Source organism: Lagopus muta, chromosome 5 (genome assembly GCF_023343835.1).
Source record: "Lagopus muta isolate bLagMut1 chromosome 5, bLagMut1 primary, whole genome shotgun sequence".
NCBI classification, from domain to species: Eukaryota; Metazoa; Chordata; class Aves; order Galliformes; family Phasianidae; genus Lagopus; species Lagopus muta.
The window spans coordinates 8,368,465-8,508,286 of NC_064437.1; the positions used below are offsets into that span (position 1 = coordinate 8,368,465).

Consider the following 139,822-nt stretch of genomic DNA (forward strand, 5'->3'; position numbering starts at 1 on the left):
CTTCAAAGCACGCTTTCGCAAAGCACAGACCCTGGAAATTCCTTAGCCAGGATCTGTCTAATCAATCACTTGGTGCTGATATCTAGGAAGGGGGGAAAGCGATTTCCCAAAAGCCTTAAATAAAAGTCCCAGTGACCAATGAGCGTTCCTGCTGCAGCCAGGCTTGGCTCTCGGCCGCTCACATCCCCAAGTCCTGTGAGCCCTAAAACTTCCCCATCCCAGCAGGATGCTCTCAGACTTGGTTTCGAAAACCTACAAACCTAATAAGTCCAGTTTTGCTTTTGTTGGTCCGTGATTTGTCCAGACAGACCAGATGTAATTAAGATCTCACTCCACGCTTAGAATTAACGGTGTTTCAATCCAAGAATTTGAACAGATGTAAAAATATCACCAGTGCTTTAGAAATGGGGGAATCTTGATTATTTTTTTTTTCTATTTTTTGAGAGCTGTTCTCACTCCCTTGATTTCAGCCCTTTGGAAGGGTGGTTTTATGGTGCATATTGGTCTCGGGCTTGACGTTTGAATGGGAAAATATGATGTGTTGCAGTACTGGAAATTATTTATATTTCATCCCCTACAAAGGTGAGATTACTGAATGTCTGAGGGAACGACCTCATGTGAGGCACAAAACTGATTTATGGCACGCTGGTTATTATCTTACATGATTTTGGACCGTTATACAAAGATTTAGGGATATAAAAAAAAACAAGATTGAAGAAAACCTCTTGCAAGGACCATTTGTTCAGAACCTCGTAGGCATGTAACTCATTTAGCACCAAGTACATATAAAACATCTGTCTGCCTATGGATGGAGCCTCTTTCCCCGTGCTGTCAGATACGCAGGGGCAGAGATTTGTTATCCATCTTGCTGATTTGAAGTGTTTCTGAGTAAGGACTCAGAGCGTGAAATCATAAAGCAGAGCAGCCCTCGGAGGGGGGGGAATATTTTGTCATGACTTCGGTTTTGATGAGGCTTATTGCCAGCAGTAATAATGGGGACACTGTCAGCACAAACTGTTTTCTGTTCTCCCCTGTTAATAGTGACCAGATTCCCGTGCTTGGCAAAGAGAATGCAAGCAGGAATTCGCATTGACTGAGCAGATTTGCCGGGCTGCAAGACTGCAACTTTGCTTTTACATGGCAAGGCTGCTCCTGTATTGCTGTCACCTACAGGACCCAAATGCCAACAACAAGGCATAGGTTCCCTGTAAACACCAGGCTGTTTTTCCATATCTTTACTTTTTTCTTCTTCTTCTTGTTTTATTTTCCCAAGTGTTTTTTCCATTCCCAAGCAGCATCTTGCTTCCTGGCACAGACCCGATGCAGCGCAGAACTCTTCCAAACCTCACACACATCTCTGGCTCTTCTCTTTTCATCAGAAATGAACAATGGTGTTGAAACCCAATTCCACCAATGAGCTGTCAAAATCCAGATGTCACTTGTATGGCACAGTTTGTTTCTTTCTATATAAAGAAGCCCTTGCACACTCCAGCGCTCCCCAATTTTTGGAAAGATGTAATGAAATGAGAACACCCCACAATGTCCATCAGTTAAATTACAGCTCCAGCATCCTGTTCCTGACCCTTCCAAGAAAAGTTTTGTCTTCCTTATCATAGAGTCATAGAATTACTGGAGCTGGAAGGAACCCTTTAAGGCCATCCTGTCCAACTCCCCTGCAATGATCAGGGACACCTACAGCTCCATCAGGTGCTCAGAGCCCCATCCAACCTGACCTTGGATGTCTCCAGGGATGGGGCATCCACCACCTCACTGGGCAACCTGTGCCTTATAGGTTTTATTACCCCATTCTTCATGATGGTATCTGAGGATCCCGTGTAGGTCTGTCAGTTTAGAAACTTAGAATGGCTTAGATTAGAAGGGACCCCAAAGATCATCCAGTTCCAACTCACCTGATGCAGGGAGGTTTGAAGTTTGGTCTCAGTACTTTCTAGAGCTTGGGATGGCTCAGTATCAAGAGGAGCCAATTGCAGAGAAAAGTGAAAATGGCACACAGCCCTGGCAAAGCATCTTACTCCCAATCTCAGGTCTCTCCGTTCCAATATCATTTCCTTGGGAAGGGCAAATATCTCACCCCTGGCATTTTCCACTCTTGCCTGGGAAAACTGGCCAGAATGAACTGTAGAAGAAAATCCTTCCCTGTAGACCCAGTTACGTTCGTGTAGAGGAAGAAAGGAGTAAGAGCTATTTATTCCAGGATAACACACAGAAGCAAAAGCTGTACTGGTTCGGCATTACTCTGCTCTTACAGCCAAGCTGCCATGGATGTCCTCACTCAGCACAGCTCAGCACGGGGAGGCTCTGCGGCATTGATGCGAGCTCTGAGGCCAGCACCGTGACACTTGGGCTGCAGCAATCGATACATTTCTGACCTAACAAGTTTTGTCAGTTGTGTATTTTTGTTGAATGCCTCACGTGCAGCTGGCGTGCAAAGCCAGAGACTGACTGGTGACATATTGATGGGGGAACAAGGGGGTGAATGAGGAGAGCAGCAAGCAGAAAATGTCCTTCAACCCAAATTCTTGAGTGAGATTAGTACAGCTCTAGGTCTTTATTATTATTATTAGTAGTAGTAGTAGTATTATTATCTCTTTTTTCCCCTTTAGAGGGGAAAGATACTGCTGTTTTGTCACAAGGCGTTTTGCAGAACAGTTCAATATCAACTTAAAAATTTCTTTTCAGACTGTTTCAACTCAATGCATACAGAAACACAAGCCAACAGGAATAGGAGTTTTCACCTGGAAAGGAAGCGGGTGGTTTTCTCCTCTTTGTATCTTGTTTCAGGACAGAATGATCTGCCTATGTTCAACCTTATGAATGGTTAAGTAGGGGATTTGCAAGAATTTTATACAAATTGAGAAGCCAAAGTCAGATGACACCACTGTGTTTGACAATACTGACGTTCAGAGCCAAATTTCCCCTATACGCTACATTAACTGCAAAAAATCACACCACTCATGCTATGACTTCATGGGAATTTGAGGCTTCTGGGGCTAATGTTGGGAAGGGAATAGTGGGAGTGCTCAAGGATTGCAGAGTTCCCATCCCCAGTCATAAATTTGCACATTGCTTTGCATCAAATTAAGCAGCAGTAACAGAGGAGTTTTTTGGGACTGGGCTGGTGACACTGGGCTTAAAAGGAGAGGAGCAGGGAGTTTCTCCTACAACATCAGACAAAATGCAACATGCAGGTGGCTGCACTCAGCCTCCTCCCGGGCCTTCCAACCATCCAGACACATAAAAGATGCATTTGCAGATTCTGGAAATTAAAACCATCTATACAGCCAGTGGGGAGGGATCAGCTTATTTGGTTGCTTAATGAAATATAAAGATTGTTTTAACCAGTGTAAGCACTATTCGACAGCTTGTGAAACACAGCGGTGGCTTGATGAATGGCTTTCTCCATTAAAAAAAATGCTATATGATGTCTTTTAAATATTTAATTTATTGAGGTTGGAGTGTGCTCAGAGCTGACGATTAAATGGGAGCTGTTTTCTATCTCAGTTGACGTTGCCTATGAGTTCAAACTGTATCACACAGTAAGTGTATGATATAGAACCATAGAATCATTAAGGCTGGAAAAAAACATCTAAGATGTCCACATACCACCAGTGCTGCCCACTAAATCACGCTCCTTGGAACCGCATCTACATGTACATCCTTGAACACCTCCAGGCACGGTGACTCAACCACCTCCTTAGGCAGCCTGTGCCAGTGCATCACCACTCTTCCCTAAGTGTTTCCTAATATTCAACCTGAGCATCTCCTGGCATGACCTGAGGCCTTTCTTTCTTGTCCTATCACTCCTACCTGGGAGAAGAGGCTGACCCCCATCTCACCACAACTTCCTTTCCGGCAGTCTTCTATGGTCCAGATAACCTGCAATCTCCCTGGAGCAACAGTTCCAGTGGAAGCTGGAAGGCACACCACTGCAGTGCCCTCCAGCATTGATGATACGGGAAAATTCCCCTTCTGTTCTTTTTTCTGAATGTACAATGGGATTAAGAATTAAAAAGGCATTTCTGTGAGCTGGGGAGCCAAAGCCTCTTGGCTTCCCATGTATTTCCTGACCAGACTGAGCCCCAGTGTGGATTCTGTAGAAATATCTGTGTTGGGGATGTGCCACAAGCTCCAGTCTGACCTTCCCCCTCTCAGGTGATGGAACTTGTCTTCCGGTGGCCACAGGAAGGCCCTCAACTTAGAGAACAACCAAACAGTTCTGGCATGGCTTAAGTCTTCCCTCAATTAGCACAGGGCTGTTGCATCCTTGTGTTTAGGTCAGCATTTGTACCAAATATAGAATCATAGAGCCATTAAGATTAGAAAAGACCTCCGAGATCATCCAGTCCAACCATCAAAAAAAACATCCATTGTCGCAGTGACTCAGCTCGGAGCAGCTTTGGTTTTCTCTCCCACTGGAATGAATAAAACCTTGATAAGGTGAACCAATTGTTTTGTTTTGGGGTGGTTTTTTTTGTTGTTTTTTTTTTTAAATGAGCTTGGGTTAAGCTTTTGAATTGAAATATTCTGAAAATGAATTCAGAATTGCCTGGATTTGTTAATACAGGACAGATCTGATGTCATTTTTTCCCCCACTTTCCTCAACATATGTATCAGGACCCTTTAGATGCGTTATTCAATAAATCATCTGTTGATAATAAAATCGTCTGCCAGTACTTTCAATAGGTTAAAGAGTCCTCAGTGCTGAAAAAGAGCAGCACATAATTTTCCATCCTAACATGATTGCTATTTACTGCATCACGGTCCTCCTAAAATGGCGGGAGTCAAGTTAGCTGCCACCAATGATCCAATGATCAATGATCAGAAATGTTTCCTAAGAGGTTGCCTACACATCCTGCCTGCTTTCCTTCAGCTCATGCAGACGAGGTTTTTTTCTCTCAATGCCCATTCATGACACTGACTTTCCAGATGATGGTGTAAATGGAATTTTTTGAAATTTTCTTTTGAGGCAAATGTTTCACAACTTCCTTTCTGATGGCTCATGAGCTACAGAAATGATATCCCAGAGGCCCTCCGTCATTCATAATGTGGGTGAATGTAGCATCACTCAGCTTTTGGGATCAATGTTAGCTCAGTTTTATAGATGGCATGTTAGGAAAAGCAGCTCGAAGTTTCTTGCAGAGCCCACCGTGGAAAAAAAGGGCATTTGTTTATTTTCAAATAATTTCTTTGCTGTTGAGCTATGAGTCTTCAGTATTTATTGCAAACCTTAACTCCCTCTTTAGCAGCAACATTTTTGGCCCTATTAAGCTACAGGTTTATTTTCCTTTACACCACATGCTTTTTTTTCTTTTTTCTTTTTCCTCCTATCATTTGGGTTTTGTCATGAAGAACCTTAAGGAAAATGGGTGGAAATAAATTACACGTGAGTAGGTTCAGATAGAAAACATAGTTTGACATTTTAGCAAAGGGCCTGTGGAACAGCCCACTGTAGGCAATGATAGGAAGAAACATTCAGCTGATTCTGTGATGGAGCTGGATCGGTTCGTTAAAAGCAATGATAATATGATTTCTTTTATTATGGTATGTGTGTAACAACGCTTAAAAATCCCTTCTGCATATCATGTGTAGGATACAGACAGATGTTGATCTCTAAGTTCGGCAGCCGGATTGGTGTCAACTGCGTTCTAGGAGCACCTGTCCCCAAACCTGCAGGCATTGCAAAGTTGAGAATGAGTTTGGGATCAATGCTTCCAAAGATCTGGCTGCTGTTTTGCAGGTTGATGTCGCCATGCAGCACTATGGGGTGAACGGATACTCCCTGCATGCCATGAACTCACTGAGCGCCATGTACAACCTGCACCAGCAGGCAGCCCAGCAAGCACAGCACGCGCCCGACTACCGGCCCTCAGTGCACGCCCTCACCCTGGCAGAGAGACTGGCTGGTAAGAACAACCCACGGCTTTTGCCCTTCCATGGGAAAAGCCCTTGATTCTTGCACCTTGCAGAACTCTTTCTCAGCAGGGAACACAAACCCTTGGCTTGACCTGTTTTCCCATTTGATGTGAGTCCCATCTAAAAGGGAGTGCAAAGTCTGCATAATATTTTATGTTTTGGTAGAGGGAAACTGTTCAAAAATATTTGATAGAGACCTGGATATTTACTTGTACTATGGGAAGGTAAACCCATCCACTCAGCTTTTCAGCCTACCGTAGGCACCCAAATCCGGCTGAGATCATCAAAGTCTTCTGCAGTTCAAATGACCAACAGCAGCCAAATTAGCACTCTGGTCACAAACTGGGATGTGGTGTGGCAGACCAGATCTGACAACAGGAGAGATGCAGAAGCATTGCAGTAGTATGCTGAAGCTAAAGTTGTCACTTTGCTGTGCAACTCCAGAGCCCTTTCCAGAATAGATCATCTTCCCTGACCACATAAAAATTGCCCATCTGCTTTAAGCAAGCTTTGCAGCTGTCTGATATATTGAGGAAATTTAAAAAAAGGTGAATTTTCAGGACAGTCCACTCAAATGAGTATGCCATGTAGTCAAGGTGGTGAAGGTCTTGGTCTGTACCAGTGAACCACTCAAGTCTTCTCAGCAGTAAATTTCCCTTATCCATCTGCTGAAGGAAATGCTAGTAGTGGCCGCCTCAAAATGATTCCTTGAGCCACTCACTGTAGCCTATGGGATCTCTGGGAGGCCATAGGGCAGAACTGGGAGTCAAAAAAAGGGATTCAAAGTAGAGAGGAGACTGAACCTGTCTCTATTACTTCAAAATGAGGACAAATGTGCAGTTTGCTTGTCCTGGTCACCCATTCTCTCCTGGCCTAACCGTTCCAGCACATAGATGATTCTCTAATCACGTGGGAGTGGATGACCCCAAACCTACAATGTGCCTCCCAGACCTTGGTCTCAAGGTGCCCCTTTCCTAGATGCAAGTATTTTATCAAAGATTTTTGTCATCACCTGTTATCTTTTACACTACAGGATGGAGGACTTACTGTTTTTACCTTAACTAGGGTAAAAGAGGGAGATAAAAAGATGAAATAAAAAGCTCTTCTGGTATTGTTGACTGGGGGATTCAATTGGTCTTCCAACCTCTTATCTTTAAAATTAATATCCCACCTGGAAGCCTTTCTGAATTAAATCCTGCAGCCTCCTTGTCTGCTTATCTTTGGTAGAAGAAACGCATTACATACCTATGAGCTGGTTCCTTTGCAGTTGCTTCACATTCTGTTACTTCTGAATATCTTTCAGTGCAGGGTTATAGATCTCATTTGCCTTCTAGGGACAGTCAGAATAAAGCAGCACAAAAGCAAACGACCTTAAGTCAAAAAACAGAGGTTTCTGATTGTAACTGCAAGGCCTCACCTGCAATTTATATTCTTCTTGCACAAAGCCTGAAAACATAGTTAAAACATTAAAATAATTGCTGGTTAGCTCTCGTTGGAGTGGCCAAACTTAATGCATGAGCTGCTGCCCCTGGGGAGCTGGCTGGTCTAACACTGCTCTAGAAATTCGGGAGTATTGCAGCCTCCAGGTAGGGTGTTAAACCAGCGTCCTTTCTCCTGCTTTCTTCTTCTTGAAACACAATTGTTAGCTTTGTAAAACATTTAGGAGCAGCTCCAACTTCACGTCATTGCCTCCAAAGTGGCAGCTTTTACCAGTTTCAATTACCCAAGAGCTTGGATACCTTGAACACAAAGGTCTCTTGTACACACCCAGGGCCATACTGCATTTGGCCGAAGCCCTTTGCCCCAGTCAAGTCTTTTCCAGGTTGCCAAACCCACACTGCTTTGGCAATAACCCAGAAAGGCGCAGCAAATGCTGACCTAGAATGAAACAGCTGGAAGCTGGGAAGAGGAATGCTCAAGCAGTGCAGGGCTGATTCGCTACGCTCGTTAGCTGACATATTTGGAACCCAGCTGTGTGGTTCTAGGGCTGGCCCGACAGCAGGTTTTCTTTTACTGTTTACATTCATGCCACGATACTCATGACAAAAGCACAAGCAGCAGCGAGAGCCATCATCTGGCTCCTCACATTGATAATGCTGATTTTTCTCCCTGGTAGGTTGTTTTCTAGTGTGTTTATCCCTCTCTTCTACTGGAAGTCACATTCTTAACTGAATTAAAAATGATACCAGACACCGCTAAAGCTCTTTCTGCATTTTCCTCTTTGAGAGCAAACCTCTTGCCAGACTATTTCATTCCAGCACTGCAGCACAACATGTCCCAACTTGAGAAATACAGGGATTTATTTTTCATTCTAAAATAACTTATTTTCGTTGATTTAAGATCTTTCTACTCCCACCAACTGTTGTGCAATAGTAACGCCTGTGGTAAAATAATAACCCTTAAATGTGGGCCTCAGATTTCCCCCAGCCTGAATTTCTTCTCTGCTCTCAATTCTGTGAGCGCAGTTTGCAACGTCAAACCCTCTTAGCAGCTCCTCCACCAAGATGGGCTCAGCACATGAGCTCTAGGCTTGCAGTCAGCAGGGCTGGGTTGGGTTCCTGGCTGCCTTTTCTACCCCAGATGCTGGAGTGTGTCCACACTCAATAAAGCACGTGCCTTCAAGCTAAACACAAAAGCACATGGGCTTAAGTGCTTTCCTGAACTGGAGCCCAGGACGGCTTTCTAGTGTCATGCCTTGAAGACTACAGTGAGCAACACACAAGGCACTACAGAATAGCGAGCTCAGCCTGGTTTCTTGGAAGGTGTATATCTTCTAGTGCAGCTACAGCCAACAAAACAGGCTTGGGAAAGCTTAGTTTGAGCTGTATGGACTCTTCCCACTGATCAGCACACCACATCATGGCAGCATTGAAGCCTATCAAAGCTCTGCCCACGGCTTCAAGGAGAGCATGACACACAGTGTTGGATTCCTCTCCCAGTTGGCACAGGGAATCCACACACCTTATTTTCAAATGTGTTTCTTAATGAAAGAGCCTTAAGAGGTCTAGGCCACATTGAGGGCTGCGTACCTTCATGTTCCACCCCAGTGATACTGGCTTATTTCAATCTAATTTAGATCAGGAGTCTCAATAGTTCCCACAGCTGTGATACAAGTAGGTTTCTGCTCCAGAAGAAGCTTTCTAGTCCCAGGTTTTACCTCCTCAGACACCTCAACTAACCAGCAAAAAGCATGCGTGGGTTTTATTAGATCTAGAGCCCATCAAAACACCATTGTGTTGGCTCATCTGCTGTTAGCAAGTGCTTCATTCAAATGTCAGCATACAAATTCCAATAATTAAATTGGCCACTTTTCTTGTCTTCCAACGGCTGTACATTTCAAGACATCATTTTGGAGGCACGTTATGGATCCCAGCACCGCAAACAAAGGCGAAGCCGTACGGCCTTCACTGCCCAACAGCTGGAGGCACTGGAGAAGACCTTCCAGAAGACACACTATCCAGATGTAGTGATGAGAGAGCGGCTGGCTATGTGCACAAATCTGCCTGAAGCCAGAGTCCAGGTACTGCTGTTATGTGGGTTTGTGAGTGGGGATGATTAAATGAATGTACTGGGGTTACAGAATTATAGAATTGTTTGAGCTTGAAGGAACCTTTAAAGGCCATCTGGTTCAACTCCCCTGCAGCAAACAGGAACACCTATAGCTCCATCAGGTGCTCAGAGCCCGATCCAGTCTGACCTTGAGTATCTCCAGGGATGAGGCATCCACCACCTCTCTAAGCTACTTGGGCCAGTGCCTCACCACCCTAATTGTAAAACACTTTTCCCTTATATCCCATCCAATTCTCTCCTCTATTAGTTTAAAACCATTTCTCCTTTCCCTCTCACAATGAACCCAGATCTTTCAATATACTCCCAATGTAACAAAATATTTCATGGCAAATACAATTATCAGTGAAGAGAGAGAAAAAACAACCAAACGAAAAAAAGAGCCCCAACTCCTAAACCATTCAACTGAGGTCACAACATATGCTAAAGAAATTCTAAATCCCAGCCGTATTTTTTCAATTTAGGGTTGACTGAAGTGCACACTGGTTTTCATCTGTTCTTTCGCATTTCTTTGGGGAAAATTTTAGAAACATCAACAGAAGTCTACTTATTTATTTATTTGTAAGGCTTTTCTGGCTTTCTCAGAGCAGCAGAAACCCAAGTAATTCCATCTGCTCTTTTCCACCAGTGTCAATAACTGTAACATCTCAGGCCAAGGCTTTATTTATTTATTTATTTTAAGGACTAACTTGTGCAACTTGCTTCATAACCTGCTGGTGGAATGGCGCTTGCATTGACAAGACAAAATAGCAAGCTCCTCACTGGGGATAAACAGTGGAAAAAATAATTATTTTATACGAATGTCAAGCTATTTTGACCTTCATGATTTCTGTTTCTTCATCTAACCAACCAAAAAAACCCAGTAACAATATTTACAAACATACTTCTTCCAGGTCTACTGATTCTAGTTAAAGGAACGTGGGTTCTCCCTTCCCTTCCCTAGATTCACTTTCAAGATACCAGCCTCTACCTGTAATGACTTATGATCATAATGACTTACTTTGACTGTCTCCTCTGTAGTTTTGATGCACTCAGAATGACTTTAGCAATCACCATTTGGAGCACTTTTCAGTGTAGTGTAAACAAACAAAACTACAAGACATTCTGATTGGATGCAACAACCTGATCAATTTAGAGAAAATGAAACAAAACAATGAGGTGACTTAAAAAAAAGCAACACATAATGACTGATGTTTTTCGATATATTTATTGTGCGACTCATAGAAGCATTAACAAAAGGTTAAGATACAACAAAGATGAATGAGGTTTGGGCACAGTGGTATTGCAGTATCTCATACGTGGGAGTCTCCTGAAGATGCCCTACTGAATGATGCTGAATTTGGCATTATGTGTGATTTTCAACATTTTTCCCCTTTACTATTTGTGACATTGAAGGTTTGGTTCAAGAACCGAAGGGCCAAATTCCGGAAGAAGCAGCGTAGCCTGCAGAAGGAGCAGCTGCAGAAGCAGAAGGACTGTGAAGGCAGTCACAGTGAGGGGAAGACAGAACCACCGGTGCTGGAGACCCAGTCCACAATACCTGACACTGAGAAGACCCAGAGCCTCCCAAGTGAGGTGAGCACGGACCTCAACCTAACCCTGTCAGAGCAGTCAGCCAGTGAGTCGGCGCCCGAGGACCAGACTGACAGAGAGGAGGAGTTTAAGAGCACCTTGGATGAGGCTAAAGTGGACAAGAGCCATGGTGTGGACGGCAAGGCTTTGAACTGCAAGAGAGCAAGCCCAAAAGCAGGTGAGGGGCAGAATCTTGGTGGTAATTGGGATTGGGTCCTTGATGTTTCCAAAGGGGATGCTGGTAGTTGGGTATTCACCCTTTTTCCCTATGGTTTGGGCGCTTGCTTGTAGGCTGTCCAGACTTGTCTTCTTGTCCCCAGCGCTAAATGTGTCCCATGGTGGGCATGATATCTATTGAAGCAGAATGGCAGAAAGAATAAAGGCCTTCTGCTCAGATTACAACCTGGAGAGAACAGTGTCCATTAAGAGTCAGAAAGCCACAGCAAAGATGTCAACTCCATTTCTAGGAAATAAGATGCTTGGAATGGACATGCGTTTTAGCCTTTCTGTGCTAACACAACTCTTCTCTTTTGCAACCTGGCTGCACAAGAGAAGACCTTGCTGCAGTCTGAACCCTACTAGGTGCAGACCAGCACCCACATCCAGCCTGCCAAAATAATCTCCGTTCCCTCTGTTTCCTGATGCAGAGTCTCCCATCAGCGCGACTGTGACTCCTTCATCCAGCAGTGGCCTGGCTCAAACTCACTCCTACTCCTCCTCACCCCTGAGCCTCTTCCGCCTGCAGGAGCAATTCCGCCAGCACATGGCAGCTACCAACAACTTGGTCCATTACTCCTCCTTCGAAATGGGGACACCATCTGCCATGCCCTACTTGGGCATGAATGTCAACATGGCGCCTCTGAGCTCCCTGCACTGTCAGTCGTACTACCAATCGCTCTCCCATGCTCAGCAGGTCTGGTCCTCACCCATCCTGCAGGCCTCCAGCTCTCTTCCAAGCCTGAACAGTAAAACAACAAGTATTGAGAACCTAAGGCTCCGGGCAAAGCAGCATGCAGCATCCCTTGGGCTTGATACCCTACCCAACTGACTGCCAGATGGGCCACCATTGCCCATAAGAAGATGCACCAGAGGTTGGCACCAGACATGTCACTCCTGGAATCCCTTCCACCCTCATCTCTTCCTGGAGTAAGGTGCTCCCTATCAGGGAAAACTTTGCATTTATTAATGTCTTACTAGCAACACAATTGCATCAGACATTGCTACTGGCTTGGTCTTCTTTAAATATTTAAGGAGGAAGGGGGAGAAGATGTGTGTTAAGACAGATGAACTGTCCCTTTGGACTGCTGAGAGATAACATTCAGAAAGAGCCCCCTCACCTCAACCCCACAATAATGTGCCAACTGTGTTATATACACCCTCTTTTGTTGTCGATGCATTCTTTGGGAAAACAAAGAGTCTTGCTTTGTCTTGTACATAGTTTACAATGTTGAAAGCACCCACTGCCCATGTGTTACTGTCAGTGTTACAGAACTGTGCCCTCTTTTGCTTTTATTCCCCTTTCTCTCAGTTTTGGTAGCTAGTCCCAAAGTCACAAATCAGCCACGCTCCCAACCTCAGCTCACAGCTAGTTGCTCTTCTTGGGTTCAGAGTCTTAATGGTGCTTAGAGCAAAGAAAAACCATTATGCAATTCACTGCTCTACTTCGCTCTTCTCTGCTAACGCTGATATTATAGCAGCCAGGAAATGATGCAACGGTGAATTTCCTGTTTAAGCACTTCCAAAAAGGCAAGCGTTTTTTCCTTTACTGTCTAATAGCACTTGTTCACAGTCAGAGGACAAAATACTGGCCAAATGCTGCTGGCTGGGGAGAAAAAATGAAAGCCAAAATCACGTGATTACTTTTGACTTGATTGTTTCCTCTTTGGTCTTCAGTGAAGTGTAAACTCCCCTATTTACAAATTATGGGGTTTTCTTTTTGGAGAGCATTTTGGTCTAGCTTCGGCAACAGAGAACAATAAAAACTTTGTATGAACTCCCACTGCGTTCATACACCATGAATTATATGGTTCCTTGACAAAACCACGATTAATGCAAGCTGTTCTTAGAAAAACGCTCCAATCACCAAATTCTACCCTCAAGCTGTGCAGCTTCAGACCCTGGTTAGCAAGTGAGAATGTGACAAATGAAAAATGCTGGAGGCCAAGCGAGGTGGTAATCGGGGGCTTTCTGTTCTCTGCAGCAAGGAGTAGACACACTCGCCAAAAGTACAAGGTCCTCAAGTAACCAAAACTCACCAAATGCAAAGTGATTTCAGTCCCCAGTTTTGGCCTTATTTCTCTGGAATGACCCTTCATTTTAGTAATCCACCCCAAGTGCTTTTCCTTCTTGAGAAGCAACCTCTCTGCCAACCCATAGGACTCCTTTTTTTTTTTCCCCAAACCAAATAAATGCTTTGAACTCACCGCACCAGGCAGAAGGGAGGGAGGAAACCCAGATCTAATCTAATATTGCCTAGGACCAAAAATGCAGACTGGCTCTGTGGCAGGTACTAGGTTGGAATCCAAAGGGTGTCAGCCAGGTCTGCCGCTAACACGCAGCAGAGATGGGCTAATTCACTGCAGGCCATCATCTGGTCCCTACTTGATTTAAAGAAGAAATGTAGAGGCAACGTGTGCGCAGCCTACACACCCTCTTGCTCCTGCCTCACTTCATACTAAGGCAGAAACCGTAGGTTGTTACCTCTTTAAACATGAGGGGGAAAGAGAAGGAGTGTTTTCAACTCCAATAATACATCTTAAAAAAGCATCTAAATCCCTTAAACTGAGACACAAGAATAGCCAGATTTGGTGGGAAATGATACCTTATCCCTCTTAAAATTGTTGCAAGAAAGGGAGGGGCAGCTCATTGACTGCACAAACTTCCAAGGTAAATGGAACATCTTCCCTAAATAGTTCTGCTCTGCCAAATGCTTCATTTTGGGCCTTTCTTTCCTTGTTCAGCTTTCCTGACTTTGTCAGATCGCTGCAGAATTCTATGCTTTGCCAAAACCAAATGTATTTGTAGGTCGTCAATTTTTGGCTGCCATTTTCAAAGGACTCCAATTAAATTAAAACCATCAAAGCGCATTTACTGTCTGCAGAAAGATCCCTTGAACATCCCAGCTTTCACATCGGTAGCACTGGGCACCTGTCAACCAAACCAGGGACATCAGAACAAAGCTTTCATTTTTGTCCTCCCCTTCTACAAAAAGCCATAAACCCGCCTTTTTGTCACCGGGGCAGATGCAGCCTTTCCATGGGATCTCCCTGCTCATCTGCCTCCATCTGGTGTAGACAGATCACATTTCTTATGTTGAGATTATCCTGAATTGGGATTAAATTGCCTAATATTTAAAAATAACAGGAGAACAAAAAGAAAAAACAACAACACATACCATTGCTTCAAATCTATATAAGCCCACCAAAATATTTAATCCCAATTTTTTTTCATTTTTATTTTCTTATGGCCAAAATTAACTAAAACTTCCATAACGAGAGTAAGCTTACGCATAATGCAAAAACTGATTTGGAAGCACGAAAAGAAAGAATTCAGGCTCCCAGCTTGTACAACTTCTGCAAAGAATTATCTGTCAAAACAGACCCTTTCCTGCAAATTGTTTTAATGCCTCTGGGAATTTGGAAAAAAAATAGAAATATATATATATATATATAAAGAGCAACTCCCCAACCAATTCAGGGCTATATATAGTATATAGTATATACAGTGGAAAGACTGAGGGGAATGGTACTGTGTCTGTCATTCCTCTTCACATTTTAAAAGCCTGAAAACATTATTGAGTGAAAAGGACAGATGCAAACCTCCCCAGACTGCTGATGGTGAAGGTGAGGTCTGCTTGTTCCCTGTCCTTTCCGAGCTATTTGGGAATCTTTTGATGGAGTCTCAGAGAACAGAAAGAGGATTCCCTCCCCTTGCTGTCCCTGCAGAGATCTGATCCACTTCCTTTCCTTGGTGAACCAGCCATGGCTTCAGCCCTTGCTTATTGAATTTGTAGGGGTTTTAACCACGGTCCATTCAGCGTAAGGGCCCATGAGAAAACAAGTCATGATATTCAGGGTAAGAGTTTGCAGCAAAATTTCTCCTGCTCTGCAAGAGAAGTCTGATATGTATTAATAAAATGAAAGAGGTATTGAAGTGGTGCAGGAGAAATACCGGTAATGATGCTGGGAGGAAGAAAAAAAAATGCTTTTTTTCCCTTTTTACATTATTTTTCTTTTTACATCAAACAAAGGGAAATATCCTTTATGTTTTACCCTTTATCCTTTGTTCCTATACAGGAACAAAGAGCAATGCAAGTTTTTCCTCCACTTCCCCCATCAAAAATCATCACTTAATGTGCAGGTAATAAAAAAATGCTCCCAAACATAAAAATAGCCCTCAACAAATGGATTGCTCCCTGCATCTCTTTCCTCACTGGGGCATTTTGTAACAAGGAATTCTAGCAGCTCCAGGACTCTGTTACCACTGCAGCCAGGGCAGATGGACACAGAGGGATCTGTTTCTGTCCCATGTGCCATGCATGGTATTTCCATTGGCACGACAACTTAGAGCAACTTCAGGATACTTCTGAAGAGTTCACATGAAAAGGATTAAACAAACCTCTGTAGAGAGGAAATGTAAATTCAAATCTACCATATTCTATTAGTTTAATTACAGTAGCTATGAAACATAACTCAATTAGGCTTAAAAAATTCAATTACAGAAATTTCCTGCTGGTTTTTACAAGCTGTGTTGATTTTTCTATCCCTCCTTCCTTACTCCTCCATGTACCCCTTGCTGATTTTTTACAGTCTGTCCCAGAGCAATGCAATACACCTCCTGTGTTTACTATTGAGTGAAAAAAGCTATTTCTCTAAGTAGATCTGCTTTCAATACAAACTCATGATAGAAGGTTAGAAAAAGATTGTTCCAATAAGAAAAAAAAAAATAATCCAGCAAAGCATGAACAAACAAACAAACAAAAATAAATGTGTGGATTCTCGCCATGTCCCAAATCAGCCCAGTGATGATGAAACATCCTTTGCTTTCCAGACCTCTCAGATGCACTGTTTCATCCCCAGCTATGTGGACAGTGATGGTCATGTTGTCCCTGGTTTGTAGGAGATACTTGAGGAAGGGATATACAAGCCAAGCTGCCGATGTCACCTCTTTCATAAATGGATGCCTCTCTGTGATGAAGGTTCTGATTAATGCCAACACTGATTGTGCCACTGGGACCTGTAAGTTCAGATATGTCCCAGGTTATGAAATCTTTCCTGTTTCAGAAGAAGCTACCAAGAAGCTGCAGATGCCTTGTCACTGGAGGTGTTGAAGGCCAGGTTGGATGGGACTCTGGGCAGTCTCATCTGGTGCCTGCATTAGTGGTTGGCAACACTGTTAATGGCAGGTGGATTTAGATGATCTTTGAGGTTCCTTTCAACCCAACCCATTCTGTGATTCTATGATTTTAAAGTAAGACACCAACACTGCTTTGAACTGCTCCGATGCCGCGGTGGAACAATTGCACTGATTTCAAACAAAATTTAGTCCTAACATTAATTTGCAAAGAATAAAAAATCTGTCCTATATTAACAGAATTGTATAATTTATTTTTATTTCTGGAGCAGTCTGGGCTCCAGGCTAAAAGCCTTCTGCAAAAGCTGAGAAAGACACAAACAAAACTCGTAGCGCATCTGCTGCCCTACAAATGGCCAAAGCCTTTTAAAACTGTTCTAGTTACTGAGCAGGTCTGTCTCATGCTGGAGAAATTTAGGTGTGTCTGTGCAAAAGAAAACTACTTTTTGTTTCTTTCCTCGTGCCAGGAGGCAATCAATCTTTTTGCTGTTCTGACCCAAGGTATACAGTTAGCTCCAGTGTGTAAACGTGTTTGTGTGTCAAACCTATCTTGCAAAGGAACAAAGGCTTCTAAAGGAAAACAAAAAGGAAAACAAAGTGATATACTGTACAGATTGCTGTAAAATTGAGCTGTAGTGTAAGAACTTGTGCTTTAGAATTCACTATTGAGGAACTCAAACTTGTATCATATTTATTTATTCTGATAGGTAAAAGAAGAAGAAAAAGAGTTTATATTCATTTCAAAAAAGCTGCAGCATGATGCTATGTACCAATTGTGCCAGTCCTGCTTTCTGTAAAATTATTGCCTGTTTTCATACACCACTAATAAAAAGGGGAAAAAAATCAAGGAAAATTTATTCTGTGCATCCTTCATTGACAGCTACCCAAGAAGACTGGCATGGGTGCAAGCAGGTCGACCTGTCAGTGGTGGCTGCATGGGGCTTTTTTAGCATGGGCCAGGCATTGGTGCCCGTGTCAAGACCTGTGCTTCCCTGCCACATGTCCTTGCTGGTGGTGACATGTGCCATCAGCCATCATGCAGGGAAGGCACCGAATGGCCAACCTCATGGGGATCAAGGAATCAGCATCTTGTTAGAGTCTACTGCCTCCAGACAGGATGGCAAAGGAAAGTCCCCTTTGGCTGCAAGATAGTACTGAAAGGGCAGGCACAAGGAGTCTGCTTGCCAGGCATCTTCCAGCACAAACCAGGAGAAAAAATCACGTCTTATTGGGTGGTGGTTGGAGAGACCTGACCAGAGACAGAGCTTGGTTTAAAGGTTAAGTCTGGCTGTTCTCAAATGGTTGGGCCTTTCCCATAACTTGGGCAATTTTCTATTGCTTTAGTGGAAGATCAGTTGCCTTTTCTAGGTCAAGAAAGCCAGGATGGGCTGCGCTTGACAAGATAGCATAACTCATTCCTCTACATTGCTACTCTCTGATTTAGTCAGAACTAAATGACGGAGATGGAGAGGCTTCTGTTTGGGCAAGAACCTGGTGATGATGTTTTTCATCTTGGCTACAGATCTAATTTGATGCTTGATGGAGCTGATGGGGAAAACAAAGATGGAGCTGAGATTATTGAGATTTTACTGACCTGTTAATGAAGCTCTTGAAAAAGAAACTAATCAGAATGTCTTCTGCATAAACTTGACCGATATGACTTCCTAGATTCTTTTCCCAACTGTAGAAACATGTTAGTGGAAAAAATGCAGTCGGGAAAAAATAATTGGGAAAGTAAAGCAAGTTCATTTGTAATCATGATTAATGACTTTTCTCATATTATTCTCAAGAAAAGTGATTTTCTCTTAGACCAGGCAGAGAGCCAGGAACAGTGGGAATATGAAAACAGTCTGACAACAACCTGCCTGCAATATTTTTAGTTGATTTCTTTGACCCATTTCTATCAGTGCCTTTGAGAACCATTTGATCACATGCACACAAAATGTCAGTCACCCACCATTGCCTTAGACTGCAACTATTTCTATTTGTGCTCACAATGAGAGGACAGGTCACGTAGCTTTATTAATCACTAGATTTCCCTTTTCAGTGCTGTTGCAGGTTTGCTTTGAGTATTCAAAACCCTTTGGGAAAGAGAGTCCGGAAGCTTCAAGGCTGTCAAATATCACACTCACTATCTACAGGCATCCACCATGGTTCTATGCAATTATGAGTATGACTTGATTTTGCCTGTGGCACAAGGTTGACAAGACATATTCTGCCACCTGCTAAAACTGGAAGCCAAACTTTCAGGAAGTTCAAGGTGATATTTTGGCCCTAAGAGCCATGTCCGAAAGTTTGTTCCAGAAAAATACAATGTGAGGGGAAAAATAAGATTTGAAAGAGCTCCAGAGCTCAGTATTAACTGCACATGTGGCATTTTGATCCATTTCCATAAAGCATAACATAATATTTGCTAAAGAAGAAGGAGGAGGAAGGGGAAAAAAGACCACAGTTAATATTCTCCTTCGGATCCCCCATTTGCTGATTACTCTGCAAGCTGTGTAATTGGGTGTCTCTGGCAATATGATGAAATGTGCCACAAACATCAAAAAACGGTGCTGTATTAAATCTGCTTTTCATAATCTCTTCTCATTTCCCAGACCTGAGACATTTTATTCAATTTTTCCTGACTAAGTTGATATGTAAAGCCATATAAACATATCAATGCAAATAAATACATATATATTTTTCAAACACTCATCGAAATGCACTCATTACAAATATTTGCATCAAGGATCTCTCACGTTGTTATTACCCTAAGTAACTCTTTTTTCTTTTTGTGCTACTGCATTATTTTTAAGAACAGTTTATGGACCTACAGGCTACTTCTTTGTATTTCATTAACAACCTCAACTCCATCTATCATGTTTCAGCCTTATCTTACCTGATTAAAAAATCATTTCCCTATTTGCATTAAGGGCAAAAATCTATGCAAAGTCACCATAATGTTATTCAAGCCGTGGCATAGCAGTGAAGATCCTATTACACACTGGGGCTGTCTCTGTTTTCAGAAGCTGCAAGTCCAGAAGGGACCATGCTGGTCTTTTATTCCAACCTGCTGCAAGGCACATGTCAGAGAAACCTCTTTTGCCTTTGACAACACAAATATTAAAAATGCCTAAGTGACTTAAATACCTGCAACTTTTGTCCATCTATCACTTGAGGCTTTTGCGTACATTTTACTCGGTGTCTTCAGGATTTGTAGGCTCTTTTCTGATGAAGGCTGGCTTTCTGTGCAGCCTTGGGAAATTCTTCAGCTCCGTTGCCCAGTTCTGTCCCACTGGCACTACAGATAGCCAAGTGACTCCAGGTGAACATGACCTTTTGAGGCTGAAGCCCAGCCTCCATTGAACAGCTCATTCTTTGCCTTTTGAAGTCAAAAGAGGAAAATACTTTAATTTCTCTACTGTCAGGATAGCATTCAAGAGAAGATGCAGCAGGACTGTATCTTGGCTATCCTAGGCATGCCAGGTTGGACTCAGAGCATAGAAGGCGTTTAGTTTTCTGGCTTCCACAGGCTTGAGACAAGCCAAGCCCGTTTCCCAACTCCACTTCTACTGGGAGCCACCAAACTGGTGGCTGTTCCTGATGACTTTTGAGCCCCTTCTCACAGCAGCAGCATCTCTACAGGGTTCCCTCTGTAACACTTCTCCTGCAAATCTTCCCAAGAAGCCCCAGCCAGGGGATGCAGGGACACAGGACAGCATTAATCTACCAACAGCCAGAGGCAGAGAGTATGCCCCATCCACCAGGAAGGTAGGGATTTCCTGCAGTTTGGGCTTCTTTCAAACACATTCTCTCTGCATTAGAAAAGCAAAATATCAGTGTTGGATTGCACCATATCCACAAGAAAACACATGGGAGAACTGATAAACAGCGGTGTGAGGTTTTTTCAATAAACACAGCAGAAGGTCCAATAAAAAATGACGTCGGTAAGATTTTTCATCTCCTTAGAGATCAAACTTCCTCCTTATGTTTTTCAGAGGGAGCATAATGGAAAAACACATCATGGAATGACTGTTTTGCTCTAGGACATGACTGAGGAATCTGGGTATGTTTAAAACAGCCAGGATAAGACAGTATAAATGAACACAAAGTATTCTGCAGTGTTGACACCATCTGTGCAGGGCTGATTTCCAGCCCACTACCCACCATGACTGCCCAGCTTGCCCACAGCATGCAGACCTCAGAACCATTGGGTTGTGCCCTTTGCACTGGAAACAACTGGGGGTCAAACCTAAGGTCTCTGCAACACTTGCTGAACAAAGAATGAGCCATTTCACAGGGTGCATTTTTGCCTGACGAACTCATTTCCACCAAACACTGGGAAGCTGCAAGTCCACACAATATTGGTCATGGGGAAGTGCATGGGGAAGAGACAGGGCTGGAGCTATTTCCTATGAAAAGATGCTTCATCCACACAAGAAAGCCCAGATAAGGCACCTGCTATTCCCCGACTGATGTTGGAGCCATTGTTTTTGCACAGTAAACCTAACTTTATGCCTCAATTTAATCAGAACTACAGCAGTAATGCTAATTTATCTGATCTTCCTTCCTTATGGAGTCAATTCATAGTTGACAAGAGCCACAAAGACTGAATGAATTGAGCCAATGGCCACCTCCATGGCTTGGAGGCTCCAGCCCTGGGTGGCTGCCAGGTACAGGAGACCATTTCTCCAAGGTCTCCATGAAAAGAAGCAGAGAGAAACAAAGCAATATAGGAGCCAGTTTAAAATCTCCATGTGGGTGTCCACAACTATCCAGGGGAACATATGGGAAAAAGTGAAATCCACTGCATAAAACATAGCTGATGGATTTTCATGTGTACAGACTTCTTGTTCTTCAGTTAAAAAAAATGAACTTTGCTATAAGAAGACAAATCACTCTCCTGGTGGAAGTGGCTCAGCTCCCTTCAGCTTGTGATTGTTCAAGGTAAAAAATGTCACTCAAAAGTTATGCTCAGTTTTGCAAAAAAAAAAATATAATAATAATAAAAGGTCTCAACTGACACCCACCCAACCTCCTCCGCTCTCCTAGTAAAACTGGGAACTTTTATCCATCTAGTAAAACTCCTTATGATTGCCCTGTGGAGACCACCAAAGATGAAACTCTTCTCTCCAGGAGATTACCTGCTGCTGACGGACCCACCTGAGGAATTAAGGACACATATATTGAAGAGCAAAGCGTTCCGGCTCCCTGAACACCCACCCTGCTCCACCCCAGCCCTCTCGCCCAGATAAGCCACCTAACATGTTTGCCCAACCTCCCTGGAAAGGCATTTTAAAAGAAGAAAAACCTCCTTCTGATCCACTCTGAAACATGAGATATCTCTCAACCCTCTGTAACGTCTTAATTTCCTCTCCCTGCTCTTCATGCTGGAGACTATTGCTCAGGCAGGAATGTTTCTGAAGTAAGACAAAAAAAAAATCACATTTGTGGGGAACAGTGGAAGGGACAGCTGATGGAGCAGAGGGAGTAAATTAGTCTTTGGAGACACCCAGAGAGAAAAGAAAGGTGTCTGAGTTGTTGGAGCAGCTTCTCTTTGCACAGAGCTGCTCTAACTGGCTTAAGTAGAGGTGAGAGATACGCTTTCGATTTCAGCCACATTTCCCCTATTTTATTTGTTTGCTTTGCCTCTGCCTATGCCTCTCAGACACCTCTTGAGATGTCTTGCTGTCACTTGAAAATGGCTAAGCCCACTGTTGACCTGAGAAGATGCCATCTTTGAAGCGCATCAGCATCTGGGTGGCCCATAGCATGCAATGTGCGATGGACAACCACTGGTGACAAGGGCTGAGCACTTCACTGAGCTGTGGATTCACACAGCTCCATCACACAGAAGGTTTTGCGTAGGGAATGTAGAAAGACTGATATCCCAAACAGTGAGCATCTTATCTAAATACTTTCTAGGTCCAAGCAGATTAGTACATTTTCCCCCATTTCAGCTCAGTTTTTTTTTTTTTTAACTGAAAATGTGTTTCAATCCAAATGTTTCATTTCAGCATTAAGCAGAACCTTGCCAGTGGACCAACTTTTTTCCCTTTTCCAACAGCATCTGAAAAAAACATCTCCACTCCTGCCAAAAAAAAAAAAAAACAAACCAACAAAAACAAAACAAACAAACTAACCCTCTCTCTATTTGCCTTCACTTAACAAAACATTGAAGCTAAGCCCTCAGAGCATGTTGCTGAATGAGGACCTCTGTTTGGCTACTTCGGTTGGCATTGCTTTTTGGCACATCTGGGAGGGGATGAGGGGTTACCTGGTGAACCTTCAGACGGTCAGAGACAACGAAAGTGGGCACAGCTCTCTTTTCTTAAGGATGAAGTGGAACACACACCAGCCAGGATGCCTTGTACATTGAAAAATTCCTGTGCTGTCACGCTTAACTAATAAATCGTTGAGCTATGTAAACAGGGCCAGGATGTTGGTTATTTATTTATTTGTGTGAAAAGAAAAGCGACTTGTCTGCAGGTTGCTTGCCAAACGCATGTCAAGCAGCAGGGAAAGAAAAATCAACAACAAAGCCAGTTTAAAGACAAAATATGAAGAACCCCAAATTGGGTGAAAATTGCTTTCTGACAGATATCACCTATTGCAAACGAGACAGAAATACAAGTAATCTTGTAAAATGAAAGCCAAGGACAGACTTGTACCTGCCTTAGATGAATAAGTATCCCATTATCTTGAAGAATGAGGGCCTCGGGCTGTGATTATGCCACTATTGTATTCTAAACAGCATGGTTTGTCAAATGGAATAAATCCTAGCAAAATCAAATAAAAAAGGGATCCAATTTGAAGCTCAGCACACAATTTATTATTTTGTTTAATGTCGCCCTCTCGATGTTACTGATTATTGGGCAAATAGCACCGTGTTTAAGCATGTGTTTAGTCTCCTGTACCCCTTGCAAGCTCACAGCTGTCACCCTATCACCCTGTGCCAGCAACAGTTCAGGCCAATATCATGGAAACAAACTCAATATTTGAGCTTCCTTCTATTCGGATGACTCTTGGGGTTGCCTCTGAGTGATGCAGTGGCCAGCATGTTGTAGCACACTGGCAACACCAAACCAACTAGGAGGTAGTAGCAGGCAGTTTTGTCATTAATTTATGAGGTGGAAGCAAATCTCCCACTGTTCTTATTCCATTTTATGGGTCCCGCTGATTGTTGAAATGGCTTCTCCTCTTTCAAATGTACCATCTCGTGTTCTATTATGTCTCAACCTGTGTTAAAAAGAGAAAGGAGGTGTAGAGTACCAAAGAGATTATACACATCACTGGGTGTTAGAAACACTTGATATTGCTTTAACTGCTTGAGTCACAGCATGGGACTGGACATGCTGGAATGTACTGGAATGAGTTGCCCAGAGAAGCTGTGGATGCTCCATCCCTAGAAGCATTCAGGGCTGGTCTGGATGGGACTTCGGGCAACCTGGTCTAGCAGAAGGCAACACCACCCATAGTGGGAGGTTGGGACTGGATGGTTTTGAATTTCCCTTCCAACCCAAACCTTCTTATATTTTTGTGGTTCTGTAGAGCTGCCCTTGCACAAGATGGAAACACTGCTGTGACAGGGGGACTGTGAGTATGAAAGAGACAAAACCATTTCTGCTTTGGATTTGGTTGGCTTCCAAAAGCTGTATTGCTTTTTTTTTTTTTTCATGGGGGGTTAAATCCCACGATGAACATTTTTCTGTTACTCTGTAATTGCAGAGCTGACATGGTTCCCAACCCGACACATTTGGATGGAGTTACTGCAACTTGTTGATATAGCTGTGAAGGTATTCTGAATTTACCAGCTATGAGGCCAACCTAATGACTTTGCCTTCAACTTGCATAACCTGTTTCTCACGTTTTCATTTGTATTAACTGTTGAGTTACATTACAAAATAATAATAACAGCAGAAATGGAGAAGGAACTTGTGAGTGACACACAGGGATGCAGACAGAGAATCTTTTCTCCAAATAGCTCTTGTGATTCTGCCCCTACTTGGCATGCATCTTCCCTTCTACTCCCATGACCCTATCTCCTTGTGCTCACCTTGCATGAGGAGCAATCTTTCACATTCTAGTACTCTAAATGACTGAGGGTTATTGAAAGCATAAGTCTTAGATGTGAAAATACCACCGTTCGTCATCTCCTTGGAGTAGGAGCTCTAATGGCACATTGTGCTCACACAACGAGGGCTGATCAGCATAGGGAGCAACGTGACAAAGTCAAGGAATAGCAGCAAAGAATGATGGATTTAAAGAGTCAAAATAAAAGTGGGCACATTTTATTTAGGTAGAGTTCCAACTGAAATCAATAAGAACTACACAATATAGCCTGGTAGTTTGACTTGAAAGCACTATTTGTTAACAGCTATGAAAAATTGAAGAATTTTTAAAGTCTAATTTATTTTACATCATTTTGTGTGGGCTGTTTAACTTCATTGAACCTCATTGCTTTTGGACGCGGCAACGTCGTTCATTCTCTGTTTCACATCACTGCCAGCTGGGAACATCAAAGAAGTTATTCTCAAATCCCTAAAATAACTAGAGAGATTTTGTCATTTAGATAAAGGACATTTTGACTTCAGTATTCAGCTGTCAAATATCTGTAAAACACAAGGGAGAAACTCATTTAAAAGCCAAAATGGCCCCACATTCACAGGACTTCAGAAGCTGGGTTTAAGCACCTTTATTCTTCATCTCCCTCACTGCCCAAATATTATATAGGGAAGAAAACCAGTAAGAGCAACTACTGATGCTTCTTCTGAGCACTTTGTAAATCACTTTGGCAAAAGTTTTCCTGACACTTTCTAGCAAGGAAGAATGGTGGGAAAAGAAATGCAACAACATAATAACTCATTATAGAATAGTTACCTGTAATCATGACATAAAAAAAAAACCTGATTTGTTCTTTTCCTAAGCTGCTTTGATCGGCCCAGAAATGATATTACCTGCACAACTTCCTTTTCCAACATAACCCAGGAGCAATGGCAGGGTTTCTCTTTGCTTTGTGCAGAACAGGTGAAAAACATTCCACACCCATACAGTCTGAGTATATTACCCAAACAAACCCTGATTGGAGTCCAAATATCTTATCATAACCTTTTCTTTTAATCATGTTTCTTGTGGAACACGCGTGTTAGAGGGAACAACACAGGCCCAGCTGTTGTGTCTCAGTTTGGAGAAATCTTGCCACCTTCAAAATTTTCTTTGTTATCATAGAACCATTAAGGGTGGAAAAGACTACAAGAATCACCCAGTCCAACCATCAGCTCACGCATCACTCCGTGCAACAAAAGTGCTACCAGGGCTTTAGCCTTTAAAAAGAGGGTGCGCAACTTACAGGTGGTAACTTCAAAAGCCTTCAGCTTTCTGTAATGAGCAGAGGAGAGTTTCCCAGGTTAATTTAATACCACTTGATCCTACAGCCCAGGCAAGCTCAGTCTGCTTTCATTTTTTTCATTTCGTGTGAAAACGCCTTCAAAATTTGCCCAAATTTCTTCTCTTTTAGAAGCATTTTTAGTTCTGTTGATTCTCAAACTATATATTTTTTTCTTCCTTATTTCCACAGTCTTTTGCTTTGCTGGAACTTTTCCTTCCTCGCATCTGGAAGATCAAGCATCTAGCCCTAAATATTTCTAATAAAATTCCCACTGGGATGACGGTCCCACCTTAAAAAAAAGAAAAAGAAAAAGAGAAAAAAAACAATTGAATGCCCAACAAAAGCCATGAAGTCACGTGGTAAATAAATAAATAAAGCAAAAGCTCTTATATATATTTACCTTAAAATCTGCTGGGCACTTCAGCGCTACCCGCCATGGCTTTATTCCATTTTTCCATCCCCTTACAGATGGGCTGCCTGCTCACAGCCATCCCCTGACCCCTCTCCCAGCTCTTGTGCTGTGGGGTGACGCTCCCAAGCGCCCATCTCCCCATTCAGGGCGACGATTGTGCTCTCACCACTGCACTGAAAGCCCCGTGCAGAGGGGAGGGAAAGAGGGGAGAAGAATCCAAAGGAGCTCTGGCACCCCGGCCCGATAAGAAACTTTAGCCCTATTCAGCGGCTGACAACCGCTTGTAGAATATGATCTTAATCCTGTTTCTAACATTCTTTTGCCGTTCGGCCTCCTTATTCCAGGCTGTATTCTTCTAACCGCCGCTTTAGCAAATCCCCCAAATAGAATTACTGGGGGAGATAAACATCAAAGGGAATTCAAGAAATCTACAGTAGGTTCACACAGTAGGGGAAAGAGGGGCAGGTGGGGGTCAGTGGAAAGGGCTGCCTTTCCCCTTGCCCTCCATCCCTTTCTGGTTGCATTCCTAAAGGCTGCCTCGCTATCTCCACAGAGCGGCCCCACAAACCTGCCTTTAGTACTTATTTTCATTCTTCTTGGGTTTTGTTTTTGTTATTTTTTGTTGTTGATGTTGTTTTGTTTTTCTTGGGAGGATGAGAGCCCAGTAATGCAAAGCATTCTGCATAACTGGAGAGGTGGCAGATGCCCCATCCTTGGAGACAATCAAGGTCAGGCTGGACAGTGCTCTAAGCAAAATTTTGGGGCTGTAGGTGTCCCTGCTCATTGCAGGGGAGTTGGACTGGATGACCTTTAGAGTTCCTTCCAACTCAAACAGTTCTTTGATTCTATGATTACATGTAAAAATGACTCTCTCCCCAACAGAAAGGAGATAGGGAAGGTGGAGGTGGGAGAAGGACAGAACAAGAAGAGCATTGCGAGACTGCCTGGTGGCTCCCAGGAGATAAAAATCAGATCATCTATAAAAGAACAGAGACCTAAACCCAGAGCTCCCACCACCTGCATGAAAAGATGAATTTTCAACTAAGAAATGGGGCAGCTTCTTATTTCTGTTGTATCCAGTGCCTCACTACATGTGATTTGGAAAAAAGGCTTCTTTATTATGGCTTTCCTGTTTATCAAAGGAGGCTGAAAATCTTTGTACACTCATTAAAGCCTTAGATTGACAGCTCACCAACCTCAAGCCTCAGGAATCCAGCTGGATCACAACATATTATCACCATGATCAGGTTATGCACCATGGTGGAGACTTTCCAGGTCTTCTTTCATCCAACTGCACGTCAAAACTTGTTTTGGTCAATGCAGAAAACCTCTGAATCCAGGGCACTGACAAAGAGGGCCACCTTACAACACTTGTTTTCCTTCCTTTTAACACATCTTGTGGTTTTGGCATCTCACCTCTCCAGAGAAAGGCACGTGGAGAGAAGAGGCATTCCACATATTCATCATGTCCAACAACAAGAGGGGGGGAAATCACAAAAGAGTGTGCCATTTTCAGCCTACGCAACTTCTGTCACACATTTTCAGCGTAACTGCTTGATTTAAGCCATATGATAACCATGAGTCACTTTTACAACCCTGACAGCCCAAAGAACATGGGAATGCATCATCCCTCTGTTCATCTCTGGTTAGATCTGAAATGGGAAAGCATCTCTCATTTTGAATACTGTTTCAAGGAATACGTGTACTAAGTGGAGAGAATCCAGAGAAAAATAATGTGAATAACAAGGAAACGTTATCCATAAAGAAAAATTACAAATATTGACGTTGTGTTATCCTTAAAGAGAAAAGCATGTGGAGTTTCAGACACATACCTCTTTCATCTACGTGAAGAGCACGCTGTGAAAGAGCAGGAATAAAGAAAACAGAACAGATCCCATGCTAAGGAATTTATTCTTTAAGTTTTGCAATCACAATTTGTTTGTGGAGGCTCTTATGCCCTGTGAGAAGTTCCTAGATCTCATATCTGTTTGGAATACGCCATGTTATTTGATACGTTGGGAACAGCTATTTACTTCTCGCACTTTGTGTGGCCTGAAGACTCAGATATTACTAGACTGTTCCCAAATCTCTGTTTCCAGCTTCATAATCTAGTCTGTCACCCTGCACATCACAAGCCAAAGGACTTCAGTGAATTAATTCCCCCTTGAAACAGGGAATCTATTCTCCCCTTTAAGCCTGCCAACAAGAATGAGCTTTCCCCACCTCACCTTCAGCAAACTGTTACTGTGGTTAATTACTCTCCTAGTCCATGTTAATCTCTCTATGAGATCCTGTCTCCTCCTAAGGCTTGTACCTCCTTCTCGAGTTGCTTGAGATTTCATCCTTGATTGCTGATGGCATCCATTGTCCTTCCTGATTATAAAAAGCTCAGCTAGATCAGTTGCACAGGGAGGCTTAAGTGTTTCCAAGACCATAATGAAAATTCTTTTCTGTAGAAACTGTGACCCAGACATGAAACCTAGCCCTCAGTGGGAGACTTCTAATTTCATAGGAGACAAAAGCCAACCACATTAAAAAAAAATTGTCACTGGCTTGAAGAATGGGGATTTATCATTCAGGTGCGAAGTACTCCATCACCCCTCACCCACTGTTTCATTTAGGGTTGTGAATTTGTTGTTGTTCTTGGGATTTATTTTAAATCAGCAGAATGGGTTTGGGAACACTTTGTGTCTGCCCTGTCTGGATGATGGGACAACCAAAAAGTTGGTCAGCTTTCAAGATCCAAGGCTGTTTTCTTGTCTCATTCTGTCAGTGTTTATTCTGACCTGAGGCCCAATTTGGGGAAGATCTGGGAGATAGAAAGGCCACGTGGTACAAAGTGCACTTGTCTCCACAGATGAGGTCAGAGCAGCCATTCAGATCATGGCTCACCCCACACACCTCTATTTCTGTCTAGGGAAAACTAAGCCTCAGTGTGCCCTTCCTGGTTGCATCTATCTGAAATAACTTTTGTCTTTTTATCCAGAAATGTTACTCCTCATGCTTCACTGCTAAGGACTCCACCAAACCAAGTGGTCATCAACCATTTGAGATGGGGCTTCTAAGCAGTGAGCTGCTGGGAAGGGCACATCCTGTCAATAGACATGGCATGTTCAGACACCTCAATCATTAACTCCATTTGCCACTTTTCAGTTGGAAGCTGCATCCACCAGAGACCTCATGTCCAAGGAGCATCTCTATGTTTGGCTTGGTTTTAGGATGTGTGAGCCCAGCACCAAAGCATACGTCATACAGGAAAGTGTAAAATATCCAGGTATAAATTGCTGTTTGATTTCATCCACAACAGTGTTATCTCCGACTTCAGTACAAAAGTATTTCCATGGGGCCTGAGCTTATGGAATACAGTGGTCTCTAGAAGTCCTTAACCTCATGTTCCTGGTGTGTAGAAAGATTTATGTCCTTGTTGTATGCACTTATAGCTATTCTATTGAGGTTGGTGTAACATCAGGAAGCCCCGAAAATACAAATAATAAAGAATAAAAAGCACAATATGGGTGAGGAGGAGCTTAATAAAGACCAGAAGAACCCTGAGAAGCAGCATGATAGTACAGTCCCCACACCAACCACACAGCTTTCTGTTTAAGTGACACAGCATACCCTTTTTTCATGAATTTACAGAATGACCTTTCTGTTATTATCAAGTAAGGCAAAAAAGACTGCACAGTGTTCAATGTGCTACAGAAACAGGTTACAAATTTGGGCATCCAATTGGTCCGACATGAGGGATCCTTCTGTATGGCCAGACTTAGGACTCATTCTACATGTTCAGGCTCTGGCTACACCACAGCCATGTCTGGATGAGTCCCAGGACCCCACCACATGCCTTCTCCCCTTAACTCACAGCCTGGGTTTCCAAACAGGATGGTCAGAAGCAGGAGCTGAGTGATGCAAAGCACCCATGTGCCACACAATGTGATCAGAGCTGCAAGGATGTCCTTGCACTGGGAGGCTCCCAGCCTTTTCCACACCACACCGTTGCAAAATCAGCTTCTGGGAGGACTCTGTTTCTCATTTATTTCTCCTGGTCCTGTCCATGCTTCCCTCATTAACCCTGCCAAATTTCAGACAGTTCATAAAACAGTTCCAATTAACTGGCTTTTCAATCAGTTTGATCAAAAATGCTTTTGCTAGAAGTGAAGCACGCCCGTGTAATCAGGAATTTCCTGCAGGACAGCCACTTTCTGAAAAAAAGTTTAGATTTTCTTTCGGAAAACAATCAGCTCAAAAAACAGAACTATGTGTCTGCGTAGCCAACATTTTCCTTTTTATTTCTTCCAGAATTCAGAGCAGATTCTTCTCCTCCCCCAAAAATTTCATTCTCGTCGAAATATTTCATGGAGAAAAAGCAAACCAAAAGCACTCTGCCTTGGCTTGGAGTTCAAACACATGGGGATTCTCACACAGCCCAGACCTGGGGCTTGGAAACACTCTGGCTTCTTGGCAAAGCTGGTTCACCCAAGTAGCTCAGAGGCACACCTCCTACCAGCACAACACCAGGCAGGCTAACCCACCTCTAATGATTTCCAATATAGATCTGCTAAAGCTTCCCTTTCCAACAAATATTCATTTTTTATTAGCAGCAACTATCTGAGGGACATACTTCCAGGGCAGGAGGTTTCTCCCTTTCCCCCCTTGGTGAACCTCTAGATGTCCAAGTTATGATTTTCTACGCATCATGTTTTCCCCTTTCTCACCAAGAACCAGACCAGAGGATCGCTGTGATTTATTCAAGCAACAGCAGCACACACAGCATTTCTTCACCCGACCAGATTGCTGCAAGAGGTTCATCTTGGCTGCATCCCTCCCTGCTCCTAACGCTGGGAGATTAGATAGGGAAGCCAGATAGCCTGGCTTTGGAAGCAAGCAAATGAACAACTCTAAATACCTCCGTGGACCCATTGACCGTAAGTCCTTGGTGGTGGCTGGTCCTTGTGGGATAATGCCAGGAATAGGCATATTAAGCACATGAATGTCAAGTCCTAATTCATCTCTTTAATGTTGTACAGTAGCAGGACTGTACCCCCCTGCTGTGGTGTAATTTCACGCTGAGGAGTCTGATGGGGCTTCCTGCAGACTGATCCTTTATGGATCAGAAAACTCACTTTTCCTTTGTATTAGAGGGCCCGGAGATTATCTTATTAACCACCTCCATGCCAGCTCAGATTAAACACCAGCCTCTGTCTCTTCTGAGGACTCCTGTTTGTGAGTCTTTCCCATTCCTACTGGTTCACACTGCAGAGGTGAAGAGCACTAAAAAAACTTCCATCAGCACGTTTCATACTTATGTAGCAGATGGGCTACTTTGCATTTTCTTGGCTCAAATGCGACACTGACCTTGCTTGAACACTATACCAAGTGTAAGCAGCTTGGGGCACTCGCACTGGGGCTCCTGCATCCTCTTTTCAGTCCTTAGGTGATCTGCAGAGCCATCAGGCTCATCAGTGGGAAGGCTGGCTCAGACAGTGTCATGGGACAGCAGGGACTGTTCAGGACATCCCTGTCCCTCCAATGGTATCAGGCAGTGCACATGGGTCTGGAAGGTGGCAGAAACCCTAATGTGTTCTCAGAGACTTCTCAGATGGGGGATTTTCCAATTGGAGGAGACAAAAGCTCTCTGCTTTCACCTCCCTGAATGATGCCAGAGGGCCACCCTGTAGACACGTCCCAGCGTGTAACAGGGGATGATAGTCTATAATCTCATTTTCTGGGCTGGCTGCCCTTCTGGTGCCCCTCATGCTCCATGTAAATCATCTGAAGTCTGGTTTCTTTGGTTCGCAGAGCCATTCTTCCATCGTCTGCTTCTGACAGGCTCCTGGCCGAGCAGGGAACTTGTCAGCAGAGACAGTCCCTGTCCCAGGACAGTGCTACCAATCATAGAATGGCTTAGGTGGAGGGGTCCCTGCAGATCATCCAACCTCCCTGCCATGGGCTGGGTTGCCAACCACTAGATTGGTCCTTTGATTCAATCCTCTATGGCACAGTGCTGCAGCGAGGGCAGGACTCTCATCCACGCAGTTTTGGCAGAATGTGAGCTCCCTTCCAGCTGTGCTCAGTGGATTTCAATTATTTGGGGTGAGGATATTGTTCCTATCCATTCACATTGTGTCAAGCCACAAACCCAGTGGCAAATTTCAGCCTTTTTGCAGCTCATGAAAAAATAACCTGCTTTTTATCTGCAGCAAATAGCATCGCCTGGGTCTTATCATGGCAAATTCTCTAATGGCTCTCCAAGCATTAAACAGCCCTCACCTGTCTATAGGGCCGTGCTAATCTCTTCCCAGCTGCTATCCTGCTGGAGCAGGGGCTGGTTTTAAGAATTTGGTCAATAATAAGGGTGGTTGGGTTTTCTTTTCTAATGCAGGGAAAATAGTGAGAGATTTCTTGGTTTAATTGTAGCATTATTCTCATTCTGATTTCATTTTACACGGGAGGAAACAAGCACCTATATTCTAACCCCAGGTTCGCTTTATAGGGTACAGCAATACGGAGAACGGTCAGCAGCTAGAAACCGTTTCTCAAATTCTCCAGGAAGAACTATTTCTTTCTTTTTTTGCAGACAACCTACTTAAGAAATCTCATGGGGCAAACGTGCAACTCAAACCCTTTCTTTCTGCATTTACTGCCTGACATCGCTCTCCTCTGCCTGCATGAGCTGGTTCAGGTCAGCATTGGAACTGGGGCTCTACTGCCCTTTCCAGCCAAGGATCTGAAGGTGACAGGGGAGGCAAAGTCCCCATTCTACCCAGCGCTGTGGGTTTCCTGAGGCTCAGCTAGGAAGAAGGACCCTCTCCAATCCTCAAGCCGTCAGATCCCGCAGCAGAAGGGAGGCTGTTTGTTTAGACCTATGTGGGTTAGGCAGCTCAGACTTTATTCTTGCACTTTGATAGGTTCCTAAATGAAAATCCAATAATATTTTAAGCAGAACGAGTTCCCATGAAAGTCATTTCTAAATCGCTTGGCTCATCCTACCTGTCGGCTGGATCCTCCATCCCCACTGCGCTAAGCTGGGTGTAACAGCACTGCTCCCAGCCCTACTCCCCTGTGCTGAATCCGGCCCCAGCAGGGCAGCACCCGCTCCACTGCTTTAATGAACATGTAAATAGATGGGAGGCTTCTGGGCAGGGTGACCCTCCCGTCAGGAAGTTCTCCAAAGCAGCTCGGAGAAATAATACTTTATTCCTGGCCGTGCAAATAACTGATAGGGACTGGCTAAGAAGGGTTCATGCAAATACTCCCGAATTAAGCTCCGTCTGAAGTGAGAAAGGGAAGATGATAAACACACCCGGCTTTAAAACTGCAAAATATGCTTTGCAGGCATGAAACCGGAGCAGTAACAAAACTATCTGACATCATATTAAACAGCAAAGCATTTCTTATTCTCAGGGCTGCAGTTACCTAAAACCAGAGTCCCATTAAAGAGTCCTAACTATTATTTACATTTCTAAATCTTAAAACCATTAACAAAAGCCACTTAATTCAATTACTTTCCCTGGGCGCCGATGCTATTACATTATTGTCACGAAGCTGAGTTTCTCTCTTTTCTTAATTCATTCCTCTTTTCTCTGCACTGAGTGCCTCCCCCTCCTCCCAGTCTCCCTCTCCCCAATGTCATTGTGTAGAACTAATGGGGTAAACTGAAATGGTATCTGTCCTCATTGACAGGTTTATGAGAATTTAATAAAGCGTGGCGCGGATAAAATGAGATATTACAAGGCCACACAAAGCTGATTGACTTCTCCACGTCAGCATTTTTATTTGGTTATTTATTTATTTCTTCTCAACGCGGGGGTGATCTCACCAGTCCAGAGGAGATGAAGGGAAAGGACAATGCGGAGGAACATGAAGGACCGATTGATCGATCAACTTCTTCACTGTGCAGTTGGGCCTTGCTGCTCTGCACTTTGCTGGTCGCTGGGAAGATGGCCCCTCCAGCACTCCCTGTGTCTGCATACCAGTGACTGCTTCCTCCCATTGGGGGTCCACAGGGCTTCGCCATCAGTGTTGTGAACCGAGCCTCTGGTTGTGCTGGCACCAATGCACAGCCTGAATGGGGCAGAGAGGTGCTGTGTGAGTTGTGTGTCTGTATAGGCATGAGATGTGGGGTGTTAAAATGGTCCCTCTACACCCACCTGGTGAGCCCACCCCATGCCCAGAGCACCCAGAGCCAATTGGTGCATGATAATCACAGCCTGTAACTGGATTTGGAGGGTCCCCAAGAAGGAGGATGTCGCCAACCTGTTCCAACAAGGCACGGGGCTGCCCTGCACCTCAGCTTCCCCTCTGCTCTATGACCACCCTGCCCGTGTAATGTGAACTGCAGAACACTAGCAGGTCTGCACAATCAAATCTCCTCTCCAGGACTTACGGGGAAATCAGTGTGGATTTTTAAGTGTGTTTGCTCTCATCCCATGGCACACAGGGAGAGCTGGAAATCCAGCCAGTGCAGTAACTGGCTGGTTGTCTCCCTCTCCTGGCCTCAAAAAGCAGAGCTCAGAAGAAAAAGAAAAAAAAAGGAAGGAAAAAAAAAGAAAAATGTGGGGTCTGTGTTTCCCATGCAAGGAAAAGCGTGATACTGGTGACCAAGGGCTCAGCGCAGCCACACTCAGAGATGCACCAGGACCACGTTCACCATTTAGGACCCCATTTAAATTTTTATCCCAAACTCTGGAATAACATTTATCTGGAAGAAGGCTGTCAGGATTAAATGTGAGGCTGCTCCTGCTAGACTCAAAACTAGGTTTCATGGGGGAACAATTTTATCCATTTCTCTCTTTCTCCTATACGCAGTCAGATGGGTGGCAGAGGTACCTTAGCAGACACTGTGCTGGATTGAAGGCAAAGTCCTGTGCACAACAGTAAATCCTCATAGCCACGGTGCTCAGGTCTCTCAGCACTGACCGTATGCAGAACCAAGCCCTGCAGAGATGCCCTGCCTAGCAAAAATTCCCAGGTTTGGATGGAGCAAAAGCAAATCTTGCATCATTTTATACGGGCTCTTCAAACCGCCTGAAATCAAAGCGTTTCTCCCTCAAAACTTGGGCTATCCCATCAACACATAACTCAGAAAAGAGCCTTCTGCTTCATTCAGCGCCCCTTGCAAATCGAGGGCACAAAGCAAGTTTTTAGAAAGCGAAAGACTCGTGAGAGGCCGATTTCCACCGGGCCAGCAGCTCAATCCTGCTCTCTGGTGGCTCACATTCGAAAGGCCAACTGCATCCAACAGCACTATCTTCCTAAGCACCTTGTTTCCCCGTGGGCTAGAGGGGAGTTTGTGCTCTATTTTCTTTATTAAAAACCTTAAGATATAGTTCAAAAAGAGATGGATACCATTAAGGGTTTGACATTTGCCACTTGCCTTACAACCCATCCAACAGCCTTTCCTCGGCTGACCCTGTCTATGCATCCGCCAATATTGTGCCTCCTTGCTGAATCATAGAATATCCCGAGTTCCACTTCTGCTGTGCTCATCACCACCATCGGGATCCCAGAGCTGGACAACCACTGCTTGTGGTCCCAGGAATGGTTTCATTAATTCAACACACCATGAGGCAGCATCTTTGTGGATTCAATAGGAGGAGAGGGAATGGCCTCAAGTTACACCAGGGGAAGTTCAGATTGGATATTAGGAAAATTAGTGGTGATGCAGTGGCACAGCTGTCCGGGGAGGTGGTGGAGTCACCATCCCTGGAGGTGTTCAAGAAACATGGAGACGTGGCATGAAGGAACATGGTTTAGTGGGCAGCACTGGTGGTAGGATGGTTGGACTGGATAGAGTTCTTTTCCAACCGTAATGATTCCATGATTCTATGAGCTCATGAAGCCAAGTCTCATCCCTTGCTGCTCAGAGGAGCATTTGACCATTTTCTCCATGTTGCCTTCAACCTGTCCAGTTGACAGTCAACACGCACTACAGGAACAGTCAACACAGTCACACTGACAGTCAACAGTGGTGACCCCTTATGCTTTACTCTGCAATGTGCATTAAGGAAGGAGCCAAACTTTTCTATTCTGGCTCTGCTCCTGTTCCCGAATCACAAGAAGTGCTCAGCACATAAATGTATGTAAATCTGTGGCAGTATATCCGCAATACCCTGGTGTCTCCTGCTCTCCTCCTCCCTCCGAGCTGCTGGAGTAATTACAGTGTAGCAGTGCCAACACCAAGAATTTCTGCTGATGAATGCACTCAATCTAAACACAGTTTTATGTATCATTAATTCCTTTAGCATTCAAAAAAATAACTTTTTTGATGGCAGATAATACTGTAATCACTCACAATTGCCAACACAATTATCTTCATTCAGCTGTGTAAAGCAACTACTGGAGTAATTCTAGATGCTTAAATATTTTTCTCTCTCTCCCTCCTCTTTTTTTTTTTTTTTTTTTCTCTTTAGTTTTTAATGTTCACATGTTTACATGCAAAGCTGTTCTGATTTGGGTTGTTGTAAGATGGGCACTGCTAGAAATGAGTCCTCACTCCTTAATGAGTCCTCACTCCTTCATTTGTGTAGGGAGGAGGTTTTCAGAGCCTGACCTCAGTGCTTTCAAGGTGCACTGTTTGCTTAAGTTTGCTTAAAGTGGTTTTAAACAACCCCAGAGATCTCCCAGAGAACCATAGAATCATTAAGGTTGTAAAGACCACTAAGATCATCTAGAGCAACTGTCAAAGAACATCCATGATCCTGGGGACCTGTTCAGCTTTTCCTTCCTTCCCACCAAGGGACCATAAAATAGCAGCACCACACTTGATACAGCACAGCTGACTGGACATGAGAAGCACTTCCCAATATCCCATGTCCCTTTCTAGCCAGAAAGCAAGAGAATTAAGAGAATTTAGCATAGCAAATGGATGCATCTGCACCTATTTGTTATGTTTCTCACCTAAAAGTCACCCAGGCTGGGAATAAGGAGACAAGGGAAAATATCTTGCATATTATGTCATCCGTAATGTTGATGGGAATACTATGATGAATCCTTTTGTTCTTGCGAGTTGATGAGCTAACTAAGTAGTGAGCCAGCTAGTGATCCCCATCCTGCCCCCTGTGTAAGAAGCAAGTGCCCAAGGAGCAAAAGATCATCTACTGATAGGGGTGTCTTCTATAGGTAGAGCTATCTACAAGGTGAATGCCAAGGGTGTCACCAAGTGGATTGTTTGGTTGAAACATGCCATTTACTTACAGAGAGGAGAAATGAAGAAGACAGATTGCTGTGAATGTAACTTGGATCTGATTGCAGAGGGCCAGGCCCTGGCAAGGGGGATTGGTAGTGGTGGCAGGTAGTTAACTGCTGGGAGCAACCTGATAGCAATAGGGTGAAATGGGAGAATGGTAGTGCGTGTGTTCCTGGTGACAGAGAACTATTGCTCATTGCTTCTTCAGACAAAAAGGGCAGTAAGTGCAATCAGCCAAGGACAGCAAACAGGAGATGCTGCTTCCTGGAGTGTGTGGATACGCTGTGAATGCCAGAGCTGGATTGCTTCACCCAAGAAACATCTATCTGCACATGCACACAGCTATTCGTCACTAAAACTTGAGAAGCCAGACATCTCCAGACGCCAGGAGATGGCGTTGGAAAACATTCCTGTGTGCTTACCATGCCCTTGGGGTCTGCTCTCAGCTGCTGTCAGACCAACCGGTCCTGCCAACAGTGTGTGCTGTGCATTTCTGTCCCTCCCACAGTAAACACAGCTTTGTGGCACCGCTGGGGCAATGTGGGAGAGGCAGGGGCAAGATCCATCCTAATATCTATCATCCCAAAGTTTGAACTTTGCTAATGTGTATGGAGATAAAAGCAAGACCTTGCTACCCTGCTGCCCTCGGTCTGCATGGGAGTGCAGTGCCCTGGGGAGGGCTCTGTGATCATCTGAGCCCCACTGTCTGAAAGGCAGAGAGGAGAAAAGAATGAGAGAAAAAAAACACAAGGTCTAGGAAACAAAGGCTATTCTTGCATGTAATATGCTTGACCCAGATAAACAAGGAGCTGCTTGTCCTCAGACAGAGAGCAAGAAGCTGTAAGCAATGAGTTAAAAGAGCTGAATATTCCCAAGGCTGAATATCGCCATCAGCAAAGCCGATGCCAGGACTCTTTGTGCATGGAGCTGCATTTCAGCCCAGGGCAGTTGTGCCAGGGCAGCCCTGACAGCTGGAAGGCTGAGGGAAAGCAGGTGGCCTGAACCACAACAGCAGGAAGCCGGGGCTGGAGATGTGGAACACTCTGCGGTGTCCTGTAGCTCAGCTCTGCATCTGTCAGGGCTGGCTTAGGCACAGTGTGTCCTGCAGGGAGATAGTGGGAGGGAGAAGATAGTCCAAACCCTTCCCAGCAGGTTTTCCAAACTCAAATATTTGGGCATGAACTTTTGCAAACAGTGAGTGGTTGTTTTTTTTCGTGTTTTTTTTTTTTTTTTTTTTTAAGACAGACTCATGGAAGGCCAGTGAGAAGGTAAAGGTGTTGGAGCTCCCCTCGAACCTAAGCATAGGGCCTTAGTAAGACGCTGCTTTCCACTGGAGGATGCAGCCACGAGCAAAGCACAGCACCATGCCGTGCTCTACTTGCCCTGAAGCAGACGGCTGGCATGTTAACTGTTTCTCCCCCCCCCCTCTTTTCCTCTCACTGGCCCCCCCTGCTCTCTCGGCGTGCTCAGTCAAGGTTGCAGCCACACAGCTGATAAGTCGCAGCGGGGCGGTTACACACACATCCTCCCCAGCACAAAGCGAGAGCAGCACACGTTATCAACAGAAGAACCGCAGGGCTCTATCCGGAGCGCTCCCCGCTGCCCAACCCTGCGCCCAAGCAGCGAAGCGGTTAACTCGCTCCGCAGGGCCCGGCCCAGCCCGCCCTGCCAGGCGGTCCTCCCCGGGTTTTCCTCCCTCCTCTCCACCTCCGCGGGCAGCCCGAGGCCGGCGGGGCGTGGAGCGGTATGCGGGCGGCCGTGCCTTCGGTGCCTGCCGTGCTGTGCGGCTCGGCCGGGCTGTTGCTGCTGCTCCTGCGATGGCGGCGTTGGAGGGGGCTCTGGAGGAAGGTGAAGGAGGCTCGGGAGAGGCAGGAGAGAGGCTTGGAGCAGATGGACAAGGCTGTGCGCGCATTTCGGCAGCAGGTGGGTGCAGGAAGCTGCGTTCTCCCCACCCCTGGCAGGGTTCGGATGAGTTCCCCTGATCCCACGTGTGCTGAGGACGGGGAGAGAACAGGGCTTCCTTCCTTCGGGCCGATGAGCAGCAATGCCTGCAGTTTCTGGGCAGGTGTTTGGGAGTGAGGATCGTGGGTCCTCATCTGCAGTAATTCTTTAATTTTGAATGCTGTATGGCTGCACCCCGCAGAGATGTGGCCGGAGCGCCGCTGATGATCGTGGTGTGGTGGGAGGGAAGGGAAGGGCTGCCCGCATCGTGGCGGTTGAGTGCAGGAGTCAGCAAAAAGCCGCTCGCAGCAGCAAGAGAAGGAAAATCCCAACGCCACGTTTAAAGCGCTATTTCTGCCTCCTGGCCTCACCCGCCATGGTTTTACGCTCAGCCTCCCGCTCGTTAAGGAGCCGTAGGAAATGGGAGAGGCCGTATTTTCTAGCAGAGGCCAAAGTTCGGCGGCACGGCGAGACCCAAGGACAGCTGGCAGGCTGTGGGGGCTGCTCGCCACAAAGCCGGCACGCCGTGCTCTGCGGTCACATCCAGCTGCCCAGCTTGTGGTTCAGAGCCCAGCGTGAATCTGGTGCTCATCCCTGCTAGGGAGATTTCTGCTGGCCCCAGATGAACTCCCTGCATTCAGCCAATTTGTGAGCTCCCTTGGTGATGCCAGCAGCTCTGGCACCACGCTGTTTTCATTCTTTGCTGAGCAATATCTAAGAATGTGGCCAGTTCCCCCCACAGTTCAGTCAATCATGTATTACAGAGCATCTCCTTCAGGGTCCAGCTGAGACCTGTCTGAGCACAACAGAGCCGAGGAAGACCGAAGACTGAGCCAGTCTGGCTGGGAAGACAGGACTGCAGAAAGTTTGGGTTTTTGCTGACCCTGTGGGTTTGATTCCATTACCAGGAGCAAATATTACGTCTGACCACTGAACAGCATTTATTTTTAGGATGGAATACAGTGGGTTCCAGGGGAAGAGGAGAACCCCATCAGTTAACCTAACCATGTCCAACCTTTCCCATAGCATCCCTCGGTGAACTTGGTCTCCATCCTCTCGCTGTCTTTGCCGGAGCTCTCCAAGAAAATCCAGGAAGGTTCCCTCCCTCCGGAGCATGTCTTCTATGCCTACGTGGGAAAGGTGAGAGCTAGGTGCCTGGTGTCATGGCCTTGGGCTTGGTTTGGAGCAATGAGGAGTGGTAAGCACCACCTTGCACCTGTGTAGCCCACATCTTTGCAAGGGCAAGTGTTGGGGTTTGGCACGAAAGCATCTTGGCAAGGAACAAAAAGGGCTTCCTGATGCCAGGTGGGGAGGTGGGGAAGCAGGAAGAGACAAGTGTGCTTTTCAGAATGTGGTTGTCCAACACCGCAGGCTGTGTCTCATGTGTAGGCTTTGTCTCTTTTCCCAAGGCCCTCCAGATTGCTAGAGAAACAAACTGCATCACGGAGTACATGCAGGAAAGTGAGACCCAGCTCCAGCACACAAAGCCTGGGGAGAAGAAGGGTTTGCTCTATGGGGTGCCTGTCAGCATCAAGGACTCCATCAACTGCCAGGTACCACCAACATGATGTGACCGAGCTTTGAAATTGGGTGGTGGGGGGAAGTTTAACCTCAGCTTCATGCCATAGCTGATGCAGAATACGCTTGCTGTGGTGGATGATAGGATTTGCTGCCCATTTCCCACACAAGCCAACAGAGAAGGCTGGTTGGATTTTGTTAGCAATACACCACGCAATGTATGTGTTCTGGATGGTGCGTGCACATACTTTTAGATTGAGATAAAAATACAGGGTTTGGGGAAAAGTGCAATCCTGCATTTGGAAACCTGGTTGTACTCTGCCCCCAGGGCCATGACTCTATGTTGGGGTTTGTGAAAAACATCGATAAGCCCGTGGCAGAGGACAGCGTGCTGGTGCAGGTGCTCAAGAGACAAGGGGCAATTCCATTTGTGAAAACCAATGTTTCCCAGTCCCTCATCAGGTACATGAGCAGTTGGGGCTGGGTTTCTATCAAGTCTTTTTCTCATTTCACACTTCTTTTTAAATAATGACCCCATCACAGAACAGCTTGGGTTGGGTTGGAAGTGACCTCAAAGATCATCTCGTTTCAACCCCGCTGCTGTGGGCAGGGTTGCCAACCAGCAGATCAAGCACCAGAGCCTTGGTGTCTCTACACTTTAATGCCACTCAGAATGAAAATTCATTCTAGCTTCACATGAAACAAAGACAAAGGAGAGCAGGAGAAGAGGAGAAGAGGAGAAAAAATGCCACCCTTCTTTCCTGTGCTGGGTGTTTTGAAATACCTTTTTTTTTTTTTAATTTATTTTTATTTAATCTAATTAACACCTCAGCAGCAGGCCTGGCAGGGCCAGTGCAAATGTATGTATGGAAGAGGAGGCTCATTAGCTAGTTAACCTTAGATTATCCTGTTTCCAAACCTGCTGTTGTGTCTGCCAAGACTGCTCGCAATGTTATTGATGTGGGGTGAGGTCAGGTGTACTGTCCTGCTCATGTTCCTCTGCCCTGCCAAGTGACCTGTGGCAGTGCATTTCTGGGGACAGCTTGTCACATCCCGCCCATAAGGGGAGGGAAGGAGTGAGCAGGTTCTGTATCAGCAGTTGTCTGTGCTCCCCTCATGTGCACACTCTCTATCTCTCCAGCTATGACTGCAATAACTTAATCTTCGGTCAGACGTGTAACCCCCTGCTCTACACCAGAACTCCTGGAGGCTCCTCCGGTGGAGAAGGGGCACTCATAGGAGGAGGTGGGTCCATCCTGGGCTTTGGCACAGACTTAGGAGGGAGCCTGCGTTTCCCTGCTGCCTTCTGTGGGATCTGTGCGCTCAAACCTACCGGGAACAGACTCAGGTACTGCGAGTGATCATGGAATCATAGAATGGCATGGGTTGGAAGATACCTTAAACATTAATGAGTTCCAAACCCCATGCTGCAGGCAACACTGCCAGCTACAGGCTGTAATCTCTCAGGGTGACACCCGCCACCACCTGTTTTGTTGTGCTGGGATGCTCCTGTTTCTGTGGGCAAGAGGAAATGTGGGAGGTACCAGGAAGGGCTCACTTCTCCCTCCTGCCCAGACACTTTCTGGAGGAGGGAAGCATCAGTTCCCCCACTACAGAGGCAGTGGAAGATTCTACACCTGCATGCTAAGAATGTATAATTGTTTCTGATGGGTCAGATATCGACCATTCTGGCCTAGGTTGGGTGTTACTTGGGCTTCCCCTTCAGCCAACCTCAGCATCTGCAAAGGGAGGGCAATGTGTTCCTTTCTCTGAAAATTCAGTGGCTGTCTTTTGTTTCTCTTTGCAGCAAAAAAGGAGTCATTTCTGGTATCTTTGGGCAGAAGTCAGGTAGGAACTGGCAGTTGCCCTGCAGGAAGGGAAGAAAGGCAAGGTTGGGAAGGACTTTGAGCTAGCTAGAGTTAGCTTCTCCTACGTGTTCAAAGAGAAAAGCAGGTTCCTTTTCAAGGACTCTTTCAGAGAGACACCTGCATGCCCAGCTCTGGAGAAGAATGCTGGAATATGCATGAGTTGTGTGTTACACAAACCCAGATACATCTTCTAACCCTCCAGCTTGCTGTGATGTCTGCCACGGCTTTGTGGGAGGTGGGGTTAGTGGTTGGAAGGATGTCTTTAGTTGTGATCCATGAAGATATTGTTCTACTTTGTAAGCTGTGCAATGGAGAGATATTGTTGGATAACAACTCTGGGTCTGTAGCCATGGGGCTGTTGGTGGGAAGGGACCTATAGGCTCTCCTAGTCCTGGTTATAAAAGGAGCTGCTGCTAACACAAAACTAAGTCAGAATGATGCCAAGAGGGGGACATGTCCCTTTAAAGACCTTCTGCCATAAAAGCTTTCTGGTTTCCCTTAGTGACCCCAGCTGTGGGGCCGATGGCAAAAGATGTGGAGAGCCTGGCACTGTGCATGCGAGCACTGCTGTGCGAGGACATGTTCAACCTGGACAGCACTGTTCCTCCCCTTCCCTTCAATGAAGAGGTAAGGGACCTGGCAGGGGATGCAGGGCTGTGAGAAGAGCTGTTGTTTTTTAGGCAAAGTGCCATTGGCGTGCCTAAGACCTGCGATGTAATGTGGTTTGGTATGATGGTGAGATAAGTGCCCTGCCCTGCGTCGTGTGTGTGCTGTTGGCTTCTGGCAGTCTTTCTGCTAGAGCTTTTCCTTGTTCTGCAGGTGTATTCCAGTACACAGCCCCTCCGCATAGGCTATTATGAAACAGATTTCTTCACCATGCCGAGCCCTGCCATGAGACGTGCTGTTCGGGAGACAAAGCAGCTCTTGGAGGAGGCTGGCCACACGGTAGGGTGTTGCATGAACCCAACAGACGTGCTTCAGCTGTGCTTCCTTTTGGCTTCAGGACCCAGGAGTGACCATAAAGCACATTTGTCAGGGAAGGGGCCTTCAATCTGTTCAACTTCCCACAACATTTCAGGTTGGGTATTAGGAAGAATTTCATCTCAGAAAGACTGGTGATTGGAAAAGGCTGCCAGGGGAATTGGTGGAGTCCCTGCCCCTGGAGATGCTTAAGGAAAGAGTGGATATGGTACTTAGGGACATGGTTAGTAGGCAGTATTGGTGGTAGGTGGACAGTTGGATTAGATGGAAGTCTGTCCCAACCATAATGATTCTGGGACTGTATGAACATTCATAAATAAACCCATTTCACCTCTTGTGTGTGATGTTCTTTGGCAGGCAGTTCCAGAGGTGTACTGCATGTAGCATGCTTGGAAAGCCACAGACTGGTTTTGTATCTGGAAACCAGGACACATGGAGAAAATAAAGGGGCAGATGCAGATGGCAGCTCATCTGTAGCCAAGCAGTCCTTGTGCTCTCTGTCCTTCGCTGCTGGTTTTGGAGGGTTCCTTGTGCTCTGGGGTTGGTTGGATATCAAATGGCTGAGCCCCTCCTGAAAGGATGTCAGAAGGACCCCAGCTTGGGCCTTTGCTAGCCTTTGATGGCTCCTGCCATGCAGCTTTGTTGTGCTTGTGCCACTGACACCTCATCCGTTGTCCTTCCAGCTGGTGCCCTTTGAACTTACAAATGTGGACTACTCGCTTTATAACTTCTGCTTCAGGGGAATGTTTGCAGATGGAGGTGTCACTTTTCTCAAGAATTTGTGAGTATAACCCAAAATAGCTTGTGTGATTGGTGCCTGTCTATGGAAGTCCTCCCTAGACTTGGGCAGCAGATCTACTGAATATGGACAGTGGCTGATCTGCAGAGGGATTTACTGGGCAGCTTATATTCAAGAGATTAAGTTGAACTTTGGCTCTGTTTAAGACTGCTACCGGCCTTGGCAGATCAAAGGAAACTGGGTGCAGAGCCTGTAAAACCATGGGAAACAGGGGAGCCCCAGAGGAAATGAGAAAACCTTCTTCTCATTGAGATATGCTATTTAGAGGAGTTGGTCCTGTGCAAGTTGATCTCCTGTAATTGCTTTCTAATACTGTTCAGCTAAACACTCTTCTTCTCTTTCAGTGAAGGGGAGCTGGAGAAAGGCAACTTGGGGATATTCTTCTGGTTGGCAAAGTCACCAAACTGGATGAAAACTCTGCTGTCCTGGATTACCAAACCCTTTGTAAGGTGCACTACTTCCTAGCTTAGATGAAGTCAAGCAATAGGTGTCTCCTGTTGCAGTAAGACTTAACCAGAGGGAACTCTCCAGGCTTTGCATACTGGTTGTGCTTAGACACTTCTCCTCCAAACTGGAGAGATACTATTTCTGCCCCCTCTCCCCATTTTGGGGAAAAGCCACAAGTCCTGCCTGAGCACTACATTTGTGATGCAGATGTCTGAGAGGACAGAGCTGGGATTAATGTAAGCTATTTTCTTGACTGCTTTCTCTTTGTCAGGTGCCTCGGTTGTCAAATGTCATAAGAAGTTTGAGAGCAAAGTAAGTAAATGCCAAACATGAGGGTTTGGGTTTCTCTTCAGAGAGCAGCAATGTTTGCTACATTAGGGATACTTCCCTGGCTGCATGCATCTGAGAAAATACAAGGCAGAAAATACAAGGGAGGGAGCAAACTGAGAGCTGTTTATATCCATGTCATAACTAGCACTGCAGAGCTTTGCCAACTGTTGTAGCGCTGAGGATGGAAATAAGGGCGGGCACTTGCAGCCTCTTGCTTATGAACTGGATGAAGTTTGCAGGAGTGAAATGTGCTGACTGCTTTGCTACTGGTTAATGCATCTGTCATGCAATGAGGGGAAAGCTTGAGCTTTGCCAAAATCCTCCCTTGGCTGCAGCTCCAGGAGCAGAGCTCACTGGTGCCCATCTGCTATTTGATGCTTTTCTCTGCCCACAAAGCTGCTCTGTGCAATACTTCTCACTAACTTGCATTGGTTTTGCTTCCTTTTTCAGCACGGTGGAAGAACTCTGGAGTCTTCATCATGAAATTGAGGTAAAGCATAGGTATCCCAACCTTTCAGCTTGCCTGGGCCACATTGAGTGAAAAGGATTTGTCTTGAGCCACATACAAAGTATATAATAGAGTTAAGCTATAGAACTAACTAACTTTTTAAATATTATTTTTAATTAAAATATAAAAAAGAGCAGCAAAAATGTAAAATTAGTGGGATATTTGACTTAATTTTTGTGAAGCTAGCGCATCAGGCTGGTTCACTGGAAGTGGCTGCAGTTCTTAGTGAGCTCTCAAGGTTTTCATCAGAGATTTTTGATGAAGTACAAGAAGGGTAAAAATTCAAATATTCAGTCAAATATGATGATTTTTTTTTTTGAAGTCTTGAAACCTCATATAGAAAAATATGCTCACATTTTTTGCTGTTCACAGGGTTGGGTTTAGTCAGTGTAACAAAATGCATGTGATTATTTGCAGTAACTTGAGCTGGCCATAATTTAAGTTTCATATTGAACTCTGTTATGGTTTTGAAACATAGCACAGACAAGTTGATTTTCACCAGGAAGACAGGTGTGTAACTCATTTAAATTAGCAGTGACATCCCCCAGAAATGCTAACTCTCTGAGCCATTTTCATCTTCGTACTCTGGCACAGATTTTTCCTTTGACTCCATGAAGAATTTGATTTCATTTCACAAACCATAAAATCTGTTCAGCATTTTACCCCAGCTTAGCCACCTTCCTTCAGAAAAGTGAATTATGTCCACAATAAAAACATACCATCCATACCTTTCAGGAACAACTGGACTAGCAATGAGCCAGTCCCTTGGACTTGATGAAGTTACAGCTTTGATGACAATCTGCATGACATTATCCATCTTCAAAGCTTTTGCACATAGATTTTCTTGATGTATGATGCAATGATATTTCATCACATGTGAGTTGCTGGCAGCAATTGCATCATCTCTTATTTTATGTCTCTTTTTTTCCAACCATTGCTTATCGGTAGCTATGCCAGATCTGTTGACAAAGGTTAAAGAAAATTGCTTTAATGTATTTTTTTTCCTGCCTCATCCAATTCAAGAGATTTATTGTGTCTTCTACAGGCACCAAGGAAGCCATTTCCTCAGTGGCATTATATTCATTACCAGCAACTCCTATAAAAATGGCACATCAAGCCATACCTGTAGCATCAGTACTTTCATCTGTCACCAAAGCTTAAAATTTGACATTAGCAGCTTTATTTCCCAAATTTCTTTCAATGGACTTTCTATTTTTTTTCAGTTCTCTCATCCACAGTTTTTCTTTTTTTAGGTTCTGTTTTCTTTTGAGATACCATGAGATGGGTTGAAATATTAGTATTGGTAATCACTGTTATACTCTCCAAGTGGTACAAGGGCACATAACATGTAGCACACACAGGTTTCAGTGTGACTGTGTGTGATGATGTGACAGGTGAGGTTAGCACTGCACTACACCCTTCCCTTCTCCTGGTTTCAGCTGAGGCAGCGTTAATAGCACATTGCTCTTTGGTTGTTGCTGTGTGATGGGTATGCTGGGCCTGGCTTCTCAGTAGAGAAGAGCTGCCATGGCTCCCCAAGAGCCACTGGATTTTAGGATTTGGACTGATGTGGTTCACCCCACAGCTGATGGAGCCCAGCAGGGCTTCAACCATAGGACAGTGCATCCATCCCACTGACCACCGGTGTGCTTGCCCCTCAGGAGTCTTGCCACCAGTTCATCGCCCAGTGGAAGAAGCTGAATCTGGACGTGATGCTTTGTCCCATGCTGGGCCCAGCTCTCCTTATTGGCTACCCAGCAAAGCTTTCAGGTAGGACTGCCTGGTTGACCTCAAGCCATAGCCTCCCTGCCAGTGTAAATGGGAAGCATTTTTCCTCCTTCCCCTGCTTTCTGAGGCACTGGGCAGCAGTGGGAAGAACTCAGCTCTTGGGCAGCTTGGCTTCTGGACAACCACCCTGGTGTGTGCAGGAACCAAGGGGCAGGCTTCCATCCTGCAGCCACTGAGTTCGCAGCACAGATGCCTATTAGTTGGAAGTGGTGTTGGGCATTCACGTGTGCTATGGTCAAACAAAGAGGGGGGTGAAGGTTTTTCCTGTTGCTGTGAGCTCCCTTTTTCCCCCAGTGGCAGTCAGCTACACCATGCTCTACAACTCCTTGGACTTCCCTGTTGGTGTTGTCCCCGTCACGTTGGCGACGGATGAGGATGAGAAGGAGCTGAAGAACTACCAAGGCTATTTCCGAGACTGGTGGGACCGGGGCCTGGCAACGGTGAGTTGTGCCAGGTCCCCTGGGGGGTACAGTGTCCCCATCTCATCTCTGCCATATCCCCTACCTTCTCCCTTTTCTTTCTGCCATAGGCTTTTAGCAGTGCCGAGGGGATGCCGGTGGCTGTGCAGTGTGTGGCCTTGCCGTGGCAGGAGGAGCTGTGCCTCCGGTTCATGAAGGAAGTGGAGACGCTGGTCATGAAGAAAAACATGATTGTCTGAGTCCTCACCCAGAGCGGGATTTGAGCTCAGAGCGGTGCAAGCTGCCCTCGCATCTCACCTGCCTGCAGGACTGGCATTCCCATCCATGATTGGGTGGATTGTGGAAAAGTGAGATGAGGTCAAATGTTTACACCAATTTACCCAATACAGTGATTTTTGTTAGTGGAAAGTCTGTTTCAGGTGTGTTTTTGTGGGGAGGTTTGGTGGTGGGTTTTTTTGGTTTTTTTTTTTTGGACATGTTATCTAAGACACTCAGATTCCTGCTTTCAGTGCCATAGGAAGGGTTTGTGATTCAGTTCTCAGCTCCACAGAAGTTGCATTATGAGGGAGAAAGGTTTTTCCTGTCACGCACCGGCAATCAAAGGTCAAAACTTAAACCTCTGATAAGCAGGGAGGGAGCTGGACCACTTCCCGGATGGTAGAGCTGCTTACACCACACTGGCATGGGTGAGCATAAAGGGGAAAAACTGGTTAGCAACCCCCCATCCCTTAGGTACGCCTTCCTTCCCCAGAGCAGAGGTATAAACAGTACAGCTCGCTGTCTTGCACAAACCCAGCAGCACGCCAGTGTCAGAGCCCTGCTCTGCTGCACATTTGTGCCTTCCATTTGCAGAGGGAGCCAGGCCAGGTTTTCAGCGAGGTCTCACGGCTGCTGGCAGGCACCCACACCGCGATTGGCAGCGGCGGCTGCTCCCAAAAGGCATCTGTGGGTGTCTGAGAAAGGAACTCCACAATGCGTTTTGCTGATGCAACTGTTCACAGATAAATCGAAACAAAGCTTTGACGGGAAAAGGTATGGGTGCTTTGGTTTTAAAGGCATTGTTATTGTTTAAACCAGAGTCATAGAAATGATAGGTTTTCGTCAGGAGCTGGGCAGAGGGGTTAGCCCAGCCTGTCAAATAGCAGCCCCGGAGCTCTAATTCTCTATCAGCAGGCTTTAAAAAAGGAGTGGAAGAGGAAGGGAGGGGAACTTCAGGCATCCCAGGACTGAATGCTATGTAACAACAGCTCCAGAGAAGCTTGGACTGAGTTTTTCACCATTTGTAGGCAATCGCTGCCTGCATGGAAAATGTTGGTCTGGGATTTTCTGTTTGCACTTTAAAGTTCAAGTTGGGAGGAGATGGTCCCAGGAGGAGGAATGCCCACGTGTTGGCCTGAGCTGGCAGGGTGTAGCCTACTGCCCAGCCAGCCTCGTTAGTTTAACCAGTTTTGTTAACCAGTCTCTCATTAGCAAGGAGGTGGGTGGGACATAGGAGTCCTATGGGTGGAGATGGCAGTGGACCTAAACCAACAAGGATTCTTCCGGAAGCCCTGAGCAAAAGCCTCCAACAAACCGTGCCCACTGCCAAGGGCCAGTGCTTACTGTGTGGTTTTGGGGACCTCAGTCCAGAGCAGGCAGTTGGCCCTGAAACTTAAAGCTGGGATGTGTGAATGAGGATCACCTCCCCACAGTCAGTGAGGAGAGGTTGGTGATGTCACAGAATCACAGAATCACCCGGGTTGGAAGGGACCCCAAGGATCATGTAGTTCCAACCCCCTGCCTAGCAGGACCACCAAACATACACATTCAGATCAGGCTGCCCAGGACCCCGTCCAACCTGGCCTTAAACACGTCCAAGGACGGGGCATCCACAACCTCCCTAGGCAGCCCGTTCCAGGGCCTAACCACTCTCCTAGTAAAGAACTTCCCCCTAACATCCAACCTAAATCTTCCCTCCTTCAACTTAAAACCATTTCCCCTAGTCCTGCTGTTGTCAGGTCATGTCCATGCTGACTTGGCTGGGTCCCAGTTGGGCTGGGTCCATGATGGACAAGAGGGACACCCTCTCCTTTCCAGTTAGCAATCAGTTTCTCAGTGATGTCTTGCTTCTTCTCTGTAGTTCCCTTCCTGCTGCCACAGTAATAATCCCATGGGATGTACAAGCAAGGTAACATAGCAGCACAAGCACTGGCTTTCAGCTCCCAAGGAAGACCTCTCCATCTGACAGTGATGACTTCCCAGGACCCAGTCTCCTTACAAGCTCTACTACACTACTGGGAGTAGATGGGATACTGAACCCATCAGAGGAGATTTCCCTGATATGGATCGCTGAAATACTTTTTAAGGAGGCTTGGATAGAGAATGACAGAACAGTCATACTCCTTGGAGGCAGCTTCAGATAGGTCCTTCCAGTCTGCCTTTCCAGAATCATTTCCTGCTTGTGCTTAATCTTCACTGCAAGCCTTTTGTTCTCCTAAGCTCCCTCCTCTCCAATAAATGCAAGTTCCCCAGAGCAAGGCTGGCCCAGCCAATGCTGAAGGCTGTGCATGCTGTTGCTAGGGGAAGAGAGATGACAGTTGGGTGCTTCTAGTTAATGGGCTTAACTGCTTATTAATTATTAGATGTGGGGATAAGCCAGGCCAGGGTTTTTAAGATACTCAGCTCTGTTAATCAACTATTTCTAGCAGCAGACAGTGGCCTGGAGAGCCACAACCTTGAGGGACATCCCCTCCAGACCTCGTGTGATCCAAGTATGCAGCTTGCAGCCCAACCCACAGTGTTCCTTGGGCAGGCAGACCCTTTCAAAGTCCACAGTCTTAAAAAGTCCATTCCTGGATTTTGTTAACACAACTTTGCCTCAGAGCTGATCTTGCCCAGAAGGCAACTGAATATTCTTCATACATCAACTCTCCTTAGGAGGGGGTAGGAGACCCAAGTGTTTGTAACTGCACCAGACCAGGAGAAAAATCATGATCCAGGAGCGACTGTGGCAGGTCCTAGACCCCTTGTGGGCTGACCCTCGCGTTCTCTCAGCCTTGTTTTGTGGTTCAGCTTCAGCCATTGTGCTGCTGAAATGGCTGGGTCGCAGGAGAATCCAGCAGAAGATGGAAGAAGCAAGAAGAACACGGGATCTGGCTCTGGAGAGAATGGAGAAGGCAGCTCGCAGGTTTAAGCAAGAGGTAATTTGGGGAAAAGCATGTGTGGAAGGATGGGATTGTATTTTGGGTAACTGAAGAAACACAGTTTCTGATAGATTGTGGGGGCAAAGGCAGGAATGTGCATACTTTGGATCATTACCAGCTTTTTTTAAGGGTCATCACCTCTATTGTTACCAAAAATCTCAAGCTGAGAAGGCAGCCTAAAGGAGATATTTTGTAATACAGATTATGTTGTGGGAATCCTGAGCGTGAGTGATGGATTGGAGTCTGAACCATATCACTGCTCATCTGTTCATCCTGCTAAGACTTTCTGCTCCTATCCTCCTCACCTCTGCCATCCCAACATCTCACGTAATCATAGAGTCATTAAGATTGGGAAGATCAATATGAATATCTTGTCCAACCATCAACCCACGTCTGTGATCACTCTAGACCTTGTTACTCTGTGAACATCTTGAAAATCTCCGGGGGGAAGGGGGGTTGACTCCACCACCTCCCTGGGCAGCCTGAGGCAATAACTTCCAATATCCACCACACTGTCCTCAACGTACAGCTCCCTCTAACATCTGCGCCTCAGTGACTGAAAGCCATTTCTCCCTCCATACCCCTAGATCAAGAAGCACACAGATTTCAGAAGGTTCAGTCTTTGGATTCAGGATTGGTCTTGAACCCAAAATGAACACCAGTTGCTATTCTGTTCTTGGAAAGGAGCAGTGGGAGGCTACAAACAGTCTACATGCTTTTTTTTCTCCAAGTTAATGATACATTTTTGTAAAACTTTAGCTGGTTCAAATGCCATATAACAGATCTTTGTCATGGAAACCAGGCTGAACTGTGACATCTATTCAGGGTCATTGCCAGGCAGATGTTAGAACATGGGATTTGCAACCTCAACACCAGCCTTTCCTGTTGTCTTCCTCTTTCTGCACCAAATTTCTTTCCCTTTGCAGAACCCAGGCACCCAGACTGCACACATCCTCTCACTGACCATGGTGGAGCTGGCGGAGAAGCTGAAGGAGGGGTCCCTGTCCCCAGAAAGCGTTCTCTACTCCTATATAGGCAAAGTGAGTGATGTCTCCAACATGGAGAGATGCTCCAGGGCTCCTCTGGTGCTGCTTGCAACCAGCCTATTTTGTGGGAGAATGGCAATGCATGAGATCACAGTTTGTCAGGATGGATGAAGGATGGCTTGTGGCTGAATCCAGAGATCCAGGGCAGAAAATTATCCCCAAAATAAGTATGTAAAATTCATAGGTAAAGTCTGAATAATGATTGCTGAATGCTGGAGGTTTGAGGAGACTGAATTCTCAGCTTGAAAACACAAAGTGCTGTTTCTTTCCTTCAATCTATTTATTCATCTTGCTACTCTATCCAACCTCTCTGGAAAGGCTCTGGAGGTGAATCAGGAAGTGAACTGTGTAATAGACTTCATTCATGGCTGTGAGGATCAGCTCCAGAAACTGAAGAAACAGAAGGAGAAGGGGCTGCTCTATGGCATTCCTGTCAGCATCAAGGACCACATTGACTGCAAGGTATATCCCTAATTCCCCCTCCCCTTGGCCTGGGGCTGGAAACAGACAAGGATGTCCAGGATGTCTCTACCCTTGTATATGGGATCCAGCTTTATCCTTTTTACCTTAGCACAGCTAACCAAGGGTGCCCTCAGACAAGGATGCTTTGGACCATATATGTTATTTCTGTAGTTGTTACAGCTCTGAACAGCATCTTTACTGGTACCTAGAGAGCTTTGCTTCCTATCCCCAAGGGTCATGTCTCCACTGGTGGGATGGTGAAGTTTCTGGGCCAAATGAAGGAAGAAGACAGCGTCATCGTCCAGGTTCTGAAGAGCCAGGGGGCAATCCCCTTTGTGAAAACCAACATCCCGCAGACAATGATAAAGTAATTTCGTGTGCATCTTCATGAAAACACTGTGTCATGCAAGTCTTGTGAACTGAGAGCGAGCGGGGCCAAATGCACGAGTTCCCACCCTCTTCCAAACAAATCATGCACGCTGAATTCATTGCCTCCCCATGTCAAACTACCATTCCTTGGTCTTTCTGTAGAATGCTACAAAGAAAGTATTTATTTTTGGTGCCTCTTTCTTCCTATACTAATCAACATATCTAGTTCACAGTGATTCTACCCCTAGCATTAATTACGCATTGTCTTGTCTTTATGATTTGTGGAGATAGAAGTACTTCACTCACCTGCTGTTCTTCTCCCCAGCTATGACTGCAGCAATCTCATTTTTGGCCAGACGCTGAACCCCCTCAACCACCAGAAGACCCCCGGGGGCTCCTCAGGAGGGGAAGGAGCTCTGATTGCAGGGGGAGGCTCCCTCCTGGGCATTGGCTCGGACGTAGCTGGCAGCATCCGCCTGCCATCCAGCTTCTGTGGGCTATGTGGGCTTAAACCCACAGGCTTCAGGATCAGGTACACCCTAACAACTGTCCCCTTCCAGCTAATGTAGAGGGTGAAAAGTTTTTCCTGCAGTGCACCAAACTACACAATAAATTTCTGTTTATCAGAGATGGGTTATTCTCAGATGAGGAATTGCTTAAGCACCAGGGAAAGGAAATGATAAAAAAACATCTCTAGCACCTGGCAACTTAATGCTCCTGGGACTCTTCCTAATCTAGGAGGGTGCCAAGTCTCTGCAGGGCCTTTGGTCCTCCTAGATAGTCACTGGGGCAAATGGGAAATCTGCAACCCAGCATGGTGACACACCTTAGAGCATGACACCTTAGATATCTAATCTGCTTCTCCCATTCTGCTTCTAGCAAATTGGGTGTGATTTCTCCTATCGCAGGAATGAGCTCAGGTAAGTTCATCCAGATAATATATTACTACTGCCAAACGTTCTCTGCTGTTGGCAGCGTGGCTGCAGTCCTTGTTCCTCTTGAATGGGACTTGTGCCAGCAGAAGGCTGGCCCAGAAGATGGCATCCTGCCTCTGAGACTTAGGGACTGTCCTTGGCAGGCTTCCTTGCTCACTTCTTGCACATTCATTCCCCAGTCCTCTTTCCTGGCCTGAATAAAACCCCTCTCCTCTGGGCCACTACCAGCTACTATAAGGGAGCACCAGGCCCACCTGCCTGAAATAATGGGATCTTTGTGCTTGCAGTGATAGGGATGCTGGGGCCAATAGCAAGGGATGTGGACAGCCTGGCCCTCTGCATGAAGGCGCTGCTCTGTGAGGAGATGTTCCGTCTGGATCCCACCGTGCCCCCCATCCCCTTTGATGAGGAGGTGAGGCTCAGAGGCAGTCCCATGCCTCCATTTGTCTACCACTAAAGAGAGATCTTGAGAGGCTCTCATCTGGTTTCATACCTGAAGACAGTGAAGGGGAAGCAGTGCTGCTGAACCGACAGGTCCCAGCACGAGCAACCATGAGAAGAAGCTACAGACAGGGTTGGCAGATGAGGCCTGCTGAATGCTGATCCCTACCATTGCCTTCCCAGCAATGCCTGGAAAACACTTGTTGGCTTCCTAAAGGAATTCATTTTTCCTGATCAGAGAAATTCACCCCTCACATCTTTAAAAAGAGCCTTATTGAGAAGCCATGAACCTAAGAAATCTTTGCGCTTTGCAATTATCTCTCTGGTTCTGCCCATTTGCTGCTTTCTGGCTCAGGTCTTAGCATCTTTCAATTGTCCCTGCTATACAGACAATTATTCCTGACATATGGCTCTTTCCACTAGCCCAGATGCCCTGTCTTTCTTCCAGCCCTGTCTGCCTTCCTAGGAACGGTCTGATCTGGTACATGTGTCCAAGCAGTGGCTCTTCTCACAGGTTTACACCAGTTCAAAGCCACTTCGGATTGGATATTATGAAGAAGATGGCTACTTCCAACCCTCACCCAGTATGAAACGGGCCGTCCAGCAGACCAGAAAGCTCCTCCAAGAAGCAGGGCATACAGTAAGTTTTCACACCTGTGGTTACTAGGAGCTATCATCCTGCTCCTTACAGAGTCTGGACAAGTCATTTCACATCTCTCTTTTATAAAGAATGCCATGGGACAATGTTTTTTCCATCATGTTTTGCATCTCCATAAGCATCAATCTTGCAGCAGCTTCCATGATCCTGCATCTGCTGAATCCAGTTTACAGATTTTTGGGTGGAGTACAGGTTTGGAGCACTTGAGCTCGCAGGAATCACTTCTAGCCTAAACTACACTGTGGTTCTGCCAGTAGTATTGTCTATATAGAGTGTTGTTCTAGTGACAAGTATAAATTAAGAATATTTGGTGTTTTGAATACTTGGCCTCTAAATATACTTCTCTAAGGAGCAAAGAAGAAAAGCCTAGGTAAAGTCATGTCATTGTGTGCTAATGCCTTGGAAACAGGAAAGGACAGAGGGCAGATGGCAGCAGCCCAGGTCTCTTTGAATATGGAGGGAGGTCTACACAGGGCTTTGTCATTCATTTGTCTTTCTTGCCTCTTGAACAATGAATGGTTTTCCTGCAGATTGTTCCCTTTGCACCACCTAAGATTGACTACATGGTAGATGAACTGTTTACCAGAGGGATTTTCTCAGATGGTGCTGCTCACATGGTGGACGCTTTGTGAGTAAAACTCATTGCTTTCAGTGCAAACCCTGAGACTTGACATGGTGTGACCAATGGATGCATCCAAAGTGCTTTTGTTCCTGTGGATGCATGCTTTTATGAACATGGTGGTAGGTGGATTGTTGGACTGGATGATCTTAGAGGTCTTTTCCAACCTTACTGATTCTATGATTCTAAAGAGAGAGCAGCAGAGAAGTGATTTCTGGAAGGGAGAATTCATCTTGGACAGCAACTATCTCACTACAGTAGGTCACATGCATGGGTAACCCCGTAGGGTAACAGCATGCCCTGTGTCAGCAGTGCTGTGGCAAATGTTTTTATGCTTGTGATTAGTCTGTGGCACATGGGGAACAGCACAAGCTGTGTAACTTCCCACAGAAGTGCAGAGGGTGAGCTCTGGTGAGCAGCCCAATGCCCATCTTGCCAATTGCTCACTGCCTTCCCTTATAATAGGGAAAATAGAATAGGAAAATAGGGAGAAAGCTTATGGGTCAAGATAAAGACAGATTGCTTGCTGATTGCTGTCATGGGTAAAGCAGACTCAGCTTGGGGCAGTCAAGCTGAAACCAGCTCTGGATCTGGGGTATGGTTGGCCACCTCCAAATAGGGTTGTGCCCTCTGGCACAAGTTTCTTGTTCTGAGTACCTTCACTCTCTGTCCTTCTAGCAAAGGAGATATCGTGGATCCTAATCTGAAGTCCCAGTTCAATACTTACAGGCTTCCTGCTTTGGTGAAGAGGATCCTGGCTATCATTTTGAAGCCTATTGTAAGTATATGGAGACGTCTCATCTGTGTTCTAGGAAGTCGGCAATGTGGGGAACTTAACACATGATGGGCTGCACCACTCAATGCTTTGCTGCCTTGTGTCAAGAGTCTGGAGGTTTTTAAAATGCCATATTCTTAAGTAAACTTGGTCTCTATGCAAGGATCTAAACATCATCTCCACATCCAGGAGATTTTCTCCAGGGCTAGCAGTGCTGTCTAGAGCCTTATTCCTAGGAGTTGTTGGAATTGAATTAAAGAAGGGCAACAAAGGGTCTGAAGGGCCTGGAATAAAAGTCTGATGGAAGTGGCTGAGGGAACTGGAATTGTTCAGTCTGAAAAAGAGGAGGCTCAGGCGAGAACCTATTGCTCTCTACAATCCCCTGGAAGCAGGTTGTAGTGAGGTGGTCAGCCTCTTCTCCCAGGTAACAGAGATAGGATGAGAGGTGATGGCTTTCAAGTGGCTTTCAAGAAAAGGGTAGGTGTTGCACTCAGTGACATGGCTTAGAGAGTGTGGTGGTGATGGGCTGACAGGGTGATGTTAGTGGTCTTTTCCAACTTTAATGATTCTGTAATTCTGTGAATGTGTAAGTTATTGTTGGGTTACAACCATCTCATTGGAAACTGTACCTGATCTTCAGAGCCACTTCTACTAGGACAAGAAGCATGCCCAAAATAAAGTCCCATCTATTTCATCTGCATTGTTGACTAATCCCAAGTTTTTCTTCTTCCCTCCCAAAGTACCCACGAATTGCTCGGGATCTCAGTGCTCTCTGTGGAGTGGGGTAAGTGGCACTGAAGTAGAGGAAGGGATTCACATGGATGTATCCACTGGGTTCATGCAAGTAGATGCCAGCTTGCTGTGCAAAATTACTATGGCTCAGCATGGTGTTGTCTATCTCAGCTCACACAGATAAATGCAGCTTTCCTCATGGTTAGGTGGATTCTGGTACTCAGAAGGCAATGTGCCAAGGCAGTACAGATACCTGCATATGGATGCAGTATGATGTGAAGTGCAGACCCCTCTGAGAGACAAAAAGAAGCAAACTGAGAGCAGTTGAATTTAAAAGACTGCCATGAATTTTGTCTAGGTCAGAATAAATGAAATCATGGCAGTAGGCTCTTTTGATGTATGCACAAGTACATGTGAACCCTGTGGAACCATCTAGGCAATGCTATGACTTGCTCTCGGGGTGGTCATGTAGTTCCCATAACAATGGGCTATTTGTACTTGTATTATTATTATTGTTTTCTGTTGCCACAGTCCCAATTCCAATCAATCTTTTCACCATTCCAGGTCTGCCAAAAACCTCTGGGATCAGCATATAGCTGTGGCGGTAGGATGATTTATCTTCCTTCGTAAATACAGTGAGGGATTCCTATCATTGGTTTCACCTCTGTGATGGATCTGGTGTTGGGTCATCTCAAATAAAGCAGCTGGGCTTTTCAAGCGATGTTAATGTAAAGGTCTCTACTTGCTTACTCTCCCCAGCCCAAATTAGGACAGAGTAAAAATCTGCAGTTGTGAACTCTTTGGCTCAGATGTACTTTGTATGAACTCATTTTGGTTCAGCAATGTGGGACAGGAAGTGTTATCATGGACAGCTGAGCCCATCGCTGCTCACAAACCAATCAGGTTCCTTTTCAAAACAACCTGGGTTTTGCATTTGCACTTATTTTTATTGGCCATCTCCTCTCCTCTCTGATCTGATGATTGGAAGCCTTCTTATTTCTTCTGCTGCTTGCTCACTTGCAGTTCGTACTCATTTTATTCCATCCCTGAGTTTAAATAACACCTCTCCTCTCTGGTATTTTCCACTCGATCCCAGTCTATTTACAGACAGCAGTTGTATCCCCTTTTAGCTGGTGTTTTGCAAGGCTGAAGGAGTTGAGCTATTTTAGCATCTCCTCACAAGGATCTGTGTTGCTTAGGACACCCTTACAACCATCCCTGAGAGCAAACATGCCTCCAGCTTCCACCATGCAGCCTCCGTCAGTGTCAGTCGTGAGATAGAAATGCATGCTCACAGCAGCAGGTCTGATTGACTGAAAGCAGATCATTCTTCTCCTACTCCCACCCCACTCCCTGCCAAAAAAAAAAAAAAAAAAAAAAAAAAGAAAATCCTCTAAAAAGATTTGGTAACCTCAAAGGTATTTTGGATTTTTTTTTTCTTCAGCAAAGCATTATTCATGGTTTTCATTTATTACAAACAAGAATTGACCCAAAATTTTTGGCCAGCTACCAGCTTTCCTCTCAGGAAAGGACAAAACTACTTGCACTGCATTTTCTGGAAACCCTCTCTTTCGTCAAACTTTCAGCAGGATGATCTCAGGCTGCGTATGAAATCTGAGAACAGATAAAAAATAGAATCATGGAATCACTGAGGTTGGAAAAGACCTCTAAGGTCATGTAGTCCAATCTCAACCTGTCCCCAGCTTCCCATGTCCCTCAGTACCACTGAGGCTGCTCAAGTAGCCCTATGGTCCATCCGTATTGATTTACTAAGAGACAGTGGAGCAGCAATTTGAGAATGGATTCATTCATTGCCTGATGTTCAGTAGACTCTAGATTCTTCTACCAAACTAACAAAGCTTTTAGGAAATGGACTTTTATTTGAATTACTGTTGATCTCCACTCAATCAAATGCAAAGACAAAACCATGCGTAAGGACTGGGTAAACATGCACAGAAAGCTGTCAACTCTGAAATGCCCACCTGACATCAGTGCCTACGTCTGGGCAGGATAGACCTGGGAGAGGAAAAATGAAGCCTGCTGGCTCTTTCAAAGTACAGCTCAGATTTTATTTCACCTTTCTCTTTTATCTAAGCGTGCTTTTTTCCCCCTTTTCCATGCTGTAGACATTGATCTGCCACTGCTGTCCAACAGGCATTGGTTGTCATCCACTCTGTCTTTCCCTCTAGGTTTACCGCACTGAATTCATTGCTAAATGGAGGAAGCAAAAACTGGATGTGATTCTTTGTCCTGTACTTGGTCCAGCCTTTAACCATGGCTATGCTGGGAAGCTATTTGGTAATCTCCATTGAGACATCTCACGGATGCATCTATGTTATTGTTTGTGGGCAGAGCAGCAGCAAGATGTTTAGGTCTCTTGTACATTCCTCAGACTGTGTGTAGTGTCTGCTCTTCCCTCTGAGGAAGTTAGCACAGGGAATTCTCCACTCTGTGTCTCCTCATGTTCCCACTTCATCTGAGCTGCAGATGTTTGGATTATTATGGGCAGCATTTAGTGACACATCAGTCCCAGTAGTTACTTGGTGAGCTTCCTCTGTATCATCTGACCTTCTGAAAGTGCACGTGAAGAGAGCTGCTAGGGTGCTGGCAGTTCTTATCTCAAGACAAGTTCTTTTGAAAGCGGCCATCTTATGTTCCCCGTAAGGAGCTTTGCAAGGAGCAGACATGAAAATCTGCCTTGCAGAAAGAGGAGATTTGATAGCTTCCAGGAAACATCCAGAGTCCTCCATTCCTCTAACTGCAGCTCTCTGCCCTAGAAATGCCCTAGATGGTGTTACAGACCTGGATACCAGGATTTTACCCTGAAGTGTGCAAGACAAGTTCAGACTTCGTCTGCCTCAGGTCAAATATTCCTATCTATCTCTCTCAGAGCAGAGCTAATATCCACCATGCAGCCTTCAAACCTCCCCACCAGGAGTCCCATGGTCTTTTTAGATCCAGCAACTCCAGTCCAAAATTCCTTCAAACTGAAAAGTTTGAAACTTCATCTGAAAGTCTTCACTGGCCCAGCACACTTAAATTTTACATGTTCTGTGTGATCTTTTCCAGCTGCAACCTCCTATACCAACTTGTACAATGTCTTAAACTTCCCTGCTGGAGTGGTGCCAGTCAGCACAGTCACAAGAGCTGATGAAGAAGAACTGAAGCATTACCGAGGGCGCTACGAAGATCCTTGGGATAAGAGACTGAAAGAGGTGAGCAGAGGAAGTCTTAGCAGAAGGCCATGACAGTATGCACCCCTGGCATATTGTCTTTTCTCCATCTTACGATGACATCTGTCTCCTTGTATATCTTTCACTTCCTGTACTGCCAAAAGATGGCATTACACACCCTGTGCTCTGACTCAACACCACGCTTAATTTTTGCAGGCTGTGGAAGGAGCCGTGGGACTGCCTGTGGCTGTGCAATGTGTGGCTTTGCCATGGCAGGAGGAGCTGTGCCTTCGGTTCATGAAGGAGGTGGAGAACCTTTCCCGTGGCATGAGGAGAAATGCATGATTTCTCAGGATCTGCTTTGCTTATGTTGACCTTTAATACCCTGCTCGTCACTCCGTCACCTTTTACTCAGTGTGCAACACAGATAGCAATCTGCAGACTCCAAATTCTATTTCAGTAAAATGGCAATAAATGCTGCTTGAAAGCAGTTGGAAAAATCTATTCCCTGTCCAAACTTCCTCTTTTATTAAAGTGAGATAAAACCTGGTCTAGTGCTTGATCCAGTGCCTGGCAACCCTGCCCATAGCAGGGAGTTGGAACTGGATGATCTTTGAGCTCCCTTCCAACCCAAGCCACTCTTTGGTTCTATGAGAAAACTAAAAGAAAGGCAAGAGAGTTAATTTGGAGCAAAGGAGTCTGAAAACCATAGCGAGACAATATTTGGTGTATAATATAAGGCTGAAGAGCTGATTACCTCTATATTTTATTTCCAACAGTGGCAGTGGCAGATGTTTAAGGGAGAGTATAACCTGGCAGGATTCTCTCTGGCTGTGCCATTAGTTGACAAAAGGTTGCAGTTAGCCCATCAGTAACTGGTCATCAATAATTTAACAACTAGTTCAGCCTCTTCTTGGTCTCTGTTGTTCTTTTGGTCTCCACACCATACAATGGCAGCGAGCTCTACAGTTTAATTGGGCAGCAAGTAGTGGAAAGCTTTGTTATCACTGTTTGAGCACATGCTGTCTGAATAGTAAATAATCTGCCTTCAGTCCTGTTCCCCACTGTTTTTTCCAGTTAAGCAATAGGAAAAGAAGGTTGCTGTTTTGTCTTTTCATTGCCTATAATCACTAAAGGGAAATCTGAGTTCAAACATTTCTGTGGCTCAGTTTTGGTACTTCCAGCTTCACTGTGAAAATTGTATGCTGTCCTTGACCTAGCCATTGCACTCCAGGTTTCCTGTTCCACTTATGTCCAGCACAACATCCTGGCTGTAGGCTTTGCTTTGATTATTCAGGAGAATTTTAATAAAGACTTGTATCTGCTTATTTTTCTTCACTTTGCAGGGTAAACTTTGTCTTGTTGCAATACTGGGAGCACATAAAGCTCCCCAGAAGAACTGGTACCAGCAGGACATACATACATTGTTAGGACAGGTCACTGTTCTCTTACAATATCTGACATAGATAGGACTGCCTGGTGTAACAGAATGTGACAGAAGATATTAGAGACGTGATGGCCAGTGCTCAAGTGAGGAAGTAACTAAAAGCAAGTACCCAGAAATGGGTGAAATTAGCAACAATTAGGACTAATCCACCTTTCACTCTGAAACAGCTGTTTCAATTCTCCAAGCATGGTTCCAATCTGCTCTTCCCCACCCCTATTACTGTTCTTCTCCCCTTCATTCAGCTCATCTGGCTTCCTCCTCTTGTCTGCATGCCCAGAATGAGACACTAAAAAGAAAACTTCTTGCAGTAAACGTTGTGCCCAGCCACGGAGCAGCTGGGAACAACTTCATCATTCTCCATCACGCTGCTGAAGTGTCTGTGATCACTTGTTCAGTAGGACCAGACCTGTGCATGATGGCATGATGGAGGATGTAGGAATGCTGTGGATTGAAGAAATAACAAATCTCTGCATATGGCTGACAGCGGCTGTATAGCTGGAGGAGTTGTGAGTAGGATCCATACCACCCATTTACAGTAATGGGAGGTTTCTGACAGGATGTTTCATGTTGGTTAGTGCTGTTCTGCAACTGCTAATGGATTTTGACTGGAATTAAGGCATGTGTTTTGATGAAAATCTTATGATTCCAATAGATATTCCAGGCTGAAATGAGTCACTAACTGGAGAGTTCCCAGAAAATATTTATTCAGCCCTCTTGAGTCAAACGGAACAATTCTAGAGGAGACCAGCCCATGTCACTATGACTTCAGCAGCTTCTGAAATACCTTTAAAGTTGTTTCAGGGCAGCATAGTCAACATGTTTTGTTTTGGAAAAGTACAGCAGAATGTATGGATACAAAAATCTTGAATATGGGATACAGTCCTCAGGGTTAGTTCTTTGTCTTTTTGATCAAAATGGATTCTAAGCTGATCTGACTTAAAACAAGAAGAAAAAAATTACCAGATTGGAGGGAGGATTGTTTATGTAAAGGCTCTAATGAAAACCAGCCTGCTTGAGAGCTGCAGGTGTTGGGTGGAGGTTAATGACAGTAAGCTGGTGTTGTCTTGCTTCAAGCAGAGATGATACAGCCTTGCTGGCAACAAGAGCAGACTGCCTGGGTTGGTCTGCTGCCTTATTCTGTGTGAGGCACTGTGCAGGAGGTCTGCAGAAAGAGGAGAAGCGATAACAGTGCTGTCTGTCTCAGAGGTCAGATGAGTACCAAAGGATAGGGATTCTTCCATTTCTTTTTTGGCTCTGTCCCATGACCCACTTGAGTGTACTTCCTCTTATTCTCCCTGCATTGCTCAACATTTGAAAGCCCCACATGCAGCCAGGTAAGCATTTTTATTTCTATCCCCAGCACCAGGATAACAGCAAAAAGAGGAAACCACCGAATGGACAGCAAAGAAAGTCAATTGGGTGATTGTTTCAAAACTTGTCTCTTCTATGTCACCAACACCAAGCATGATAGGCAGTGTATCATTTATAAAATAATTATAGATCTATCTGGAGTCTTTGTGCTGGGACTGGATCAGCTTTGCCTGTTATAAGCTGATGAACCTGGAACTGTACTTTGAATTAGGAGAATGTCCAAAAATGAGGCAGGTAGATGCCCTTGAACGGTCAGTATCTATGATTAGACATTATAATGGTGTCTCAGCAGTGGTCCTGAAGCTCCTGTTAAAGCTTAGGGGAGATGCTTAGCAGTAAGTGAAGCACAAACCTGTAGTATTACCTGGCAACCCATGGAAGCAGTCACAACTATTTTGACGTTGTGACCTGGATTGAGTGCATCATTGCAAAAGTGCTGCACTTGGCCTTGACTGTTTATCTTCATGAATAAACCTTGAATTGTGTGTTAGGCAGGCTGACTCTTTTGCTAGGGACTTGAGATTTGATCTCATTTTCCCCACAGGGCCAGAGGTCTTTCTCATCAGGTTTCCAAGCAACACTTGATCCCCTTTGCCTTTGGATCCACATACAGCTCAGCCTATCTGCCTCTATGTAGCTGCTCCTCTCCTTGCTAGGGACTCTCATATGGTTTTTGGAGTGCCTCAGCAGCCCAAAGGTCTACTCAAATGGTGTAAACAAGTTTGGATTTTGAAACCATCCCATCCCTCCGTATGGATTCAACCCTCATTCCCCTCTGGTTGCTTTTTGCTGCCTATGTTCCCACTGCAGGTTGTGGTGGAAGAGCTATGCCTCCAGTTTACGAGGGAGGTGAAAACGTTTGTCCATTGATAGGAAAAGGGCTTCCTCAGCAGCATCCGGCCATCTGGAAGTGCAGCTGTTCTCACTAATAAAACTGCCCTTTGAAACGCCGAGTTGGTTTGGACACAGCTGGCTTTGTCTCTGTTAAACATTTGCAGTGTCTAAAGGGCAGGATCAGAGCACGGGACCCAGAGCATGAGCGGATGTGAGAACCCAATGCCCTGATGCCTCTCAGCAAGAGGAATAAACTCCCACATCCTCTCAGCCCAGTGCAGGAGTTGTGTCATTGCCACGTGCAAAGAGCACACCTCTTCCTTAGGAAGCCTTTGCACAAGTCCCAAGAGGTTGGAAGAGGGCTTGGGTATTCACAGGCTCATAGAGGATAGAATCCAATCATTAAGGTTGGAAAAGACCGCTAGGACCATCCAATCCAACCATCAACCCATCACCACCATGCCCACTAAGCAAAGGTGCCACTAAACAGGAGCACAGTAGATAACCAGCTTAGTTTGCTACAGCTTGGTTAATTGCTGTCCATTCCACCCTGCTTTTTTGGAGGATGCCAAAGTTGATGTTTTCCATAGGGGCTGATGTTTGCAGAGTTCTTGCCTTCATCTCAGATCATGGAGATGCTCTTGTGGCCTTGTAGCAAGAGGTATTTGTGCTACTCTCAGCCACTGGCTGTCTCAATGTCTGTTGGGAATAATTTGCTTCTGGGCTGCAACCATGTGAAACTCACCACAATATCTGTGTGCTCATTCATGACATGGACCCACTTGTTCTGGTGCACGCAGGCATTGTGGCAGTGCTGAGCCCTGTCTCATAAGATGAGAGCACCAGTGGAAGCTCAGGTTGGATATTAGGGAAAATTTCTTTTCTAAGTGTGGTGATGCTTTGGCACAGCTACCCAGGGAGGTGGTGGAGTCTCCATCCCTGGAAGTGTTCAAGAACTGTGGGGATGTGGTACCAAGGGACGTGGGCAGTGGGCATGGTGGGGTTGGACTGGGTGATCTTATTGCTTTTTTTTCCAACCTCAGTGATTCTTTGATAGGGCTCTTGAAGCAGCCTTAGACAGCTATGGGAGTAGGATGGGTTTAAAGAGCTTGGTGGATGAGTAAGTACCCCACAAACATGCATCGTCTCATCATACCATCCTCATCTCTGTGCAGGGAAATCTTGTGCTTTCAAACTGTTTTTTTTCCCCCCTCCTTTCATTGTCTTCCTAGGCTATGCAGGAAGCAGGAGCCAAGCTATTTCCTTGCTTCTTTTGTTCAGCAGATCCCACAGCTCTTCCTCCCCAGCAGAGAACTTCCTGCAGCGCAGACAGCCTGCATAAACCCGATACAGCCAGGGTTCACTAGCTCTGCATGCTTAACCTGTTGCACTTTTCGGTCAATCATTCTCCACTTCATGCCCCAGTGAAGGCACCTCTGCAGAGGTCAGCTTTGGGTTTATAAGCTATTTGCTGAGCCACACCAGTGGTTCTGGGAGGAGGAACTGATCTGGGGAGACAGGGAAGCTTCTCATTCTCAACCCATCCTCAAAGACCAGAGAGTCGTACAAAGTGATGAGGCAGCTCCTGCCAGAGACAGAGCTGGCTCCTGCTGCTGCCCTTGCCCTTCTCTGTGGTTCTGCAGCAGCTGTAGTGGTCTGGAAATGGCTGGGCAAAAGGCACATCCAGAAGAAGATGGAAGAGGCTCGGAGGATGCGGGATGAAGCTGTGAAGAAAATGGCAAAAGCTGTCCAACAGTTCAGGGAGCAGGTAACCCATCCTCGTGAGGAGCTAAGACTCACTGGGGTGTCCACTCATGTTCTTCAGCTCCTCCTCCTACCTCACCTCTCCATAGCTTTTATAACAAGGATCCCAGGGGAGATGTGCTGGCAGCCTTCAGCAAGGGCTGCCCTGGGAGGAAGGGAGCTCACATCTTCTGAAGCTGGATGAGCTGGAGGAGATGTGGTGAAAGCTTACAGCCAGAGAGATGCGAATTACACTTGGAAGAGGCTTGGGACAAAGGTGACAAAGACTCTGAAGATCTAGAGGATTTGAACCAATGAAGGTCATTATCAATGATGGTGATCAGCACTTGGTCCAAACCCTGTAGATCCTTATGGGTGTGAAAATATCTCTTGCCTATATGGTAGAAGCAAAAACTCTTCTTGAGTCTAAGGTAACACATCTGTCCACATGCCTATATCCCTGGCTGTAAAACCTGGGCTCTTAATAGCTCTTGGAGAGTCTTCAAAAGAAATTTTACCAGAGTTTCCAGCAAATAAGGCCTCTCAGGCTGCCCAGAAAATTTGACCCTATTTTACTAGTGAAACACAGGGCACTCAGTGTCATTTGTGAGCAACCAGGAGGTGACAAGTGTGTGAATGAGCCAGGCACCCACTCAGCCAGCGTGAATGCAGCCCTGAATTCTGCAGTACTCATTTCTAACCCCCCTCATTCCTGCCCTATTTCCTTCTCCACGTGTTCCAGCTCAATATAATAATAATCTGGAGATAAAGCATAGCAGCTACAAGTATGTATTTCTAAATCATCCTTCTTCATCTTTCTGTCGCAGGTCCCCAGTGACAAGACAGATGCCATCCTGTCCCTGCCCCTGCTGGAACTCGCTGGAAGGTTGCAGGAAGGGTCTCTGTCCCCCAGGACTGTCCTTTATACTTATGTACAGAAGGTGAGTGCCTATTTGCATCCTGAAGGGCAAATTGCTTGTGTTATCCGTGCTGTGATGTGTGGGATGGTGACTTGCTGACTATGGCATGTCTTTAATATAGCAGATACCAGAAGAAAGATGCAGAAGGACAGGGATATCTCTGTACCCATCACCAAATAACCCTTTCAGATGGTTTGAGCCCTTTCAGATGTTCTGGGGAGGGGGTTACCATTCAAATCAAGCTTCTCACTTTGTAGATCCAGATAGCTACTGGATGCAGCCATGTCATTTCATTGCTCTTAACTAACACCTCTTCCTCCATCTGTCTGGAAAAGGCCCTGGAAGTGACCCAGCAGACAAACTGCGTGCAGTATTTCATCCCAGAGTGTGAAGAGCAGCTCCAGGAAATACAACAGCAGAGGAAGAAAGGACTTCTCTATGGCATTCCTGTCAGCATCAAGGATCACATTGGCCACAAGGTGCTTCCCTTAGTGCTCATGAAACATCCCATCCTGAGCTGGGCTGGGTGGTAAAGTGAATGAACATAGGAACCTGGCTAGGCTTGGGGCTTTGACTCCATATCTCATCGCTTCTGCAACCCACAGAGTTAGGAGCTGCTGATGAGTCGTGATGATTTCTTAGATGATCAGCTCCATGCTGATTTACCAACACAGTTAAGAGGACACTGAGCCCAAAATAAGACCCAGACACCAAGGCTAACAGAAAAAGGACCATGCTGTCATTGCCAAGGGCTTGTATTCCCTCCCTGAACATTCAGCAGATGCTTCACCTGGACAGCAGGATTCTGGGTTTGATCCTGAGCAAGTGAACAAAGAATGCCTGCAATATTGCATCTATGTCAGGGGAGAGAAATAGCATGAAAAAGAGCAAGGGTAGGTTCAGGAGAAGCCTTAACCCTGTGTTTGGCAGCATTGTGCTTATGATAGGAGTGGGAATCCTTGGCCCTTCATGCAAGGGAGTGGATTAGTACACCCCAAAGGGAACACCAGATCTTACTCAGAGACAGGTGAGGCCCTGGGACAGCTGCCCAAACAAGCTGTGGGTCATCTCTGCAGGTGCTCAAGGCCAGGCTGGATGGGGCCCTGGGCAGCCTGATTTGCTGGGCACAACCAGCCCATGGCAGGGGCTGGGAACTGGATAGGCTTTAAGGTCCCTTCCAACCCAACAGTGTTATTGTTTTATGATTATGATATTCCTTCCAAAACAGCAGGGAAACTGCTGACACTGTCCATTGTCACCTCTCCTTTCTGCAGGGGCATCTATCAACCTGTGGGCTCGTGAAGTTCCTCGGCACTCCAGAGCAGGAGGACAGTGTCCTTGTCAAGGTTCTGAAGAGACAAGGCGCCATCCCATTTGCTAAGACCAATGTGCCACAATCCCTCTTCAAGTAACATACATCATTAGAAATGTCTCTTTTCCTGAACCTAAAACCCAGCCTGTAGCTCATGGGTTTTAGGGACAGACTTCTTCCTGTCTCCTGAGATGTTCCCAGACAAATCTGACTTCCATTTCTTGCCAACAATCTCAGTTCAACTGAAAATGGCTTTTCAATAAGATTAAGGGGGAAAAATCCCACCATGGCATAACAGAAATCAAGTGCACTTGTGCATGGGAGGTGGCTTAATGGGAACGAGCCATGTGTGAAAGATTTACAGGGTGGAAGGAGGGGTTGGTTATGCCATGTAAGCCCACTGCAAGGAACAGGCAACTAACTCAAGGGGCTTGGCTGCTCCTTACATCCTCCTTGCTGGTTTGCTCCACAGCTATGACTGCAGCAATCTCATTTTTGGCCAGACGCTGAACCCCCTCAACCACCAGAAGACCCCCGGGGGCTCCTCAGGAGGGGAGGGAGCTCTGATTGCAGGGGGAGGCTCCCTCCTGGGCATTGGCTCGGACATCGGTGGTAGCATCCGCCTGCCATCCAGCTTCTGTGGGCTGTGTGGCCTCAAACCCACAGCCAAAAGGCTCAGGTAGGTGCTGGGGCCTGTTCTTCCCACTCTGCTAGGAGACTCTTAGCTCACAGCCACCCTGTGCATCTACCTGCCATGTTCAGGGAGGAGTCAATAAGCAGACGGATCTGCTGCCTGTTCATGTAGGGTGTCTTTGGTGAGAGAATGGGAATTCAAACCTGTCTGAGTTTCAGTCCTTAAATCTCTGGAAGTTCCAAAATTGAACAATTTTTGCTTAAACAAAAGTGGTTTGGGATTTTTTGTTATCATTTTGATCAAGATTTTCTGTTTTACTCAGTTCAAATTTATTCTCTTTCAGGACCTGAAGACTAACAATGTGTTCAGACAGGTTGGGAATATTTTTCTTTTACTTGAAATAACCATATATTTTTTTTCTTTTCCTGCAGTCTGTCTGGAATTAATGGCCCAGTCGATGGGATTGTGTCAGGTGTGTGACTTTCAGATTGTTTCTCTCCAGGCACTGTGAAGAGCAGGGAGAGTGGAATGTGGTAGAAGCTGAGGTTTGCTTCTATCTGCTTTGTAGGACACTGATGTGGGTTCTAGAAGCCCAGGTGCAAATTGCCATGTCTCTCTGGGGTCACCTCAGTGAAGTTATGTCATCTCTGAGATCTTCTGTCATCCTCCAGGCCTGAGGAGGGCTGAGACTGCCAAGATTTGTGTGGGGGCCAATCTAGAACATCCCCTCTCATTGCCCAATGGTTCCTTGCATGATGGCACACCCCTCTGTTTACCACAGACATTTTCTCTCATCCCATGCCAGTTCGGTGTGCACTGGGGCCGATGGCAAGGGATGTGGACAGCCTGGCCCTCTGCATGAAGGCGCTGCTCTGTGAGGAGATGTTCCAGCTGGATCCCACCGTGCCCCCCATCCCCTTCGATGAGGAGGTGAGCCTTGTCCTCAAGGGTTCTGCATGCTTCAAGGACCCAGTTATCTTGACAGTACTGGTGTGGTTTGTGGTTTATCAGACTGAGACACCCCAACATGGGAGGAAGGCAGCACCAGACTGGTGTCTCCTTTGCTCCAGGTGTACTCAAGCTCTGCTCCCCTGCGGATCGGATACTACGACACAGATGGTTACTTCCCATTGCCTCCTTGCATGCAGAGGGCAGTGCATGAAACCAGGGAGGCTCTTCAGGCAGCTGGGCATGAGGTGAGCACCACTATGGGAGCAGAGATGGCTGGGATGGCAAAGGGCTGCCCAGCAGTGTGAGGAGCCCAGGGAGGCTTCTACTCCAGAGGTCTACAACTATAGCCATAATCAGGCCATGGAAATTATTCACGTCCTCAGGCTGCCACATGATCTTATGTTTTCATGCAGCTGGTGCTCTTCTCTCCACTTCACATCCACCATGTCATGACTGAACTGTTTTTGAAGACATTTTTTGCTGATGGAGGCCGTGCTTGGTTGGATGTGTTGTAAGTAGAAGCATTCCCCATGCCCATGAACACAACTCACAGCAAAACCAGCTCTTTTCACACCCCCAAACAAGAGATACTCAGCTTCCTGAGAAAGGGCCAACAGCTCCTCTGACATGATCCCCTCCTCTTGTCATTTTTCAGTACAGGAAATATTGTAGATCCAAGCTTAAAACCCCAGGTGAATTTCTGCAGGATCCCAAGGCTTGGGAAGAAGATGCTGGCTCTGATTCTTAAACCTCTGGTGAGTTCCTGGCTTCATTCTCAAAGCTGAGTGGTGTCAGCGAGCCTTGAGGTTCTTGGAAGTGGGATGGTACTGGCATCTCCATACACCTCCAACTAGGAACACTGGGACTTTAGGCCAAGGCACATGCTATGATTTGGGAAGGTCTTTTCCAGGATCCTGCTGGGGTTTATCCAGTGCAAAGGAAAACGAGAACAAGACCAGCTAAGAGATGTGAAATAGTGCAGAGCCCACAGCAAGAGATTCTCCAAATGCCAGATCTAGTGGTGCCAGGTTTCCTACATGCATTGGGATACTGTGGCAGGGGGAGTCGGATTTGAAGCTCTATCCTAGGTTGGAAGCAAAGCAGAACAAGAGCCACGTGGAGCCTTTTTAAGCAGTGTCACATCCCTCCTCAAGGGCTGAGGCAGGACAGCAGTGGATGTTGGCTGGGAGGTGCTGCACCCCACCTCATCTCCCTAACAGCAACTCTTCTCCTTTCCAGTTTCCCCGCATGGCCGACTATCTGAACGCCTTGGGTGGCATGAGGTAAGACAGCATCCTCTGCAGGGGTGTCTGTGGAAATGAACTTTACCTTCTCCTCTGTCTGCAGCGGGGTGGAGGGTGCTGGGTTCACAACAGGTTCTGACCCACTTTCTGCAGGACCTGTCCTGCCCTGGACGCTTCAGATTTCAAGAGCTTGTTTCCCCACTCCTCTGGTGTTACACTGTCCCTAGTGTTACTAAAAGGATGAGGGGACTTGGGTAGGAAGAGAAATCTTCCAAACATTTGTTGTTTAACTGTATGGACAAATGCCAAAGGAAACTTTGGTGAAATTGGGCAAGATACATTACTTTGTGGAATTGCTAAAATCACTGAGGGTCATCAACCTGGAGAATTGCTTGAGCACTTTCTCTTCCTCACCAAAGTGCTTCAAAATGGAGATAAAAAGTTGCTGTGATTTCCACTCACAGGTCAGTGAAGGAAATGTGGGATCATCAGCATCAAATAGAGGTACGTTTTGAGGATTTTTCTCTCCAACATCATGTTATGAGTTGAGTCTTAAGGGCAAATTCCAGGCTTGTGGAGGCGTCAGTATTTAAGAAAGTGGGGTGCTGAGAAGAAGACAGAAAGAAAGGCACAAAAGAGAGCTGAGAATGGCATAGCTGGGACTTTTGGGTCAACCCACTTAAGACTTGACTGGCTGCACAGTGGTCAATGCCCATGCTCAGTTGCCCCAGTGCAATAGGGCCAGCTAAGGAGCGACCTTTCAAATTCCTGTCCATATTTTGTCCACGTGCTGTGGAGACAGATGCTTATACACTGGATTTTAGTGTCTGCCTCCCTTTGGGGATATCAGCACTAAGAGACTGCAAGAGCTGGTTCTACTTCAGGACTGGGTCAGCAGTGGCCTCAATCTGCTGTGGCAGCACTGTGACCCAGCAAGGGTTCCTCCGCCATGCATGCTCCAAAGAAACTGAAATGGTCCCAGCATGTCTCCCCTTTCCTCCCATAGGTGTACCGCTCTGACTTCATCACCCAATGGAAGGAACTGCAGCTGGATGTCGTGCTGTGCCCTGTGCTGGGGCCAGCCTTCACCATAGGGTTCCCTGGGAAACTCCTCTGTAAGTGAGCTTTGGCCTCCCTGGGGGCAGAGAGGACTGGCCTTGTAACAGGACTGGGACTTGTGGATGATCGGCCCTAATTAATCTCATCTCCAAGCAGCAGCTGCTTCTCAGAGCCTTCAAAGAACACGGATATAATTGAAGGCACACGAGCCTGTGGCCACATGTATTGTCTGTTTTTCTTCTTTCAGCTGCCATTTCCTCTACAATGCTGTACAACGTCCTCGACTTCCCTGCCGGGGTCGTACCTGTCAGCACAGTGACAGAGGCCGATGAGGAAGAGCTGAAGCTCTACAGAGGATGCTGTGATGACCTCTGGGACAGGATGCTGAAGCAGGTATGTGACACAGGAAGTGCTGGATGTTCAGAGTGACGGTGTCACTGAAAACAGCAGCTCCTAAACATCCCCTCACCACCCGTGTCCCCATTGCAGGCTGTGGAAGGAGCCGTGGGGCTGCCCGTGGCCGTGCAATGTGTGGCATTGCCGTGGCAGGAGGAGCTGTGCCTCCGGTTCATGAAGGAGGTGGAGACCCTCAGCCGAGCAAAGAGAGCAGCGTAGCCCCTCCAGTCCCACCTCAGCAAGGTGGGAAGGGGGACAGCTCTGCGTCACTGCTCCCTTTTGCAATCTGAAGGGCGTAGAATTACAGTAAGGAGGGATGGAAGAAAGAAAAGCTATTTCCTGCCCCTCTTCTTGCTGACAATCACAGATCCTGTTAAAGGACACAGCCATTTCCTCAGTAGCCATTACAAGGGCTGTAAGTCTGCCTTCTTATCCTGTCCTGGCTGAGACACTGCAGGACTCAGCTCTAAATAGCCCAGCAGCTGAGGCAGAGACCAAAACATCAGCATAAAAACTGCAGCACTTCATCCCAGTGATGAAGACTTCACAGCACTAAACTTCTTTGTAAAAGGGAATCTTGCCTGCATCAGTCTTCCTTTGAAGAAAAATGATAATACCCAAAGACTCCACCTGGACACTGCAGCTTCACAACACACCTGTCCCCCATTCCTCTGCTTCTCGTTAACCTTTTCCCCTTTTTTGCACGAGTGGCTGAAAACAACCAGTCACTGTTGCTGCATTAATAACTATGCAGCATTCCCCACCAGCACACTGTGCAGTCACACCAACACTTGTCAGAGATGTGATGCAGAGAGCTGAGCTCAAATGATCAACAATCCATGAACTGCACCTTCCCGAAAGGATGGATATGGGTGGGTGGTCACTTTCATTTACATCTATGCAGCGTCTTGCAAGAAGCAGGGCAAGGATAAGGGAAAACTCAGTAGTGTTTTCTTGCTGGCAGAGGATGCAACTATGTGGCTAACAGCCCTGCATGGAATACATCCGTGTCTATCTATTACTGCACCACTATTCTGCCCACAAAGATAAAAATAGTATAATAAACTTGAGTAACCCTCCACTGATGGATACAATCATACCAGTGCAGTTATTACCCCAAATCATGCACTTTCCCACTGGCCATTACACAGCACCCAGAACGTGGCAGTTCTCACACCCCTCTCAGCCTTTCTGCCTGTCTGTGGGAGATGGCAACACATCCCTCTCTATAGCACTGAGCTTTTCTCACCAGCAGACCTCAAGCATCACGAGTATTTCCAACCCCTGCAGAGGAACATTCTTCAGATCCTCTTCTTTCAGGATCTTACGCTGCTTTTTCTAAAAGCAGACAGGAGAGTAGAGACCTGGTAGAGTAGGAAGCCAGAGATCCATGCCCAGCTAATATTTATTATCCTGAACATGTTCACATAAGGTGAAAACAATTTAGCCCATCTGAGACGTTTAAAAAGAAAAATAAATATCCTTTAAATATGCTCTCCCTGGACATTCAGGGTGTCTCATGATAGCCAGCAATCGGGAAACAACATCAATTCCAAACGTGATGGCCCAGAGACATATAGTGAGGAAAGCTGAGCTGCCCCAAGCCCAGATCTGCCATCCCTTATGCTCGGCGTAACTTGCAGAAATACATCGGCCCAAAGTTGGCTGTGAGGTGAGGAAGAACGAGCTCCCCCAGTCGGCAACCTGAGAAGAAACAAAATGTGTCCTGGAAGAGCATCCTGAAGTGGCTCAGGTCCTCAACGTGGACAGTGATGTTATATTGGGTTTGTGCAATGTCTATCGCTCTCTCGACCACGTGTTCATTCTGCAGCTGAGACAGGGAGCACGTGGAGTACACCACCTCTCCCTCTGGCTTGGCAGCAAGGATCCCGGCCCTGTGGACAAGATGGAAAAAACATACCATCAGGGGAGGAAGAGGAAAGTATGGGACAACAGCAATAAGGAAGCCAGCAAATAACCCATGTGAGGTGGGGAGAGCTCTTGACTAGGCACGTGTAAGTAAGAAGAGGTTTCAGTGCTAATACATACAGCAACAAAACAGCTTCAAGCTCACTCACATCAGCAGCTGCAACTGCAGCATTGGCAACATCTGACGCTCCTTGGTTCTCATTTTGTGGAAGATGTTGTTCTCCTCCTCCATGACAGAGTGCCTGTCTGTTGTGCAGGGCACATCCACAAGGACCTGCAGCAGCACAGATCCTAAATCAGCTCTGGGCCTTGGTCTGTCTCAGAAATCCCCCAGCACCACCTCACCCAATACTTCCACCACACCAGACAGACAAACTCAGCCCTCTGTGCCTTGCCTAGCTTATGCCACCAGATAAAAATACAACCCAGGATACCCATACTCACAGATCCTGGAGGAAGGGTACAGCCAGAAGAAATATTACTCTGTATCTGGCTTAGTCTTAGCTCTTGTTCAGCATATCAGGCTATGCAAAGCTATACAATTACACTGCTGTCCTCCTCTGAAACAGGAAGAAACTAAACTAGATGTGAGGTGCTGGCATAGGTTGTCCAGAGAGCTGTGGGTGCCCCATCCCTGGAGGTGCCCCAGGCCAGATGGGGCTGGTGGGGGCAACCAGCCCACAGCAGGGACTAGAACTGGAAGGGCTTTAAGGTCCCTTTCAACCCAACCATTCTATGATTCCTTTCACTGATTTCCAACCACTCACCTTATGAAAAGTTCCACCTTGCAGCTCTCCCCAGTCTCTTCCATCATGCGATGTGACGCTCACAGTCTCCCTGATTTCCTTGGGAATGTAGCTATTGAGAATGTGGTACAACCTCCTTGTTCGGGAAAAGGAGACGTCATTGGCTGCCAGATGCCCTGAGGTGAGAGATGGGAAACAGCATGCTGAGAAATTCACTCTGGAAAAAAAAAAAAAACACACCAACTCCGATAAGCAGAAAAGATGAACAGAGAGGCACCATCATATACCTCACACTCTCTCCATCTCAGCTTTGTAACAGAATGGGGCTGAGGAACAACTCCTCCACTTACCACAAGCCCCAGTCTGCAGCAAAGCCAGCGTCTTGCCACCTGGAGCTGCACAGAGGTCCAGGACGAGGTCATTCAGCTGCACGTTGAGGGCCAAAACAGGCAGGAGGGATGCTGCATCCATGAGATAGTAGCTGAGGATCCCAAGAGAGTCTGGCCTGGAAACCACCATTTTGCATATAGAGAGCAAGGGAAAAAAACACAATTGGAAACTAAGATAAGCATGGCCAAAAGGACCTGGTGCTAACAGCCTGACACTGGTGCAGCAGAAATGCTAAGTCACGACTTGAAGCAGTGATGAAGCACCTGGTGGGAAGGCAGGGCCAACCCAGGGAGTAACCAGAAGATGTAGAGTCAGGATCCAGCCCTTCCCAGACCTCATTTAAGGGTTGGCAGTGGAGGTGAGGCTATCTCTCTGGAGAACATCTAAGGGTAAGAAGTTTTTCTTCCTTTGTTTCTGTGTCCATAGCTGCTGCATTTGGGCTTGTTCTCATTTGCTGCAGCCTAGGACTGTACCACCCCACTACTATCGCTGAGCTTTCTATCACATTATAGATTACAGCATTACAACTACCAATGTTGGTTTGTAGCAGGAACAGTTACAGAAACACAGACTCATGGAATCATAGCATGGCTAGGTTGGAAGGGACCTTATGGATGGATCAGCCAGCTCCAACCCCTGCCATAGGCTGGGTGGCCCCCCAACAGCTCTGACTGCTTAGGGCCCCATCCAACCCAGCATTGAGCACCTCCAGATACGGGGCAGTCAATAAAGCATTACCAGAAGCCTGACTGTGCCTGCACTATGGTTAAAAGTGGAGTGAAGGAAGCAGGAGAACCATCTCACCACGCAGGATGGAAGCGTGAGATGTCGCCCCTGGGGAAGGTGTAGCACTTGATGTTGGAGCTGACAGAGGCATGAAGCAGCGGTGACGTCTCTGTTGGCACCATCGTCCCATCTCCACCAGACCCCTCCAGGGAAGTTTTCCTCCTCTCTACTTCCACACCCTCACTTTCCTGCCAACACCGCGCCCTTCTGGCAGCTTCAGAAACAAAATCGGTGGCGCTGAGCAGCTCCAGCTGCTGGGCAATCAGGTCGGCAGAGGCGAAGTTGTTGAGCAGGGCTCCGTACTTCTGCTCGCACAGCATTGCAGCTCGCACGGCCGGCCAGCGCTCCTGCAGCTGCAGGCTGTAAGTGGTGTCAAAGTGGTGCAGTGCCAGGCGTGTGGCCGGGATGCGCGGGGAGGTGGTGGCCTTTGGAGAGAGACATCCAAGGGGTGAAGGGGCTGGGAGCCCAAAACCCGGAGCATTTAGGAGGGGAAAGGCAGGAGGGCTCAGGGAGAGGTGTATAGGGTGTAAGCTGGGATAAAAGGGGTGAGGGGTGAAGGAGGGTGCAATGGGAGCCGCGATGGGTGTAACGAGGAGAGGGAAAAGGGTGCAGAAGTAACAGAGCTGGGGGGGTAAAGAGGATGAAATGGGGACAGAAAAAGGAGGTGCGATGGGAGAGGCACAGCGAAGACGGATCGGAGGGAAGAAAACAAGCGCGGAGCTCCCCCCCGTTCTCACCCACTTCTTCTTGTAGAGGTACCGCCGAGGCACCGGGCTCAGCCCCAGCACAGGACCTCTCCGCAGCAACATCGCCGCCCGCCCGCTCCGCGCCGCCATGGCCGCGCTCAGCAGCGCCTTCCGGGGCGGGACCGGAGCTCCCAGCCCTCCCTCGGGTTCGAGGCTGCCGGGGAATGTGGTAAGCAGAGCCGGCCTAATGTGGACCTTACAGCTGTGCGAATAGAGCTGTTTCAAGCTGTTAAGGATTGAGCTTGAGAACCACCAGCAAAAGGATTGCATTGCTGCTACTGCTGCTCTAATAGCAGCCGCATTTAAAAGGTGCCATTTTGCCTGGTTAAAGAGCCGAGGAAGTATTTGCTGCCCAAGGAAACAGCCCTGTAGTATTCCTGTTGTTAAACCTCCTGCTCTGAAGCAGAATGACAGAGCCTGAACTGATAGGTTGCACTTTATGATCCCTAGGGCCACTCCTGTCTCTGGATGTTCTGTGATTTGAGAATTCAATCTCACCACCACAGCCCCAGGCAGCAGAAAGGGCTGGTGCTTACAGTGGTAATACAGCAGCACTACAGCAGCAGTGCCCCAGAGCACCACTGACTCAGATGGCACCACCACTGTGCCCACCTGCAGCCCCAGGGACAGCTGCTCTGGGCCACAACACACAGGTGACAACAAGTCTCCTCCAACCTCTGCTAGCAACAGGGGCAGCTGAAGGCTTTCCCCAAAGGCACATTAAACAGGAATGGCATCACCTCATAGCTCACAGGAGTGAAGTGTGTTATAGGAATCATAATTGCCTCCCTTCACTTCCTCTGGGTAGCAACATCTCTGGGAAGACCAATTTAGTCTCAACTCACTGAATGAACAGCATAAGTCATAAGTTCAGTGGTGTCTGCTGCTCCAACAGGTGAGTTTTTACCAGTGGGATGGCATCAGCCTCTGCTCATCAGGGGTGCACAGAAAGGAAATTCCTACAAGGGAGAAAAAGTCTCTCCTGGATACAAGCAGGTGGGGTGGGCTCTGAGCCTCACTACTTTCATCATAATTCCATACCAGTACAAATGAGCACTACAAGGACTATGAAATAAGCTGAGAGCATTTCCACAGGAACTTTAAATGTTTAATATGGAAAACTACAGAACATTCACGAGGTTTTTGTGTAGCTGCACATCTTCGATGAGAACAGACACAGTGACATTCTGGTGCTCAGTCACTGCCAAGAAGCCACTTTGTACTTCACATTGGCAATAAACAGGCAGAAGCAGTACTGTGAACCGATGAGGCTCTTCTGATGGACTGTGGAAGCAGATGGACAATCACTCCTGCATTCACTTCAGCTTGCTGAAGAGTTTGTGGGCAACCTGAAAAGGAGACAAAGTGCTCAGTAACTGACAGTTCTCCCAGTACAAAAGGGCTGGGAACCATCACAGCTTTACCACCAGGCTCTTGGCTCTCCAGGTCACCGATGCACATCTGCTCTCCTCATTTTTTTGCAACAAGTTAATTCCAGCAAACTAACTAGATTTCTTACAAAGCTTTCAAGCTTGAAAAGGTAAGTCATAGAGTTAAGGTTGGAAAAGACTCAGAGATCACCCAGTCTAACCTCAACCCACCCCACCATGTCCACTGCCCACATTCCTCAGTACCACATCTGCACAGTCCTGGAACACCTCCAGGGACAACGATCCCACCACCTCCCTGAGCAGCTGTGCCAGCACATCACAGCTCTTTCTGAGAATAAATTTTTCCAGATACCCAACCTCCACCCCCACTGGCACAGCTTAAGGCCGTTACCTCTTATCCTATCATGTTACCTGGGAGAAGATGCTGACCCCAATCTCCTTTCAGGGAGAAAAGCATTAAGCCCACAGTTCTTAAGAGCTCCTGCCACGACTCAACAGCAACCCATTTTTACACCCAGACTGAAAAGCCGAAGGCTTTTCAGCTCCCAGCACCGTTGAGATGTGCCACACGGCAGCGCTGCACTTACGCAGTGGTCCCGAGCATGCAGAAAGTCGAAGAGCTCCTCCGTGCACTGCTCCTCTGTGTGGGACCGAGAGGTCACCCTCGCATCGCACAGCTCCAGGCGCTCCCGGGCCTTCACGCACTTCTCCGTCTGCTCGCAGTGCTCCCTGATCGTGGTGAGGGGGTCCTGCGGGCACGCCATAAGCGCGGAGAGCGGGGGTTTACCTCGGATTTCCTCGTCTTCAAAGCCCGGATGGCAGCCGGGGCCCGCAGCCCGAGCTCGCCGCGTGTTCCCCGGCCCTCCACCCCACTCCCCGACTCACCACCAGCTCCTCTTCCTCCTCTTCCTCCTGCGGACAAAGCAAAGCACAGCCGTTACCGCCCGCCCTGACACCGGGCCTCATCCCGGCTCGCAGCGCGCTCCCCGCGCTCCGCCCCGCCCGGCTCCGCTCACCTCGGGCTCCCCAGCGTGAACAACGGTGTCTCGCAGCCCCATGGCGGTACGAGAGGACTAACCAGGGTCACCCGCCGGAAGTGCCACTCTCAGCTCCGGAAGCGGAAGTGATCCAAAAGCGCTCCCTGACTTTTTCCCGCCCTTAACGCTTCCCCTCCCAACATGGCCGCACCCCTGACCTCCTCAACATGGCTGCCGGTTTATGTTTTTCTCCCCCCCCCCCCCATCTCCAGAAATCACAACGCTGTAACAGGGCGTTTCGCCCTTACTGTAGCACTCTGTCTGCTGGCCCACGGTCGCTATGCCGGCCTGCCCGGCCCTAGCGTAAGAAAGGGGAAACCCTTTGCCACCTTCTCAAGATGGCTGCCCGATCTTCCTCCCCAACCCCCTACAATGGCGGTGGAAGTAGGGAGGCGTGGCTCGTCCCTCCCAAGATGGCGGTGCCGAGGGACGCGATGTCGGCGGAGGGGCCGCGCAGCCTGCAGGCGCTGAGCGCGGCGGCCGTGAGCCGCAGCATGGCGGCCCTGGAGCCCGACGTCTGGGGTAAGACGCGGGGCGGCGGCGGCGCGGGTTGCTGGGAGCGGGGCCTGCCCGCACGCTGCCGCCGTCTCCTTCTCGCTCTCCGCAGCGCTGCCCGGACACCTCCTGCGGGGTCTCCTGCCGCTGCTCTCCGTGTTCCGTCTGGAGCGAGCCGAGGCTGCCGCGCGGAGAGCAGGTAAAGGGGGGTGGGGGACGGGGGGCGGGCCAGGGGGGGTTCTCTTAACCCTGGAGGGATGCACCCCCAAACCTGGAGGGAGGTAACTCTAACCCTAGAGGGATCACAGCCCCCCAAACCCGGAGGGGAGGGATGCACCCCAAACTGAAGGGACCCCAACTTAATTGGAGACAGGCCCAACCCAGAGGGATGCTCCAGGGAGGAGCACTAGGCGTTAATTTGATTCACCTTCAGCCTTTACCTCATCGCACTCTGAGGGATAAATGTAGAAGATATTCCTCGTCCTGCTGACCCTGCATCCCCCCTGCTTCCATTGCCTGCCCTTGCCGGTGGGAACGCTGAGCAGGACTTCCAGCTGGGGAAGAAGGGCTGAGAGCACCTGGTTTCATTTTTCAGGGCTGTCCACGCAGCCCATCTGGCGCAAGCTGTGGGATGACGTGATGAAAACCAGGCCTCCCAACTCAGAGGTGAGGAAACTGCGTTGACACCCAGGTTCTGGTTTTACTCAAGCATGCCACGTCTGCTGAGCGCTGCTGGCACTTACAGGTGTTTGTGGAGTTTGGGACCAAGGCGTGGCTTTTGTGTAAGAATAATTATGGGAAATAAGCATCTATTGTGAGAAATGCACTGTATGCAGCCTTCCTATCACTTGCAGTAAGTGTGCTGAAAGAATAAATTCCATCTTTACAGATGCAGTTTTTAGGGGAGCAGAAGGTAAAAACAATATCTCGTATTGTGGTTAAGCACACACGTGCAGAAACTGCTGATGTGTTAGAAAACACAGAAGAGAGGGAGTTTTGAAAGAAGTATTTTACATGTGAAAACCGAAGAAGCTCCATCAATTCAGTATCACAGAAGAATGGTCACCAAATTACCCATGGCCTCTTGGGAAGAAAAGTCCTGATGGTGTGTTCTTTACTTGGCAGAAATGTGATTTAGCTTTGGTTTCAAACTACTGAATATATATAAATTAAATATATAATATATATATATATAATTAAATATAAAAAGTTAACAGTGGGAGCAGCACCGTATTTAGAACAAATACTCAGAGGAAGGATGTTGAGAATTAGGAAGCTAACTGTTCTAGCTGTAGCTTCATTGGATACTGCATTTACCTGTGTAATAATTTGATTCAAAGAGAGTGAGAAAGATGGTGGCTGACTTTTTGTTAACATGGCCCTGTTGAGTAGTTTTTATCCTGGTTGACTCTAAGGTGATTTAATTGCAGAATGTACCCTGCTGGAGGAAGAAATTCTTTGAAACATTCTTCTCAAATGTTCTTCACGGTGTCTTGGATGTTTCCTCCGACTGGCGTCTCAATGACCATCATTTCTCACCACTGCTCCACAGCTCACCTCATGTTAGCCAGCTTACTCTGTGCAACATGCTGCAGGGCGCAGTGGAGCTCGCTGCAGAGCACAACCAAGAAGTTCTTGAGAACCTGGCTGGCTCATTGCGGATCCTGAAGTTCCAGCACCTCCTCTCCTCTGACCAGTCCATCAGGCGTTCACTGGTTTTACTCCTTCACCGGCTGATTCACCATGGCTCTGTTAGCCACGTGTCCATGTGTGCCTGGCCTGTGCCTGACACAGTTCTTCTTGTTCTCATTTTGAGCATGAGTGCTGGGTTTTGGCGGTCAGGAAATGCTCTTACATTTAACAGCAGCCCGTGTGGCCTTTGCAGAGAGGAGGGTGATGCTCAAAGCCAGAAGTCAACACAAGATCAACGTGAGAAGGGCTGCTGCAGTGAGAGGGAGTGGAGTGATGGTGAGCACCAGAAGGAATCCCCTGGGGCTCTGGAGAAGGCCGATATGCAAGCAGAGGTGAATGGATCGGTGGCTGGCGCTGGCCGGAACACTGCCCTCTCTGGACTGAATTGTTGTTCTTTGGAGAACCAAGCCTGTGAGGAGGCAAACATTAAGGTGTCCTGTGAGCACAGGAGCGGACAAGGAGGCTCTTCTTGCTTCTCAGAACAGCTGTCCCATCGCTCTGTCCTTCGAAAGTCACGCAGACGGATCAAATCTGCGGTAGGGAAGAAACGCCGCTGCCTCAGACGAAGCAGGGGACTTTGTGCTGACCTGAATGACCTGTATGATTTTGTTTTTACTGTTGCTAGAGAGGACAGCTCAGTGTCAATTGACCAAAACACAATAGCAGAGGGACAAAACGCTGATAACTGGACTAATTCCTCCACAGGATCTCTGTGCTGTGGCCACGCTGGCTGTAAAAGAAGAGGAGGGTCCACTGGGATGTTTTCTTTAAAAGCTGCTCGTCCCTTCCGAAGTGTGTCCACGCTGGAACTGTTGTCCATTCCTTTGACTGGTGACACGTGTCGGACTCTGAGTAACCTGCTAAGTTCCTGGGTGTCTCTAGAAAACCTGGTTCTGTCTTACAATGGTTAGTGGTGTGAACAGGATGTTTCCTTTCAGCTGTGATTTGGTCTGATTTATTTTTTTACTGAAACAAGTGTTGTAAGAGTATTGATTCCTGATGTTGTGAATGGCATTAGCAGAGATGTTCAGTTAGAGTGAGGACTTGCTCGAGTGCTACAAGACAGTCAGGAATATGAGAGGAATCTTTATGTCTGAAATGGTGCTGAGATGAAAACAAGCAGCTGCAAAAGCACAGCACATCAGGGGTGGAGAAAGGAGATGCAATGGAAGCCCAGTAGGATCACAAGAACAGATGGGGTGGCCCAGAGACAGAATGGGTGGCAAATCAAACTCTGGTCAGATACTGGCTCCTCCTTTGTGGGGAGCTGCGGCCTGAGCTTGCAGGTTTTTCCAGGAATGTTCAAAGGAATCTGCTGAGCATTTGTCCATGTGGATGCACAAACCCATTTGGGTGAGAGACAGGATGAATGACTGATAATGGACAGTGGTGATATGCAGAGAATGCAGCATAGGAAGCTCTGTGGGTGTTGAACTGAGGAAAATAGGCCTGTGATAATTTTGTATTGCTGTTGGTCTGGACACAGATCTGTCACTTACTGGTTTTGTATCTTTAAGTGCTGATCTTTGCAAAAGACAAGGCAAAACACTTAGAAGTCAAACTGCATAATTCTATATCCTCAAAGATATGATGGTCCATGCTTGCAATATGGATTTCTTCGTTTATCTGTGATTCAGTGAAAGGCTCCTGGATTAATTTTTACTAGCAGCAGGAAATAGAATTACAGAATGGTCTGGGTTGAAAAGGACTATAATGATCATCTAGTTTCAACCCCCCTGAATATACTCAATTTTGGTCTTGCATCCTTGCATCCTGTACTGTAGCCATGTGGGACATATACAGAGTGACAAAGTCCAGGTAAAACAGAATTCTTTTTATTCTGACCAGTCTGATTTCTGAGTAACCCTGGAATAGGGCGTTATACAGTTGTAATGAATTTTTTTGGCAGTGCCAGGTCCCAGGAGAAGTGGACATTTGCATGCTGCTCTGTATTTCAGCAAATATTTGTACAAAGACAAATGCTAGCAATGAGAGAGAATGGGCCTCATCTATCTGAAAACAGCCTGCAGCCTTGTGCTGAAAGACTGTCCAGAGAAGGAGAAGAACCAGATCTCCATCTCCTGTGTATAGTTGGTCCTGTAACTTAAGCACATATGGATAGAGAACCTAGGAGGAACCTGGGAATTTAGCCTTTGACTCCACTGCTTGGCACTGGGCTGAAAGTTCCACTGTCGGTATAGCTCCAGCTGCAGGTGCACCGGTGTCTGTACAGACACACCTAACTCCTTTCTCTACAAATGCTGTTCCAGGCCTGGGTGCTAACATCTTCTGCATCCTCTCTGGGCTCCGGGCCCTCTCCCAACACTCAGACTGCCGCCTCCGTGTGCTGCGTGTGAGCGACGTCTTTTCCCACATGCCCTGCATGGAGCTTGTTCGCTGCATCCTGAGTGTCCTTCCCCGGCTCCACACACTCTCTGTCAGCTTTGACCTCAAAAACCAACTGGAGGGAAACAGGCCAGATGGGAATCCAAGCTGCAGTAATGCAGAAATCCCAGGTAGGAAACTGATTCTGAGCAATGAGTGGGATGTGGCACGTAAATGAGAGCTGAACTCTGCATTGTCACAGTGGCATGTAATTAAGTGATTACAGCCTCCCCTTTCTGATTGAGATGGTGATGCACTGTCATTCCCAGTCTATGATGCGCTCTTGTGGAGCCTGAGTCTTTGACAAAGCATCTTACTGCTGCATGCCAACCTGATACAGCACAGCTTTGTACAAGGCTGGGCCTAAACTGCTAGCCATGACTGTCCATGCAGCCCACAGGCAATGTACCCACCAGGTCTTTAAATCGTTTAGGAGTTTCTGCTCTTCCAACCTGAAAGATAGAAGGGCACACAGATTTTTGGTTGCTCCAGGACCTAGCTATGCTGAAGACAGGTACTCCAGACCAATCTCTTTCTTTTTTTTTTCCTTTTTTTCTTGTCTTAGAGTGCTGCCTGGAGCAGCTGGAGATCCGATTCCCCAGGGAGCCTCTGCACACCGCATTCCTGCTGCCAGTGCTTAAGGCATCCAAGTCCCTTCAGCAGTTGTCCCTTGACAGCGCCACACTGCCTTCATCTCTGGAGCTTGGGCTCCTTTTGCAGGCACTCAAAGGTACTCTGCTAACGTGTAGCTAGTATCACTGTGATACATGGAATAAATTCCTTGCTGCAGTCTCCCATCCCTGGAGCATCACTGCTTGTTTGTCAGTTAGCTTGGACTCTGCCAGGGCCTATTTGGTTAGCCCTCGCTGGCAATTCTGCTGTGCCCAGCTTTAGTTTGGCAGCGTTTCCACTGCACAAGCTGCTGGGACACATCTGCCAGCAGTCCTTAGTTGCCCAGGTTCCTGAGCCTCCTGCATCTGAACTCTAAGCTCTTTCACATCCATGTATTTTTAGTTTGGAACCAGCTTGGGTGAGTCTGTTCTTTCAGTGCAGAAATTCTTGGAATTACCTGAGAAAAGAAAATGGGTGCCAGCCATCCCAGTTTCTCTATTGGACATGTGGATGACCCTGCACAACAGGATGGTTTCTTTTTAACTATCCACAATCCAGCAGTTTATGCACTGTACAGTACAGTTTCTGGGTGTTAGCTGTTAGTTACATCAGTTGTTTTTTTGTTTTGTTTTGTTTTTTATCCTAAGACCAGACAGTACTTTACGTGAGAACTTGTTTTGCTTTTAGAGTGTAATCCAAACTTGAAGAAGCTGAGCTTTCATGATGTGAACCTGGCTGACCACCAGAAAGAAGTTCTGCTTTTGCTTCAGGATCCCACGCTACAAGGTACATCAAACTCCCAGGCACTGGTGCTGGAAAGGTGCTGCAGCTGGCTGTGCTTGACTGGCTGGGTGACGTTTAGGAGGTGGTATTTGGATGTGCAATGTTAAGCAAAATATCAGGTGTCCCAAGGATAGACCTGTAGGTGCTGGAAGAGTGTGTGCAAGTCTGGCTCCCTGTGCTAGCAGGGCAGAGAAGATCAGATGCAAAGTTGGCACATGTTTTAGGGGAGAGTCCATCATCTTGGCTATGAAACAAAGATTTTTAACCTGCAGAGCAGATCAGCTTTTAACTGGGTCAGCTGGCAAAGTCACCTCCCTGGTGTGAGGATTGCCATCTTTATACTGATGGAATGACAGTGCTCTCATACGTGGTCTGCTGCTAGGGAAGCTTTGTTCTTGCAAATAGATTAAAGTCTGGAGCTGTCTGCAGGATGTAATTGTGGAATAATTAAGCACAAAGGGAGTACTAACATGTACTGACAATCCATTTCTTCCACAGAAATAACGTTCTCTTTCTGCCGGCTGTTTGAAAGCTGCACTACTGAGTTTTTGTCAGAAATAATCAATACAGTAAAGAGAAATTCATCTTTGAAGAGCCTCAAACTGCCTGGGAATCGCCTTGGTGCGTACTGTAGATGTCAGCCTTGACTTCAGGCCAGCTTTGCAGGGGGTGCCTTCAGGGTTGTAGTTGGGAGCATTGCCTGCCCGTGATCTTAGTGCTGCACTTTAACATATGGCATGAACAGCAGCAACTTTGTCACTTAGTTCACCAAGCGAGGGGGGGTGAGGTAACTTTTTTACAGAAAGAATTTCAGCTGCATTCAACAATGTAGGAAGCAGCCAGGTGCCACAGTTGCTTACCTCTGTGGCAAAAGCAGGTATCAGCATGATTCCAGATGCAACTGAACAGTGAGTGATCTGCTTTGGGTGCTTTAACAGGAACAGACCCAGCAGCAGATGCATCACCAGATGCAGTGCTTCTCATCCAGAGGTATAGATTTTTGCTTAAGTTGGGGTATTTTGTGCTTCAGAAGCTTTAAAAATTCTTGGTGGCCACTGAAAGGACAGGATCTAGTAAAGGAAGAGCTTGTGTCAAAGCTGTGGAACTGAATTTACAGAGGTAACTGACTTTTTGGATTATAGGCCAGGAAGAAATGTCTCAGAAAAGCATTTCAAGTGTTTTCTGATCTTTTAATGAAACAAAAGGGATCACCTGAAATGCATTTTTATTACCACGGTTTGTGTTTAAACCTTGGCTTCTGTCCATTTTTAAAACAAAGCTGCATTTTGACTCTTAAAACAAACGAAATCTGGACTTTTTTGAGTGAAATAATCTGTCCTGTCAGCAAATATTTCCACCACCTTAGTGTTAAGAGGGCTAAATCTCTGTAAGGACGAACTGAAGATGAGTCCTTTATGCTGGGCATGCATGCTTTTAGCTTCTGCATTGATATCTCAGCCCCTTGACCATTCAAATATTTAAGATAGATGCAAGCTGGGAACTAACAGCTGCATTTCTCCCCTCTTAGGGAATCACAGGCTGGTTGCCCTGGCAGACATTTTCTCTGAAGATTCCTCCTCTTCCCTTTGCCAACTGGACGTCAGGTATTCTATTGCTCTAAACACACTGAATATGGTTCAGGATGTCCAGAGCTCAGCTGGGCTCAGAACAGCAAGAGAAGTCTGAGCACAGATTTTTTTCTTTACTTAAGAGAACCCATGCACAAGAACAGCTTAGAGAATGCTGCAGTGAGCACTTAAAAACCTCAGGGAACTCCACTAAGGCCAAGCTGTGCTCCCTGAGGTGTTGCACTGTCACATCTATAAATGAATCAAAGTTCCATCTTAAAGCAGCTTTCATTTTCTGCTCCCCTGGGAGGCTAGTGCACACCCTCCTTGCTCTTAAGGTTAGAACTAATGTATCTACCTCCACTTACTCATAGCCATCAGCATGAACAGCTCTGTTCCCACTGCTCCAGCACAGGGAGAGCACTGTCATTCCCTGTCAGATCCTGTAAATGCTTCTGTATTCCTTTTATCTTCTTTGGTTTTCAACCTGAACTACTGCTGGGTTTTTTTGTTTTTTTTGTGGATTTTTTTGAGCCTGAATGGCCATAAACACAAACAGTAACCTTCACAAAGCAGGTGGAGGGTGGCATTTCTGCAATACTGACTGTTTTCCTTGATTTTAATCCCATTTACATCCTAAAGGTTCAGCTTATTGGGAGTACGCAGGCATGAGAATCTAACCATAGCCATCCTTTCAGCAGTCTGGTATCCTGAAATTGTCATCTCCACTTGGCTATTATGTGCTCTTCACAAGAGTAAATCTTGTAAAACTTTCTATTTATGTATCTATGCAAGGGAAATGATCTTTTAATCTGGAAACATGGGGATCTGACATCTCCTCTCCACACTAAGAGAGAAATGATCCCTTACTGCTGAGGGCTGCACTGGGAGCTGTGGACTGGGTCAAGCCCCTTGGGTCCAGTCAGCTGCTATGAGACTGAAGGGCACTGACAGGAGCTTGAGTCCAACAGGATTTTTAGGTCATAGTGAGGACTACTCCAGTCATTTATTAGGAACTAGAAGAGTAAGTTTCATGGTTTTCTCCCATAGTTAAAAAGCTTTTAAAAACTTCCAGCCCTTTATATTGTTGTGTTTCAGGAGGTTTTTTTTTCTTCCCAGTTTAAATTAATGGCCCATTCACACTCTGTATGGCTGAGGGAAGTTTGCATTGGAACATCCTCACCTAGACAGCTATTACATGGAGCAGTAACTGCTCAAATTAGAGCCTAGACTCTTAAGTGACTTTTTTTTTGTCCTTCTTTTTCTGGGCAGCTCAAATTGCATCAAGCCTGATGGGCTCCTGGAATTCACAAAGAAGCTGGAAGGCTACATCCAGCAGAGAGGGGGGAAGATTCAATTCACCCAGTTAAGGCTCTTTCAGAATTGGCTGGATCAGGATGCTGAAACAGCTCAAGAAGCACTGCGGCGTCTCAGAGCAGTGTGCAGTGTGGTCAATGACTCGTGGGACTCTTCTCAGGCCTTCGCTGACTACATCAGTGTCATGTAAAGGACACAGGGCAAGAGAAAGCTGAGCAGCTTGAACTAAAACACTTCAGTCCATGGCCACTAAAACTTAGCACAGATGGGGCTCTTCTCCTCCCGGTTCAAGCAGGGAACAGTTCTTGTCACTTTTCTGTTCCTCTGGAGAGGTACACAGTGAAGTGATGTAGGTGACTGTGTGGGTATTTCCAGTTCAACTCTTATCTTCTCCATTTAACTGGGACAGACACATTAAATAAGCTTCTATGATATCCTGCAGACCTCTGGACCAGGGTTTTTGTACAGATTTCATGTTGGTTTACTCAACATCATATCCATAAATATCTCCACCTTTAGAGACTGTCTGAACATGGACCCTGACCAGCACACCTAGGTGGTGCAGCTTATGGGCACTGGGTTTGAAGAGGATGACATCCAGAGGTCCCTTTCAACCTCAGCCATTCTGTTAGTCTGTGATCCTTCAAATAAGAACTTCTCCCTCCACTTAAAATGAGTAGGGGAAAAAAACCAACAAAGATCCCCACTTCAACCTTTTGTTTACCTTATAGAAAAAGCTGCATACCAAGTACTCTGCTGTTTCTTAGCAATCATTTATCAAGGTATCTGGGAAAAGCACTGGTCTTGTCCCATCCACTGTCTGCATCTTTTTTTCAGAGGCTTTGAATAGTTGGGTTTTTTTTTTTTTGGTAACATTTTTATAATAAAAACAGAATTAAGACTCAAACATACTGAAGTTTGAATTTTATTACTGGGTTTTAATGTGATTTAATTAAAACACTTTGCCAGATGTGGGGATCCCACCCGTAATACAGCAAGTAGTTTTAAAAATGTAGTGACCAAAATGGAGTCCGATTTTCCACTGTCTGTGTGTGAAGGTGAGATGCTTAACATAAAAGCTGAGGATGTTTTTGGCACAGAGTCTCTTGATCCTGAATAATGAACTGAGTTTCATATTTTGTGACAGAAATGGAACCTGCACATTTTCAAATGAAGCTGTAAGTCACAGCTGCCAATAAAAAAGTGTGACTGCATATCAAGTGCTCTAAAACTGCAGGCTTATCATAAACCTGAAGGCAGAATTTTGCTGAGTAGAAGGCACGGCACAAGAACCAGCACTGAATCTGATCTAGCACACAAGCTCTAGTTATTGCCACTATGCTGTTTCTCAGGTATAAGACACAGCAGCAGAGACAAAGCGATGAACTCACTGCTGTTGCAGCAGAAACTGACCAATGCTAAGGGCATTCCAGCCTCTCAGGAACCATGCTGTTCTGCTGCCCCACAGCCACACAACAAATCCAGCATTGTTCTGCTATCCACTGCCCCTTTCCTTGAAAGGGATTAAAGACTGCCCCAGCAGCCTGCCCTCGCCCCCACAGGGGACAGTAACCTGTTAGGGAATCCCTCGCTGCTCCTCATGGGAGTGGTGATGAAAAGTGAAGGTGACAGCAGCATCCCACGCAGCCTTCAGCACAGAGTCCTGCAGGCCCCGCTTATCAGCAGAGTGGTTCCACTGGGAGAGGTCAGAGGTGCAGTCAGACCCTTCAGGAGGTGGCCGTACTTGGTGGCCGTTCACACAGCGACGACACTTGATCCTGGAACAAAATCAGTGCAAGGTTTCTTCTCTGCTTAGGTGTTAAAAATACAGCCCAATAACATCTGGGTTGACTCCCCCTGTCACCTACACCACTGAGTGGATTTCAGAAAGGATGAATTGCTACCATGTTTTATTTAAACACACAACCACTCTCTGGCACGTCTGACTGATAGGGGGGAAAAAAACATTTTGAAAACCTCCATTTTGTTTCCAATGGTGTTCTCCACAACTTCCAACAAGGTAGCAAAAGGACAGCAAGGCCCAAAGTTCAGGATGACTTCTCTTGAAAGTGAGGAACATTTAGAGATCTTGAGTGATCACCAGCACTGCTAACACAAACATCCTCAGCACTGTGTCAGGCTTGCTGAGCTCAAAGGAGAGTGCCATGCTCCAAGCTGCTCCATCCCAGTTCATGCCACAGCCACTGACTTGTGCTCAGACTGCCTAGCAGATGCCCTGCTGAGCAGCTGTACAAGGAGAGAAGGAACACCAGCAGTCCTGCCTGCAAGGTTTGTTGCCACACAGACCTGTAGAGACCTAAGCTTTGAGTCAGCTTAAAACTAATCTTTGTCAATTCTTGCTTGAATTAAGAGTATTAGCAACCTTCTCAGTGAAGCATTTTCCTGCACTCCCTGTCTTCTTTCTGGTCTTGGGGGCCTGGGGAGCACAGAAGGGCAAACAACAGAGCCTATGACTTGAGCCCCCAGAGAAGTACCTGAGTTGGCCTCATCAGTTCTTAGCAGATGGAATAGCCCTGGCCTTAGAAGCAGCTCAGTATCTTGGCATTTGGAAGCCAGTCACACTACCAGGAGCAGTACTGGCAAAGAGCTCCACCAACTTCAAAGGAAAATTTGCTCAGAGCTGTTCATTAACTGCAGTATTTCACAGCCTTCAAGCACAGTCAACAAGATGCCTTGCTCACTTGTTCAGCCAGGGCAGCTTTTCTAACACAACAAAAAGGAAGACAGCAAGGAAGTGTTAATCTTTAGATGATTAACAGGTTCAGAAGTAGAGACACTTGAGGCCCTCTCTCTTGAACTTCCTCCTGCTAACTAAGGAACCTCTGAATCGCTAAACCAAGCTTGGAGTTCTTTGCTGACCCCAGCCATTACTGCATCACATACTCACTTGTCATGGGTGTCACTGGTGGTGGTCTCATTCAATGCAAACAGCTCCTTGAGCTCCCCAAGCGAGAAGTGTCTCTCTACATCCTGCTCTTCATCCACCACACAGCTACTGAGTGCCTTCTTGTGGGTCTGGCGTTGAAATATTTTCTCCTCTATGGTCCCTGTCTACAGAAAAGAAGGTCAGAGATGAAGCATAGTTGGATGCCAGTGCAGAACACTATGCTGGGAAAGCATCAGAGATTAAGCAGCAGTCAGGACCACAGAGTGTCCCATCAGACCAGTATACAGATGAGAGGCAGAGCTGCACTCTGACCATTTCCCTTTTTGTTACTGATCTAGCCCAACACTGCTTCTCTTGCCTTTCACTGTGGCCACAGGAGTGGATCCAACTGAGATATAGATGTTTTGTCAAAGTCAAATCATAATTTATCAAGGATCACAAGTTTAAAGAAAAAAAGTCATCCTTAACTAGATGAAGTTAAAGGGAATGGAAAGGGGAAGGTAAACAAAGGCACACAGAAGACATTTCTGAGCAGTAATAACTACTGACACTCCCTGACAAACTGCTACAGCAGTAGCCTGAAATCACAGAATGGCCAGTGTTGGAAGGGACCTCCAGGATCATGAATCTCCAACCCCCAAGTCTGAAAAGTACTAGTACTTCTCTGAAAGTACTAGTCATGTTCATTGTTCTCCTTACAAAGCATCTCCCTATCAACTGGTAGCCCCATTTCAAAAGCTTCTGCAGTTCTGGGAATGTAGTCACTTCTTATAAAGTAGATATATGCCCAGCCACAACAGACCACAGCCTGACTGGAAAGCAGCAACTTCAGCATCAGACAACCCACAAGATTAAACAAGTCAGATGCCTTAATGATTTCAAAAAAGAATGTTACCTGGAAAGCCTCAATCATTTCTATTTCTCAGAAGCCAAGCATTATTAGAAATCAAGGCCTGAAATAATGATCATTCCAGCTTAGTGCTCATTGTTTTTCATGGCAATACATCTAAAGGTAGGAAGCAACCGAGTTCCACTCAGTCTTGGTTGCTGATACAAAAGGGCTGTCTCTCTTCTGGTCCCAATTACATCTGCTGCAGCCTGGGCTAGCACCAAGAACCCCATGCAGAGGAGGAGAGGATGAAGACTCACTGAAAGCAGTCGATAGATGTAGCAGGTCTTCTTCTGGCCATCCCGCCACACACGAGCCATGGCCTGTTCATCATTAGCTGGATTCCAGTCTGGGTCAAACATAACCAGTCTGTTAGCCCCAATCAAATTCAAACCACAACCACCTGCTTTGCTGCTTAACATGAAGATAAATTCAGGGCTCTGTGGAGAAAGGCAGGTTTGGATTAAACAACAGAGGCATCGAACACTTTTACTCACACTCCGAGAAGAGGCAGGAAAACTGCCCATATCTGTTAGGTTCTACTTACTGAGGGGCTGTTAAATCGCTCCACAATCTTTGCTCTCTTCTTAATGGACATGGTGCCGTCCAGCCGGACATATAAATACCTAGAATATACAACACTACAATTTCACTGCTCTGACCTTTAAAGCATCCTACTCATAAGAGAAACAACCTTCCACAAACTGCCTTGCAACAAAGCTTTAAGAGCTTTTGCATAGGGGCCAAAACTTTTCTGCCAAGTAATCTCAGTAGCCAGAACACAAGCCATGTTAGTTCCAATTCAGGAACATCTGAGGTACATTACAGGTCAGAAGTTCCTGCTGACAAAAACTTTAAAAATAGCCAGTCTCTTTTGCAGTGTAGGCTGCAAGTACAGCCTTGCAAGATTAGACAAATAAAGCCCAAAGACAAACCTTCTGTTCCTGCAGAGCTTTTCAAATAGGTCCAGTGTCTGAGTGTAGTTAGACACTAAAACCACCTTGTCATTACTGGTGCTTTTTGTAACAGCAAGGATGTAGTCCAAAACCAGCATCTTTCCTAGATAAAAAGGAAAGAAGAAAGCAAGCTAGAACAGAAGTTCCAAATTCCTGACCTTGGAAGGGTCACTTAACAGTACGCTAAACATACTCTCATGATTGCTTATTAGGCAGAACATCTCTACTATTGAGCTCCACAGTACCTGAAAGCTGGGGCTCCACAGATTTGGTACTGTAGCCAGCAGGGAACAAATCCAGGGCTCCCATAAAACCTTCTTCTTCTTCCACGCACTTATCATAAATAAGAGCAGGATCTGGAGAACAAACAACTCAAAGTCTGTTGGAGTGCACACTGAAGACCCAAAAATCCACCAACAGCATAAAAACCAAACCCTTTACCCAAGTGGAACAACTCACGATTGCAGAGCTTCTTCAGGGAAGTGATGGAAGAGAGAGATGACACATTGATCTTGCCCTCCTTCAGCTCCTCCACTGGCTTGGCTTGCTTCAGGAAGTTCTTGTACAGCTCAGCCTGCAAAGGTGTCAGTCTGAAAAAGAGTAAGAGCCCTGCAGTCACTCCACCACCACCACCATCTTTCCTCCTCCATACCGTGGCTTCATTTTTAACTTAAGCACACAACTTTTTAGCTACATCCCAAACAACCTAAAAACTGCTTCTATGACTGATGGTGCAATGTTGTTATTTCAGCTCAGAGCTGGAAGAAAAGTTCACAGATACTCTGCACAGTCCAGGGATCTGCTGCCCCACAGCTGCACAAAGCATGCCAGTCACCTGGCAAAACCATCAGCTCTGAGTTGGCCACCCCTGCTTGAAGTGGAAAAGCAACATAATGCTGATGGTTACAATCTCATTCCTAGAAGGAAACAGTCACCCAAGCATAGAATTCAGGGCTTTTTGCAGCTATTGAGTTGTTCCTCCCCTCTCTCAGGCAACACACATAGTTCCCAGTACCTGCAGCAGACCACCTGCTCTATCTTCACCGGCAGGTATTTGGAGAGAATGTCTGAAGTTCTTCGGATTAAACACCTGCAAGGAGGGAAATGAAAATCAGATGCTTAAATGACATGAGAAACTCCATTTAATCAACGTTATTCATGTTTAACACAAAGTTTTGACATCTAATCTCCAAAAGTCTGTGACAATCAAACATGTGGCAAAGGCTGGACACCCACCATCCACACTAAGCACCCACGTTAGCTCATTATACAGAAACTGGAATAGCCTGCCATCTTTGTGAGGCTCCCAACTGCTATTCATGAGACTTGGAGGGGTAAGAATGATCACAGCTATCAAAGCCCAGTTCCCTAGCAGAGAAATTCAGCCCTTTCTCAACTACCAACAGCATTCTCAACTGCTGAGCAACACCAGACCAGTGGCATGGGCAGCAAACAAGGAAAGGATTCGGCCACCACACACAATACACTCAGCACACAGTACAAGCAGTCAGATTCCCAAGTAACTTATCAGTCACCTTCAATCAAGATAGGTTCATTCTGGTCCAAGATTTGAGCTCAGGGCACATCCTTTAGGGTTCTAAAGGTGCCCTGCAGAATAGTTCTACCATACTTCAGAAAATATGAAAAGAACTGGGGGGGGGGGGGGGGGAAGAGCAACCAAAATAAGAAAAAGATGCAAGACCCAGTTCTGCCAAGAGACATCAAAAACATGAGGTTACAAAATCCACAGAAGACACCAGGGATATACGACAGCCCCAGAATCTGTCAGAGGTTGTTAAAGAAAGGAATAATCTGGTCTTCAAACACATAAGCAGTGGGATGAAAAGACACAGGCTTATGCAGCCATAAGGAAGATTTAGGTTACATATTAAGAGCGTTTTCTAAGCACAAAGACAGTCATGCTTTGGAAAAGGTGTCCTGAGCATTTGTGAGGTCTCCAGTGCTCTGTGGGGATTACGCAAACAGATGCTTTAGGTCTAACATCCTCTGCTTCAATACATCAAGATGGATTATGTGCCTTATCCAGAGCCTTTCAGCCCCACGCCTGTGATACCACATATCTTTGGATCACTGTCTCACTTGAAAGCCCTACTTAGCTTCTGCCAATTCTCTTGATATTGCCAGTGTGATTCATCTTCTCTATTTGTCTGCTAAGACTGTAGGAGGGTAAAGAGAAGGACACAGACCTCAACAGCCAGGTACAAGCATTCCTGAACACACTTTTACATCCTTTTTTGATAAGCTAAAGAAATAACGTGCCTTATAGAAAAATAACCTCTTCTCCAAAACTATTTCTTGTCTTAAGAGTTTTGCAAGCCAATCTGAGCCAAGGTCATGGCTATCTCTGCAGACAGGCTATACTCAATGTGAAATTTCATTTACCATGACTATGAACTGCTGTATTGTATTTGTGATGGTAGCAACAGCTCAGATTTAATTTAAAAAAAAAAAAAAAAGAAAGAAAAAGAAATGATAACACCTGCAATGCTAAGAATGCAAAGGAGTTTCTTGTAAGAGTTCTTTAGGGTCAGTGATTGTCAGCAGATGTGGATGCACTGGTTCTATTAATCAACAGAAAACAAAACATATTTAAGGAATCATCAAAAATCAGGGAAGATAGATGACACAGAGCACTTCACAGCACTTCACAGAGGTGCTCCTTAGGGATCAGAAGTCACATTTCTGATGCTAGTACTCTAATCCCATTAGCTCTACAAAGCCAACACAGCTGTGAAAGTATGAGCTGAACTCTTTTGTGACCTGGCTATCATCAATGAACTGAACAATACTCCTCATCCTTTGCTGCTCACACCTGGACCGGATGGTCTGCAGTCCAACCCAGTCTACACACTGCAGTTAAATTAGCACAAATAAAAGAAAGCTACCTGACTATTAGATACCAAAAGAAAACAAACATAAGAGTAAAATTGTGATTCATATCTGAGCATGTTTGTTTGGGAGTGACTGCAACTAACTGTGCCATTTTGATATGCTATTTTTCAGACTAAAGCTACATACTATGTAGATTTCTTAAGGCAATAAACATTTGCATAATCACTTGCTGAACAGTCTTAGCTAGCAAGATATTTGTTACAGCTACAACTTGCTTTTTGGAAGACATTCATGCATCAAGGGTTTATGCAAAACCTCTGCAAAGAGAAGAGGGATGAAGTTCACCTGTTCACAATGCTGATCAGCTCTTTAAGCCTCTCTTCTCCTTTCTGTCGTTCAGCTTCACTTGCGTCTGCATCTCTGCCTTTCAAGATAGGCAATTCAAAATGTCTTTTAAATTCCTGTGCAGTCCCTGCACAAACAGAAATGAAAAATGAGAAAGTGACAGCTACTACCAAATAACCTTCGATCAATATCCCCACAGCCCCAGCTATCATGCCATAAACAAGAGGCCCAGCAGATAATACAAACTCTTGCCCCATCAGTAGGATTTGGTTTTCTTTCTAGCCAGGAAAGATTTAAACATGGCTGACAAATCTGTACAACTTGAGATTATTTTTTAATTCTAGCAATGCTGCACTGCCAAAGGTCATACAAAATGTAGTTAAACCTGAGTCCTATCAGGCACGTACTGCTTTTGCTTTCATTCCAGTTACAGTTTTACTCCCAGAATTTGTATCCTTGTCAGCAACAGTGCAGAAATTATGTGCCCTTTCCAAAACGGTCTCTAATCAGTTGCTTACTACTGGTCACAGGCTGAGACAGAGAAAAGTGACCACTACATGCATACGGCTCTGGTAGAAGTATTTATAGTATTAATCTCGTCTCAAAGAGAAAGAACTGCAAGTACAGGGGAGTTAATCTGTGTCCAAAGCACAGGTTGAGAGAAAAAAAGTCACATCAAATAAGAAAGGAAAAAAAAAGCTGAAAACAAGGAAAAAGCAGATGCAGAACATGTACCACCACATCTCACCCTTCCCTTGAGAAACACGGCCCAAATGTTGCTTTTAAGGCTGAGAATCTGATGACTAGGTGTTTAACAAGAGTTGTACATGCACTAGAATTAATGAGAAGCCTTTTTGACAGGATTCCCAAGTCTGACACAAAGGTGGGTGACAAGATGCAGCAAATAAATGATTTACAGATCAGTTTATTCTCAGTCCTTGACAGAAAAATTACGTCTCGATAAAGACAAGCTGCTTCATACCAGAAAGCAGCAGACCTGCTCCTAACCCAAAGATGTAGGAGAGAATGCAAAAGCTATTCTGCTTCTCAAAAACAAACAGAGCTTAGGAGCCAGAGGCAGAATATTCTAGTCAGTTACCAGCAACTATAGAAAGTGTTTGATCCTGAATCATACAATGGCTTGGGTTGGAAGGGATCTTAAAGATCATCTAGCTCCAATTCCCCTGAAAACTCACACTAATCAGTGTCCCCCTTTCAGGTTCTTTTCAACCCCAGACTCACAGGCCTCCCTTATCAAAGAAAAATAAAACCACCAAACTGCCACATCATACAAACACAAAAGCTATGGTATAATCTTAACTCCAAGTTCTAGACATCATCCTCAAATTTCTCTCAGTATATTTGAGAGCAGGATGGCAGACTACCAAAGATCTGGGCTTTGTCTGCTCTGTCTTAAGGTACACCGTTCTACCTTGCACCAGTCACTTCAAACTCCTAATCCAAATGAACACAACAGAGAGAAAAGGAAAAAGCACATTTTCCAGGCTACCTCTGTCAAGAGTACAAGGAGTATGTCATGTAAAACCCTTTTTTCCCAGAGCCTCTCCCACAAAGGAATTGTACCTGGCTTAGATTTCTAAATTTACTGTAGGCTGTAAGCATTGTGGGAAGCACTATTTTGAGCCAGATCTTCCTGCTCAGCAACTCCTGCAGTACCTCAAAGTGCACATTATCAGAGACACTCCTAGCCCCACACATTCTGGTTGATCAGTACAGCTACGTAAGGAGATCAACCACACAGTACTCAGGACCACATGTTCATCTTATCTTAATAATTAATACTCTTAAAACATGTTTGACATGCATACTTTAAATTGAAACAGCTCTAATTCTGTATAGCCTCTGCAACAGGAGACCATGACATAGACTTTCTGGACTCTCTGCAGGAGACTGTCTCCAATCTGTACACAGCTTTTCCTTTCTTTAACTTTTTGATTGCTCCTTTCACTAGCACTGGTAACCAGAGGAAGCCTTGCCATTAATTTCTCCCTTTCTCATGCCTCACACATTCATTTTTCTCACCTAGGATGCCAGAATTAACAAAATGCACCAGGCTGAAATATTCAAGCAAGTCATTCTGGATGGGAGTACCCGAGATAAGGACTCTTCGAGGTGTATTTAAGCTGTTCAGAGCTTGGTACGTTTGGTTTTCAGAGTTCTTCAGTCTGTGTCCCTTTGAAAAAGAAAAAAAGAACGTAGTTGAAAAATCCGGTGGCCTTGATGGGAAGCAGCTTCAAGACCATCATCAACACATGTTGAATTTGTGACAAAGCACCTCACAGCTTTTCATCTGTTCAGAGTAGAATAATTGTCTTTCCTGTATTCAGGTGTTGTGACTTCCTTTAAAGGTAAGAAACTGGTGGGAAATCTGGAGCAATTACGTGAGGAGAAATACCATTTCCATTACAAGCTTCCCAGGCTAGGAACATGCGAGTCACACCCAAGGAAAAGAACCTGCCATGAAAATACTGACAATCATGAGTTCTAATTATAAGAAATCAAAGACAACAAACAAAATACCAACCCCACAAACAAGAGTGAAACAAATAAAAGAGAAGAACATTTATAATCTGCTTTATAAAAAGACAAACTGTTATATTGATGCTCCATATATAAATACTTGGGACTACTGACACCTCTGATTCCTAAAAGATGACAAACTCTTATTCTTATGCTGCAGGACAAAGTGTAAGTGAAGAAATGCTTATTACAGGCTGAAACATAGGGAAAATGCAGAGCCAAGGACCTGTGCTCTCAGCTGCTGGTCCTGTTCCAGGGGCACTGAGAAGTATAGGCAGCCACAGACTTGCAGCATAAATGGTGAATGCGAGCCATCCATCACAGTCCTGATGTCCAAGCCCCTCTCAGTGCCATACCAGCACATGAAGAACCAAACCGCTGGGTGGCACCACCTTCTAACAAATCTAAAGAGCCACAGGGGACACACACTGAGACCTCCAGCTACATTATTTCAAGGAGGCATAGGTTATTTGCTTTTCTCCTCAAGAACATCTCTGTCTCTCACTATCTATAATCACAAATATAGAATGATAAAGCAAAAAGAAAAACTCAAGTTCAGACACGTGAAAGCTTAGCTTGAAAACCAGGCAAGGCAAAGCTAGATCCCAGCAGTCAGTGAGCCAGGTCAGTCCTTGAACAAGTAGCAGGAAGGGCCTCCTTATCCAGATCTCCTACCTCCACTCCAAGCAGCATGCTACACTGGGAAGAGGGTCCTGCTACAGGTGAACCTTCAAACTCCCCTACAACCACAGATAAATTCTCCTGAGTTTTTGACTCCAAAGAGCAGGCCACTTTCACCCACTGTATGCTAAGGGAACAGATGCCTTGGGACTGCTGGACAAACAAAAAAGATCAGCAAGGATCCAACAGAGCAAGGGCTTTTTCAGAGTCACAGATAGGTGGTGAATCTTCTTTCTCTACATATTACACTCCAAGGTAGGTGTACGTGTCTCCATTCTTCCAGGGAACTAAGATACTTACCACCACTTCATTTTTTTATTGATTATTTCTTCTCCTATTTCAGCTTCTGAGAACAGTTTCTCATTCAGGCTCACCCACCAAGAACAAGCTGGGTACCCATAGCCTCTCAAACTGGAATGGGTGCTCTCCACAGGCAAACCTTGCTCGACACCTCCATCCTCACTCCCTGCCTTTTAAGAAAGTTGGGCCACTTCTGCCTGAAATTCAAGAAAACATCAGGAATCGATTCTCCTTAGAGATTTAACCATACCTCATCACATATGACCAGGCCAACGCTGCCCTTCTGTAGTGCCTCAGCATGGAGTCGGAAGGTCTCATAGGAGATGATCAGGATGGGTGAAGGCACTCGCAGGCCGCGTTGGTTCATAAAGCCAACTGTGGGTGGAAAGTAGGAAAAGGATGATGAAAACAGTAACGGAAAAGGCTCCAAACTCTGCAGTAAAAATCAACTTTTAAACATCCAGGAAAACCTTTCTGTTTGTTTCAGCGCTGTTGCTTGCTGACAAAGAGCTGATTCCAAATATATCCATGCCCCATTCCCCACAGCTGCTCCCATTTCCACTCCCTCCCACCTCTGCCCACTCCCACTCTAGCTTCCATCTGGAAGAAAGATGACACACAGGAACTGCCCTAACTTAAGGGCACAAATGGACTTGGATTATTCCAAAAGAGAACTTTTATCAAAAATGCAATGATCTGATCTAAACATGTTAGAAAAGAGAATTTCACTCTTGTCAGCCCCCAGAGCTCTAACAACCACTCGGAAACATTCCCTTCAGCTGCTGTAAGCTTCTTCCAATTAGAGGTTTCACTCCAAACCAGCCAACCACACCATTTGCAAACATTTCTGTACCTAGTTTTCGGTCAATCTCTTCTTTGGAGCCTCCATCAATGGCCAGTGGCTGAATCCTTCCCCCCAGCCATTTCTCTACTTCGTTGTACCAGTTTCTCACCAGGCTGGAGGGAGACACCACCATGGCTTTCTCGATTTCAGGCTTGCAGTCTGGACTCTGCCGGAGAAGCGTCCACATCAGAGTGATGCACTGCAGGGTTTTGCCCAGCCCCATCTCATCTGCCATGATACAGCCGTGACTCCCAGGAATACGCCGGCTCGTCACGCAGTCCCAGAGGAATTTCACTCCCTGCCAAGAAATTGTTCTCTTATTGCAGGATGGGGACATTCACAGAATGACAACTTCATTAGAGCTTTATTACTGCAATGCACAGGACTGATATTACAACAAACAGCAAATTTGTATAGCAGATCCCAAGAGACACGCATTCTAATGAGACAGAGGGAAATCAGCCGAGACACAGCTAAAACATGGCCACATCTGATCTGGAAAAACACTGCTGGTGATGACATACACTTCAAAACACATACAAAACCATACTATGCATTAACTGCACTGTTGTAACTAGTTTCCTGACTTAGAATTCCCAGGAATTTCTACCCTAACTAAACTAGTTAAGGCTGAAGCCATTAGCTAACCTGCGTCAATCAGTGCAAACACGTTAAACATCTTAAAAACACCCAATGGAATGTCCAGACTTGTTTCTACTCCTTCATTAACCCCCAGAACACCCCCAGCAGCTCTTATTGTTTCCACCTACAAGCAAAGAACCACCGTGACTCACCTGGGGACTCAAAGAGCAAACCAGATTTAACTTCAGAGATGAAACAGGGCTGAGGTTATTGCTCATCGCATGATGGAAGCGCTCAGCCTGGTTGCTAGGCTCTGACAACATCACCAAGACAGATGAAAGCAGAAAAAAAGTCTGCGAGGTGTTCTATCATGTGATGATAGAGTCAAAGAAAACCTGGGGCACTGTCCTGGCAATGGACAAGATCCCCATAATGTCAACCAAACTAGGAGTGACAGATACAGCCTGAACACACCCTTTATGTTCTACTACACAAGACTGGAAGATAAACCACTTAAATTTCCAAGTCATTTTCTTTCTTTCTTAGGCTCATTCATTTAAGCCAGCTGAACAATTATCAAATATATTACTAACTAAAAAAAAGAATTTGGCTGGGGATCTAGTTCAGTAACCTCCCAGTGACGTGACAAAGAACAAGGCCGTACAACAGCCTGACAGCAACCGGAAAATCAAAACAAAACAGCAGAGGAATCTCAGCAAGCAAAGACTGATCAGTCAGACTAGAACAGAGACTGCTATTGCAGATATCCAGCTGTCAAAAAACAATGTGCCTAGGACACCTCTGTAACTATCAGTACTTGACAAAAGTGCCAGCAGGCAGCATCTTACACAACACAGAGTCCCTCCAGCTATGTAGCCAGAGGCCAGCATTCTAATGGCTCACAGGTTAAGTATCAACTCTGAGATAAAAGCACAAACCAGGAGAGTGCTGTAGGCTGCTAAAGTGCCATGTGACAATCTCCCATACAGCAATACATACAGCTTGACCTGTTTAGCTCAAAGATCAGCCACAACAGCTTTTACCTGTGCTGCCTCTAGGCTTACATACTGCATTTGTGATAAACTTAAAACTCTGCAGATACCTACACTAGATATTTGTGGATTAATTCCAGCTGCTTCTGTACTGTGATGTTCCACATGTTATGACAGAAAAAGCAAATTCCACTGGTAAACTCCAAGTCCACTTAGGTCACTTACAGTTTTCAACTACAAAAGGCAATCTCTGAATAAAATACACTGAAGTAGGACACCACCTCATACTATAAGAGTACCAGAGAGAACTTTGCTGTGTATCAAGGCAGACACTGCAGGTCCAACTGATTCTGGTGATCAACAAAACAGTGCTGCACAATCTGCCCTGAACACAAGAAGAAAATTTACTGCAATTGCATCCTATCACCTTTCACAGAGTTCCAGTCTGAAGAGCTACATCAACAGATTTCAAGTAAAGTCTGAACTTTTAACCCTTACTTTGTAAAATCCCATCTCTCTGCAGAATCTAGTAATTTCCTAGGGCATCACTGGTGACATAAAATCAAGCCAACATGCTTTAAAAGACCTATGCAACCACTGCACATATGCCCACAAATTCCCAGATTTCCACTATAAGCTGATCTAACCTACAAGCCTGCAGAGAACAAACTTCTGCATTAGGCAGTACTGTGTGTAGGCTGGGAATGCTCTGACTCTGCTAGATCAGAGGCAAGAAAAGAGGAAAAAAGTTCTTGCCCACTAGAAAACAATAAGTTTCCCTATTTTTAAGGACAAACAGGGCTGTTGTAAGACTTTCAGCACACCCTCTTGTTTAGGACAGGATACAATATATCAGCATTCGTGCCTCTAAAATAGCGTTTAGAACAAATGTTTCACCTTACGTTTGCAACATGCCAGTCTGTTAGACAGCCTATGCAGACCTCACGGTTACTGGGTTACAATTCCAGCAGAGGCCTGCACCTTTCTGAAATGCACCAAGTTCACCAACCACAGCCTTGTGTTCCAGCAGAAAACTTACTTCTCTCTGATGAGGCCGTAAAACACGACTGAGGACAGGATCCACCACAACATGCACAGGCACTTTATCCCTGCAGGAGACAGTAAAGGCAAAGGCTATGATTAATGTACTCAGTCCAGCATATGCTTAGTTAAGGGTTTCTGTTTGTTGTTTTCTTTTTTTCAGTCTCACTGCTATTCTGAGGGCTTCTCCGTGGAGTAAGAGAATCAACTATCAATGAAAGTGAAAAAAGGATTAATTCAATTCTGGAATGGAGTTATACAGGCCTGATTTACAATCTGAAATGTCAATGAAACCAATAGCCGAGCTGTGGTTAAAACAAGGGCAGAACATCTTATAGAGAGGTATTTTAAAAGCCAATATTTTCTTAGTCTCATTAACATTGGTGTAATTGCATTAATGAAGAGAGTAAATCAAGGAACACCTCCTTCATCTAAGATCCGGCTAATAGCTCTTCTCAATCAAAAAAAAAAAGAAAAAGAGGGCACAGAAGAAACTATTTAACAATAAAAACCATTAGGCAGATTAGCATTTGACTGTCAGTCATCTCCCTCTGGCTGTCTCTAGATGCTGATGTATCCTGACTTCAAACTGATCCGTAAGATTTCCTAAACAGCTTATCCATGCATGCATCCTTATTCCGTGCATCGTGCTTATATTTTTGATGAGTGGAAGATCAAACAGCCTGTGGAGGAAAGTAAACAATCTGGCATGGGTACATGCTTTCCTTTGATCGTTACCGTACCTGAAACAATTCAGTGGCAGAATACTTGGAACCAAGCTTCCCTTGATGTTCAGAGCCCAGCTCAGATACATGTGGGAAGAAAGCACACAAACATACACATACAAGGAGGTCAGAGCTGAAGCATGTGCGCCAGGTATTGACTCACTTGTCTATTTTCAGCTGCTCGTGGGCACTCAGCAGTGGGGGCTCGTACAGAACCAGAGCTCCTTCCTCAAAAGGATCGTGGAGAGAACTCCTCAGCCCTGCCCGTTTAATACCCAAAGCCCGCAAGCCCGTCGGCCCTGAAAGCAAACAAAAGCACAACTCAAAGAACAACATCCTGCTGAAGAAAGCAGAGACTTGCAGAAGCATCTGATTAAGTTTAGAAATGCTGAATTAATTGCATACAGCACTAAGGTGGAGAAGGCAACCATTGCAGACTGCGTTGCCAGCACGCACTGCTCTACTGCAGGAAAGAAAGAGCAGAAAGATGGAGCAATGGCACTGCCCACCATGTTGGATGTAGTAAATTCGGAATAACTCAGTGCAGCAGATGCCAGAAATGCTGGCATACAAGAGCATACACTAACTTGCAGGGTGATGGATCAGACTCTGGGCAACTTGATCTAGATGTAAGTGTCCCTGTTCACTGCAGGGAGTTGGACTAGATAACTACTATAATGTAATGGTCCCTTCCAACTCTAAGGATTCTATGCCATGCTAGATCCAAGGCAAAGTGTTCCTCTCAGCTCTCAGCTTCACTTGGGCACCACAGCTGCTACCACTCCTTGTTCCACTCACAGTGATTGTTTTATTTTTTTGAAAGACAAGCAAGGTTCAAGGATACACTTGAGCTTTGGCAGCTCAACAAATACATTTCCATGTATATTGTACATACTGGGTCAAAACCTCTTTTTGGATCATCTAACCAAGGCTTTGCAAGAATTCTATCTTTTGCATAATATCAGAACAAGGCCTGTAAAAGTAATGGAGTTCTACAGTATCATAGACTCACACTGCCATTACCTAGTCTAGAGAATTATTTGCTCTCTCCTGAGCAATAGCAGATGTTGGGCACAGGAGCCAATTTCTCTGAAAAGAAGAAAATAAGGACAAGTCTCTCTTCCTGATGTTATATTTTGATGTCACACTTTGGAATAGAGATGAACATAGAAAGAACATGTATAAAAACTGCTTGTGTCAAAACCCAGCTCAAAGACTCATCTGAGTCCTGGGAGACAACTATGCTCCCAGGAGTGATTATGCTTGGGAAAAAAATGGAGCAGAGTTAATCCCCTGCCACCTGCTGAAATTCCTTGCAAAACAACAGTGTACCACAGGCTGGGACAATGCCTCCACATGAAGAAAGTAAACGAAACAATCTCATCTCCCAGTTTAGAGAGAAAAGTAACAGCCATAAAAAGAAGCCTCTGCAGTTACAGTTCTGTTTCAGTCTCTTGACAAGTCTACTTCTCCATCAAATAAGAACTAGGGCAAACAAACTCTTCTGTGACTAGCTGTTTCATATTCAGCACCTGCTGAATGTGTCTAGAGAAATATTTTATGACTAATGTTTGAGTGAAACGGTCCTGTCCTTCAGTTTTTCAGCTGCAGGGTGAAGGGGAAGAAGGAGACAAGAAAAGTCCCACTTGTTTCTGGGATCATGTGCTGCCTGATTTAAAACCAGCTGAGGCTTTGAAGTTCAGAGTTACCCTTGTTTTGAAGATCACCTTGAGACTCAACAAACCAAGTAAAATAGAAAGAGAACTGGCACATACTGTCTTTTTCACCCTGGCCTTCAGTCTGTTAGCACAATTTAGATATTTTTTAGATGATATTCTTCCATGGCTTAGAATTCATCTTGCTTCTGTATTTGCAATGTGGCGTACCAACTTCTGGCACTACATCAAGCACTACATCAAACACACAGCTGCAAGAATACAAAACCCAGTCCTGAAATGTAGGATTATCCAAACAAAGCACTAGAAAAAAATATGAAGATTTTGCTAATATGCTAGTATTTTTCTATCAGAATTAAGTCGGGATTTCTGGAACATATGTCATCACTCCAAAAAATAACACTAATCCCCACAGGTACATTTGACAGGCCAAACCATCACGTTTCCCCAGAGTCAGACAACACAGATAATTATTAAACCTCGTCATCTTACCTTTATAATTTGGAATGGGGACTTTGAAGGGTTTGGACAAAATGCTGCGGATAAAAGCCTCCTAAGAATTCAGAGAGAAAGCACATGCTTCAGAAGTTTGAAGTCAGAGATTGCTCAAGACAGCAAATCTTAAAATACATTTTAAGAACTCATTTTTGCCCGGTGCCAAGAGTTCCTCTGTTTAAACTGTTCAAGCTCCAGCCAACCCCAATTATTTTCTATGTGCAAAAGGTAGAAAGTAACAAAACAGAACTGCTCCTGCTTCCTACTCCACTTTACAAAACAGTTTAAGTTTTCTCATGCATGACATTTATTTTCATAACTCCATCTACTTAAATCCACTGACAGTATTCACTTCTTTAAACACAGTTACGTTCTCCTTAACCTTAAGGTAATTCAGTCAAGCAATTCTCTCCTGTGAAAGAGCTAGGTTAGCTCTAAAGTACACTACGTCCCATCTCAGACAACTTCATCTCCATCTTCTCTGGGCTTCTTTGAAAGCTCGGTGAACAAATAGACAGCACTTGAGCCACCTATATCAGAGGAGCTTCCCACATCTGTCAACACCCAAGGACTCTCACCACATCCCCTCCACAACAGCAGGAGCAAGTGAAGGTCCTTCCAAAGAACCACATGCGACCCCTCCATAACACCCAGGATAAATGGGCCCACAGAAGAGTATGGACTGTGCTGGTCAACAAGCTCCACGTGCAGCTCACCCACCACCACGAGCTGGCAGGGATGCCCACTCACATGCTGGCTGCTGTCCAGGCAGAGAGGCCTGTTGGTCAGTTGTGTCAATGGCTTCCGGAATGGCGATCTGAAGCAGTCTCCACTCTCCGCCTCACTGCCGGCCTTCTGCCTCTTTTGAATCTGAAAAACAGCACCAAGGCAAAGCCTGTGAGCAGCTGGCGAGATCGCTGTCACGGTCAGTGAGCGCAAAACCGCAGCTCAGAGCCAGCTGAGCATCCCTGAGCACCACACACCTCAACTGCCCAAGGGCAGAACCAGCAGCACCCAGCAACTACGGGCGAGCCTGTTCCGCTACCGCCCAGCAGCCCCTCACTCACCGCCGGCGGCCGCCACTCGCCGTCCTCCTCCTCGCCGCCTGCCTTCCTCTTGGCCAGTTGACTGGGGGCCAGGCTCCTGCGCTGTAAGAAGGGCACAGCACACCGCATGAAGGTGCGCGCGGAGCGGAGGGCTCAGCCGCCCCCACCGCCGCCCGCCCCGCACTCACCATTGCCTCACAGAGGGGTTGGGGGGGTGTGGTAACGGCCGGCACAAGGCCAGGAGGGCGGGAAGGTGAGCGACGGGACGCGCGCGCCGCTCCGCAGGCGCGAAAATCGCGGGAGGTTCCGCCCCGCCCAGCTCGCCCCGCCCCTCGGGTAGAGCAACAGGCATGGCTAAGCGAGCGCCGAGCGCATCGAACCGAATCGACTCGCTCTGGGTGCCGCGGCGGGACAGGCTGAGGGTTTGTTATCCCTGAGAGCGACCAGGATCGTGGCTGATGCTCGCTGAGGTTTATAGGACGAGTGTTTACAAACTGCAAAACCACAGCATGCGAAGATATCCAGCTAAATTGTCCCTTTGGTCCCAAGAAACCCCAGACTTCCTGAAATAAGACATTTCTTCTTTTTTAATAAAACAGAACTTGAAAAGCAAAATACACTCTTCAGCCCAGTTCCTCAGGCTCCACTCAGTGGTGGATAGTGCATGCCTCACATTAATGAGAAACACAAGAAAACCCTCTGGCTGTACCCCCACCTCGTGTTGCACGCCATGTTCATATTAACCTTTATGTTAACATATTGATGCTCCTTTAAAGTACAGCCATAAAGCAGAGTGGACATAAGGCAAAGCCACATTCTCAAACGAGGACATGGAGGTGTAAGGGGCACAGGCTGCCTGCTGCTACCTGGGAGCTGAACATCTCGTCCCTCAACTTTATTTTCCTGTCTTTTTCTCCACAACCCAAATCCATTTGCCAGAATTTTACTCCTGAAGTGCTCTGAGAGCTCAGTGACAAATGTCAGATGCTGCAGTTATCGGCTCACTGGGCAGAGCAAAGCTCCATAGGAAGGTAATTGGCTATTTTTCCTGGCATGAGTAATACTCACATTAATTGCCTTCCTCACTCTGGCTTAGAGAGCAGTCCTGCTCTGTGCTTTTTGCCTGCTATAGGAGCTGACACATTTTCTGGCCCAGGCAGGCTGAATTAATAACAAGAAGGGAAGGCAGAATGTTCTTCCTTGCTCTGTGTAGACATTACTGTTGCAGCAAGAAGATCTCAGTCCTCTTACACCCAACATAGAACTGAGGAATGCAGACCCGTGACTTGTTCAGCTTTTCTCTGCTAATCATTCTTGGAAAGGGGAACTTGGAACAACATCAGGGAACAGCCACGCTGTGAGCCTGGAGCACCGTGGGCAGCTGGAAGGGTATCCCCTTGTGCTGGGCACAAGCTGTGAAATGTTCCCAGACATAAAGGTGCTATGAGATACAGCAGAAAGGTTTTGTCTGTCTGTTTTTTGGTGCTTTTTTGTTTTGTTTTCCTGAGGGAAGGCTGAAGGACTTGCCCACAACAAGGTCAGAACAGCAATTCCCAGTACAGCAGATCCCACCACTCTGCACTCACCTCCACCCTTCTCTCCAAACTATCACCTTCAGGCAGAGGTTAAATCATCCTCCCTTCTCCCTGTCTAATTACACAATTTACTCCTCCTCTGGCTGTAATCAACTCCCATTTATACAACCCAGAGAGATCACAAGATAATCACCACAGGGAATAACCCTGTCATTTCCCTTGCTGTCTCTGCAGGGTGCCAAGTCCCTTCAGTACAAGCAAGGAGAGATGGCAAACATCCTCCCTGATAACTCTGCAGGATCAGCTTGTCATCCTCCTCCTCCCTCCTGGTCCTATCCCATTCTCTGGTGGATGCATTGATTTCCCAACTTGCAGGATCCTCTTTTATTCTTCACCCGTCCTCCCCCCTCCTTTTTTTTTTCCTCCTCTTTTTGAGGCTCCTTCTTTTCATTCTGTAGGAGTCAGGGCCTTGCATCCAGCACTTTGCAGGCACCAGGTAATGAGGACAGGCCCTTCCTAGCCTTCTGTCCTCTCTGTAGAGCTTGTGACCTCAGCAGCAGGCAGAAAACAGCATGAGGGAGAGGTAATGTGACAAAATGTCTCCTGATGGATGCAAACCTCAGGCCTGATTGAGCAGCTTCAGGAGTGCCACATGGATCTTCCTAGCTAAGCTAGGAAGGGACCAGGGCTGCAGGATCAGGACCTCAGCCCCACCAGTTTAACTGGGACATATTAAGCTGGGAAGGTAATTAGTTAAATATCCTTCCAGTTAATTCCTGCAGAAACCACAAGAGGGAAACTGAGTATGGCCACACCAAATTGCTGTCAGCTGGAGTTGTAATCCCCTTTCATCACTGTCAGAGGCAGCTCAAATGCCCTTCCACCAAAGCCACTTACTGTGAGAGAGGAAATGCTAAGTGCTTTAAAAAAAAAAAAAAAAATTAAATTCAAGCAGAAAAAATAAAAAATCCTTTTCCATTCCTGAGGTCGGATGCCACTCACATACAGGCAGGCTGCACACCGGATGCAGGCAGAGGTTCAGCAGCAAGGACTCAGTGTTGCAGCTGTTTTTGGTACATTTACATAAATTCCACCCAAAGGAAAATTGAATCATGAGCCCAGCTGGGTTCAAGTTGTGCAGCTGACAACAGTTCACATCCCAGCAGTGAGCACTGGACTGGGGTTACAGCTGCTGCACAGCGCCCATGGTACAGGTGGGTGCAGCCAAGGCACAGCCCTGGTGTAACCCAGCCTGGGGACACAGCTGTTGCTTCCTTTAGTCTCAGAGCTCTTTGCAACCGTGCATGAGATTTCATGGTGTCTTTTGATTCATTTATGACTGCTGTCCTTTTGGCCCAAGTGGTACCTAATCCCTATTACTGCTGCTGGAGAAGAAATAAATCTCTGCTAATATTGTCTATTTGGAAAGGAAAAAAAAAAAAAAAAAAACCCCACCAAAAACAAACAAAAAACCCCATAATCCTATTTCTTAAAGCAGCAAAAGCAGAAGGAGCAGGGGGACCTGAGGCTGATAAACCTCCAAGATGCCTCTGCAGCAAGATTTGAGCCCCAGGAATGCTGCAATCTCCATTACTGTGGGTCTGGTACTTCCTTCTCCAAACCCCTTGTTTCTGTGCTGGATATTACACCAACAACCCCCAGGTCATGGCTGGGTAGCAATGAAATAGAGAAGGGGCCAGGGGTATAGGAGGAGGAAGGGGATGCAGGGGGCAGCTTACCTCCAGGTAAAGCAGCAGCCTCCTCAAGGGACAAGGACCTGGGTCAAAGCCTTGGGGTTTCTCCTTCTGTATTGTTGCTGCATCAAGCACTGATCACAGCCCTGTCACTAATGTGACACAAAGCAGCCTATTTTTTCCAGGCTCATGGTGCTGGCTGAAGAGTGATTTTCTTATTTTCTCTTTTTTTTTTTTTTTCCAAAAAACTATTTTTAAAATGTGCACGAGTCCGTGTCAGGGTTTGAATCGATCTATAGAATTTCTATGTTCTATTTTATTTACAAGCTAATTAGCCACTCTTATCTGACTCACCTTTATGAGCACACACAAGTCAACAACGCAAGCTGCAAACATTACAAAGGCAGGATTTAAGAAATGTTAATATAGTTTGAGTCTAACACTTCAAAAACACATCCCTCAGTTTTCAAGAGGAAATGGGCATGCTGAAATGACTTCCCAAATTCAGCTTTTGATTTTGCAAATTGGTTTAGCCCTTCTGAATGTCCTTTTCTGCAAGAAATTCACAATCAAATGCTATTTTGCCAAGCTCAGACTTTTTGCAGAGCACTCAACCACAGAAAAAAAAAAAAAATCCAAGTGCAAAACTCAGCCTCATGGACCAGGAATAGTCCATGATCACACTGCATTCTCTCCAACCAACCAGCATTGCCACTAGAGTGCTTCAGGGGCTGTGTTCAAGGCATGGGTACATGCTCATGAGTACAAATGCACCTCCGTGCCTGTCCTGTTGCAGGATCAGGACTGAAGTACATAAGGTTACAAGCATCTTCGCATAACAGCAGCCTCCATCACATCACTCTTATGACCCAGAAAGAGTCTCATTGCAGTCAGCCTGAACATGAAAGCTGAAAGACAGAATATATGCGAATGTATCCTATATACACACACACTTGCTAAGCAGTTAATCTACCAAGCTTCTTCCAGCTTGTTTAAAAACACTTGCTCATCAGCTGGCACAACCAAAAAAAGAATTCCCCTGTAGATAATTCCCCCCCCCCCCCCCCCCCCCCCCCCCAATCCAAAAAAGGAGGAATTTCTCTGCTCCCTGCTGTTTGAGCCATGCAGAGAACAAGCCCTTTCCCCCTTGGCAAAAGAGTTTGGTCTCTGTATCATTTCTGTGATGCATACAGCTCCAAGGGCTAGAAGCAAGGCTGGCCAGCAGTAGAGATGCTCTCTACACCCAGCACCATATTTGTTACCTGGAGCAAATCATCTTGATGCCTGGTGGAGTTGCACCTCTTGGAAGATATCTTTTGAAGTTTGCACAGTCCCCCAGTGAGCTCTGAGGCCAGCTGAACGATCACAACATAGATCATGCAGCCTGAAACTCAGTGAGATTTACACAACAAACAGAGCATCACGCTGCTCTGCCAGGGACTGCTTAGCTGGGAAGGGATGTGTCACCCCAACTGCTGCACATTGGCTTGGAAGGGTCCTTCCCCTAGCAAGAGACAAAATGTTATTCTCTCTGTCCCTTGATTAAATCTCAGCAGAAATAAAAAAATCTGGCTTCTGTAAGTAATGGCTCAGGACAGAGGAAACAGCATTTCATTGGGGCAATTAGCGCGCTCTAATTAAACCCTAGTCTTCTGATCAGGCTCTCCTGATTAAGTGGGTTGCAGACACTCTGGATTACATTAACAAAATGAATCAGTTAATTACATGACAATCAATAAGAACCAAAAAGTAGGACAAGCAATTTGCCTTTAAATGACCATTTAAATTCATCAACATGATGCATGTTTGTAAGCGTAAAGGGGAGGGGCTGATATGACAGATCTGTCAGGCACTGGGATAACCATGTCTGATGACTGCAATTCATGAAAAGCAGAGAACTTACAGCACCTTCCTGGAAAGAAAAAAAAAAAAAAAGCATTATTTTCTGTACTGGTTTACAAAACATCCGTGGCACAAATAAACCTACTGGGAAAGAAAAAAATCTGCAAAACTCAACTCTTTAATGAACTGAAAACCTTAGTTTGGAGTTATGACTTAAAGATCAGCTTTGCTTTAAACCAGAGACATCGTGGTCTTGAACGATTATCTGACTTAAAGCTCCCATCCAAATTGAAAACCATGGTGAAGTGGAAGCTGTAAAATGACATTGTTAGAGAAGCAATTTCGCCCTGAAAAGCTTAGAGTCTGAATGGAAAGACTTAAAAAATAAAGGGGGGGGAAACTATTTTGGTGAAAAATGCATAAGTATCTGTTGTCATTTTGCAGGGTTCAAAACAGACCATGAGGGATTCTGAACTCTGCTAATGAGGGCTTTTAATCATATATATTAGAAACAAACAGACCACAGCAACAAATAGAAAGCATTATCACGATGGCTATTGATAATTTCTCCTCTCTGAAAGCAGCTTTTCAGTCAAGCTAAAAAGCAATAACATTTTCTTGAAAAAAAAAAAGTCAGCAAAAATGTCATAAAAAATGAAATATCTGACAAGCACGACAATCTCCCCAACCTTGGAAAAAAAGGAATTGGTTGGTGTGGGTTTTTTTTGTTTGTTTGTTTTTAGTTTATTTTTTTACTCCTTGCTTTATGATTTTTGGATGCTTGGATAATGCGGAATTAAGAAGGTGAGTTTCCCTCCTTCCAGAGGTGGAGACCTCAGGACCAGAAAACGGTGCCTGCAATCACAGACTCATCTGGGACATGAGTGAGGAGGGACCTCTGGAGCTCTCTGGCCCAACCCCATGCTCAAAACAGGGCCAATGTTAGAAGTTAAGTTTGCTCTGGGCTTTGCCTGGTTGAGCTTTGAGGATCTCTAGGGACAGACACAGGGCAGCCCCCTAAGCTGTACTCCAGAACTGTCACACCTGGTTTCTCATCCTTGTTTGGTTTTCCTCCTTTCAGTCTGTTAGCAGTTCCATTTCTGAAGGCACAGGGATTGCTTATTGACAGTAAGCAGTAAAACAAAAAGGCAGAACTGATCAGCCATAGCCTGCCAAGCAAGAAATCTGCCTGACATTTGTGGGCAATCATTCGCCACGTGCCATCTGGTTTATCTTGCATAGGGAGCGGATGAAGCTACCGGGGGATCTTCAGCTCCAAAAACTGCTAGAAGGAGATTGAAGCTGCCAGGAAAAAGAGCGCAATGCAGTGAGATGGCTCTGCTGTCCCAGAGCAGCTCTTACTGACACTAAGAGCTCCAGGCTTTTCCCAAAGCTGGCTTTTCCAGCCAGCTGCTGAGGTGGAGCCAGTAGAGAGTTGAGGCAAATACCTTTCATCTTTTTTAAGCTTCATTTCTGAAGGAAGCAGAATTATGCCATTTTTATGCCATTTTTCTCTTTTCCTTCCTAATAACTTTTAAATCCTTTGGCTGCTCACACTGATTTTTCACAGAGGTACTGGGTTAAACAGGCAGTCAGGGAGAGAAGAGAAACTCTGCTGGCATGAAGCACCTCCCATTGACAGTCACATTAAACATCGCATCTTCCGAGCATAACCTGGCCTCTAGAATCACTCTATGGGATGCAGAAGTTCGACCTGGCTGAGTCCCAGGCGAGTTGTTCTGCTTCATGGCAGGGTTTTGCAGCTTGCTCTGAGCAATGCTGAAATAAGCTTATGTGCAAGCAGGAGTAAAGAATTGATTTGTAGTATGGAAGGAATTTGCACTCAGGGCTTTTTCAGCGATGAACAGCTTGAGACACCCTGCATGCAGCTGCTGAAGAGCTCTGCTATGTCCTGGGGTACACCATGAGACCTCAGATGAGACTAAGACATCACCGTTCTCCACACAGCTGCAATACTGTGCTGCTTTAGAATATCCAGTTTTAGAAGACGAGAAGTGTGACCAGTGCTTCAGAAGCATAGAAGGGAACTGAGAAGTTATGTGATTGTTTAGTCTTAGAAAGGGGAAAATATGAAAGCAATCAGCAAATTTGCAAGAAGTCCTTGTGAAGAAGGACTTCCCTTTGACCATTACATCTAGGAAAGGGAGTGGTAGGTTTCAGTTTTAACTAGGAGATACCAGTTAGAAATAAAGGAAAACCTTGCCAAGAGGAAAAATAATCCCATCCAGGCAGGGAGGGCATTCAATTTTTGCAGTTATTAAGGCAATACACCCTCAATCTATGGATGAACTTTGAATGAAGGTGACCCCTGAACCTCTCTCATGGCCTAATTTCTGATTACCAACCTAACCTCCACATTTCCATAAAGCAGCAGCTGCCAATGAGGAGACCACTGGCAGGTCTATGCACTGTCTTAAATAAATGAGCAAGTGTAAAGGAAGCAGGTGCAGTCCCAAATACGTGTAATGGGAAGGTGTGACAAAAAATAAAAATACTCACCCTTACCTGAAGATGCAGACTTACAGAAAAACTCCACAAAGGAAGAAAATGCAACAAGACATCATTGGTCAGGAGCAGTCAGCCCTTAAAATGAGGTCTAAGAGGGGTGGAGCCTGGCTCCTGGTTGCACAGGTAAACTGCCTTCACCTGTGTTTCCAGGGCTGACCAGGCCTTTTCTCCAAGTGTTCAATCAGTGGTTCAGGCTGTGATTCAGCAGTTCCCACAGAGGAGGATTTGAGCCTTAGAAGAGAAGAAGCAAGTATGCTAGATTCCACTGTGTGCATGGTGCTGCACAAAGCTCATGGCAATCCCTTCCCCACTGCTCTAAGCTATAAAGATGATGCAAATTCTATGCCTAAATTCATGCCTAAATACATGCATGTTCTGGATAATTCTGATGCCCCTCTGAACGTTTTCCTTTTCAAAGTCATCCTTGTTTGTCTTCAAGGGTGTGCTTGGAAGGCACAAGGACCGTAAGTCAGCTGATGCTGCCACACAAGGTCTAATCAGCAACCCTGGCACGTTCCTGTAGAAAAGAGATTAAAAACAAAACAAAACAAAACTCAATCACTATTTGCTTTTTGCTTTAACCAAGCCTGCCTTGATCTCACAAAACCCAGGGTGCTTGCAGTACAAAGGCGCAGGTTCAAAGAGACAGCAAGAAGTTAATCTGAAAGCAAAAAGTGCTCTTTCGGGCAGGTGGGAAGAAGTAATTAGAAAGCATAGCTATTCCAAAGCTTCAAAATAAATCAGGTCAGCCATTATACACTCACTAAAGCCAGAGCACCCTCTACTTTTGTCAGTCAAGAGAAAAAGGCAGACTGTAGACCTATGGACCAGGCTGCAAAGGCAGGAGCTGGCGGGGCTTCATGTGACACTGTTCAAATGGGCAAAGGCACAGACACTGCGGGTGAGCAAGGAAACCAGTGGCTTTGGGAGGCTACGTCTGTCAAGGCTTTTTTCATTTAACTGTGCTCCTCATTCTCCTTCACCATCAGCATCCACTATTCCCCACAAGCTCCACGAGCTTCTGCGTTCAGTAACTGATGTCCTATTTTGATACTGTCCTCCAAAATGAGCTGACAATGGCTTGGGTTGGAATGGCCCTTAAAGATCCAATTCCAACCCCCAACTCTGGGATATCCACTTGAGTGTGAGGTGCCAGGCCCTGCTGTCAGCTCCCCATGAGCTCCCCAGTGCAGAGCCAGGGCAGCCAGCAACAGTAGGAGCCCTTTCCCCTGCTGTAAGCACTGATCCCTCCTAAAACCTGAAGCGATTGCATTAATCAGTTTGCTTCGAAGTAGGCCATGCTGAATGTGTTTGAGCCTGGCTGATAAAATGGGGAGAGGAAGAAGTGCAAGGAGATTAGAAAATAATCGTGCTTAATTTGGGAACGTCTCTGAAGATTTATTCCAAAGCATGAAAGCGACGGAGAACGCTCCCGCCCAGAGATTAAAGATGCTCTGACTCACGTCTCAGAGGCCTGACAATAGCTTATTCAGGAGAGCTGCCTGCAGCCACGAGACAGAGGATGAAGTTTTCCCAAAGCATTTCAATTTGTGTGAGAAGAAAAAAAGGCTAGATTTCATTAGTTTCACTGCACAGCATGAGATGCAGTGGTCCCCATCAATCCTACAGCTGGCTGTGGGTATCTGTCCATTCATGGGCTGAGGAAAGCCACAGACAGCAGTTGGTCACAGCTTCTGGATCTGCCACTTTTTGATGTTTCCAACTGTCTGTGGCTTCCAAAGGAAAGCAGAGCTGGAGAGCAAGCAGAAGGCCCTGTGCAGCCAGAGGGGAAATCAGCAATCACCACCTCCCACAGAAGCTAAGTGCAGGGGCTGGAGGTATAAGAGGTTTTATCCAGGTCTCCTTGCTGTGGGGTTCTCCTGGCTCTGTGGGCATCACACAAGTGTGGGTGTGCATCCTCATTCTGCCATCCCATGGGTGGCCTCCTGAGCAAGGAGTATGTGAGTGGTGCCAGGACCTCAGCATCTCTACCCAATGAGAACTTGATGGCCCCACTGTCTGTACCAGCTCTAAGAGAAATAAAATGTCACCAGCAAGGCATGTGAAGGAACTGTCTCATGTTTTCTCCTTTGCTTTGAATCTGGGAGTGATGGAATGGCAGCCATAGTGATCTGTGAGATTGCTAACTGCCTGTGCTGCAAGTCTCTCTGGGGTGCTGGTGTACCTAAGCCTTGGAGATGAGCAGGGCATCTCTGCAGCATTGGGTTGAAAGAATTGGAGTCAACACTTGGCTGATGTAGGGACAACTGAACATCACCCATTGCAACCACTGTAAGCACAGCCTCATTGTCGGTCTTTTGGTAAATAAACCAGCGGAGAGCTTGTAGCTGATGCTATTAGCACCAACACCACTGGGACAAAGGCTGAGGTACAGCAGCTTTAGCTGCATCTAGGAGGTGGCAGCTTATTTTTAGGGAGGCTGTGCTGCAGCTGCAGTGAGCGCTGCCCATGTATGGGACTACAGCTTGTGGCACGGCACTTCGCCAGACAGGAGAGAGAGCATGGCACTGAGCTGCCTGTGCCTGGAAGGTTCCCCTGCATGCTGTGTGGCAGAGCATCCTCAGTACAACAGCACAGACAGTCCTTTCCGAGCAGCTGTGATTGCTGCTCCTTGTTCTATTCTCCAAGACAGCTGGAGCAGAGACAAGTCCGGCACCGTCAGAGTCTCTGCAGAGTTTGTTTTGATCTTCATGCTGATGGGGAAGGACAGCCAGAGCCTGCTGAACAAAAAAGTCTGTGTCCTGGCTCTCAGCTTCCAGGTAATTGTACTCATCTTACATCCATCATCCCAGGGATAGCAGGCTCTGTTGCAAGACCTAATGCCCTTTATGCCATTTCTTTCGTGGAATGGGCTTGAAATTGATTCTGAAACAGAAGAAAGCATCTGTATCAATTTTCCCCTTGAAGGTGTGACAGTGTCTGCTTTCAGCCAGGTTAGTTTATTTTTGCTCTCTGCTGTGCTTGTGGTCCCCTCTCTTTATTCACTGAGACAGGTAGAGAGGAGCCCATCTTTCCTCAGTCACACTGCTGGTGAGAGGAGGTGACTGATAACATGTGACAGCAGAATGACAGCCACCCCCACACTTCACACAGTGTCCATCACCTCCATCCTCACAGGCTCTGTTTCCCAGGGGAAAAGTTCAAGGAGGAGATCTGAGGCAGATCTGTTCTCTGCAGCCCGGTCAGGTCTTTCCAAGTCACAAAATCTGACTGGCAAATTGTGGAAGGAAACTGAATTTAAAGGCTAATGCATGAGGTTTCCTAACGTATGGCAAAGCGACCCCATTAAAAGGCACCCATTGGTTTTTAAGCAGTGCAAGGTCATAGGACTGCTTTTTTATGTCATTCTTGAGCCACTGAGGCTCATGCTTTAAATTTGTCTCACTGACTAGGATCTGCAAAGCTAAGAAAGTGCAGAGAGGTGACAGCCATGCCCACAGGACTTCCGTGTGCAGCCATGGAGTGAGACTGTGATCTTCTGGCTGGAGACAGAGCTCTGAGTCCCCAAGGAGAGGGATGTACATCCTATAGATGCTGAGGAAATTCAAAATTAGGAGGGTAAGGGTTTTTTTTCCAGATCTCTGTAGGATTAAATACTAGGAAAGCAATCAAAATTTCACCCATTCTTCAGCAGAAATCTTATAGCACCATCTGATCTTGAAGATTCCTGTTAACACTGCGTTGTTCAGCAAACGCAGCTGCCAGATCTGAACCTAGCATCATCACACTTGCCGACAATATAAAATTCATGCCATTTCAAAAGATGCTGAATATGGCTGTGGCCAGTATTGACCTTGGGGCACACTGCCAGATGCTGTCCTACAAGCAGACCTCATACCACTGATCACCAGCTGCCAGGCATGGCCATTCAGCCAGTCTTCACAATAACTTCTTCTGCTCGTGTCCAGCAATTGAGAGATCTTGCTTTCATCTGCAAATCCATTGTCATCCTTCACTGTCTTTCCTCTTGGGTTTGTTTTTTTTTTTCTCCTTTCTCACTGCCTTTTGAAGCTGACTTCCAGTCATTCTGTATTTGCACCTGGCTAGACCTTGGTGCCACATGTGAGGGAGCACCGGGAGAGATGTTGAATTCATGATTTGCTCTGTCACTGGAGGGAACAGCCCTGGCTTGTAGCTCAGGTTCATTCATCAGTGTCTTGTGTCTGTGCATCTGAACCTCTTGTTTTCCAATTACTCTGGGGCTGCCTTTAACAGCATTCGATTGAGAGGTCTCAACATGGTTCTCGTGCAATACTCATGGAGCAGATGGAAATGCTTGCAGTGAGACATTCATGCATATGCAACATCTGTTGGGGAAAACATCTCAGATCTTATTGCTGCTGCCTGCAGTGTTGCCTGTCAGCTTCTGGATGAACTCATAATGGGATATTTATTTGGGCAGGGGCAGCATTGGTGGAAAACTCTCTAAGTTAAAATGCCATTGCTGCTTCTGGTAGAAAGTCTTCAAACACTGTAAATACCCCAGTGAAGCTGCTCTTTTTTGTCACTGACCAAAACCAAAAATATTTTCAGAAAGGACAGATTACTCCACTGAAAGAAATGGATGTTTGAAGCAGTCTTAAGATCAGAGAGTCATGGTTTTGGTGCCCTTATGTTAGGAGAAAGGAGGGAGCAAGGAAACCGAGTGGAAGCCTTTCCCACCAGCTGGAAATGGATGCTGTATCTGATGCACCTGCCTAGCACAAATGCACATGGATTTATATTTAGGGCCAAGTGAAGGGAGGCCCTGCATATCTCCAATTATCTGTAACACAATAGGCCAGCTCTCCTCTCCCTCTTGCCCTTCTTAATTTGTTATTTTTATTTATGCTAAGAAAGACATGTTTGCCATCAGTTGCATCCATTCTCTAACCATCATTCTTGATCTAGCCTGACCTTCCATTGGCCACAAACAACCTACAGGCAAAAGCCTGGTATTCTCAACAAGACCTCAGATCCATAAATGCTTTGATTCAGTAGAAATAGAGTTTTTCTGGGCCTTTCACGTGCAGACACAAGTTTCTCTAAATGCTGTCCTGAAGTCTATGAAATGCTGAATGTCCAAACTGCAAGGCAATGGGCTCAGGCAGTGCTTGCATTGATTAGCATAGCCCTGATTGATGTGTGGATGCTTTATGATTTGTTCTCTAATGTACTTTCAGTGGTGCTAATAAAATTTCCTTTGAACAAGAGGGAACAGGTGATCACACAATTATGTGTGTCTTATCTGTCTGGATGATTCAGCCTCATGTTGTTGTCATAGCAGCGTGTCCCCGTCGCTGGCTCTCACACTGAGGTAGGGCTCCTTTGTATGTTCTGCTCAGCAGTTTGCAAATAATAAACAGAACCTGATCACCTGCTTTATTAGGGGAGGATTTGCTGTGTTGTTAGAGTTGTAACTGCATTTGAAGGTGGGAGAAAACAAAATGAAGCTGATTGTTAGCACCCCTAGCACACTCCTGTTAGGATTTCCAAGGATAAAAACCGCTTTTGACTTCAATTCTCAGAGCCAAAGGAAAGAGATGTTAAAATTGTTGTTGAATCCTCTGGAGTGAGCATCTCATTCCCTCTCCTTCCTAACTGATCAAAGCACAATCTATGGCAGTGCTGCATCGTTGCCCATGTAGCATGGCCAAGGAGCAGGACTTGGTTATACAGCCAGCTCTGTCTGACACGTGGCTCCCTCCAACCCAAGCCACAGATCCACCCCTCAAGAGTAGCTAAGGAAGAGCACAGTGGAGATCCTAGGAGAAGCCTGCACTTAGGAGCAATCGGACTGTCACTGATTCTCCTTCATTTGCTCCAATAGACAGAGCTGAACTTGATTCAGATTTCTAAGGAAATTTTTGAACATATTTTTGAAGAAAGATTGAGGAAACGAGGAAATTGAATGGGATTGCACTGTGGCGCTGTGACCTCTGTCCAGAGCCCTGCCATAAATTGGAAGAAAAGTGCCAATTAATCTGACACTGAGGAAGGCTCAGGCAACAAAACCGTTTCATGTCTGCTCATTTCCCCCCATGACACGCAGTGCTCTCCACCTTGCTAATTGGAGAACGCTTGCTAACAGCTCTCTGATGTGGGTTTAATTAAATACCTTCTGAATGCCTCTGAGCTGTGGGGAAAAGCGGTGGAGCCATTCCAAGCGCGGCAGACTGAGGGACCGCTTCAAGTCTGGGGCTGCTTTCTTCATTGCTGAAAAAACACAGATGCTATGGGAGCAGTAGAGGAGTCTCTAATAACAAGCTAGAAACTAAAGGCTGATATAACATCCGGCTGGGGAAAGAAGGGTCTCCTACATCACAACTATTGTCATCCTGCAGAGAGGATGCTTGGTCATCCTGGTATAGCTGCAGCAAAGGAAGAGTCTGAAGGAGGAAAGGCACACCTATGGGGGATATCTCTGAAGTGAGGATGCTGCTGTTGTGGCCCAAGAAGAAGGGATACAGAGCAACAAGGAGGGGTAGAGCAGTGAATGGTGGAGGAGAAGAGAAGAGGACATGGTGTTCTTGAAGGGCATAGCCCCTTCAAGTGAGGTCAAACCCTCAGCCAAAGCTTCAGCTATGAAATAACTCTTCCAGTTTCTTTTAAGTACCCATTTCCCCCTTCATCCCTGCTGCTGAGTGCTGCAGGAAAGAACTTACAAATAATCTCAGAGCAAAGGAAAGCGTCTATTTAGCTTATCAGAAAGGAGGTCAAGAGGTGATTTGATTACAGTGCATAAGAGTCGTCAGCGGAAGAAAACACCAGTTTCTAAAGAGCTTTTTAATCTATCAGAGAAAGCCAGAACAAGAACCAATGGCTGAGAGATGAAGTCAGACAAATGCAAATAAGACATAAGGCACATATCTTTAGCAGAGAGGGAGATAAATGAGAAGAGCAAACTCAAGGAGATCGGTACTCAGTGCCTCTGGGTGCCTTCAGCTCAGAGCTGGGTAGCAGACCTAAGCCAGGGAGAAGCTGGACTGGTTCCAAAGTGGAGTTTATGGGTCTGCAGTATATAGGTATATGTGTGCAGGGTCTTCTTTCTCTCTTAATAGCAATTTCAGAAAGTTTTAAGTTCCTTGCTAATTATGAGGTAGAAAATTGCTTGATATTCATGGTTTCAAAGACAAAACCTTATCTTTGGGCCTGGGATTTCCAAAGGTTTCGTGGTAGTCTGAGTGTTTGACATCCTTCCTGTCAATGTGCCAGCCACGTCCTGGTGAAAAATTCCAGCTGAGTGGAAGGAACAGTTCTGCCATGGGTAGAAATGAAAGCATGGACAGGTAGCAGCATAAAACAAAAACAAATGTAAGGAGGTCTAGCTCATCATATACTCATGTCTGCCCTGGCATGAGACATTAGCAGGAGTGTAGGTGAAAAAAATGCAAGTCTGGAGTGATCCTTTATTCAAATTTCTTCCTTGTGTCTGTAACTTTGTGACTGCTGGACTCTTAGAGGTTACCACATAGCTATCAACAGGCTCTGAATGACTCTACTGCCATTACATTTTCAGGCTGCTTTTACATCTATTCACACCTGCCTGGAAAAATAACATTCATAATTTAATAACAAACAATGCGTTATTTGGCTTCTTTCAAATCTTTCCACTGATGCCTCTATTTTTTGTGTCTGTCAGGAGCACAATATACTTACTAATTGCCACCTTTTGCACGATTCGAGATTGCTGAAGCTTCTCACCCTCACTCCTTCATCTTTCAGTCAGTGTCCTGGTGAAGTCAGTCCCATTCGGTGATAAAGGGGCACAATCACTCCATCAGTAAGTGTGCTGTGGCCAGTCCACCTATGAGTTGTTCATAACACAGTTGAGCCATCTTCCAGGGTTGGATTGGAGAGGGCAAGGAAAGTATATACAAACAGTATGCCAGAAAATACGTCTTATCTTGGGTTGACTGGGAAAATTCCTTTTTTTCCCTCATACTGCTAATCCCAGCATCTTTGGGCATCTCTGGAAGAAGGAACAGTAAGTATAAGCCCTAATTTCCATGCTTCTCATCTGAATTCCTCCCATTTGATGATAAAAAAGGGTTTCTATGCCTGGATCCTCCAGCAATGACCAGACAACTACCTCTTACTGCCACATTTTCTTCTTTTTCTTTGTACAGCTGTGTTCAATTAAGGAAAAGTTCTAACAGATAAACCAAGCAGACCCTTTTTGGCCCTGAGGCTGTTTCGTGGTGAAACAGGTATTTAAATATTTATCACTTGCATGTGAAGGAATATCCTGGATTGCACTTCTGGCAAATAAGACAGTTTATTCAGCATCAAGTTAACAATGACCTAAAAGTTAACAATGACCTAAAAAAACCTAACCCTTAACAATGACTATTGTTAAGATATGGCAATAGTTTCATAGCAGTGATGGGTGCTTACTAGCAATTGGATAAATTCTACAACAACTGAACCTGTCTTCATTCTCCTGTGCTCCATGGGCTGTCGTAATCATAGAATCATGATGGTTGGAAAAGACCTCTAGGATCATCCAGTCCAACCCCAACCCACCACCACCGTGCTCACTGACCATGTCACTCAGTGCTATATCTCCTCAGTTCTGGAACACCTCCATGGGCAGTGACCCCATCACCTCCTTTGGCAGTCTGTTCCAGTGCATCACTGCTCCTTCTGAGAATAATATTTTCCTAATACACAACCTGAAGCTCCCCTGGTGCAATGAGGTTCCATGGGTGGGAAAAGTGGGCTGAAATTGGGTTGCCCTGCGAAATGCTTGCCAAAGCCTACTAAAAGCAGATATCTTGGCTCAAACAGAAAAACACATGGAAAAACATTCTGATTCAGCCCACATTCTTTTTTTAATATGATTCTAAAAATAAAATAATCCAGCCTCATACATCAATGTTTCTTTAATTTAAACATTTAATCTTTTTAATTGAATCAATTTAATTTATACAGTGTCAGTTCAAGTGAAGGTTAACGAGTGAAAAAGAAAATAAAACATCTGAGTATCTAAAGGAAACATATTGCTTGGGCCACTCTGGGAGTTAAATAGTTTGGGGGTGCGACAAAAGTCAATGTTTGGATTTCCAAGGAAAGATTTGTCGGCTCTTGGTTGTGACAGCTGCTTCCTGTATTTGTCTGGGTGGCATGAACAATCCTGCCTGAATCATTAGGGATGCATGGGAATTTTCCTTACTGTTCTTTGCAAAACAGCATGCACAGAGTTTCCATCTGAAAACAAGACCACCAATTCCCAGCCAAACAAACTAGAAGATAGTCTAGAGATGGAAGAGTTCTAAATGCGCAGACTGAAGATTGTTACTCCTCTTTTAACAAGTGGATAATAAAGCCCAGAACCTTAAAAAATGGTAATTAATTATTTTAATAATATTAATTTTCTAAATCAAAACACAAGATCTGGGTAAATGAATAGTCCATCCTGCATTTCCTCACTTCAGCTCTCCTTCACTGGACCTGCCTGTTTGGCTTCCAGCTGCTTTTTGTCCTTGCCCAAATATCAGAGAGCAGCTGGCATCCTCCTGCAAACTGGAGAGCGGGGTCTCCATCAGCAGCACCCAGAACTGAGCAATTAACAGCAAGAGGCTTTTAGCACGCACAACAAAAAAAGGGCTGGGCTTTGGTTTTGTTTTTTGCTCCTTTTTAAGGGATGCCATTAGTGTTCTGGAAAGAGCCTGGGCTTGTATTCTTTAAGTCTGCCATCTCCAAAGCTTTTATGGAGAAGAGAGCATAACTGGCTGAAATTCTTGTTGTCGTAGCAAATGATCAATGCACTTATCCGTAGTGCTGTAGCGTCTGCAATTAATTCATAGCCAGAATAATAGCAGAGAACCCGCTGTGTTGCTATTACCTTATCTCTGCCTCACTGCTAGGATCTCAGGTATGAGTGAAACCAACCATTAAATACTTGGTTAAAAACCCATCTGCTGCTGGGGAACAAATGGAATGATGCAGCTGTGAGTCTCAGCAAGTTTCTGATCCCTCAAAGCAAGACCACTCAGGTTAGGCTGCCCAGGACTTCATCCAGCTAAGTTCTTATTTTGAGACCCCCCCACCTCCCTGGGCCTTTGTGCCATTCTCTGACCATTCTCAGTGTGATTTTTTTCCTAACTTTTAACTGCAATTTCACTTGTCACAGTTTGTGTCCATTGCTTTCTTCCTTTCATTTGGCATCTCCAAGAAGAGCCTGACTCTGTCTTCTCTACGCTACTACCCAATTAGTGACTGCACATAGCATTCATTTTCGTAGAATCATAAAGGTTGGAAAAGGCCTCTAAGATCATCCAGTCCAACCCCCAAACCATCCCCATTAACCACGTCCCTCACTGCCACATCCCCACAGTTCTTGAACACCTCCAGGGATGTTGACTCCTTCACCTCCCTGGGCAGCCTGTGCCAGCACATCACCCCTCCTCTAGAGAATAAATTGTTTTTAATACACAATCTGGACCTCCCCTAGTGCAACTTCAGGCAATTTCCTCTCATCAGTGGTTCATTTCCATGAACTATTGGCCTCATCAGCACCAGAACAGTCCTCTCATATTGTCATGTGCCTGCAGTGTGCTTCTCCAAGTAGGGAACATTCTGAGAGCTGTGGCTCTCAGGGCTGTGCAAGGAGACATTCAGATGTCCTTGGTGTGGCAAGCAGACAGGTTTGTTCATGCTGCAATAGAACATGCTGCGGGATAGATATGATTGCTTCTCAGCCACTCTCTTTAAGGACGCAAGCAAATAAAAATGCAGAAGAAAATCAGCCGTGTTACATGGTGATGCTTTTAATTGCCTTAGCTAAATGGGAAATTAAACACTGAAAACTTCAGGTCCTGTTTGATGTTTAGCATTTGTGCTCTGAAAGGATGAGTTCTCCGAGCACAGCTTCCGTACGCCCAGGAAGCGTGAAATCACTCCCAAATTGCTCGACGTGTCAGGTAATTGGCCTCCAGTGCCTGCAACGCTCTGGCTGCAAACAGGGAGAGCAGTCGTCTCCTCCTGAGCAGGACAGAGTAGAGACCACGGGGCTGTCCATGTGCGTTGCAGGCTGAGCAGAGCAGACACCAGCTCTTACCCAAGTGAGTAGCTCAGTGCTGGGCAGGGTAGGGGAACCAAGTTGCTGAGAAAGAGCAAGACAAATTTCCTATCAGCCCCAGGCTATTCACTTTGCATTTTCTCCTTGTCACGCTCAATCAAGATACATTTGATGTGAGATTGGGAGGAAGTCAGAGAGAGATTTCTTTTCTTCCCAGAAAAAAAGCGAAAAACCTGGGTTGAATGTGGCATGTTTCTGCTTGTCTTTGCTCACAGACTGCCTCACACTGGGAGCTTTGCTCTCTCAAATAGGATCCATAACAACACCTCACCTGCCGATTTTGTTACCCCTGTGGCCACTTCCACCTTCTGCACTGATAATGTCCTGCTCACAGGACGCTTATCTCAGCAGCAATAAAGAGCAGCTCATCATCTCCAGCAAAGACAGTGCAATTACAGAGCGCCACTGATCAGAGTGGTGATAATCACCAACGTGAGCTCAACTCCTCCAACAGCTCATTTGTTTGTTTTGAAGGTTTCTTAATATACCAAGAGATGGGGGAACTGGTGCTAATCCAAGCCCCAGCAGGATCTTGGCCAGGAAAGATGAGCTGTCACCACTACCACATCCTTCTAGACAGACAATACAGACAATAACAGCTTTGATAGTGCAGGGAGGTTCCCTCAAGCATCACAGTCACCTGCTTGCTGTCCCTCATCTTCATCCAACTCTTGTATCCAAATAATCACCCTTGAAAGGAAAGTGAGTGACCTGCATGTCCTATGCACATACCTTGAATCATAGAATGGCTTTGGTTGGAAGAGGCAAAGATACCTAGTTCTAACACCCTGCTGCAGGCAGAGTTGTCAATCACTACCTTCTCTGAGTCCAGCAGAGAAATAGCTATCGGGGCTGCACTGAAAGTCAGAGAAACACAAATGTGAGCAAGCTGCCTAGCAGAGCAGCAGAGTCTCCAGTTTCTGATGGTTTCAGATCACAGGCAGATGGTACTGTTTGCTTCTATGCTGGAAGAGATACTCTAGCTGGCCTCAGATGACTGGCCTTAGCAGAGCATAAACGGGAGAAACGAAGCCTCCAGCTTGGACAACCTCTCCAGCCCTAGAGTCAACAGGGCTTCCCTCTCCATGCCCTCAGCCAGCCTGAACGCTTTCAAGACCAGGTGGGCACGTCATCCCAAAGTCTCCAGCACACATGCTGCAGTCTGGCACAGAGCTGGCATGGAACATACCCATTAGGCATTCCCAAAAACCCACAGTTCTCCTAGCTTACTTTCTTCCTTTTATTTTCTGCAGTCTTAGTGAACGCAGGGTGTTCCAAAGAGCTCTCTGCCAAACTCTGGTACTTTGAAGCCAGCTGGCGGAGCAGCCCAGGGTGACAAGGAGAGGAGTGGAGCCCAGCTGGGTGAATTCACAGTAGAAATGAATCAAAACTAGAAGAGACAGCAGCACGAGCTGCTCCAATTCAGTCTAACTGGGGGTCCTCCCTTTATCACAGCCCCAGCCTTTGCTAAGCTTCAGATTATGTTCCTGGTTAGCAGAAAAGGTGGCTTGTAGCAAAGCCCAGGTTTCAGCTTTAATTACCAGCAGAATCTTTACACTTCTGCAGAAACTGAGCTGAGAAAGAGCCAACATCTGTGATCCCTGCTGGGGAGCTGAGCGCCTGCTCAGGGAAAGGCTGGCAGTCAGGGAGAGAAGGGTCAACAGATGACGATCTCCTCAGTCTTTCTGTACAGACAATCTCTAATATTTACTTAGCCAGAAGCGTAAAAGTATGCACAGAAAATTAACAAGGTGGGAGCTCTGGACCTTTGTCAATTGCCAGTAAGAGTCTCCTTGGCGACTATGTGGGAGAAAGAAAATATTCTCCCTCCAGTGCCTGGGAGACAAGGCCATGCTTCCAGCAGCATTCTCCAGCTCTAACCAAGGGGTCTCATGCAGAACCTTGCAGCTTTGCTCTCACATCTGAGCCCCTCAGGTCAGAGTCCTGCACTAGCCCACACATAGAACCATAGATGTGACACTGAGGGATGCGGTGGTGATGTGCTGACAGTTGGATTGTATGATGTTAGATGTCTTTTCCAACCTTAAGTATTCTGTGGTTCTCCCACCTGCTGGCTGGAGCTTATCTTCATTAGCATGGATTAAAGAAGCATCCCAGTGACTGCTCCATCAGAGAGGAGCCCTCACAATTTCACCTTTGTGCCCACTGTGGCAAGCACAAGTGTCAGCTAGAAAGCAGGGACACCATTTGCACGTGGCCACCAGTATACATTTGAGCTATGGCAGGGAGCCTAAGGAACTGGAATCCAAGCCTGGCTGAATGGTTTTGGAGCAATCAGGAATCTCCCGTATGACGTCCTGTGCTGGACTGGAAATGGTGCCTTTGTTGGGTGATAGAGGAAGACAGAACAGTATGGGCTGAGCTGCTCACCGCACAAAAGTCTGGGGCAGGTCCATGTATTTGCACATTGTCTTCCTCACGATTCATTTTTCTTTCTGCTCTTGACAAAACACATACTGATCTGGGTGTGCAGTATTCTTCGGGTCCAAGGTCACCTTATATTCAGCCCAGAACAACGTAACCTTAAAGGAATAGAGTGTAACAAAAGACCTGGGTGGCGCTGAGCCCTGAGGAATGACAGGTCTGTAAACATGACGACTACCTAAATTTTAAACAGCCCTTTGCCAACTGCCTTTACAGCTGGTTCCCTGCAACACCCTGCTCCTGCAGTGCAGAGAGCTGGGGAACCCCTCTGAGCTGATGGTGACAGTTAAGGAGGAAAGAGAGCCTGTGCAATGCCATTCCCACTTCAGCCAGCCCAGTCAATTAAAAAATAAAGACAGAAGCATTTGGTCCAGGGCTGCTGCTCCTATCAAATTCATTATCTCCCCATACCAACAGAAAGAGGGCAACCATTCACGTAAGACAGCTAATAATATCTGAGTACAGGACATTGCTGCTAAATTATAGGGAGGGCTTGGGAAGGGAAATTAGTGTCATTTGCAAGCCCAATAATAGGGGCTGTGCAGTATGAATGCCTATACGGGAGCTGGAGGAGGGTGTATGGCTTATGCAACCGTCCCTGGCATCAGGGCACGTCCACCTCCTGCCCGAGCAGCCAGCTCCACCAGCATCCCAGCCTACTGCAGCCAAGTCCTATGCTGGGTTGGGGGTCCCAGCCTAAGGAATGCGAGGAGGGCAGCACAAGAAAATCTCATCGCTCCTGTCTCCGTTCTCATCTCCATCACTCACAGCCACTTTGACACCAAACAGCCCCTACAGACCCCACACATGGATGCAGACACCTCAGTGTCTTGTCCCCATGGCTCCCACCTTGCCTCCCCCCCCCAGAATGCCACCTCCAGTCTGCATGCCCACAGATGGGACAACTCCACATCAGCTTCCTTGCTTGCTCCATGGGCACGGCTACCCCTTTCCTCTTTCATCATCCTATAAGTCAGGTTCTCATTCCAAGGCTTCCTCCCACAGCAGCCACGCTGGCTTTAGAAAGACACAATTAAGATGAAAGCCACTTATTTAATACTGCTCCTCTCCCAGCACTGCTCTGATGTAATCTCTGATCACTGAAACCAGCCTAGCCCATGGATTTGCAGGGATGCATCTTTTCAGTCTTCTCCCTTTTACCCTCCCTCCATTCAGACCAAAGTAGTTTCTTTCTTCCTTCAGCACTTCCCAATGGTGCTCTAAGCATTTTGCAGAACAAAGGATGCCCAATTTTCATGCTGACCAGTGGGAACCTGGAGCCAAATGCTGGGCTTGGACTGGTGGAAGGCCAGAGAGGTCACACACACCACACTGAGTGCTTGACTCAGATTTGGCAGGGTACAGATCAGGGATGAACTGCAACAGGGCAGGAATCCCTACACCAGCACATCCCAGAGGGAACATCCTAAGGTTACCATGGTGGGAGGAAAACATTGCTGGGGGATACTGGGCCATCTCCCCCACCTACAGTGGCCAGCTTGCTCACTCCAGCACCAGCCTGGCTCTAAGCCCCCAGGCATGCCCTGTCCTCACACACACACACACACACACACACACACAGGAACTGCAAATATCAGAGTCCTCTCATCCTCATCGTCTCCCCCTCATTGGACTGTCAGGGTGTTGAAGCCCCAGCTCTCTCCTCCACTGCATGCATCCATCAGGTTGCATTTTCTATCAGACAGGAGGTTTCCTGCTTGTCAGCACTTCCACCCACGCGCAAAGCTCTCTCCTGAACTCTGTATCCAGCCCTCCCCGCTTTGCTTCTCTTTTTGGTTAGGGAAATGAAGAGCAGATCCACATGCATCTCCGCCCCCCTTCCCCCTCTTCCTTCTCACAGGGTTATAGGGGTGTCATTTACAGAGGTCCCTGAGCAGATGGGCTCATCTGCCCGAGCCCTTACTTCAGTCTGGTTCATTTTGCTCTCAGGAGAGAGATGGAGCAAGGAGAAGAGGGAGAAGCTGCCCTGTTACAACAAAAAAACACCAGTAATTTGCAATTCATCATTAGCCCAGGTGCACTCTGCTGCCATTACAGGATGACACTTTCCTCTAATGCTTACGAACAGCAGCTGTCATGCCACAAGTCTGGGTACAGAAGCTACAGGCTGCTCCTAATCTCTCCAAAGGGCTCAAATGTGGCAGTTTCTGAGGATTTCTGAGCTGGGTCCTGGCTGGAGATGGAGTGAGCCAACCACACCAGGAGTTGGAAATGGATGGGTTTTAAGGTCCCTTGCAACCCATCCCATTTTGTGATTGTAAGATCCTCCCTGCCCTCGCATCCTATGGGACCGGCTCTTGTCACTTACAGGTGTGATCAGGAAATGAAGGGTTTTCAAAAACCCTGCTATTAACAACAATAAAAATAATAGAGCAGGAACATATGTCTCTCTGCAGGTCCATCACTTTCTGCTTGCTCAGATTGAAGTGTTTTGCCATCAGAGTGTGACAGCATGCTGATATATCACCAGAGCCATAAAGCTGCTGGGTTTATTACTGTTATCAACCAGCTTTTCTAGAGAAACAACAGCACACCACATGTAACTGTCTGTGTGTCATTCATTTCACACTTTGCTTGGGAACTGGTCAGCTAATTTCAACCCAAATATCTCTAAAGGTGGAAGGTGCCAGAACACTCAGTCTGTGTGTGTGTCTGGAACAGAGGAGTGGGATGGAGCCCCAGTGGTTGCTCTGTGGAGTCACCCTAACCCAAGCCTCCTGCTCAGGCACCCTGTACTCAACTGTTTTCATGGTATTTCCTCCAACCTCATGCACACCTCAGCCTCATTGCTAACATCACCATTCTCAGTGAGACCTGATTGGGCACTAGCACTGAAAGTCTTTCGTTCCATCCCTGTATACTATTCTGTTAGTACCCCCCAAAGAACTGTTGGTGTTCTCATGGGCTGCTCAGGGCAGTAGGGTAGCTCTGCTCTGGGAAGGTCAGGGCCATCCATCTCCCTCAGCAGGGATGTCACTTGCCAGCCCAGGGGAGCAGCAGGGAATTTGTCATTTGTTATTACTGCCATGAATTAGCCTTTTTCCCCTTGCTGGCAGCAGGAAGCGATGATTTCACCCTGACCAGCAATTTAATTCCTAGCCCACATCAAACTGCTGTTTGCTGTGGCAAAACAGTGGTGTGCACAGATTGACATTTCCTTTTGGAGAGAATCCAAACACCCACATCACCCCCCAGGGTGGGGTACGTCCCAGCACCAGTCTGCTCAGACAGGCAGTACATCAAGAAAAGAAGCGGTATCTCAAGATCAATCTACACCAAAAGGCTTAGAACTGAGCTCAACTTCTGGCCAGTGTTTGCACTGGACAGCAGCAAACCCTTAAAGCAAAGCAGCTTTGCTTTAAATGAAGTCACCACAGCAGTCACACTCCCAGCATCTCCAAGGTTGGGATTTTCACACCTCCCTCTCCTGTGCATTGGATTCAGAGTCCGTTTTTCACAGGTACAGAGAGTCACAAGCTTGTGAAAAGAAAGCAGGGGGATGATCTCAGCTGTTGCTGTTCCCCCACCTCCCAGCAACCACTGCATCTCCTCCACCTTGCTTCCCTTCCACCTCTCACAGCTGGCAGAGCTCTCACCAGGAAGCAAGGCTCCCCACAGCAAGCATTGCCTGGGAAATGAAATGCTTCAGTCTAACACCAGGACAAGCTTTCCACCTGCAGCAGGGATGGCTCTTGGTGAACTTCCAACCCAGAGGAAGCTCTCCCTGAGAGCTGCAGGGGAGGAGGCACTTTCCCAGGGCTGACTCCTGCCCATGATGGCAGCTCTGAACAACCCAGGTATCACCTTGGGACAGAAGGTGAGACACAGGCATGCAAAACACTGTCACATCACCCTGCTTAACCTGTGACAGGATGAGTTCCCTGGGTTTGTTATTGCAGTAGTCACAGCTATGCTGAAGAAAAGCTCTCCAGAGAGTGGATTTTGCTTGGAGACTGCTCCATACCTGTGTCAAGAGGGAAATTAGCAGTCTGAGCCTCCTCCAGAGCTTTTCTTTCTTCCAATTAATACATGAGTAATCGGCATAATTTCCTCCCAATTGTTTAATGCTCCTACACCAGGGACTGCTCTCTCCTAAGCCAACCAGCCCCACTGAGGGGACCACTGAACTGCTAAAACAACTTCTACACCCTCAGGAAGCACGAACACTGTCTGCAAGTTTGTCAGGACCTACTGAACCAAAAAGAGGTCAAAGGTGACAGTTTACTGGATTACATCATTACCAGTGACAAAAAGCAGTGTCACCACTATGAGTTGTAATCAAAACAGCAGTCCATGCAGTGGTGGCATGCAAATTCCCCAAACAAAAAGCTCAACATACAGCCCTCAGTGGGTACAGTGATGTGCACTGTCTTTTAGCATAGGAAATAAATGATTCTTCTGGATTTCCTGGAACCCAGACAAACCATCAGCTCTGATCACTACATCACAACACTGACTGAGCTGCAGGCTCAAACTTGCAGGGTAAGAACAGAGAGGAGTACTACCTTTCTCCTGCAACAGGATAACACCAGGCCCCATCCCATACTGAAGACCATGGGGCACATGGTTAATATTGGCTGGACTGTCCTACCCACAGCATAATCCAGATTTGGCACCCAACTTCCTTCCATTTGAGAGAATGAAAAATACACTGCGTGGGCAACATTTTCCCAGCAATAACATCATCCTAGCTGTGAAGCAATGGGTCATCTCCACTGGTGCAGGTTTTTTAATGAGTGTGGTACACAGGCTCTTATTCATCACTGTCAAGAATGCACAGCTAACAGTGGTGACTATATTGAAAAACAGAGCAAGCTCTTAGCTAGAAACCACTGTCAAATAGTGCTACTGCGCCCTTCATATCTGTTGTTGTTTCCATGAAACTAAATAGGAGGAATTACTTTCCGCATGACCTACGTATGTTCTTCACAGTGGGATTTCCTCTGGGTTTCTGCCAGCATCCACAGATAAGCACAGAAAAATTTCCATGTAGTTAGGTCCCACAAATCCTCTGAGGATCCTAAGGACATCAGTTGGCACTGGGTACACGTGGCCAAAGAGGTGAGATTTTTATATTCCTGAAAGCAGACTTGTCTCTGAGCAGCTGCCCATAGGGTCAGCACACACTACCATCATATTAAAAAAAAAAAGAATAAATATTAAATGCATCCAGCATGCACTAGTGATTCAGTGTCATTCAGAGAAAGGATATCAGGATCCCTGTGGAATGGTTGTGTTGTCACTAAGCTCTGTTCAGAGCAATTCTAGCCCATGCTGGGTTTAACCATGAGAGCAGTGAGTATTTATGGACCACAACAAATATGGGGCCATATCAGAGTTCACTGTTTCTACATTAATGGCTTGGCATCACAGAGAGCTGTGGGAGCCCTGTCCCTGGAAGTTCCCAAGGCCAGTTTGGATGAAGACCTGGGCAGCCTGACCTGGTGGGAGGCACACAGCCCATGGCAGGGGTTTGGAATGGGATTGACTTTAAGGTCCCTTCCAACTTAAGCCATCCTCTGATTCACAATCTTGCAGAAAAAGCAGGTTTGGATTGTTCATATATGATCCATGCCATTACACTCAAAGTAACGTCTTCATTGTTACCCTGGGATGTTGGATCAAGGCTTCTTTGGATGCGAAGCTGCCAATAGAAAGCCAGGGAAGTAAGAAGATTGAAGCAGTCTTGTGATGACCTGAAGCCACAGCCACCTGCAGGCACAAGTCTTTTGGCCCTGCAGAACAGCAGAGTCTTCATTAAAACACCAGCTGGGCTGGCAGAAATCAACCTGTCAAATCATCCTGCAAAGCCCAAGTGATGCAGGAGGACTCTTGGCTGTCCACTGGGTGCCCCTCTGAGCTCTAGGGCACCTGCTGTCCTCCTTCCCACGTGGTTTGTGGGCATATCCTCGAGCTGTGTTTACAAAGGGATTTCAGCCTCTTTTAGGCTAAGAGGTTGCTATAGAAACAACAGATAAGAGATTGAGCTCACTGGGAGAAGGCCTGGGCTCTACTGGCTTAAACAATAGAAAAGCCCAACAGGGGAATACATCTGGCTGGAGACTGAGTACAGAGCACAGTGTTGCGATGAACATACTCTGCTTTTTAGGAGACTGGATTTCTGCAGTACTGGAAGCTTTTCTGTCTTCTGGAGGGTGAGAAAATCCACTAAATAAGGATCACAAAGAGACACGTGCATCCAAGGTGGGGTTTAGCCACCTAGTAGGTTCATGGAATCATTAAGTTTGAAAAGACCTCCAAGATTATTAGACCAACCCCAACCCACCCCCAGCCATGCCCACTAGCTGTGTTTCTCAGTGCCACATCTCCACTGTTCTTGAACCTCCAACGATGGTAACTCCATCTCTCTGGAGATACGAAGGACCCGATTTAGGATGCAGCAAGAGGAATGAAGTGACAGACTGGTGGGGGTGTTGCCCCAAGGAAGCCTGAGCCAGGATCACAAAAGTAATCCATTCCAATCCAAGCCTGAGCCATTTAGATATGCAAAGCAAGACAACAGTATGTCACCCCAAGAGTACACTGTCCCAAAGGAAGATCCTGACCACAGCAGCATAAAAAATACCCAAGAAATTCAGCTGCTTGTTTCCTCTTGCAGTCAGCTTCAAACAGAAGAGGAATCCATCACCTGAAAAAGCCTCTAAAGAGAAACCTCTGTGCAAAGCCCAGCCAGCGCTCATCAGCACAAGGCTATGATTAACTGCTGAAATAGCAGGGCATCTCCATTTCCAAAGGCAGAGCTACCGCACAGTCCTGACAAAAACTCTTCACATTCAGCCTGTGTTGGAACAAACCAAATCAGTTAGAGATTGAGAATGAGCATCCCTCTGCAGATCTCTGCAGGGAGTTGATCTGATAATAGAGTCAGATGGGGAGGCACTGGGAAGCACCCAGCAGGGGGGACCAAAAGGAAAATCAGAGAGGAGGCTCAGACCAGAGAGCCCACCAGCAGCAAGCTCAACTGGCTGCAAATGGGGATGTAGGGAGTCTACCTTGTAGCTCTATTATAACCTCCTGAGCCTGCCTAGAGTTTGTGCACGGGAGCAGTGCTTTGGATGGAATCCCACTTCCCAAATTAGAGGCAGACATCAGCAGAAAGAGCCAGGATGAGGTGACTCTGATGCCACACTGCAGCTGGGAGCTATGAAGGACCTTATGAGACAGGCCCCAGAGGGAAGCTGTGCAGAATCATCTCCAACCCAACATCTAATAGGAGGAAGAGACATAACCTGAATCCAGCTGTCAAAGCAATGCATGCCCCAGTATGGAAGGGAGTGAGTCCCTCCCTAGGTGAGGGTCACTGGTTTAACCTTTCTGTTCACCCCCCTCTTCTCACTTGAGCTACTTAACAGCAAGAAGAAAGGGAGAGCAAAGGAGCTGCAGCATCCTCTAGAAGTCAAGATCAAAGGACACTAAAGGACAGAAATAGATTCAAGAGAAAGGCAAGGACTTTCAGGAGGTGTGCTCTGCTGCTGGATCAGGACATCCTCCCCTTGGCCAGTTCCTATTATAGACAGCAGAGATACATACAGAGAAACTGATGGTAGTGGAACAAATCCTTCTGGAGTCAGGCACGAGCTTCCTCCTGCTATTCTAAGGGTCATAGGCAAATCCCCAGCCAATAACTCAAGCAAGCTATAGATATCATGAAGCAACAAAAGCTGAACTGGATTAGGTGAGCAGAGGAGGAATAGCACATCCATTGACAGTTTCAGCAGAGGCAAGGTGATGAATTAGGCCCAGCATACACCCAAGGACCCCAGCAGGAATAGGGGCAAGCTACCTACAACATAAGTCCAAGGAATATCAAGGGAAAAGGTCAAAAAAAGGCTAGAAAGAAAATTACCGCTAAAATAGACAAGTAAAAGTCAAGCTCAAGCACCAGGACCAGAGAGGCCCTGAGCTTAAATAGAACCCCCAAACCAACGTGCAGAAAGAGTGTGCGTGGATGGGGTCCTACCTGAAGCTGCTCAGGGCAATTAAAGCTCCTTAGTGCACAGAGAAAGCAATTAGGACTAGAAAGCAGGTCCTTGAGATGCAGCCAGGGTCCAATACAGGGACCAGTAAAAGTAAATCTAAATTAGCAAGCGGAGTTTCCACATCCCTTTCTGTTAGCATTTTATTGCCAACTGGCAATGGAAAAGAGGAAATTAACTTTCTGACCGTTTCTTCTCAGAGGTGTTAGGTGGGGTAATGAAATAGAAAATTCATTTCCAAAATACACTCAGCTGAAATCTGACCATCTCTCCCTGGGTGGTTGCAGGGGGGGAGGGGTAGATTGTGCAGAAGAGGTAAAAGAGGCAGGTGAATTCCCTGGGAGCAAAAGCTTGCTGTAGGGATGCTGCCCTCCTTGAGACTTCACTCTTTGGCACATTGCTCCCCTTTCATGTAAGGCTGCAGGTTTCTCCCCTGCTGAATATGTGCTGAAAGGCCCATCTGTTTGCTGTAGGACAGGCAGCTCCTGGCAGATGAGCTGCCAGCGTCCACACTTCCATCATTCTGCTGTCTGCCACTGTCTCCTGGATATTAAAAATCACCCACAGAAATGATTTCTCATTGCTCTGTGCTCCCTCCTCCAGTCTGTCACCTCCAGCCACTTGGTAGGTGATTAGCTGGGCACAGGAGCAGGGAAGTCAGGCTGGAGGATATGGCTCTCTCTCTAAATAAACACACAGGCTAAATTAGAGTTTCTTTTGCTGGACAAGCTGACTATTATGGGATCGCATCGCTAAGCCGCATTAGGGCTTTGTGGATGCGGCTGGCCTACTGGCCTCTTCACTGCTGCTCTGTCCTCCCATGGAGCACTTCTGGCCCATGGCCATGGTTTCTGCAAATCTCTTGAAGTCACACAGGCTTAGGGCTCTGGTCTTGCCTAATGATCCTTCCAAGCTTGATTTCACTGTGGGACAGACGCTCTATGAGACCCCTCTATATTCATGACTGTCTATATTCTGGTGAGATGCTCTCTTCAACTCAATCCCTCAAAAAACCCATATAATAGGGAAGAGCCAAGAAAACCACTCTTCTGTGTGTTTTTCAGGCAGCTTGGCATTTGGTAAGTATGCTTCACAACTTGAAAGGTCAACGGGATCCATACTACAGCTGTGGGACCTTGTTATGTGTTTAGAAAGCTAATTAGCAACATGAGTACTATGGGGGAATTCTCTTCTGTCCCCGTGTAGCTTAATCTCTTGTCCTCTGAGACACTCGGGAAAAAATATAGATGGCTCTTGCAAGAGCAGCACTATGAAGTCACAGCATCAGAGAATTGTAGGGGTTGGAAGGGACCTCTGGAGATCATCTTGGTCCCACCCCCACCTGCCCACCCATTGACCAGCATTAAGGCAATGCTGCAGACCTCAGCATTTTGGGGAAATTTTGAACTACAGGGAAAGAAAGGGAAAAAAAAAACCAAATAACAAACCAACCAAAACTGTTTCAAAGGAAAATCAGCGAAAAAAAGAAAGATAACTGTGGTATATCCTGCAGATCTTAGGTTTGCCTGCTAATGCAGCTCTGCAGAGACATGCTAGGTAAGCAGCAGGATGGAAATATTACTTCTGAGGCTTTGAACAGGTTCATTGGTGACAAATTAACACTCCCATTCATGTTCCTTTTTCATACAAGTGGTGTTGGGAGAGCTGACCAGTATCTCTCACTTGCTGATCCCCCCACTTTGCCTCTCACTCCCCAAGCCTCCACTTGCCTCATTCTTTGTATAATGACCCCATGCACCCACTTGCAACATGACTGATGGTCCCCAGAGCTGGCAGAGCATCACGCATCCCCACACTCAATGTGCCTCCTGTAACCTGATGCAATCAGCTTTTGCATAGTCACAAATTCCCCATTTGAATTTCTTCCCATCCCATAAGCCTTCCTCAGCCCAAAAGTCACAAAGACCAGCCCAAATCTCCAAGGAGGGCTGGCTTTTGTCACAGAATCACAGAATGGCCAGGGTTGGAAGGGACCTCAAGGATCATGAATCTCCAACCCCCCTGCCACATGCAGGGCCACCAACCTCCACACTTAATGCTAAACCAGGCTGCATCATAAACCAGTCCTTCATCATAAACACAAAGCAACATTTGGATATGGCCAGTACCCCGCAGGGCTCTGAGCACCTGCTGGAGCTGTATGTGTACTTGTTCACTGCAAGGGAGTTGGACTGGATGATCTTTAGTGGTCCCTTCCAACTCAAATGATTCTATGTCTCTATGATTCTAGGTCCCCTTTGAACCCTGGATCTGGTGCACCCTCAGGAGCCATTCAAAGAGGATTAGCTACAGCTGCTCTGGATGGGTTCAGGATGGATTTCCAGCCTGCTGCCTGTGTGAAGATGTACTAGAAATGACATGAAAGTGAACTTCTGACTTGATGATCCTTTTAATAACAACACTGCAGAGGGCCACGATTACTGTCTCGCACCAGAGCTCTGATTAACACGATCAATTTTCAAGTGAAAAAGATGGCTTTCCTGACCATGCTGCGAACAACACTGTGTCCTGCATCCATCATTTAAAAATATCTTAAAATACAGCGTAGATTTTTCCATCCTCAGAGCTTTGCAACCAGCATTACGCAGGCTTCAGCAGCAAAGCTATGAGCGGGGGGATTTCTACATGAGCCAGGTATCCAGGCGTGAAGCGCAGCAGCAAAGCACCCGCACACCCTCTGTGCACTACAGTTCTTTGCTCCTTGCTTCAACCCACCCAGTTTGTTTCACTGCTTGTTGTTCTCTCTAGAGAATTTCCTTGCTTGATGAAAATATTTTGTTCCTTTCCAAATGACTGCGCTCCTTGGCAATAATCATCTGTGTCAGGCAGAGGTCCTAATAGCTGGGATTAAGGAGTCGGGATGAAAAATACCCTGAGTCATGCACAGTGGGGATGCTGACCTGCTTGCTGCTTCAGAGAGAGGGGTTTGCAAGGAGCCCCCAGCAGCACAGGACCTCTTGGAACTCCTTGCCAAGCACACATCCCTCTTGCCCCTCCTCACTCCTGCTCTGATGCTCACCTTTGCCATCCGTCATCCTTCTTCATCCTGAATAATCCCACAGTTTAAATGATGTCAAGCTTCTGCTAAGCACTTCACCTTTGTCCCCTGGGCTGGGTCACAATTATTCTCTAAGCATAGAGATGTTCAGGGTGCTGTTAGCACAGGTGTTGCTGGAGACTATTGTCAGGTTTGGAAACTTATTCTGGGGACTGAAGCCCTGCTGGGGATGTCAAGGGCCTGAAAGAATGGCCATGAGGTGCCCCCACACAGAGGAATCTCAAAGGCTTGAAGGAAACTCCCCACTCTGGAGAGAGCTGCTTCTCATCCCACCCCATAGCTGGTAGATGTGTGACAGCAGGGAGCGTATATGATCGCTTCAACAGAAGTTCCTTCCATCATGCATGCATTCTCTAGCTAATTGGAAAGCTCAATGGGAGCTGAGGAAAACAAATAGCTGCCCCTTAACACACTCGAGCGCTTTCCTTCTTCAAGGAAGGCTCAGCATTCAAATGAGCTGCTTATTTACAGCTCTCATGTTTGCTTGGAGAGCTGCACTGCACACACTGGGTGAGCAAAAGGTTGCCTGGTGCTTCTTCACAGGGA

The 139,822-nt window shown here is 46.1% G+C and overlaps 8 protein-coding genes across 9 annotated transcripts in view; 5 read left to right on the plus strand and 3 right to left on the minus strand.

Moving 5' to 3' along the window:
• Positions 1–12,121, plus strand: part of DMBX1 (diencephalon/mesencephalon homeobox 1) — a 17,644-nt gene extending 5,523 nt beyond the window's left edge. The window contains exons 2-5 of one of the 2 annotated variants that reach the window (XM_048945895.1): positions 5,759–5,924; positions 9,276–9,454; positions 10,897–11,251; positions 11,721–12,121. In XM_048945895.1, coding sequence (XP_048801852.1) covers positions 5,759–5,924; positions 9,276–9,454; positions 10,897–11,251; positions 11,721–12,121 — 1,101 coding nt within the window. Of the gene's footprint in view, positions 1–5,758; positions 5,925–9,258; positions 9,455–10,896; positions 11,252–11,720 lie in introns of those variants that run through there. The other variant, XM_048945896.1, reaches the window with a different exon arrangement.
• Positions 12,122–38,920: 26,799 nt separating this feature from the next.
• LOC125693857 (fatty-acid amide hydrolase 1-like) lies at positions 38,921–48,413 on the plus strand. Its single transcript, XM_048946240.1, has 15 exons — positions 38,921–39,321; positions 40,366–40,479; positions 40,749–40,892; positions 41,186–41,319; positions 41,999–42,205; positions 42,665–42,705; positions 43,228–43,352; positions 43,545–43,670; positions 44,390–44,487; positions 44,850–44,949; positions 45,224–45,264; positions 45,733–45,772; positions 47,452–47,560; positions 47,873–48,018; positions 48,108–48,413. The coding sequence occupies exons 1-15, from the start codon at positions 39,145–39,147 to the stop codon at positions 48,234–48,236; spliced, it is 1,731 nt and encodes a 576-aa protein (XP_048802197.1). The 5' UTR covers positions 38,921–39,144; the 3' UTR covers positions 48,237–48,413.
• Positions 48,414–50,678: 2,265 nt separating this feature from the next.
• LOC125693648 (vitamin D3 hydroxylase-associated protein) lies at positions 50,679–60,893 on the plus strand. Its single transcript, XM_048945838.1, has 15 exons — positions 50,679–51,176; positions 52,106–52,219; positions 52,544–52,687; positions 52,921–53,054; positions 53,382–53,588; positions 53,936–53,976; positions 54,279–54,403; positions 54,947–55,072; positions 55,621–55,718; positions 56,388–56,487; positions 57,225–57,268; positions 57,781–57,820; positions 59,406–59,514; positions 60,286–60,431; positions 60,606–60,893. Exons 1-15 carry the CDS (start codon positions 50,967–50,969, stop codon positions 60,732–60,734), a joined length of 1,767 nt encoding a protein of 588 aa, XP_048801795.1. The 5' UTR covers positions 50,679–50,966; the 3' UTR covers positions 60,735–60,893.
• A 4,655-nt stretch (positions 60,894–65,548) lies between these two features.
• On the plus strand, positions 65,549–73,577 carry LOC125693649 (vitamin D3 hydroxylase-associated protein-like). The gene is made up of 15 exons (XM_048945839.1): positions 65,549–65,809; positions 66,612–66,725; positions 67,040–67,183; positions 67,979–68,112; positions 68,489–68,695; positions 69,082–69,122; positions 69,456–69,580; positions 69,721–69,846; positions 70,015–70,112; positions 70,257–70,356; positions 70,841–70,884; positions 71,310–71,349; positions 71,852–71,960; positions 72,152–72,297; positions 72,394–73,577. Exons 1-15 carry the CDS (start codon positions 65,615–65,617, stop codon positions 72,517–72,519), a joined length of 1,749 nt encoding a protein of 582 aa, XP_048801796.1. The 5' UTR covers positions 65,549–65,614; the 3' UTR covers positions 72,520–73,577.
• Positions 73,578–73,687: 110 nt separating this feature from the next.
• On the minus strand, positions 73,688–77,021 carry NSUN4 (NOP2/Sun RNA methyltransferase 4). Its single transcript, XM_048945840.1, has 6 exons — positions 76,889–77,021; positions 76,170–76,576; positions 75,326–75,480; positions 74,997–75,151; positions 74,379–74,503; positions 73,688–74,195 (listed from the first exon to the last, which is right to left on the minus strand). The coding sequence occupies exons 1-6, from the start codon at positions 76,985–76,987 to the stop codon at positions 73,922–73,924; spliced, it is 1,215 nt and encodes a 404-aa protein (XP_048801797.1). The 5' UTR covers positions 76,988–77,021; the 3' UTR covers positions 73,688–73,921.
• A 949-nt stretch (positions 77,022–77,970) lies between these two features.
• Positions 77,971–79,411, minus strand: LOC125693651 (cytochrome b-c1 complex subunit 6, mitochondrial). The gene is made up of 4 exons (XM_048945841.1): positions 79,305–79,411; positions 79,174–79,200; positions 78,876–79,037; positions 77,971–78,246 (listed from the first exon to the last, which is right to left on the minus strand). The coding sequence occupies exons 1-4, from the start codon at positions 79,344–79,346 to the stop codon at positions 78,214–78,216; spliced, it is 264 nt and encodes an 87-aa protein (XP_048801798.1). The 5' UTR covers positions 79,347–79,411; the 3' UTR covers positions 77,971–78,213.
• Positions 79,412–79,540: 129 nt separating this feature from the next.
• LRRC41 (leucine rich repeat containing 41) lies at positions 79,541–89,049 on the plus strand. The gene is made up of 10 exons (XM_048945964.1): positions 79,541–79,847; positions 79,933–80,019; positions 80,416–80,486; positions 81,251–82,418; positions 83,783–84,028; positions 84,463–84,627; positions 85,197–85,295; positions 85,791–85,913; positions 86,821–86,896; positions 88,133–89,049. Exons 1-10 carry the CDS (start codon positions 79,664–79,666, stop codon positions 88,365–88,367), a joined length of 2,454 nt encoding a protein of 817 aa, XP_048801921.1. The 5' UTR covers positions 79,541–79,663; the 3' UTR covers positions 88,368–89,049.
• A 59-nt stretch (positions 89,050–89,108) lies between these two features.
• RAD54L (RAD54 like) lies at positions 89,109–107,349 on the minus strand. The gene is made up of 18 exons (XM_048945965.1): positions 107,240–107,349; positions 107,073–107,153; positions 106,756–106,875; positions 106,003–106,063; positions 103,998–104,133; positions 103,108–103,177; positions 100,504–100,792; positions 99,901–100,025; positions 98,172–98,322; positions 96,129–96,255; positions 93,946–94,020; positions 93,390–93,520; positions 93,176–93,286; positions 92,910–93,033; positions 92,522–92,600; positions 92,235–92,414; positions 91,086–91,249; positions 89,109–89,955 (listed from the first exon to the last, which is right to left on the minus strand). The coding sequence occupies exons 1-18, from the start codon at positions 107,240–107,242 to the stop codon at positions 89,754–89,756; spliced, it is 2,229 nt and encodes a 742-aa protein (XP_048801922.1). The 5' UTR covers positions 107,243–107,349; the 3' UTR covers positions 89,109–89,753.
• Between the last annotated feature and the right edge of the window lie 32,473 nt (positions 107,350–139,822).

What these genes read in the sequence shown, in the direction of transcription:
- LOC125693649 (XM_048945839.1), top strand. Translation starts at nt 65,615, where the DNA reads ATGAGGCAGCTCCTGCCAGAGACAGAGCTGGCTCCTGCTGCTGCCCTT. An exon ending in TCCAACAGTTCAGGGAGCAG is followed by an intron (nt 65,810 to 66,611) that starts GTAACCCATCCT and finishes TTTCTGTCGCAG; the next exon opens with GTCCCCAGTGACAAGACAGA. An exon ending in AGGATCACATTGGCCACAAG is followed by an intron (nt 67,184 to 67,978) that starts GTGCTTCCCTTA and finishes TCCTTTCTGCAG; the next exon opens with GGGCATCTATCAACCTGTGG.
- LOC125693857 (XM_048946240.1), top strand. Translation starts at nt 39,145, where the DNA reads ATGCGGGCGGCCGTGCCTTCGGTGCCTGCCGTGCTGTGCGGCTCGGCC. An exon ending in CCCTTCCCTTCAATGAAGAG is followed by an intron (nt 43,353 to 43,544) that starts GTAAGGGACCTG and finishes CTTGTTCTGCAG; the next exon opens with GTGTATTCCAGTACACAGCC. An exon ending in ATAAGAAGTTTGAGAGCAAA is followed by an intron (nt 45,265 to 45,732) that starts GTAAGTAAATGC and finishes TTCCTTTTTCAG; the next exon opens with CACGGTGGAAGAACTCTGGA.
- RAD54L (XM_048945965.1), bottom strand. An exon ending in GCCTGGTCATATGTGATGAG is followed by an intron (nt 98,323 to 99,900) that starts GTATGGTTAAAT and finishes TCTTTTTCAAAG; the next exon opens with GGACACAGACTGAAGAACTC. An exon ending in AGCGATTTAACAGCCCCTCA is followed by an intron (nt 92,415 to 92,521) that starts GTAAGTAGAACC and finishes CTTTCTCCACAG; the next exon opens with AGCCCTGAATTTATCTTCAT.
- LOC125693648 (XM_048945838.1), top strand. Translation starts at nt 50,967, where the DNA reads ATGATCCAGGAGCGACTGTGGCAGGTCCTAGACCCCTTGTGGGCTGAC. An exon ending in AGTGCTCTCTGTGGAGTGGG is followed by an intron (nt 57,269 to 57,780) that starts GTAAGTGGCACT and finishes TCACCATTCCAG; the next exon opens with GTCTGCCAAAAACCTCTGGG. An exon ending in GGGATAAGAGACTGAAAGAG is followed by an intron (nt 60,432 to 60,605) that starts GTGAGCAGAGGA and finishes TAATTTTTGCAG; the next exon opens with GCTGTGGAAGGAGCCGTGGG.
- NSUN4 (XM_048945840.1), bottom strand. Translation starts at nt 76,987, where the DNA reads ATGGCGGCGCGGAGCGGGCGGGCGGCGATGTTGCTGCGGAGAGGTCCT. An exon ending in TCACGCTTCCATCCTGCGTG is followed by an intron (nt 75,481 to 76,169) that starts GTGAGATGGTTC and finishes GGTGGTTTCCAG; the next exon opens with GCCAGACTCTCTTGGGATCC. An exon ending in GCTGCAGACTGGGGCTTGTG is followed by an intron (nt 75,152 to 75,325) that starts GTAAGTGGAGGA and finishes CTCTCACCTCAG; the next exon opens with GGCATCTGGCAGCCAATGAC.
- LOC125693651 (XM_048945841.1), bottom strand. Translation starts at nt 79,346, where the DNA reads ATGGGGCTGCGAGACACCGTTGTTCACGCTGGGGAGCCCGAG. An exon ending in AGGAGGAAGAGGAGCTGGTG is followed by an intron (nt 79,038 to 79,173) that starts GTGAGTCGGGGA and finishes GCGTGCCCGCAG; the next exon opens with GACCCCCTCACCACGATCAG. An exon ending in TGCATGCTCGGGACCACTGC is followed by an intron (nt 78,247 to 78,875) that starts GTAAGTGCAGCG and finishes TCTCCTTTTCAG; the next exon opens with GTTGCCCACAAACTCTTCAG.
- LRRC41 (XM_048945964.1), top strand. Translation starts at nt 79,664, where the DNA reads ATGGCTGCCCGATCTTCCTCCCCAACCCCCTACAATGGCGGTGGAAGT. An exon ending in GGCTGCCGCGCGGAGAGCAG is followed by an intron (nt 80,020 to 80,415) that starts GTAAAGGGGGGT and finishes TTCATTTTTCAG; the next exon opens with GGCTGTCCACGCAGCCCATC. An exon ending in TCAGGATCCCACGCTACAAG is followed by an intron (nt 85,296 to 85,790) that starts GTACATCAAACT and finishes TTTCTTCCACAG; the next exon opens with AAATAACGTTCTCTTTCTGC.